Consider the following 121896-nt stretch of genomic DNA (forward strand, 5'->3'; position numbering starts at 1 on the left):
TCGGCTCGGCTCCGCGGCCCGCGCGCATCCGCCGCCGCCTCCAAGCCCCAGCCCGGCGGGCCTCGGCGGGCCTGGCGTGTGCGGATCTAGCGCGCTCGGCCTTCTCTTGGGCGCCTTAGAAATCTCGGTCTTCGTTCAAGAATTTCTAGCTTCCCTGGCCGCTCTTGTAAGCATCGAGCGCCACCGGGAAAACTCCCGATCCCTGGGCCGAGCGAGCGGCCCCAGGATGAGTCGACCCGGCCCGAAATGTGGTTTTTGCTCCCCGCCACCAGGCCGGCCTAGAGAGGACTCTTCGTCCTGCGACTGCTCCTCTTCCAAAATGAACTTTAAACTTCTCTGGACTTGAGATACCCCGTTCCTAATGAAAACGTGGAAGAACTCCACCGCCCAGGCTAAAGCCCTGCTAGAGTTTCACGGGAGAAATGTTCAAGAAGGAGAGGTGGAGGGTGTTGGAGGAAGGGCGCCTCCTGCGAACCCTCCAGAAGCAGCCCCAGTGCCACCCCCAGGTGCCGCCCAGCGCATTTCCCTCCCGGTACCCCAGCTTTGCTGCGCCCTCTGGTCTAGCGGATCATGGCCTTGGTAAGGCCGAACTGTACCTAAAATCGTATCATTAAGGTCCCTGGGCGATTATTTCCTTTACTTTTTAAACCCGGGCCCGAGGAAGAAAAATGCGAGAGGGGATTGGGGCAGCCGGCACCTCGAGAGCCTTATGAGAGGCAGAGTAGCTGCCTCGTGCCTAAAGCACCAACTCCTCCCCAGCTGAGCTCCTCTACTAGATCTATATGCTGCCACGTTATTCTCCTGAATGCCAGCACCGGATTTAAGTGCCTCAAAATTCCATGTCCTTGGGATGTCCCAGTTACAGAATTTCAATATTTCAGGGGTCAGAGGAAACTAATCTTGATAGTGAAGGCAAAACTGAGGTACAGGGAGAATCCTGCCGTTTGGGTGGCAGAGCTTGTGGAATGGTGGAGGAATCACTCCCCCCCAGAGCTAGAACCCAAGCAGGTGTGGAGGCTGCTGTGCCAGGAAACTCTGGGCACATTTAAAGATAATGGCTGGTTCACATTCCCATTAAACTTGAGGTCCCTCCTAGAGCCCTCTACCTCTCTCTTCTCATTCCTACACTGGACCACCCTGGTCGCTCCCACTCCCCTCCCCACTATGCACATTCCTCTAGGAGTTCAGCTCCTTTAGGAGGCTGGGAGTTTGGGGCAGGCAATGGTCAACTTTGCACCCCTGTGCTGCGCTAGGCCAGCAGAGGCTAAATCTGGGGTCTCCGCTCTAGAACAGCGGTCTTTTAATGTGCTCAAGTCAATGAGTCAAAATGGGGAAGAAGATAAGCCAGATCAGGGAGCTGCTAGGAGCCCCCTCAACTCCAGTCAGGGGACTGGGATGTGTCCTGGGCTAGCTGACCTGAGCATCTCTGGGGGAGCACCACTCTCTACAGAGCATCCCATTCTTGACATGGGTGGTGGACCTGTAAAAAGCTTCGTGCCCTGGCCAGGGTTCAGTGCCAAACAGCCCCGCGTGGCCAGGTTTGTCAGCAGTCTGTTTTTGAATCTCCCAAAAGAGATTTATATACAAACTCTGGACATTTCGTTTTGAGGAAAGGGGAGCCAAGAGAGGACAGGTCTTGGAGAGAGGTTTGACTCTTCAGCCTTTCAAAAACAAAAACAAAACAAAACAAAAAACTTTAAAGGCCCATCCCAGTTGCAGCGTGGAGGCAAAACAGGTATTTCAGCTGCAGCCTCTCAACTTGGGGGTGGGGGCTGCAGAGGGACTCACTGGGCGCCTGCAGGGCCTAACTGCAAGGAAGATTATGTGTGCGTGGGTGGGGTTGAGATGCAGTTTTTTAGACCCATCACTGGCCAAATGAGAGCCAGGAGGTCTGAACTCTGGTTTGGGCTATTGCCTGGGTGTGACCTTGAACAAGTCAGCTCCCTGCCCTGTGGTTGTTTGGGCACCTTTAAAACTTTCTCAGGCCCAGCCTTTTCAACCCTAACCACTGTGATTTGTCTATCTTTTCCTCCAGGATGCTACCTCCTCCCCTTAGCCATCCTGGAGCAAGGGGCGGCTTGTGTTAGAATTGCCCCAAAGCTCCACTGCAGACTTGGGAGTGGCCACCTTGTAAGTACCAAATGTGGCTAAATTCACCCAAGGCATCAACAACTTGTCCACTCCAACTCTGGATACTCACCAGCAAAGAAAAGGCCACGGGCCCACTCACAGTGTCCTGACTCAGGGTGGAGAGGCCATCTGCCCCAGAGGCCTAATAGATTCTGTGGCCACAGTGGCCCTCTGGCCACCCTCAGGGTCGTGGAGCACCAGTTCAGTGGTGGGGGAGCGCAGGCTGGCCAAGGAAGCCTATGAATTCTAAGCCCGACGCCAGTCTTTGCAGCAAGGCGGCCCCGAGGTTGCAGCACTCCCCCCTCCAAAAGCACTTGTCCCCCACCTCCAGCTGCTGTAACCTACAGTGCCCCGAGGCTGAGGTCCGGATGGGAGATCCCCGATCTTAACGACCACACCGCCCCAGCAAGCCAAGCGGCCTTTACAAACCGTAGTAAACATTTTATTTACAAGTTTGTGGCGCCCTAAGTGCAGCTTGTCTTTGCGCCACGACCCCGAGTGCGGGGAGAACTGTTGCGTCCAACACTTCACAGTGTGAACTGCTCGCGGCCCGGGAGAAGTGTTTGGCCGGCGCGGGGTTCTCAGGCGGGGGCACTGAGCTCCCCCCCCCCCACCCCGCCCCGGGCTCTGGGCACCAGCGCGGCAGCGACGGGCAGGTGGGACCGTGGGCAAGGCCGCCGCGGCGTCTCAGGCCCCGGCCCCGCTGCCAACACAAAGCAGGCGCAAAATCCAGCCCACCCTGGGAGGCTGGGGGCGGCACGCGGGCCCCGGGGCCCCGGCCTCGTGCAGTCTACAGGCCGCCCAGCTGTGCCTGGGCGGGCTCGGGGCTCTGCGGAGCGCCGCTGAGGGTGGGCTGGGGCGCCGGCAGCAGGTCCGAGGCGCCGCCGCCCCCACTCCCCGCGCCGCCGCCGCCGCCGCCGCCGCCGCCAAGGCTGGCGAAGCTGAAACTGCCGCCGCCGCTTCCCGCGCTCCCGCCGCCGCTGGCCGGGAGGAGGGCGCCCGCGGCCGAGGCCTTGATGACCGTGGTCTGGTGCAGAGACCGCTCGGCCCCCTCAGTCCGCTCCGTGTCGCTCGGGGCCATGTCCAGAGACTCGGAGTCGCTGCTCTCGCTCTCGGCCTCGCCCTCCGAGCGGCTGAGGCTCCGCTCCTCCTGCTCGCCGTCGGCAGCCGCGCCTCCGCCCGACGACTTCTCGCCCGCCTCCTTGTCCTTGTCCTTCTGGGCCTGGGCCTCCTTGGAGTGCCGCCACTTCATCCGCCGGTTCTGGAACCACACCTTCACCTGCGCCGCAGCACGCGGGGAGACAGGAAGGGACACCGACATGAGACGTGGGCTCTCGGCGCTCGACTCGCGTGCAGCCTGGAGCTCCGGTCCCCCGCGCCTCTACCATGGACCAGGCACTGAGCTCGGCTCAGGGGCCGAGGGGCAGCCCAGGGAAACAACGACATCGCCGGGGACCCTCGCCTAAGGAACCCGCGAGGGCTGTTTCTCAAAATGTGGCCCTCCAGACCTGATCCTGAAATGACCTGGATGCTTGTTGAAAGGCGGAGTCCTGCGCCTCGGCCTCAAACTAAGGGCAATTTCTGCTCTAAATCGATGCTTCTTAACCCCACTTGAGCCAGGACTCCCCAAGAATCTGATTAAATTATGGACCCCTGGCTCAGAAAAAAATGTACCCAGGATTTCAAGGGTTTGGTGAACCAATGTTAAGAATTCCTGCTAAGCGGGTCCTCTCCTCGACTGCCACCACCCAAGGCAAGTTTCTACAAAAGCAGTTCTTCTTAAGGAGAAACCGTGGGAAGCACAGAGGGGAAAGAGGGTTCAAAGAGTTAATCCCAGTGGGGTGGGGGCACTGCTGGACCTTCAGTTGAAGAGCATTTCCTTGGCATGTGTGTACTCAGAAGCTGATAAGGACCCTGCCCCTGCCCGGGATAAACTAATCCTTCTGCAGGCTTAGAAAATGCTGGAATTAAACCTGTGCAAAGTGGAGGAAGGGGGTAGGGATGGGGTGGAGAATCTATATAAATATATACAATCCCCTGGGGGACCCAATGCTGTTCACACAAGTTCCAGCTTCCCTTTTAAAAATAACATCCACAGCTGGTGGAAAACGGCCGGGCTCTTCCAGTGGGTGTTGGGGAGGGGAGTTGTGTAATGGAGGACAGAAAGACAAGGGGGGGTGAGGGGGGCCCTTAAAGGAGCTATGAAAAGGTGCTTGCCTTTGACTTCTGCCCTACTCAGAACACTGAGCACCCAGGGAGCAAAGGCCCCACTGCTGCGGGGTATGGAAGAACGGTTAACTCTTCTATTTCCAAAACCCCCAAAAAAGTCCAGTTCTTGAATTGGAGGAAAGAAAAAAAAATTGGACTCAGAAATTGAATTCAAACACGATAGATTGGCCATTGTCTTGGGGAAAAAAAAAAAAAACCAAGTAGGCAGAACCTGCTGAAATGCTCTTGGGTATTCTAAGAAAATCTTTTTTCCTTTCTCTCTCTCACTCCCCACCCCTCCCCCCCCCCCCGGAGATTTTCTTAGGAGCTTCTGCCGTTAGAAAATCGGACTGACTGGCTGCTGAGGAGTGCACTCCTCGCCCTGCTGGGGCTAAGTCATTCCGTTTGAAATGATGTTTTCACTTCCTCACAAACGGGGATTTCACAATCCAGCTGCAGCAGAAGGAGGAGGAGGGAGGAAGGACGGGAGGAGGGAAGAAAAAAAAAAACCCAACAACAATCTCTTGACTTTGGATTTTTATCTCTTCTGAAATAAACTGCCTCCTACAGGGAACTGCACTGCAGTGGAGTACATAATTATTATCTCCTGCGGCCTATTTGCTTTCTCCGCGGTTCTTTCGCCTGTTGGCCAAAATAAACATGCAGTGCTTGTTGACATACATCTTTGGGGATGGGCTATCCTTTCCGTCCTTCTCTCCCCCCCCCCCATTTCCCTCCCCCCAGACTCAAGTTTCGACGCCTACACTGTCTCTTGAAATTCAAGACCTTGCGTCTCCGCGGCAAAGGCCGAGTGGGCCGGGGTGGAGGGAGGCCTGGGGCTAGGCCGCGCTGCTGCCCCCGACCCCGCGAGGGAGCTGCGCGCGGGAGCCAGAGCCGGCTTACCTGCGCGTCGGTGAGGCCTAGCATCGCGGCCAGTTGTTTTCGGTCGGGTTTGGTCACGTATTTCTGAATCTCAAACCTCTTCTCCAGGCCTTTCCTCTGCAGGTTGGAGAAGACCGCCCGCGACCAGGAGCGCTTCCTCTTGTAGGTCTGCGGCATGGTGTCCTTCGTGAGCACGGCGTAGGGACCTGCCACCGGGCGGGAGCGGGAGCGACAGAAAGACAGGAGGGCCACGTCAGTGCCCCCCGGTCCGCGGCCTACGCGCCCGGGACTCACCGTGCTGCTTCTAAGTGTTTTGCGTTAAACATTTGGGCCCCCATTCAGAAAGCCCTTCACGCAGACGCGCAACGGCCTCCCTACGGAGGGATCCTACAGCTCTTAAGACTTCAGGCTTAAGGCCTAAAGCGAGTGTGGCGTGGAGAAGCCCCGCGCTTCGTCGATTAATTCCAAAGAAAAAACATAAACCTAACGCGTGGCCTTTGGGGCATGCGAAAAGTAGGCGACACTGTCCCTTGGGCCTGAAGGATGGAGAGATGACAGCTTTGACTCTCGTATGTGTACGTGTGTGTACGTGTGTGTATGTACACGTTCTTGCAAACGTGCGAGCAAACGGAACCCCCTTGGGCTAAGTCATTCCTAACTCTGTGTTGTGTTAACACCTCTTGCTGCATTTTCAAGCCACTCTCTGGAGAAAAGACTAGGGAAAGCCCCTTCACCCCACCTCGCCCCGCCCGCCCACGTACACACTTTCTCGGCACCCCCAGGTCCCCCACCGCTCCCACCCCCGCCCCCCCGGGAGCCGACCAAAGAGTGAGCTAGCTATCTGAGAACTCTTTCGGTTTCTGTCTCTGGACTTGGTAGCCTCCTGCACCAACTCCGGGATTGCTGCACCGCGATGGCCACGTGAGCCGTCAGTACTCAGTTTTGGGCCAGTCGACCTGCCCCGTTAGGCCGTCGCTCGGGAGGGTTTCTGTACCTGGAAACGTGTCTTGAAACTGATGCTGAACTGAATTCCTCGGGTTCGAGCTTAAGGGGCTCAGGATGGCAGAAGCCTCGTTAATGGGATCTAGAGACGCGAAGAACTGGCCGGCGGAGGGCTGCAGGCCGGGGAGGTGCACCCCTGCGGGCCGCCCGCTGGTTAGCAGGGATGTGAGGTCTGGAGGCGAGGGAAAAGAAGAGCTGATTACACCTCGGGCAAAGCCACACTCTCTCGGACTGAGTTGTTCCTCCCCTCCCCCTCGATTCGGTTTTCCCGGAGCGAAGTCACGAGAGACCCTTGTCTCGGCGCCAAAACCCCACTCTCCCGACAGTGGCCAAGGGGCGATGCGCAAAATGTTCCTGCGTGTAGCCCACAGGTCCACGTCTACACATACAGCAAGGAAGGGCTTTATATAAAATGGCCAAAAGGAAGTCACTTCCAGGTGCTTGACTAGAATTCCACAGACCTACCTCCGCCCCAGTGAAGGAGCCCCAACTCCGCTTTCTCTTGGGAGCCCGGGGTCTATTTTGTTTACCTACATTCCTTGAGTGGAATTTCACTAGAAATCAGATAAATGGAAGGGAAAGTGTTCCCCAAAAGGGCTTTCCCTGTCAAATTAATATAGTTCTCCCTCTAGATACATGATTCAAGAGGCAGATGATAGTCATTTCAGCAAATATTTACACCAACGATTTTTATGAATAATGATTCTGTGACGTGTGTTTTTCAAGCATCCCTGGAATCTTTTTTTTTTTTTTTTAACGCAGAGCAGGTGAGTTTTAAACCTAACGTTTCACAGTCTTCTTACAATTCACTCTCTTCTCCCTCATTTTACCGGTTTGTCCTTAATTGTGCAAATACTCAAAGGCATTCCAAATGGCCCTGGGACCGGGGAGTGCGCCAGGGCCGTGGCCAGAGGCCTGCAGCCTCTCGCCCAAGACCTACCTCTCAGCGTGTTGCCTTCCTTGACTTTGGGGTCAAATTCTGCAGACAAAATGCGGTCAATTCCAAATTTGAGGTCCTTGCTAGATGGGGCCGGGGCCGAGCCACTATGCGGGGGGTTCGGGACCACCCGCGCCCCGGAGACAGGGGGCTGCAAGGCGCCAGCCCGGGGCGCAGGCGGAGGCTGCGGCTGCTGCGGAGGCTGTTGCGGCTGCTGTGGCTGTGGGTGATGGTGGTGGTAGGCGGCTGAGAGCGGAGACAGCCGCTGCGGGAAGCCAGCCGGGACTTCGGAGGGCGCCACCACCGGGGTGGGTCGAAGCGGGGATCTGGCGGCAGCTTGGAAAGAGGCGTGCGGGTGAGCCGAGCCCAAGTGAGCGGTGAGGGCGGCGGCCGAGGCCCCCGCCAGACCCTCCGCGGCCGCCCCCTGCTCCCCCACGCCGGCGTGCAGGATGTCTGCGATGCAGAAGGAGGGTTTCTTGACCGCGGCGGGGTCCAGGGGGAAGGAGCAGCCGCCCGGGCCGGCCGAGGAGCAGTAGGCGGCCGACCAGAGGCTGAAGTTGGAGGCGTAGAAAGGAGCCAGCCCGGCGGCGAACATTCTGGCTGGATGAGCCGAGCTGCCGCCGCGGCCCGGCCGGGCCGGGCCCAGTGGGTGGGTGGGTGCGCAGGGAGGAGCGCGATGAGTCCCGGAGGCAGCGGCAGCCCAGCCGAGAACGATCCGCTTTCGCTTCTCCGTCCGCACTGAGAACAGGACAGGGAGCCCTAGCGCCACCGAGGGAAGAGGCGAGGCCCAGATCCCGGCCGGTCACAGCCTCGGCCCCTGGCCTCACTTTAAAGGCGGCGCGGCGCCCGCGCTCCCCCGTGCTGGAGGCGAGCGAGGGGCGCTGAAGCTGCTGGGCGGGCGGGGGCCGCCGCTCCGCACACGCCAGGGAAGCCGGGGAGACAGGGGCTGGGCACCGAAAGGAAACCCAAACAGCTAAGCCCTAAGAGCTAAATTTAAAACAACAACAATAATAATCCGTTAGTTTAAAAAAAAAAAGTAATAGGAGGAAAAAAAAAAAAAAAAAACTCCTCTCTAAAAACTCCCAAAGTTTTGGCAGGAGCTTCGGAGTCAGATCCAGGGTAGGACCTCGATCCGAGTGCTCATTGGCCATCCTCTTCACCAATGGGAGCAGGGAGTAGAGGGGAATTGGGAAAGAGGGGCGTGGCCGAGGAGGTGGGCCACGCCCCGGCCACGCCAAAGTGTTTGCTGCTGCCGCGTGGGCTGAGCGGGGTCCCCTGCGTAGGGGCCCGGGCGGCGGCTCCAGGGAATTCTGACTCTCCCCTAACTTGTGCAGCTCCAAACCGACATCGGACATAGAGAGTTGGTCCCAGCGCCGGCGCTTGCCCAGAGAAGCTGGTGCTCCTGTGTAATTTCACGGGTGCAAAGTCCGCCTCTTGGAACACGGGGGCGACCCCCTAGGTTCCCTCCTCCTGACTTCACTTGGGCCTGATTTTTCTTCACTCGGCCTTTATCCCGAAAGTTGGTGTCCTCATCCTTCGTGGGCTCCCGTTGCCAAGCTGCTCAGCTCTGAGCTCTGGCTCGAGAAAGCTGGGGTCCAAAGTCACCGCCCAATTTAGCACCGCGTCCGTGGCGCTGCCTCCGAGATCCTCAGGGAAGAGAGGAGGCGCGGTTCGCAAATTAGCTTTAGTCCAAGCTGTCACCCAGTGACAACTTGGACGAGCAACTTTTCAAACAAAATAAGATGGATGTCTCCGAACGTCTCCCTTGGACGCAGCCAAACCCTCCCCCGAGCCTCAGACGACAACCAAACAGGCCGCCGTCCGAAACCCGGGAAAGCGGCACGCGCGTCCCCTCCGCTGCCGCACCTTGTAGGAAATGTCGCCCTCCCAGCTCCACCACAACCCCAGATCACGTGGGGTCCATTGTTTTGCAAGTGCCCACAAGAGCACATTTCCTTGGGGTTAAACACTACTTTCAATTCAGTGACTGTTTCCCCAGGAACCCCTTGGGCCTGGTCGCAAAAGAAGCTGCAGTGGAGGCCGACGCCTTCCATTCGTGCTTTGGGTCTTTAGAGCGCAGGGTGGGTGTAGTGGGGGTTTTCTGCAACATCAACATCTCTATTTTAAGAATTCCTTCTCTTTTAAATTACAGTCAGAATGGATTTCCCCACCCCTCTCCCAAACAAACCACAGGCCACCCAGATGAGCTCTTCTTGCACATTTTCAGGAAGAAAATAAAATAATAACAATAATGAAACCACGAAATCTTTTGTTTTCGATTGCCCTAATAAGCATCTCCTAATTGATCTTCTGTGCTTCTGAGGCATGTCTCCCTCCCGGCAAAAAAAAAAAAAAAAAAAACTTTTAATACAGTTGCATTAAAGTTTCTGTGACTTCTTTTTTTTTATTTCACTTCAGCACTAAGAGGTCTTACCAAATCAACCCAGAAGGGCAACTTGCCAGGCCTGGGTCAAATTCAGGTTTGGGGCTAATTAAATTTATTTCTAGTGGTTTCTGGCCTCTTGTTACAGATGCTGTCATTTTAAGCTTTTGACTTTCTCCTGGAAAGTAATCACTGATCAATCACTTCCGGCCATGCAGCACTGGGACATTCTCTCCTGCCTGTCTCCTGCCCAATGCCTCCATCCGCTCTCTTTCTCTCTCCCTCTCTAGATCGCTCTTTTACTAAAGGGTTTTCGAGCCTTGCTCCTTGCTGCAAGGACAGAGGTGTTATTTCCAGAGATGGAATGGAGTTGTTGGATCGCCTGAGGATACGGGCATCTGCGGCAAGAGATCCAGGAAGACCAGTCCGGTTTCTAGACAGAGGCAAAGGAGTGACGAGTGTAAGGCCACATGGGGCATTGGACCCTCCTTGAAGTGCACCAGTGGAGGTGTTGCAGGCAGGGGCCGGGGACTATGGCGAGACTCGGCTGGAAGGACGCGGCCTTCACAGCCCCCAGGGACAGTCATCAGCGCGAGTGTGTGTGGGGACGGCCATAAATCCCCTTTTCTTCTCTTTTCTAGTGTCACTTCTAATTCCAATTTGACTGCAAACATTTAAATAGTGGCGCCTAAGTTCAAACTCAAGGTTCTAAAGGCGATGTCTTTAGGCCTCACCCCTGCCTCTCGCCCCCAAATAAGACACGTTCCTGGGAGGGGGGGGGGAGTGGGCGCGGGATGCAAACTAGAAGGAACGCTGGCACTCCGGGTGTCCCGAGGCGTCCACGACCCGCATCTGCAGCATTTCAAGGCCGGGGCGGAGACGAGGCCCGGGATCGGGGTTTTCCTGCGGACTCCTAGCCCCGCCGCGCGCTCTTCTGTGTCCCCGAAAAGGCCCGCGGCTTGGTTCTAAATTGCAACTTCGCGCGCGCCCCCTGCTCTTCCGGGCCGTCGGCTCCATTGCAACCGCGTCTGCGCCACCCGGGCCTACCCCGAGCTCCTGGAGGGAAAAGCAAAAAAGGAAACCTGTGAAGCGACGCCCTGCTTCCCCCACCGCCCCCCAACACACACCCTCTTCCTCGGGATCAGGTCTCGCCGCTGCGGGCCCCTCGCCCTCTTCTGAGCCCGCTGACTCTCCTCGTCCTTACTGCCCACCCCTCAGAACCAAGAAAGCAGCAGGAAACCCCGGGCTCGCCGGAGTTCAGGTCATCTCCTGTTTTTTGATGGGCTCAAACTCGTACTAAATGAGCGGATGTGCCTGCGAGATTGGTCTCAAAATAGAAGCGGCCTTAGTATTTTAGGATACTGCAGAAATCCTTATTTCTTCCGGAGAAAAACTCTATAATGACTCCTAGCACTTCCCCTTTCAATATTTGTGCAACTTTATCTCCACTGACAAGTTGCTCGGGTGACGCAAATCCGCCCTTGTGTATTACAACTACCAAAATAAATTCGCGGAAATCAATTCCCTTCTAGCAATGAAAATATAAATATACAGCTGCGACTTTCCCCTTTAATCTTTGCTTTCCGAGCGGCTCCGAGCTGTGGCGAAATGAACTGGTCCAGAGCAATTGAGACGGGCGGGGAGGCCCTGGGGGCAGAGGAGAGGGCTTCCCGGGGCCTGGTAGCCACGAGGCTCCCGGCTCCGGCAGGAGTGGAGAGGGCCTCACTTAACCGAATTAACTTGAGCTTAAATGTGGCTGTGCTGTCTTTGAGGAACCTCATCTGTAAAGACAATTTCGTCTGAGGCCGCCAAGCTGTGCTGGCAGATTACAATTGAAAATAGAGAGCAGCAGAGATAGGGGTTTCTGATCAATTCTCATGGCTGTCTTTAACACATTCAACTCTCCCCTTCTCTTTTGCTGGGTAGACACAGCCAAAATCTATTTCACCATACTGGGAATGGACAATGCCAGGTAAGGTCCCTTTTATAATGGAACAATTTTGCTTATGGGGATCTAGGATTGAAAGAAGGGGCCTAAATCAGAGGTTAATGCATTGATCGGAGCAAGAGATGGGTCCCCTTACCCTTAGGTTGTCCCTGTCTTTAGAGCCCCCATACTGAAATCACCAGTGCAAATTCTTGTCCTAAACCCAGAGACACAGATACACACCAACTGAGCATATAACCTCAAAGAGAGTGACTGCTGACCTTTGTTTATTGCAGTGACGTAACTCCGCAAGGGTTTAAGATGTCCAGATCTGCTATCTGCTTTTGTTTTTCCTTTTACATGTTGGACAAAATAATGTGCAAAGCAGTTGCTTTGTGGACTTGGGACTCCCCTCCTCCTTTATTTTGAATGTTATTTCAATCTCGGTACCTCCTGGTTTCAAAGAAAAAGAAGGAAATAATTAAATATTCACAGTCAGAAAGAAAAGGAAACATAGCTTACCCAGCTGAGGATATGAGAGATTTGCAGTAATGCAGGAATTTGCATATATTCTGCTGTCATCCTGCCAGTTCAAGATTTATAGACTGTGGGGCTCAGCGCTCACATTTAGTGGTGGGTATGGGAACTCTGTTCCTTTTGGATGCTAGATACTGGAGTTTAGGACTCTAGAGGCTACACACACACACACACACACACACACACACACCCTGGATTATTCTAAGCAGGCCCCAACTCCCTTTTCCTGGAGACTTTAGTTCTTCTAGAACTAAATAGAGTTCCAGAGTTTTTCTGAAGATAGTTAGACTTTGATATGGGGAAGAAAAGGCAAACAACAATGTGATAGGACCACAAGTTCCATAGTCACTGATTTCTTCCTTTGCCTTTTTCTCATTCTCCAGGTGTAGCAGACTGGTAGGTAGCCAACTCTTTATGAGATCATGGCCATGCCCTTGACCCACAGATCCGGCTTCAGAGCCTCAGAAAACCTTCTGGGTCTGATCCCATTTGCTCTTTCCTCTCACAGAGTTTCTCACACATGTCCTTCCTTCCATTACTAGGATGTACCACTGCACACATGTGTACCAACCCCCCCAAAACACACACATATACACACATTTATGTGCTCACTGGGGGTCTTAGAGACTGGGCAGAAGGGCAAGCAAGCAGTTTGGGGTTTGCTCCTGTTGCAAAGAGCTACTTCTCTGTCTCTCCAAGTCACCTTCTCCTTCACCCCCAGCCAGGAAAGACCTCAGACCTCATAAAACCTAATAGTAGAACCCATTTCAACATGGCGCACCGCAACATAGACTCAACATATATTTGCAGTGAAATCATATCCCCATAACAGTGAACTATGAGAGGCCATCTTTAACATAAGATTTGGTACTTCATTCAACAGGTTCTGTTTGGTTTCTGACACAGCACCTGCCCGCTCTCAATGCATTAGCCTTGTGGAAGCTGGTTTGGTTAGCTGAACTATATCTGAATAGCTGGGGTTTGGTCTCTCGTGAGTGAGCCCAATGTTAAGGTAGGAGAAGAAGGTGTAGGTGAAAAATCATGCATTCAAAGCAACTCTGGTGTTGAGAGGGAAAGAGGAAATCACTCCCAAAGTTATGTTTCTCTAAACAAAAAACAAAACCTTTCTTTCCTTTGAGATGAGTCTTCCAAGTAATAGCACAGGTCCTGAAGACAGAGAGGGACACGGAATTGTCCAATTCAGGAATGGGAGGGACCCTTGGAAGGGAGAGGATCCTGGAGCCAATGAGAGTTCCATAGGTAGAGCTGGAGGGTTGTCTCCACCTCTTCATCCCAGTCTGCCCACCTGCAGCCCAGCAGAATTGGACCGTCAAACTCTTGCCAACCCTGTCTTCGCCAGCGGCCCCAACGTCCGCTCCACCCCTTGGTGAGCCTGCGGAGTACCGAAACTTGGTTCTCTGCTGACACCTGCTGGGCCATCTCTACACTGTTGTCTGGCAGTGCCCATCTTGTGCCAGCAACGCTGTTGTGATGAAAGTTGACTCCTGCTTTTGCAAAAACACGGGTTTCTAAAATTGGCTTGGACCCGCAGCTGTTTCCTTCCATATTGCCAGCAATATGGAAAGATATCGTATTGGGCGTTTAAAATAACCGGACCAGGTGAGGGAAGCTGTCACCCTTCAGTACTAATATCTTAATTTTACAGATCTCAAGGCCAGTTCCCATTTATTATCTCACTCGTTCTTTAAAATAACCAGTCGTAAGGATGCAGAATCCTGATTTGAGTCTAGGATGTTGCCCCTCCGCGAGGTTAAGTGGCTTGCCCGAGGTTACGTAGTTGGGAAATGGTGTTGCAGGGAGCAGACACTACATTCTCTGACTCATCAGCTGGAGCCATACCACTCGGCCAATTTCTTCAGGGGAAACGGTTCATTCAGAGGAAAAACTCTTGCCCTCAAGCAGAATGTGTATTGGCTTCAGGCAGAGGCTAAAGGATAGAACTGGGTTTAACCCAGAGCCTGGCACCGGAACACTGTCAAGAAAGGGCAGATTGGTGACTGCATCATGAATCTGTGACCACGCGTATCAGGAAAACCCTGGGTTCACAATGTTTTTCTCCCCTTCCTCTCAAGGTAGCTGAAATTCGGCTCCTGGAGGATTCCTTCTTTGGAGAGGAGGCATCGTACTATGAATTCATGTGTCTGACCATTCTCATGGTGCTAATACCTGAGGGCAAGGAGCCATTTTGACCGGGAGAAGCCAGGAGAAGCATGAGATTCAAGCAAGGACACAGGCCTTTGGGGGTGTGCCCAGGGAGCAGCGTGGGAACATTGGACACAGGCTCCTTGCTGGGCACTAAAAAGGGAGATGGGAGGATGGCATTTCAGTTTTTCTTGGGTCTGTCCTCTGTCTACAAGTGCTTTAAATGGGTACTCCACACGCTGGAGCTCTGCCACTCACTTCCTCCCACCAGCACCAAATAGTTTTGTAGGATTTCCATGCCCTGTTAAACTACACAATAAGAATAATCTTTCACTTTTGAAGCTCATAGTTATATAAAGAGTATAAATGCATTATACAGTTATTTCTTTTAGATACAGGTATTTCTGGCTGGAAGCTCTTTTGTCTGAGTCATAGGCATTACAAAGGCTTATAATACTAAACTTCAGGGGTCTTGAAAGAGAATCAGGATCTTAAAGAAGCAGAAAGGCAAGCCTGGGTTTTCAAGACTTCATTGGAACTGGGATCCTCCTACTAACCAGTGTCGACCTAGCTCAGCTTGGCTACAGAACTTTGGTCCCACCACACATAGAGATAGCCTAAACTAAAGCGGAGGTGATAGGTATCGATAGAGATTAGGGGGAGAATTTAAAGATGCTTAGGAGGTAGAAAAGACCATCTTTAATCAGTTCCTGTTAAAGAACATACTGCATTAGAACACAAATATAACCATGTTCAATCATAAATTCGTAGATGAAGAACCTGATGCTAATTGAACACCCAGCTTTATGGTTTTTCTCTTGCAGGGCTGCTTCCTTTATTGGGAGATGCCAACAAAATATGCATGATTCTTCAAAGTGATCAGTTGTGTGTGTTTGTCCTTTTGAGCTCAGGGCCGATTGTTGTGTTTACTTGTAATTAGACACACTTAAAGAAGCTACTAGGTTCAGAAGTATTTACAAAACAGAGAAAGTATTTACGAAACAGAAATATTTACAAAAGCCTGGTTTGGTGAGTTGGGAAGGCCATTAGGCTGTTAAGGAAGGCAAAGTTTGGCACATAATAGTATTTCAAGACCCTCACTTTTTAGAAAACAAAACACAAGTCAGGTATATTTAAAACAAAACATCACAGAGGGGTGCCTGGGTGGCTCAGTCTGTTAAGCATCTGCGTTCTGCTCAGGTCATAGTGTCAGGGTCCTGGGATCCAGGGTCCTGGGATCGAGTCCTACCTTGGGCTCCCTGCTCAGTGAGGAGTCTGCTTCTCCCTCTGCCCCTCCCCCTGCTTGTGCTCCCCTTCCCTCTCTCTCTCTCTCTCAAATAAATAAAATCTTAAAAAAGAAAAACAAAATTATTTTTAAAAATAATAATGAAAATAAATAAATAAAACCATCACAGAACCAGCAGCCATTTTAGGACATTAGCTCCTTCCCTTCAATCCCCTAATGGGCCTCGCTGGATTGTTTGCTCATTGTGTCTTTCAAAATCTCCAAAAGAAAAAAGTTTTATTTCAAGAATACTAACATTTCAGAAAAGGACTTACATTGTTAAGTGAAGACTTATCTTGGCTATGAAATCATGTGAGCAGGAAGCAAAAATTAAGCAGGTGACTCTTTCTTCACACATGGAATAGGATGAATGGTTTGACAATATCCATGTAATTCAAGCCCAAACTCTCAGAACAAGCTGGTTTGATACCCTGACTTCTTCATGTATATCTAGCTACCTATTCAAAATTCTACCTGTTTGTCTCGTTTGTACCTCACACTCAACTTATCCCAAACTGAGCTCACCATTTACCACTCCAAACTGCTTCTCCCCCAGGGTTCTTGGTAAAGGCACTTTTTAAAAAGATTTATTATTTATTTATTTATTTATTTGAGAGAGAAAGAGAGAGCGCGCGAGTGTGCACGTGCAGGGGGAGGGGGGAGAGGGAGAGAAGTCCACACTCCACTGAGCTCAGAGCCCAACTCAGGGCTCCATCTCACAACCCTGAGATTATGACCTGAACCAAAATCAAGAGTGGGTTGCTTATGGGGCGCCTGGGCAGCTCAATCGGTTAAGCGTCTGCCTTTGGCTCAGGTCATGATCCCAGGGGCCTGGGACCGAGCCCTGCGTCTGGCTCCCTGCTCGGCGGGAAACCTGCTTCTCCCTCTCCCTCTGCCTGCCCCTCTGCCTACTTGTGCTCTCTGTCTCTCTGTCAAATAAAATAAAATCTTTAAAAATAAAAAAAGAATTGGACGCTTAACCAACTGAGCCATCTAGGTACCTCAAAGGCATTTTTTTTTGGCTTGGTATGATTTGTTTTTTCAAACCAAAACCTGATCATCATCTTGGACTCTTTCTCTCATTCCATACATCTTACCAGCCTTCCAACCCTCAAGGACATTAAACTGCCCCCCTCCATGTCGCTCTATCGCCTGACCACCACCTCAGCCCAGACCACCATCATTCCTCCTTTGAACTACCATGGCAGCCTCCCCAATGGCTTCCCCACAGCTGCCCCTGCCTCCCTTCCATCTGTTCCATATTCTACAAACCCAATGTTCTCTTAACAACTCCCTTACAATCATAACACTCCTCTATCCCAAATCCTGCAGTGGCTTCCCACCAGCCTCAGCACACAGGCCCTAACCCTACACATCACCTACAATGTTCCACATGAATAAGACCCTGCCCCTTGCCCACCCCCATCTGACTCCATGGTCTACACTCTCCGTCTGAGAGCTGAGTCAGCCTTCTCTAGACTCTGGGAGCACACGATGCCCTCTCTGCTGTGGGGCCTTTGTAGGCGGCCTTCCTTCCCATTCCCCTTCTGTCTAGCCAATTCTCACTTCTCTTCCAGCTGTCAGATTTACACCACACGTTCTAAGGAAGGCCCTCTAGGGCACCTGGGTGGCTCAGTTGGTTAAGCAACTGACTTTGGCTCAGGTTATGATCCTGAAGTCCCAGGTTCGAGTCCCGCATCAGGTTCCCTGCTCGGCAGGGAGTCTGCTTCTCCCTCTGACCCTCCCCCATCTCATGCTCTCTCATTGTCTCTCTCTCAAATAAATAAATAAAATCTTTAAAAATTTTTAAAAAAAATATAGAAGCCCCTCTTGATTCCAGCTAAGTGAGGTCTGCACCATCTATGCTGCCCCCTGTAGTTCTAAGCACCTTTTTGAATTAGTCCCCATCACGTTTGCCATCATTTGTTTACTACCTGTCCTCAGCCTATCCCCAACATACTCTAAACTTTATGAGGACGGGGCCTATGTTTGTGAAGCTAGTAAAGCACCGGATACATATTAGGGTCTCAGGAAACATGTGCAGAGTAATTAATGGTTTGCATAACGGATTGGCTCATTGCTTTCCTATCTAGATTGATTTGTTTTAGGATCTCCCATCTGATGTCTTCATATTCTCCTGCCTATCTTCCACGGGCCACATAAACAATTAAATCAATAGATAAATGGGGAACAATGTTCCCTCCACTCCTTTTACTTGTAATTTGACAATTTCCTTAATTCCAGCCACTGAATGGGGCTGTTTATTTACAGGGAGAGCCTGCTTTCTCACACATGCGTCTTCCCCTTCTTTGAGATGTCTGGCTTTATATAGTAATATATAAATATAGTATCGATATATATCAATATAAAGCAGAAAAATGGAAAGCAATAAGTAAGGTCCCCTTTTTTCTATGCAATCAGTATCATGAAAAATAGAAGGTTATGAGAAGTTTTATGAATAGTATAGGAATATGCTTTACATGTTAGAATCTTTTCATTAACAAGGTAAGCTGAATTATGTTTATACATAAATATGCATAGAGAAAAGATTAGGCAGATATTGTGGACACCTGTTATCTTTTTGATCTGCCCAGCACCTTTTCCTTTTGGGAACTGCCCACCTGCTTCCCAAGAGCTGCAGGTGGTAAATCATGGGACCCTGCACAGGATGAGTATGCCCCAAGCAGACATGCAACCAGAGGCATGAGACTCTTTTTCCAAGATTGGTAGAGAAGGTGAATGATCTTTGAAACCAATCAGACTCCTTTTCCAAGATTGGTAGAGAAGGTGAATGATCTCTCCCTCTCTCTGGAATTACTGCTTCTGAGGAAAACATATGGCTAGATGCCCATCTTGCCCTCAAGAGGACAAAGCCTGGGGCGCCTGGCTGGCTCTGTTGGTTAAACGTCTGCCTTGGGCTCAGGTCATGATCCCAGGGTCCTGGGATCGAGCCCGGTGTCATCTGGCATCTTGCTCCGCGGGAGCCTGCTTCTCCCTCTCCCTCTGCCCCTTCCCCCTCCCCCCACTGGTTCTCTCTCTCTCTATCTCTCTTTCTCTCTTGCTCTGCTTTCTCTCTCTCTCTCTCTCTCTCAAAGAAGTAGAATCTTTCAAAAAAATTTTTGTTTAATTACAAAAAAAAAGAGGACAAAGCCTAAGAGAGGAGCCAAGAAGAACTGAGAGAGAGAGAGAGAGAGAGAGAGAGAGAAAGTCTTGATATCAACATCTGGCATTCTGTGTGTTGCTGAGGCCCATGGCCTCCTTTGCAAACTTCACTACTCTTCCATTTATTTCTAGGGCTTTGCTCCTCCATGTTGAAAATTATGGGCTCTAACTTAATTTTTCCTTCATTGTTCATTGCTCATTGCTTTTATTTGCATAATAGTCCATAATGTGAATGTTTGATAGTATATCTTTCCTATATTGATGGGCATTTATTGGGTTTTTAGGTTTTTTCCATCATTTTCAGTGATATTTTTTGCAATATGCACCCTTGTGTGATTCACTTTTCAATATACATATATATATTAGTTTCTCTCTATATATATCTATATACATGGGGAGGGAGTGTGTGCATGTAAATTTCGATATATATATAATATAGTTATATATGTATATACATGCATAAAAATTGAAGTAGATGTTGTCAGATTGTTTTCTAAAAAGGCAGTAACATCACATTCTGCTGCCAATTATGACATTAATCTTCCCCACATTCCCACCAGCAATGATCCTATTGGTCCTTTTAACTCCTGCCTCCCTGATGGACATAAATTGATATCTCATTATTATTTCAACTTACATTTCCCAGACTTCTGGCAAGAGCGCACAATTATCCCACTCTCTCACACAGTGGATGTTTGTAGTCTTGAACGTTTGCCACTCTATGTGGTAAAAACATAGTAACTCTTCAAATGTCCCCTGTTTTCAGCTCCTCCTTGTCAGGAGGATGTCCGACTCCAGGAGCCCTCCGCACTAGCCTGAAACCTATTTCACAAGGCACACCTTGCCCCCCACCTTTGTATCAGGCTCTCTGAGATCGGAATTCAATGAGCCACACAAGACTGTCCAACTGACATGTGCAGATGAAAAGAAATCCCTTCGTTTATAGTCAGGGTCTGTGCATTACAAAAAGTGAATCACCCTGAATATTTAAAAATATTCAACTGATGAAGTGCGGTTTGGAAAACAGGCCAGGGAAGGCATTTATCCAAACTGGCTCACCCTCTACTCTTGCCCTCAATCCCAGCATCCAGGTCAACTTTGTCCTTCGCAGCTTGGGAGTGGAGTCGATTTTGGTTTCCAGCAGGTGTCCTGGACAGCAGGGAGGCTCCGCGCACACATGGCCTGGCCCATGATCCCAATCTGCTGGGAGGTAAAAATGTCTTAGCTACCCTCTTCTTTCCCTTGCCCTTCTTTTCCCTCCCCTGTAACACATACAATTTAGTCATTAAGGTCCTGGAGACTCTTCTGAAATTTCTCTTGAAAGTTTCCAAACATATTGCCAACGTCCTTGGTTCAGAGGCTCCTTGCTTCATGCCTAGGTAGATAAAAATAGTGAGTATGAGGGCCCCACACTCTGCTAAGCTCTGAATGACATTAGCACACTTGATTTCAAAAACAACCTTAGAAAGAAACTTTCCTTAGTATTTCCATTTACTTGGAAAAGCGGAGTTTTTAAACAGCCAAGTAACTTGCCTAAAGTCACAGTTAGTAAGTGGTGCACCCTGGATTCGAAACTGCTTTTTTGGTCACTGCGGCCCTGGCTGATCGTTTTTCCAGTGATCCCTTGCTCTTATTCTTTCTTTAGAGAAGGAGCCAGAATTTTCTCTCCCAGCCACCAATGCCCCTTGAACAGTAATATCCTGAGATCAAGAGACTGTCTTGTCCAGCCTTTTGTATCTGAAATCCTCCATCTTCATTGACTCAGCCAGATTCCCTCTACCGAATCAAGTCTGTTCTCTGCTCCACTCCCTCCTGCCTGGCACTCTGATTTCATTTCCCTTCATTCTCTACCATTCATTGCACTTCAGCCTCCCTGGCCTTCTTCCTGTCCCTACCACATACTGAGCTCAGTGGTTTTGCATTTGCTGTTCCTTCTGCTTAGAGCACACTTCCCTGAGTTTTGTATGGCTATCTACTTTGGGTCACTCAGCGTTCAACTCAAATGTTCTTTTTCAAAAAGAGGCCATCCCTGAAACCCACTCGTTATTCTCTATATCACCACCCTATTTTACTTTCTTCAGAGCGTTTATAGATATCTGGAACTATGGGATTCATTTTTCACATGTGTTTATTTTCTGTCTGTCCCCACCAGACTAGGAAGTCTCTGAGATCAAGTCTTTATCTGCAGGTTCACCACCGTCTCTCCCATAAAGTGCACCAGGCACATAGTAAATGTTCACTATTTATTGGTTTGATGGAGAACCAGAATGCATCTTAGCGTGTTGTCTCTTTTGTCATCCCTGCTGAAATAGCTCTATCCTGACAAATCCACATCTGCCATTTCTTTCACAATTCAAACTGAGCTCACTTATGCCACGAAGGTCGTCTCAATGAGTTCCTCCTAGTGATATTTGTTCAGTGTTCCTTTTCTTTTTTTTTTCCCTTTTTTTAAAGGTTTTATTTATTTATTTATTTATTTATTTATTTATTTATTTGCGAGCGAGAAAGAAGGGAGTGGGAGCAGAGGTGGAGGGACAAGCAGACTCTGCAGGAAGCATGGAGCCTGATCCGGGATCCATCCCGGGACCCTGAGATCATGATCTGAGCCAAAATCAGGAGTTGGACACCTAACCGACTGAGCCACCCAGGCACCCCCAGTGTCCCTTTTCTGAAAATCTGCAGAAAGTCACTCATTTCACATTTACTACTTTCCTCACATGTCATTGCTTTTCTGATGGCATTCCATGTATGCCATTGTTTGTCTCATGCATTCTATTTCTGTGTGTGCTCTTTCTCCAGTATTCCAAGATGAGTCATATCAGGTGGTTTAAAAGAAAAATATTAAGTGTGGTCATCAAAGCAGTTTGTCCACAGCTTTGAATCCAAACTCCAAGAAACACTGTCAGCCTTAGTCCTTTATTTGATAAATGAGAGTGACACGATATTAGTTGATCCTAATGGCCCTGCCCTGCCCCCAGTTCCTACTAAGTCTGTGATTCTCAGTCTTTGATAGAGGATGTTCAGGACATGCAGAAGGCCCCAGTGTCACTGGTCCTACATGGTAACCAATGTCAATAGCAGGTGATTCCAAAATCTAAGGGATTATGTTGAGGTAGCAAGACACAGGGGAGACAGCTGTGCTCCCCTAACCAGCTTTGTTATTTTACCAAGAAATATTCAATAGCTAAATGAACTCTCAGTACTTCCTGGAGGAAATCTGTAAGTATAGAGCCGAGAATGAGGGGTAATTGGGCAAAAGGTTACACTGAACTTAGTATCAACAGATACTCAGGCTCAGTGTCAACAGAAGAATCACTTTATAGGTCTTATCAGTGTACTTCTCAACTTGGTATGGTTATTTATTAGATCATAAATATGAACTAATGAAGTCAGATCTGGTTTCTCCCTATATTTGCCCAGAACCTACTTGAGATTTGCCATGAATCTACAGTGTATTAGTTCTCAATACTGAGTAAAAAATTACCACAAATTTAGTGGTTTAAAACACAACATGTCTTATTAGGGTAAAGATGTTTCTCAAGGCCACTATTTTATTCCGTATTTGGCCCTGCGTACAATTGACATGTTCATATGGTTTAGGTTGTTTTTAACTCCCTTTATCAAAATTACCTTTTCTTGGTCCTCACTCATTTCTTTCTGAGGAGATTTCCATGCTTTCCTTATTATTGGCTGTGAACTTTTATATATTGAAGATGTATCATGACTTTGGGTCATATTTCTTTTTTCTCAGTTGGTGGCTTGCCTTGACTTGTTTGGGCTCTGTCCCTAAACTTCCAGGAGAACTTGGAGCCTTGTGATATAGACCTGGATGTCCAAGTGCTGCATCCGACTTACAGCCATTGTTGGACTCCCTTCACTTGGGGGACAGCCCCCTCCCCCCCATGTCAGCTTGTCTCCAATGATGTCTGACTTCCTGTGCTGCCACCAGGAGTCTGAGGCCACAGCTTCTGCGTGCAGCAACAGCGGCCTGTCTACTTGCCCATCTAGCTTTCCTGGCAGTTGAAACTGCTTACTTTCTGTTCAGCTTTCTTCAGTTAACCCTCTCAAGGCTAAACACACCAAGAATGTGAAAAAGGGAGAGCAGGCAGAGATACTTAACGTGTATCCAATCAAAAAGCTACAGTCGATCTTTTTTTTTTTTTAAGATTTTATTTATTTGGGAGCGAGAGAGCACAAGCAGGGGGAGTGGCAGAGAGAGAGGGAGAAGCAAATGCCCCACTGCGCAGGGACCCCGATGTGGGGCTCAATCTCAGGACCTGGAGATCATGACCTGAGCCGAAGGCAGACTCTTCACCAATTGAGCCACCCAGGCGCCCCTCTACAGCCAATCCTATGATGAGCAGGGATGAGCAGGATGAGTCACAACTCACTAGAGTTTGCTTTGAAATATATGTTTGATATAATTGTGTAGGGAATTTGGTTGTAATGTTATTCTTTTAAATTTTTTCATTAACATATAATGTATTATTTGTTTCAGAGGTACAGGTCTGTGATTCAACAGTCTTACACAATTCACAGCACTTACCATAGCACATACCCTCCCCAATGTCTATCACCCAGCCACCCCATCCCTCCCACCCCCCTCCACTCCAGCAACCCTCAGTTTGGTTCCTGAGATTAAGAGTCTTTTATGGTTTGTCTCCCTCTCTGGTTGTAACGTTATTCTTAATTTTGTTTCAAGAAATTCCTCTTCTTAATACTCTCAATATAAGCTCCATAATGAGGGCTATCTGTTTCTTTGTTTGAAGCAGAAATATCTCGGTGCTTTGTTAACTTGGACATTACTTAATAACTAGAAAAACATGTAGGTGTCCATGGAACTATCGTGTGAGCAATGCAACTTCCATCATATGGACAGAGACTGTAAAAAAGAATATGTCTCAGAGAGGATAGAAGATTCTCAAAGCAAACTCCAGACTTAACCCCAGTGGAAGAAAAGAAGGTATCCGAAGAAGCCAGCCTGACTGTACAGGAAGGTGAGGGCTCTTCAATAGGCCTTAATTTTTTAAAAAATCACATCAGGTCACCAAGATCAAATCCAAGAGAGTGGCAGGAACCTCTAAGTGTAGCTGCAGAATACCTAGAGCCCACAGAAACTTTCTAAAATGCGTGATTGGTAACAAATAAGACTTCTAAGTCTATGTTTGAAAAGAAGGCTGGAAAAACACGAGGCTTCAGTGAAAATTGTGTAATATCAGCCGATACCAGACAAGTCAGAGTTATCCAATGTTTTATTCAAGTCTTCTAAGCAAGAATGGATTTCAAATGGCAAATAATTTTTAGACAGCTAATGCAAATTTGGAGTTCCGATACCATACACTCCTCTATATCCCCTTTAATATTGAAGATACTAAAATAAAAAGTAGCTACTTTAAATAAATTCAGTCCTTGAGCTCAGATTCCCTGTGTCCCAAAGTGTTGAAAAGCATTCAGGTATAATCTTAGATTAATTGTTAAAGATATTTTTGGGAATTTGTGAGGAATGGCAGAGGTGTCAAACCCAAGAGGCAAAAACTATACCAAATTGTAAAGGATTTTTAAACTTCAGACTATTAAATGTGATATTATTCTCTAGAAATCCTGGACTGGAATGTTAGGGAGATAATTTGTCTGATTTTTTGAAAAGCATATAGGATTCCTTTGAAGCAAATGGGTTTTTAAAAAATTCTTTATTTAAATTCAATTTAGTTAATATATACTGTATTATTAGTTTCAGAGGTAGAATTTAGTGATTCATCAGTTGTATATAACACCCAATGTTCATTACATCAAGTGCCCTCCTTAATGCCCATCACCCAGTTACCCTATTCCCCACCCACCTCCCGTCCAGCAACCCTCAGTTTGTTTCCTAGAGTTAAGCATCTCTTATGGTTTGCCTCCGTCTCAATTTTCATATTTTATTATTCCTTCCCTTCTGCTATGTTCATCTGTTTTGTTTCTTAAATTCCACATATGAGTGAGATCATATGGTATTTGTCTTTCTCTGACTGACTTATTTTGCTTAGCATAATACCCTCTAGTTCCATCCACGTTGTTGCAAATGGCAAGATTTGCAAATGGATTTTTTTTAAAGAACAAACTAGTGTGTCAAACTAATGACATTTATCTTTCCTAAGTTGATAAATACTTAATTCAATTCTTTCACAAATATTTATTGAGTCAGATACTATGTGTCAGGAATTCTGCTAGACAACTAGATAACTTTAGTAGACAACCTAGCAGAATAAAATAGACATGTCCTTGCTTTCTATTTTTTTTAAGATTTTAATTATTTATTTGTCAGAGAGAGAGAGAGCACAAGCTGGGGGAGGGGCAGGCAGAGGGGGAAGCAGGCCCCCCGATGAGCAGGGAGCCCGATGCGGGGCTCGATTCCAGGACCCTGGGATCATGACCTGAGCCAAAGGCAGATGCTTAATTGACTGTGCCACCCAGGAGTCCCATGTCCTTGCTTTCTAGAAATACACATTGTGGGGGTGAAACTGGCAAAAAGTGAATAGAATAGTAAGTATGTTAATGATGATAAATGCTGTGGAGAAAGATAAAGCAGGATAAAGGGATAATAAATAAGAGGAATAACACTGAAAAACTACATTTTGATATAAGCAGAACATTCAGCAGCAGCTGCATAATATACTTTAGGACAAGACAGTGAAATGTGAACTACTGATGTGATGCTAGTTGACTGAATTCTCCAACCCTGACATCCAGTAGTTGACATAGATACAGACAGGTTGGTTGAGGAATATGCCTCAGACTGTTTCTAGCCCAGTCCTGATCCATACCAGTATCTATGATTTAGATGGAGATGTAGAAGGCATCTTACCAAATATGCAGTGCAAAAAAGCTAAAAAGAACAATCAGACGAAACCAATGGAAAACCAAAAAAGGGCAAAATGATGGTATAAGGACCTCTGAAAATCTACCCTTTATTTTTTAAAGATTTATTTTATTTATTTGAGAGAGAGAGAGAGAGCACACTCAAGCTGCGGGAGGGGCAGAGGGAGAGAAAGAATCCTCAAGCAGACTCGTGCTGAGTGTGGAGCCCAATGCGGGGCTCAATCCCAGGACCTGAGATCATGACTTGTGCCAAAATCAAGATTCGGCTATTTAACTGACTGAGCCATGCAGGTGCTCCCAAATCCACCCCTTTATAAAAACAACAAGAACATTGGCAAAAATGGTCAAAATCAATTTTTTACAGAACTCTAGAAATTAACCAAAACCTCACAACAATTTGAGAAGTATTTATTTGATAAAACTGACTTGAGTCTTGGGTGGAGCTAGAGAGTATTATGCTAAGTGAAATAAGTCAGTCAGAGAAAGACAAATACTGTATGATTTCACTCATATGTACAATTTAAGAAACAAAACAAATGAGCAAAGGAAAGAAAAAAAGGAGAGACAAACCAAGAAAGCGGACTCTTAACTATAGAGAACAAACTGATGGTTTCCAGAGGGGAGGCGGGTGGCGGGGGATGAGTGAAATAGGTATCGGAGATTAAGGAGTGCATTTGTCATGATGAGCACTGGCTGATGTATGGAATTGTTGAATCACTACATTTTACATCTGAAACTAATGTAACACTGCATGTTAACTGTACTGGAATTAAAATAAAATAAAATAAAATAAAATGGCTGAATCTTGTTAGTAACAGTGAGCTTTATCACACTTCAGCTTGCCCCATTGTGATCCCCCTCTCCTCAGTTATGGAGTAGCCACGGAAACTGACAACTTCACAATTATAGTAGCCTAACAGTCATTACAGCAAGCTGATCAAATTTGCAACTGCTCAAAAGTCCCACCCCCAGAGAATTGTCACTATTTGACCTCTCTGGCAGTTCACTAGAAACTTCCACTTACAGGGATAACCTTTATTTCACCTGACTCAGAGTCTATTCAGTATGAACAACCTTTTCCTGGGAGCATTTATCAAAACAGTCAGCAACAATTGTTTAACATCACAGCTACCTGAGCCTGTAATAATAGGGAAAACAAGAACCTGATCAAAAAATGCTTCAGAAACTTTGGGGAATGAGATGTTTATGGGCGGGAGGTTTGTAAAACTCTGACCTATTCCTGAGAATCCACGTAAGGTCATGCACACACACCAGGGCTGGCACACGCTCTGGAAAATCTGAGGCCTTAGTCTCTCATCTCTGGCTGAACCTGAGGATGTGCAAAAGCAGGAAATAAAAGCTAAGATATGATTGTGAATTACCTGCCGCGGCATTAAAGATGCATCCCCAATACATACACAGAGCCTCTTGGCAAAGGCAGGAAGACTTACTGGCCTAATGTATATAAGGAAATCTCTGTCCAATCGTTAGTTGACCACTAAGCTAACCAAGCAGAAACTTCAGGGACTATATGTGATGAAGAATAAAGACTACATAATTCGTCAGGAAAGTCACTAAATACTAACAACTACAACAACAAACATAAAAAAACAGCAAAGCCTGTTGAGGAGTGGAATCTAAAATCCAGAGTGGCAGCATTATGTTTTTTAAAATGTGAAGTTACAAAAACTTACAAGACATGTGAAGAAAGAGAAAAGTATGTCTCATACCCAAGCAGAACAAGCAGTCAAGAAAAACTACCTCAGGGAAGCTTCATACTTTGGACTTACTAGACAAAGACGCAAAATTGGCTATTATGAATGTGTTCAAAGAACGAAAAGAAACCATGTTTAAAGGACAGAAGGAAAATATGAGATGGGTGTCACCAAATAAGGAATGTCAATTTAAAAATAGAAATTATTTTAAAGAGTTGAATGGAAATTCTGGAGTTGAAAAATAAAATAACTGACATTTTTAAAAATTCACTACAGAGTTTCATGGGGTGCCTGGGTGACTCAGTCAGTTAAGCATCTGCCTTCAGCTCAGGTCATAGTGTCAGGGTCCTGGGATCAAGCCCCGCATCAGGCTCCCTGCTCAGTGGGGAATCTGCTTCTCCCTCTCTCTCTGTGCACTCTCTCTCTTTCACTCTCTTTCTCTCAAATAAATAAAATCTTAAAAAAAAAAAAAGGACAGAAGGAAAATATGAGAATGGAATGTCACCAAATAAGGAATGTCAATAAAAAAATAGAAATTATTTTAAAGAGTTGAATGGAGGGGTGCCTGTGTGGCTCAGGTCATGATCTCAGGGTCCTGGGATCGAGTTCCATGTCAGGCTCCCTGCTCAGCTTCTCCCTTTCCCTCTGCTACTCCCTCTGCTGTGCTCTCTCTCTCTCTCTCTCAAATAAATAAATAAAATCTTAAAAATAAAAAAGAGTTGAATGGACATTCTGGAGTTGAAAAATAAAAGAACTGACATTATTTTTAATTCACCACAGAGTTTCATAGGACACCTGGGTGCCTCAGTCGGTTAGGTATCCAACTCTTGATTTCAACTCAGGCCATGATCTCAGGGTCGTGGGACTGAGCCCAACTTGGGCTCCAAGCTGAGTGTGAAGCCTGCTTGGGATTCTTTCTCTCCCTCTCCCTCTGCCCCCTCCCCCACTCACTAGCACTCACTCTCTCTCTCTCTCTCTCTCAAAAAAAAATAATTAAAATAAATAAATAATAAAAAATAAAATTCACTACAGACTTTCAACAGTAGATTTGAGTTGCAAAATAAAGAAATAGTGAACTTGACAATAGGTCGATGAGGTTACCTGTCTGAGGGACAGAAACAAAAATGAATGAAGGAAGATGAACAGAAATTCAGAGACTCGTGGGACATCACCCAACCAACTGCACCAACATACGCATAATGAGAGTCTGAGAAGGAGAAGAGGGAACAGCAAGAAAGATATTTGAAGAAATAATGTCTGAAAACTCCCAAATTTGCTTTAAAAAAAGACCACACACATTTACCTACACACCCAAAAAAACACCCAATTCCAAGTGGGATAAATGTTAAGAGATCTACACCCAGACCAATCATAGTAAGACTGTTGAAAGACAAAAAAAAAAGAAAAAACTTGGAAAGCAGCAAGAGAGAAATATTCAACACACATAAGGAATTCTCAGGATAAACAACTGATTTCTCAGTAGAAATCATGGATACTTTCTTTAAATAGATATTTGACAGTGTCCATTTTAACATATCAACAGAAGAAATCCCCTCAAAACACAATAGTTTCCTTTTAAAATGGTCAAATATGTATATGCACACTAATATTTTTCTATTTTATTACTTTCTTCTTTTATATTTAACTTTGTGATTATTATTCCCAAGTTGAATGCTTCATTTTTTAAACTTTTATCTCCTAAAAGATACACATTTTAAAACTCCAAAACTTCCTGAGTATTGCTTCAGCCATAAAATTTTTTTGATAACTTTTCTTCTTAACATTTATTTCTAAATAGTTTTGATATAGTTTTAACCCCAAAAACTTAGGAAGACATTTAAAAATTTCCAAGTGGAAAAAAAATTTCCACGTGGAAAGATTAATATGTGTGTGTGATGGTCATTTTTGTTTATTTTTATCTTTATTGCATTACACACAGCAAATGCAACCTGTATGATTCCATTTATTTGAGGATGTGTTGGTATCTTTTCTGTGGCTCAACATATGATCTCATTTTTGTAATGTTTTAAAAAATAATCTGTTGTCATCCCTGGTGAACTGCCAAGTTTTACACATACCTATCAGGTATATACATGTTATTCAAAAGCTATTATTATATCATTACTTATTTTGTGTATTTAAACTGATTTTTTTTTCTGTATCTTCATGAGTTTCTCCTTGTTTTTCTATTGGTTTTATTTTGTATTTTTTTTGAAGTTGCTGTTAGATGCTGAGGTTAACAACTTCTTGGTAGACTACTTTTAATCAATATAAATCCATTTCCTTTTCCTTTTAACCTTTGGTCCTAAATTCCATTTTATCTCATAGAAATACTCTAATTTAAATTTAATTTTAAAATTTTTAGAGTGTAGGTGCACCTGGGTCGCTCAGTCAGTTGAGCATCCAACTCTTGATTTCAGCTCAGATCATGATCTCAGGGTTGTGAGACAGAGCTCCGAGTCAGGCTCCATGCTGTGTGTGGAGCTTGCTTAAGATTCTCTCTCTCTCTCTCTCCACCTCTCCCTGCCCCAGCTCATGCTCTCACTCTAAAAAAAAAAAAAAATTGATAGTGTTATAATCACATATTTCAAACTTGAAAAGAAATAAAAGCATATTCAAAGAAGTTGCGTTTTCACTCTGGTTTTCCCCAGCCACAGAGTTTCCCTCCCCAGACACAAGTGTTATCAGTGTATTAAATATATATCCAGATTTGGGAAGAAGCAGAAAAGGCCGACTCGCAAGCTCAAGCTGCTATTTTGATTCAGTCTCTGAGTATAATTCCAGCGTTGTGAATGCAGCCAGAGTATAATCTTGCATCAGTCTAGAATTACAAATTCTCACATCAGATCCAAAGAGAATTTCTTGTGATCTCTCCACTTCAGGGCTTTTTGGTCCAGGGCACTCTTTCCTTATTCCAGGACCTAGACTGTTTTTTAATTTGTTGGTGGGAAGAGAGAGAGGAAGGGATAGTGGGTGTGGAAATGTTGACCTAGGTTTTAGCTTTGACTTAATTCATCTTGAAGAAATTTTCCAGTTTTTCTTGAAATGCTCACACATGAGAGACTTTCTGACATTTCAAGACTATGGGACTCCATTAATTAACTGATCAATCAACCACCAGTTTTGACTGATGCTTATTGTTTTAATGTAAATTACCATTATAGACACAAACTAGTTCCTACCCTTGGAGAGCTTAAAATTTACATGGAACTAAAAATATTCACAAAAACAAGTAATAACATGGAAAACATAAAACCAGCTCTATGCCTCAGGATGATCCTATTGGTTTGAGAAAAGTGTTATCAGGATAGCTTACAAAAATGATGGGTAGATGATTGAGATAGATCGATGATAGATAGGCAAACAGATTTAGATATAGTTAATTACACGTAATTATAGGTACATTCTATATATAATATATATTATATAGTGTTATAGAACTCCTATGTGTGTGTAGATATAGATACAGACCTATATATATAGACATATATAGAGATATATTTCACAGGACTCCAATATATATCTTCAAAAGGAGCATTATTTCCTGCTGTCTGTTCCTTGCACAGAGCATTTGAAAAACAGCTCTCTGATTTTTATGGGGATCACACCCAAAGCATGATTTATATTAACCGACCATATACAGTGGCTGGTCCTTTGGACACAGATGGGCAATGAACTCTTCTCTCGTTCATTTACCACTTTCTTAATTCCCCCCTTCCGTTCTCAATCTTGTTCTATCTTTTCGTTCTCTCGCTCCCACGCCTTTCCTTTCTTTCCGTACTATCCTTCTCCCATCAGGTCTGATGTGTTCCCAGCAAGCCCTCTGAACAAACCCTCCTCCGTGGGCCTCCCTCTTGAGAAATTAGGTGGCTGGGTCAATGCCTCTGATGCCTATTTTTACACTCATGTTTGTCCGGAGTCTGACGTGGTTTATCACAGTCTCTCCAAAGGCCCATTGTTCAGCACTTCAAGAAGAATGTTGTTATATTGACTGTTAGTGCGTCAGCCCGGCTCTCTCTGGAGGAGCTTTTGGATGAAATTAGATAATTTCCATTAGGAGACCGTGCATTATTAGTCCCTGGTGCCAAAGTGGAGAATGAGCCAAGATGACTATTTCTGGCCAGGCTCACCTCAGGAAGGAACCTTCTCAGCTTTAATGGGATTTTGCTATTGTTGGTTGCCTTCTGTTTGACACCAGGCCAGCCCAGGGTTGGAAATTGTTTAGAAAGCTGCATGAAATATAATAGAACCCCAGCCATTTGCTGAGGCACATTCCTGCACAATGTTTATTTTGAAGAAGGGAAAAAAATATATTGTCCTTGGCAGACAACAATTAAAAAAAAAAAAAAAGCTGTAACTTGAATCTCTGACCATATGCTTCTTGTTGCCAGTTGTGTTTAAAAACTCCCTGCTGGTATCAGAGAATTTCACACTGAAGTGATAAATCTCTTGTAATATTTATAAGCATCTTCATTACAGACCCAGAAAGATATTTAAAGTCACCAAGGCCTTCAAGGCTGAATTTGGAATGGGTGGGTGATGAGGAGGAGATGGGGCCTGAAAACCGATTCCAGGCTCAACCTGGTCCTAGTCTGGGCCCAGATGTCAAGTCCAAAATTCCCTCTGCCCTGCTATTCTCACCCAGCTGTAGGAGCTGGGCCTTTGTGAGCTGGTTGTGTTCTGAGCGGACTTAATCCCTGAAGCCATGGAGCGTGGGTAGGAATAAACTCCTCTTCAGTCTTGAGGACCTTGGAAGGATCCGCCTTTGATCAGAATGGTGGGGGTTTCGTTGGGTTTTTGTCTTTGCTTTTGTTCAGTAAAAGCAGGCTCACCACCAGAGTTGACTTTGGAGCAAAAACCTTCTCTATTTTGGCAGTACTATTGTGCGAACTGTCTAAGGCTATCGAAGCTGTGGACATTTTTAAATGAGATTGAAATCCCTAAATTTCTTTCTTACATATTTGCTTAGTGTCACAGTCTTGGTCTTTTTTCATTGTCCAATCCTTTTTAGACTGAGCGTGTATACGTGAAAATGGTAAACAGAACAAAACAAGATAAAACCAAAACAAAACAAACCAACCTTAAGGTGGGGTCTCAATAGACAACCCTTGAAAAGGCAATCCAATTTCATTTATAAGAGTTCCTTGGCTGAATAGCAGTTTCCCAAGACTGTTTAAAGATAAAATCTTCAACTCTAGAAGCTGATTCCATCAATTGACATTTAGATGTCCTCAGGCATGTTGCTTCCTTTCAATTATTTGGCCTTAGCCTTGGCCTTTTCCTCTTCAGCTCTTTCAATAAATAATATGTACAACTAAGTCTTGACTGTTGACAATGATGAGGGAGAGGGGAAACAGAAATAATTACAAGATAATCACCCAGGCTAATCACCAAATCAACTTTAGACATATATGTCGCTGTTTTCCCAAGAAATCTTGCATTGGAAATGCTGACCCGTGACCAAAGCTGAGTGATGGGTGGTAGGTGAGCCCTGCACAAGAGGAAATGGACACGAAGAATTCCAAAGCACATGCAGCTCACCAACAGACTCTGCTGTGGCCCTGCCTACATAATGGAATGGGGTCCTGTTTTAACTTGAAGGAGGCCAACACATCCACAGGCACCAGGAGTGAGTTCCACGCACCAGGCAGAATTCTCAGATGGCCCCTAAACTTCACTTCCTGGGTGTACATGTCCAATATAATCCCCTCCCCTTGAGTGTGGACAGAACCTGTATGGAGGATGGGGTGTCACTCTTATGATTAAGGTAATTATATTAGCAAAGATGAAGAGATTTTGCAAATGTAATTGAAATCTCAAATCAGTCAGTTTCAAGTCAATCAAAAGGGAGATTGTCTTAAGTGGATATGACTTATCAAGAGAACACCTTTTAAAAGGAAGCTTCCTCCTTCCTCAGAAGAGAGGTACTCTCCTACTGGCCTTGAAGAAGCAAAACGTTATGCTGTGAACTGCCTATGGAGAGGGGCAGCATCTAGGAGCTGAGGCATCCTATGACTACAACGAACAGAATTCTGCCAAAAATCTGAATGAGCTCGAAAAAGGAGGGAGCCTCAGCTCCAGATGAGAACACAATAGGCCAATACTTTGACTGTAGCCTTGTGAGACCCTAAGCAGAAGACCCAGCTAACCCATGTCCAAACTCCTGACACACAGCAGCTGTGAGATAGTAATGGGTATTGCTTTAAGCCACTAAATTTGTGATAATTTGTTCCGGAGCAATAGATGACTAATACAACTGCCCTGTGGACAACTTGACCAGTTCTTAAATGATAGAAGCTCTACCTAAAATCTGCTATTGCTACAGTCCTACCAGTGGCAGTTCCTCTATGGGAATGCACCTGTAGTGAGCAGGAGACATGGATGGGTAGGATCTCAGGTCTATGCCTAAGATCTCTCGGTTGCCTTCAGTGGCACATGACTGCCTTCCTGGAGTCCTTGAGGCCCTGAGGGACTATTGGCCACTTTTTTTTTCCTCAAGGCAGCACTGTGGCTAGTGGGGGGAAATGGCATATTGTGAGATCACACTCGCCTGGGTTTAAATGCCCCGTCTGGTATTTATTAGCCATGTAACTTGGTCAAGGCATTTAATCTCGTTGAGTCTCAGACTTGTAACATGGAGATGATAATATAATTTCCAGGGTTATCATGAGCAGTAAATGAATTATCTATATGAAACACCTGGCCCAGAGACTGGACTCCCACATGTGCTAAACATGTTAATTTTCTCCAAGACTCAGCTTGAGCTCTGGTGGACTGCCAGCTTTGATCCTGTCTCTGCTGCCTGCTGGTAAGTCAATTAACTTCCTGCTTCCAGATTATCATGAGCAAAATGAAAATAACATTAGTACATATTGTACGTGGTTATTGTAAGGATTCAAGAAAATAATCCAAGGAAAGAACTTATCACTTGCCCGACACACAGTAATGTTAGTTTGGGTTCTCACTAACACTTTTCTCCCAGTTCCCAAACTGGAGTGCACCATTTCCTACTCCATGATCTCAAGAATTCTGATTGATGGCTAAGCTAGCACTTTTCATATTCTGCAACACCTGTAATGTAATAAGCTGTATGCATTTCTTTCTCTCCCATTCTACCTTTTGCTTTTTTGAGGGCAGGGGCCATGACTAATTCATTTCTGCAATGCACACACAGTTTGCTCATGGCCTTCCACATAGCAGATGATCAAGAAATAGTGACTCAATCGAATTTTCAATTGAATTGAACAGAGCCAGTATCAGATAGGAGCTAATTATGGAACCCAAGAAACAGTGGTGACCTTGTAGGATCATCTGGTTCTTCCTTCTTGGTAGATCAAGTCAGCCAAGATTAATGTGTTTCTAGTCTTGGTTGAAAGATCCCTACATAAGTAGTTGTCCATACCCAAGCATTTGTCTCTGGGAATATACATCTAGGAGATGCTGTGATGGTGCAAACCCAGAGGTAGGAGACAGATCCCTGCCCCCAGAAAGCTTCTTGATGTGACAGAAAACACTTCCCCCTAGACCGGAAACTCTTTCCGTCTCTATCCCTCCCTCCCTGCAAATGCTCTGCTCACACCTTCTCCTCTGAACTCAGGAGAGACTCTCAGGACAGCTGCTCCCCATCCTCAGCCACATGACCCTCACATATTTAAGGACCATTACTGAGTCACTCCTCAACCCTTGCATCACTTAAGCTCTGCTTCGAAAGCAGGAATATTGATGATGACCTGCCTGGTAGGGCGACTCGGAGAAATAACTCATTAAAATGGCTGCGTGGTGCAACACAGAGGCCAAAGAACAAGGCCGAGCGACTCTCCCCAGCACTCCATTCATTTTCAAGGCAAAACAGTTCTGGATCAGAGCTATAAAAAGAATGCCAAAGATAAAGTGTGCCTCTCTCCCCACCTTGAGGTATTTGTTTTCAATGAGGACCCAGGCGCTTGCCCACCTCCTTTCTGCCTTTATCTGCCTTTATACATTCCTCATCTGTTCTTTTATTCACGCTGGCTCATTCTCATTGTCTCCTGCTCAGAAATGTTCGATAAGAATCTCCCCAAGTGGCATTAGGAAAATCCGCTGTTCAACAAAGGAACCTGCCATTGTGCCCCAGGCACTTCAAAGCTCTCACAAGATCTTATTTTTATTATTTCTTCTTTTTTTTTTCCAGAAGTATGAACAATGTGTTTTGCATCCCAGACCGTCTGTGGGAAAATGTAATTCTCATTAGTTGCATCCTGAGCTGCTATGACTGACAAAACGATATAGTAATTCATGCTAAGATTTGTCAAAAGGTTTTAAAGTCTTTTTTCTTCTACTGTAACGTACAATAGCACTGATTAGACCTCACTGAGGGCATCGGTAGAAACCAAGGGTCGGAGGTCGCACATAAATTATTCCAGACTTCATGTTAGAACATCTTTGTTTAATTATTAATTCAGTGTAACTGAGTGTTATGTTTGGTGTGAGGAGAGTAGAAAGAGCTTAGATTCTCAGGGGAGGGGCCTGATGTGTCCACCAGACTCTAGAGTAACAATAACAGGGGCGATGAATGGTATGGACACAGAGTGTGACGTTCAAGAGGATTTTAGACCCAACTTGGGCCTCACAATTCTATAGATCATTCTTAACATACATGGGGCTGGTTTCACAGATCAAATTAATCAAAACAAAACTGACAATACACTGTAGACACCGGGAACTAAGAGAAAATACTGCAGATGGCAAGGAAGTGTTAAGTTGAGAGGGAATGATAAGGTTGATTCTTGTCATCCATTCACAGAAGCAGAATGTCTAGTGCACACTCAGCCAAAAGTGGATAGTATTTCGCTGTGGATCTCATTCTATTTCTCCTGTCGGACGATAGTGTGTGATAAAGATCTAGTCATGTTGTTATACGTATATATGGATTCTTAATTCTGACTGCCACATTGTATTTCATTATTTGTATATACATACCATCTTAGACTTACCCGTTCCCTTAAGAATGGACACTGAGAAACAAACTGAGGGTTCTAGAGGGGAGGGGGTAGGGGGATGGGTTAGCCTGGTGATGGGTATTAAAGAGGGGGTATACTGCACGGAGCACCTGGCTGTTATACGCTAACAATGAATCATGGAACACTACCTCAAAAACTAATGATGTAATGTATGGTGATTAACATAACATAAAGAAAAAAAAAGAATGGACAGATGATTGCATTTAGCTCTCCACTATTTTAGTTACTCGTACTAAACAACTCTTTCTCCATTGGTTTTACTGATAATTTCTAATTTTGATATAATTTCAAACTTATAGAAAAATTGAAAGAAGAGCACAAGGCACTCCCAGATAGTCCACCCAGATTCACCAGTTATTTACATTTTGCCCCATTTACTTTATCTATTATTTCTATATGTGTGGGCTTTTTTAAGCATTTAAGAGTAAGTTTGGAGATGTCATCAGGCACATTATCCCTAAATATTTTAGTGTCTTTTTACTTAAGAGCAAGAACACACTTTTAGGTATCACAGTTCTGTGATCAAAATCAGGATATTAACATTGATATCATGCCGTTATCTAATTCAGGGTGCATATTCAAAATTTCATCAGTTGTTCCATTAATGGCATGGAGCTATTGTGCTTTCCCAATCCAGTACCCAATCCAGGGTGATGCATTTTGTGTCTCTTTAATTTCCTTTTTTAAAAACAAAATTTATTTATTTTATTTGAGAGAGAGAGAGAATGTGCACGCGAGTGTGGGGTGGAGGGGCAGAGGGAGAGGGAGAGAAAGTCCCAAGCAGACTCTGCACTATTCGAGGAGCTGGGGAGGAGGAAGGAGCTCAATCCCATTACCCTGAGATCACAACCTAAGCCAAAACCAAAAGCCAGTCACTTAACCGACTATGCAACCCAGGCACTCCTCCTTTTTTTTTTTTAAGTCAACTCTACACCCAACCTGGGGCTCAAACTCAACAACCACAAGATCAAGAGTTGCATGATCCACCAATGGAGTCAGCCAAGCACCCCCTCTTTAATCTCCTTTTATGTGGAATATTTCTTCAGCCTTTTTCTCAACCTTCACATTTTTGAACACTGCAGACTCTTCAATAGAAGAAGAGTTATTTTGTAGAATGTTCTTCAATCTGGGCTTGTCTGAGGTTTCTTGATATGAAGTGGTGCCTGCCGTATTTCTCCACTGTAACAGTAGTATTTTTTCCTTCATAAATAATAAGTAATATATTGGAAGATCCTTTGAGACCATGTAAATATTCTGTTCCTCTCCGAAATTTCACTCATTAGTTTTAGCAGCCATTGAGTATTTTCTAATTCCATTGTTCCTTCCATGGTAAGAAAGAGCTCGCTCTCTATCTATATGTATTTATTTATTTATTTGTTTGTTTGTTTGTATCAATATGGATTGGTGGATTCTCATTTTGTTTAATGAGTTCAACCCTTTACTGTTATTCTTGATTTTGATTATAAAATTGTCACAGATTTGGTTAGTGACAACCGCTTCAAACCAGTGTCAATATCATTTTGATGTATCCCCATTACTGGGTCTTGAACACTTCCTGAATTTCTGTGACAATAAGACGCTCTGGACTCATCTTAGATGTTTCCTGACTCAGGCCTGGAATCAGCCTTTCCTTCTAAGGAGTCCTATGTATATCTTTATACATATATATATATATGTATATATATATATATACATATATATATTATATAACTGACAATGATTTGTAATCTAATTATAGAAAACATACTCTTTAAGATTTCAGTCATTTTTTTAAAGATTTTTTACTGATTTATTTGACAGAGAGAGAAATAGCGAGAGCAGGAACACAAGCAGGGGAAGTGGGAGAGGGAGAAGCAGGCTTCCTGCTCGGCGGGAAGAGCTATTGCGGGGCTCGATCCCAGGACCCTGGGACCATGACCTGAGCCAAAGGCAGACGCTTAATGACTGAGCCACCCAGCGCCCCAGATTTCAATCTTTTGAAAATGTATTCTGACTTATTATATAGTCCAGCATATAGTCTATCTTAGTAAATGCTCTGTATGCACTTGCAAAGGATGTGTAATCTACAGATGTTGGTTATAATGTTCTATAAATGTCATTTAAATCAAGGTGTGTTGATAATATTATTCAGATCTTCCATCTCCTTAATGATGTTTTTGTATAGTTGTTCTATCAGTTTCGGAGAGAGAGGTAAGAGTATCTTTAATTGTGATTGTGGGATTCTTTCTCCCTTTAGTTCAATCAATTTTTGCTCAATGTATTTTGTAGGTCTGTTATTACACACATACATGTTTCTGGTTGTTAGGTTTTCCTGATGAATTCACCATTTTATGATTATGAAATGCCTCTCTTATCTCTGACACTATGCCTTGCTTTGAAGTCTGTTGTGCCTGATATTAATAGTCATTCAAACTTTCTTATGCCTACTGTTTACATTGTATTTCACTACCTGTTCTTTTACTTTCAATCTACCTGTGTTCTTATCTTTAAGGTACCTCTCTTGTAGACGGAAGATAATTCAGTCTTGCTTTTTTATCCATTCCTACAAAGCCTGCCTATGAAATTGATCCATTTACGTTCAATTTAATTATTGATGTCTTGGATCCAGGTCTACCATTTGCTCTTTGTTTTTTATTTCTCCCATTTGTCTTTTATTTCTCTGTTTTTCTTTTTCTGTCCTCTTTTTGGTTGATTGAATATCTTTTTAACATTCCATTCCTCTACTGGCTATTAAACTTTGCCTCCTTGCATTTATTTTTTTGTTTGTTTTTTGTTCAGTTGTTGTTTTTAGACATCCTCAACTAATCACTTAGAGTTAATATGAAAATATAAGTTAATATAAAATATAACATGAAATATAAGAACAGTATAACTGTAGGGTTCCATTTACCTACCCCCAGCCTTTGTGCTATTGTTATATACATACTACGTCCTATATATTATAAATCCCCAAATACAATACTATAATTTTTGCTTTCTACAGTCATATGTTTTCATGAAATTAAGAGAAAAAAGGGGTACTTTCAACTTAACCACCAAGTTCTTTATTTCAACTATTATTATTTTCATGGTTGATATTGCCAAATGGAAATATGGCTCATATTCATAAGTTCTTATTCCTACTTCATGTTTTCAATATTCTTCATTAGGGCTTTGAAGATATTCATTAAGTTTATTTTACATTCCTATTCTTCCCAGTTCATTAATTCTGCTTCCTCTGGTATATGTTGTTCAGTTTGGGGCCTTTCTTTCATGATGTTTGTGTTCCTTGGAGGTCTCATTTTTTTTTTCTTCTGAATTTAAATCCACTGGACACTCCAAAAGCCCTAGTTTTCATGACTTCCAAGTTAGTTGGGAGAGGGAGAATCTCTCCAGGCACTTCAGGATGATGTTATAATTTCACTATAATCACTACCTATGTAACCACCCTCGAGGAAATGCCTAGAAGCTCTATCCTGGCACTGCTCTTTTTCAGAGATGATCATTCTCTGCGGTAATCACCAAACCCAAATCATCAGCAGGAATGTTTTGGTGAGGGAGTACTCAGAGGAGGCTAGCTAGCCTCCACTTACCATCCTAGGCAAAAATCTAGGATCATATTCTGCTGCCTTTGGAATGCACAACTTTTTTTGTTTTTCTATAAAGTCCATGTGGTGGATGTGATTCATCTAAGTAAATATGAAGGAGAGAAAATAATCCAACTGGAAAGGACTTTCCAGGCACAACCCCTGTGCCTGAGTCAGGGTTCTCCAGAGAAACAGAACCAATAGGATTAAGATCAATTGATTGATTGATAGATTATAAGGAATTGGCTCGTGCAATTATGGAAGCTAATAAGTCCCAAGACCTATAGTCAACAAGATGGGGATCCAGGAGAGACAATGTGTCAATCTAGCCCAAGTCTGAAGGCCTGAGAACCAGGAGAGCTAATGGTGTAAGCTTCATTCCAAAAGTGGGCAGGCTCAAGACCTGAGGAGAGCTATATTTTAGTTCAAGTCTGAAAGCCAGAAAAGACTGATGTCCCAGCTCAGCAGTAAGGCAGAAGGGGTGTCCGGGTGTCCTCTAATTCAGACTTTTTTGTTCTGTTCAGGTCTTCGATTGATTGGGGCCCATTCAATTAGGGAGGGCAATCTGCTTTAGTCAGTCTACAGATTCAGATATTAATCTCCTCCAGATATCCTCACAGACATGCTCAGAACAATGTTTGACCAAATGTCTAGGCACCCCATGGCCCGATCAAGTTGACCCCTAAAGGTAATCGTCATGCCCTGTCTGTGACCCCTGGTCCCCTCCTGCTGTGCATTCCCGTCTCCCACCCTCACCACAATCCCTAGAGTTTTTCTCTTAGGTTCCAGGACCCAGCAACTCCCTCTCTCTTCTCCAAGACTGGGCTCTGGGAGGAAGCCAGCACCCTGTGCTAGTTTACCATCTTCTGTGGAACAGGAAGCTCTCAAAGTGTTTAATTTCCACCTTATTTAGAAACCCCTGATTGTGGGTCTGCTCTAAGGCATTTCTTTAAAAGGTGCGAAAGCCTCAAGAGCAACTTTCTTAACACTTCTCTGATGTTTAAGAAACTTGCTCTTAACTAAGTTTTTTTGGCTGGGTTTTTGTGCTTTGTTTTTAGCGAGTTCTGATAGTTGAAATTCAATATACTAGCCATGTACGAAATAGGACAGGTCAGGGGCCAAAAGAAGTCAGCTGTAGGAAGTGGAATTTCTGAATAAGGCAGTGAATGAGATTCGCTGACTGATAAATATAGTACATCTAGCAGGCTTTTAATCTCAGAGGAAAATGATTTTATAGACTCAACCTTATTGATGGTGCCAGATTTCCCTTTCCCCCAAGGAAGCATTTCCCGGCTCTTCATCCAAACTTCCTGTTACTCCCCCATGCTCCTTTTCCTAATGGATATCTCCAAAGCCCCATTTAGAGAATGCTTTGCTGCCAGGTAAATGGAGAGGTGCAGAGCTTTGGCCTAAAAAACATGAAATCCAAGTAAATATGCCAAGTATCAGAGTGCTGTTAAAACCTTGACCTGGACTCTGGTGTGGTCTGTGTTTTCTGCTGCATTTCAATATGCTTTTAACTAGCTCTTAGTTCTTGAGGAAGAGGGGAGGAGGTGAGATTTCGACGGCTCCATCCCTCGTTCTGTCCTGTGCAGAGCAGGGCTCTGGCCACTCTCGTAGAGAGAGGCATGCTTAGGTTTGCTCATATTTCTTTTCTTTTTTTTTTTTAGAGGGGGAGAGAGAGAAAGAAAAGGGAGAAGGGGCTGAGGGAGAGGGAGAATCTCAAGCAGTCTCCATCCCTAACACAGAGCCTGACGTGGAGCTCTGTCTCACCACCCTGAGATCATGACCTGAGCCAAAATCAAGAGTTGGACACTTACACCAACTGAGGCACCCAGGTGCCCCTGCTCGTATTTCTTTATGTTTTCCTTCCGCTAAGTTGCCAGGACTCAGGTCAGAAAGAACTCAGGTCAGAAATCCTCTAATCACCTTTCATTTAACCCCAGGGGGAGGGGGAGGGGGAGGAACTGAGGCTAGATGAAGTCAGTAGTATGTTCCAGGTCTCACGGTTGCAGCGGTGGACTGGAGGCCAGGTGATCTGACTCCTAACCAATGGTTTCTCCACTAATACTGATTGTTAAAATCTGCCCTTTAAAGTGCTCATCTGTTAGATGGTTAGGTTTCTCATCCTGAATGAATGAATGACCTTGGCTTTCAGAGATAAAACTGTTGTTTGTATTTGTTTCTATGGTTTTTGCTTCTTCATATGGGGGGGTTGGTACAGGGGGTGGGTAAAGGGTAGAAATAAAGTAACCTGATTTGAAACAATTTGCATTAGTCTTTTTTTTTTGGACAAAAGTGTTTCTAAAGCCAAGGTTGAGAGAGAGAGGTAGGGTACAAGAAGACCTTCCCTTGCTTTCACAGCCCTGAGTGACATACAATCAGTGGGCTAGCTTGGGCCCAGCTCAAGCTCAAGGCCACATTGGCATTCCTAATTTCCAGTGTGTTGCATCTCAGTTACCTATGCTCCCTAGCTTCCTACATAGGACCAGCTCGTGGTAGGTGGCAAATATTTACTACATGAATGAATGCACAGATAAGTATTACGGGTTTTGTAAATATCAGGTAGAACGTATAAAAGACCCAATACTGTGTCTACACACACAAGTAGCAAACCAGCAGCCACAGGTTAAATCTGATCCATAGACTTTTGTCTTTGGCCCATGTCATGATTTGTAGAAATCGAGCCACATTTGACTTAAAAATTCTGGTTCTCTTGAAAGATCAGCAGAATATCTGGCAATGCTGCACACTTATTCCAGAATGATGCCAAATGGTCAGAGCTAAGTGGAACTTAGATCCCCTTCAATCGAGCGTGAGACCAGAGGTGGTCGTGTCCCTGCCAATCATAATGTGTGGGCTTATGCACCTCACCCGGACATCTCCCATTTGTGTTACAGACCAGGATCCTGGAGGCATTTAATTCTTGGTCTGGACAGTCTCAGGGGTGGAGATCCGTGTGGGGAACAGTAGGTGTAGCTGGGAAAACTAAGGAAAGATTTCTGGCGTTCTCAAGGCCTGTAGAAGTGCAGACAGATGGATGTGGGGACAAGGCAAGCTGGAGAGAGAGTGTCTGGCCTGGATGAGAGGAAACCCTACTTACATTGGCTCTACCAAAGTGATAGTTGAAGACGAGGAAGGCCTTGCCTCCAGTTTCCCTCCCGAGAAAGGAGATCTTTAGTCGATGCTGGCTTTTCAATATGGGGTTTGTGGCTGCTGGATGAAGCGTCTCTCTGTTGAGGTTCTCCCAGGAGAAACAAGGAATGTTAGGGTTCTGAGTCCTACCATCCATCCCCGTGTTGTACATTTGAAGAAGCTGAGGTTGAGACAGGGGAAGTGAGTTAGCCAAAGTCACACAGCAAGGTCAAGAGCCAAGACTGAAAGCAGCTTCTCTATTTCACTTATTACCACACCAGAGAAATAAAGAAAGAGGGAAGGAGAGGGCAGGGGCAGGTGTGGAGGGATGCAAAAATATGGAGCAAGTGCTCTGCTTCTAGGTTAATTGACTTTGAATTCAGAAGGTTTTTTCTTTTCTTTTAAGAAAGAAATGTGTTTTTAGAATCTTACTTCAATGGCTGGTGGGAAAAAAAGTCCTTCAAGTCCCAAAGGAATGTTAGAAAAAACTCCATTAAATTCTAGTCTTCAAATCTGTCTGAGTCATAATAACTATAATAAACTCTGGGAGTGTGTGTTTTCTTCGGGTTTCTCTTTTGGTCGGTTATGTAAGGGGCAGGGAGGGGGCAGCAAAAAAGAGTAGCAAGTTTTACGCGTGTAATATGAAAATGTACAAATTGGGTTGGTGTCGTAGCTAAGCATAGCCTCTCTGTGTCTAGTCAAGAAATGACATTTGCGGAGTTCCAGAAGGTGTTGAGGTGAGAGGCTAGGAGTGGGCTGGGGAGAGGCAGACTATATATGGCGTTATGCCCCTTCTCATGGAGGAATATGTGCATATATATGTTCCCTTTGCTGGGAAGGCTTGACCCACTTCTGACCCTATCACCACTACACCCTTCACTGGGATGAGGCCATTACTCTTCAGGGTTCAACTGAAACATTCCCTTGACACCCACACTTCCCCTTCGGAGCACTCAACACGCTTACAATTATTTGTGTCATTAGTTGCGTAAAGCCAGGCTCCCCTACCGCATAGTAAGCTCTGTTAATGATTGCACTGTGTGTGTCTGTTTTGCTCATGACAAATGTTGCCTAGTCCATAGTAGGTGCTCCGTAAGCATTTAGTGAATGGCTTTAAGATCTCTTCCCTGCCTCTAGGACCTCACAGTCTTTATGGAGAACATTCAGAGGGCAGCCAAGCAGTACACAGACTTTCAACATGGCAACTCCTGGCCTCCCCTCCCTCTCAACTCGACCCTGGCACATCTCATCTCCAAACTGAGGGGTGTGCTTGAGGAGGCAGGTCTGGCAGACGGGGAGTCCATTGGCCTGGGCTTAAACAAGCAATGTAGAAAAACTTCTAAAGGTGTCAGCTGCAGGGGCAGGGATCCCCCTCCCTGGAGTGGAGGTAAGGTAAGCAGGATAGAAATGGCCGGAGGCGGACTGAGAAAACAGTGATTTCGGATGAGAACCCCAAAGTGCCGTCCCAAGGACAGTTCCTCAGAATTACATGACTTGCTCTTCCGTTGAACAGTTTCTCTCTTGGGTCACTAGACAGCCTGAGCCCTTGTTGAGGAGTAGGGCTTAACTGATTCAATTGGAATCATGATTCTCCCTTAAAGATTCTGTAAAGTAAAAGTTAACCATTTGCAAACTGGAGTTCTTTGAGTTCTTGGCAACAACTCACTCCCCACACACCTCATAGCATGCTGCCTGACAGCCCCTGCCAGAGAGCCAACATTGAGGCACTCTGCAGTTTGCAAAGTGCTTTTTACATACGTGTTATCAGGTCCTTATATACATGTGAGGTGTCATATCTATGCTATGGATGTCCAGACCGAGGTTGACAAAGCCCGGGTCATCCGGTCAGTGGAATCAGAGCGGTGGACAGGCGTGGACAGGCTGCTCTCCCAGCCCCTTGCCTGTTCCCTTTTGCCCATCACATGAGGTCCAAAGTTTTTCTGAGGGAACCAGTCGATGTTGATGTTGGAACCTGGAGCATTGCCTTCTAGCAGGCGGGCGGACCTGGACCTTAGCGCTTTAGCATGGGGCCAATCTGACCGTTTCCAGTTGCGCTCCAACGAAAGAGAAACCTCTCCACAAGGCCAACAACATTGTTGTTAAGCTCTCTTGACCTGGCTACCTCATAGTGACCCCAGCATTTGGTCTCTCTGGGGGAGTGCTGAGGGGGCCCTGCTGACCATGTAGCCTTGCGCTCTTTGCACTGCAGAGGTGCGGGCCAGGGTCTGGGCTTGTGGTGGACACCCTGCTCTGGGCAGGGCGGGTGTGTTGGGGGGGGTGCTTCTGGGAAACCCATCCAGCCAGTGGTGTTGAAGTTCACTGCGGTGGGGTAGGCACAGGGCAAGGAGGGAGGGGCCGGGCCTGGTCTTCAAAATCAGTCGCCAGGCTGTTGTTCCCAGAAAAGGAGATCCAGGGGAGACCACAGTCCCCAGCACAAAATTAAAGGAGTCATAAGAGAGGAAGCAAATGAAGTTGCTTATCTCATTTATTTATTTTCCCTTCCCTGTTTCCGCTTATGCTCCTCCTACCCGTGTCCCCCATGCTTCTCCCCAGCCGCTATCTGGCTAACAAGTTCCCCAGGAACATTCCTGGCCCCTCTGCTCCCTGTCATCCCTTCTCCAGGCTTTGCTGAGGGGGGAACTTACCAGCACACAGGATTTCCTTAGGTGATAACTGCAGCCAGGGCCTGCTCACTCCATGGGGGTTCCTATTGTCCTTGCAGGCGACTGTTCACAGTGGGGGAAGAATTCTTTTCTTTTCTTTTTTTTTCATTTTTTATTTAAATTCAATTTAATTCACATGTACTGTATTATTAGTTTCAGAGATAGAATTTAGCGATTCATCCATTGCATACAACACCCAGAGCTCATCACGTCACGTGCCTCCTTAATGCCCATCCCCCAGTTACACCAGCACCCCCCTCCAGTGACCCTGTTTGTCTCCTAGAGCTAAGAGTCTTTTGTGGTTTGCTTCCCTCTCAATTTTCATCTTATTTTATTTTTTCTTCTCTTCCCCTATGTTCATCTATTTTGTTTCTTAAATTTCACATATGAGTGAAATCATAACGGCATTTGTCTTTCTCTGACTGACTTATTTCGCTCAGCAGAATACCCTCTAGTTCCATCCATGTTGTTGCAAATGGCAAGATTTCATCCTTTTGGTTCGCTGAGTAAGCCGGGAAGAAACTCTAGTCTCCCGCAAGGATGTGACTGTCCTTAGCTAACTCACCTACACCAATAGTTGAGCCAGCCTCGTGGTAAGCAACAGGTCACTCTTGACACCCTTTCCTCCCTGGTCTCGAGTGTGTGGATGCCCCAGATGGAGAGACATGAGATGAGGTACAAGGCGAATTTTCCGAGGTAGGTCACTCACAGATCACTAGTCTGGGGAAGGACTGCCAAAGGCCACCCCATCTGGGCCTCCGTGACCTGCTAGGCCAGTCCAGGTCCCATAAGGAAGGGGATACAGTGTCCATTTGTATCCATGTTCACGGAACATGCGCCCGCCCCTCTGCATTCACTCACTCCAGAACTGTTGGAACCTGGAGCATTGCCTTCTAGCAGGCGGGCGGACCTTTCCACTTAAAAAAGTATGCACCTCACAGGATGGTTTGGGATTTTTTTTTTTAACTTTTTATTGATGTGTAAAGGGCATTCAGAAAAGTACACAAGTCACAAACTCCATAGAGTTTCACCAAACGGATACACTGAGATCATCAGCCACCAGATCTATACCAGAGTATCCCCCACAGCCCTTTCTGAGGCCCCAACCCGGCCACCCCCCACCTCCTCCCGACCTTGAGCCCGCCAACCGCTGACCTGACTTACCAAAACCACACATCAGTTTGCCTCATGGAGTTTACTTTGAAGAAGCTGGATTCCAGAGATGTGCAGAAAAGATTTTATTTTTTCTTAATCAACACTACCTGGGAGGTGGAGGGGCTTGTCGAACCTGATCTGGGGTTTGTATTTTATTTCGAACCCTCAAGACTCCTAACTCCTTAACACCACGTAAACTGGGAGGAATTTTAGGGAAAAAGTAATCTTCATGAGCAACCTAAGCAGCGGGCAGAGGCCAAGCAGGGCGGACAGTGGAACGAGATAAGAGGAAGGCATTATGAAGAGATAGGGGCCCCAGGAAAAAAGTGTTCTGACCTCTCCCGCCAGCCTTCAGCCTGACTTTGCCTCTTCCAACCTTTTCCTCTGTTTCTAGAGACACCGTTTTCAGCAAAGCCACACCCACCACCTCTTTACTTGAAACAAGCATTGAAAACAGAAGTATAACGTGAGCCACATATGCAATTTTTTAAAGATTTATTTATTTATTATTTGAGAAAGAGAGAGAGAGAGCATGAGCCAGGGGAGGGGCAGAAGGAGAGGGAGAGAGAGAATCTCAAGCAGACTCTACACTGAGCATGGAGCCTAACGCGGGGCTCCATCCCACAACCCTGAGATCGTGACCTGAGCCAAAATCAAGACCGGGATGCTCAACTGACTGAGCAACCTAGGTGCCCCCACAATGTTTTTATAGTGGTAAGATATACATAACATAAAATGTATCATTATTGACATTTAGTACATTCACAATGTTCTGCCACCATCACCACTGTCTACCCAGAACATGTTCATTACCCAAAGGGGATACCTTGTACCCATTCAGCAGTCACTCTTCATCTTCATAACAATGTTTAGAAGCCACCAAGTAGGTGACAATGCTGTACAGGCCCGAGGGCCTCCTCTGTCCTTGTCAAGGGGAAGGCTAACCTTCTCTCCTTCATATAGCATCTACATGTGTAATTTTAAGTTTTCTAGTAGCAGGGTGCCTGGCTGGCTCAGTCAGCAGAGCATTCATCTCTTGATCTCGGGGTTGTGAGTTCAAGCCCCAAGCTGGGCATAGATATAACTTAAGGAAATAAAAATAAATAAATTAATTAATTAGTTAATTAATTTTCTAGTAGCCAATTAAAAAGAAAGAGATGAAATTAATTCTGATCACTTAACCCTGTTTATCCAAATTATCATTTCAACACATAATCATAAGAATGACTACAGAAATACCTTACACTCTTTCATTTTTACTGAATCTTTGAGATTTCGTTATGTAGTTCACACGTACAGCGTATCTCCATTTGGATCAGCCGCATGTCAATAACCCTGAATGGCTACCATCTTGGACAGCACAGCTCCAAATAATTTGTGGAATGCTATTAATATCCTAAATCATCTTTGTAAAAGGCGATTATTAAATACACAGGTATTCTGAGGCTATAGTTTTATTTTTAATATAAATATATTATCTTAATGATAAACAAATAATATACTGGGAGACTATAGGAAGAAAAATTGCTCATTAAGTGCCAACACAAGAAAAACTGTAATCACTTTTTAACACTCCCTCTGTTGACTTCTTTGTGGCTCTTTGCTCGCGAACGTGTACACCATGCATAGGCATTACCACTCCTTTGAGGAGGAAAATGAAGCCAACCTGCCCACTGACCAGAGGCAGACATGAAGCTTTTCCCAGGGTCATGATTATCTGTCATTACCCAGGCCTGGGGGTGTGACCCCCAAGGACAGCGGCAGGCTTGTCACATGACTGACAACCCTCCTGTTCCTCTAACCAAGCCAGAGGCCACAGAGGCCTAACCTAGAAACTTGGCCTTGAATTTCAAAATTCCTCCCCACCTCCAGATTTGTGTGCCTTTCTCTCTCCCACACATTCGAACCTAAGTTTGAAAACATGACCTGGGCAATGAGGAGGTTGGTGAACTAGTTTGTGTCTAAGAGCCCTTCCAACCCAAACATTCCAGGGTACTCAGATGCCATTCATCTTCCCCACTCGACAGGCACACACGGACACACACACACACATACACACACATGGCCTGGGTCACCAGTTCCACCCCAGAGAACAGCCTGCAAAGAAGTAAGAACACCTCTGCTCAACCTTGCTAACTCACTGGGAAAACACAGAGATCTAAACAGAAGCACTTTTGTTTAGCATCCATGCTCAGAAAGAAGAAAACCTAGCAGAAACCAGTCTCAGGATCCAAGAATGTAAAAACATTTTTTTTAGATTCCCAGAAGCTTCATGCCACAATGCCCCAAGTTGGGAAAAAAATGTGCTATTTCATATGTTTATAACAACATCTGATTTAATATTATACAGTTTTGCTTAGTCACAAACCAGAACAAGTACTTTCAGATTTATTGCATCCTTCTATTCAGAGACTTAAGTAATCACAGTTAATAATGCAGCCATTCCACAGCCCAAGGAAAAGCTTTATAATTTGGGGGAACCAAAAATTCCTGAGAGGCAGGTTATTTTCAAGAAGGATTTAAGGTTTTAGAGCTCTCAATGAAGCTTGAAATTCATCTTTTCCAGTTCACGTGGAAGGAGTTACCTCTTAAGCTTGGCTGGGAGGTAGAAAGAGAGAAAAACCAGTAGGCTCACAGCATCTCCCTGAGCCCTAAGAGAATGTAGCAATTACTCATCAGCATTCCTAATCCTTACCTTGTCTTTAAATATTTTTTAAACCATACCATCGACTCCTATACTCTTTATGTTGTTAACACTGTGTTTGGGGCTTCCTTCTTATTTGTTGATTCATTGAAAGGCACTAATTGATTAAAAAAAGAAGCAAATATTTTTACAAAACACTTTCTCATTTATTCCCCACACAAACGTGCACACACAGGCAATGCTTAAGCCCCAGGCATTGCCCCTTCCTGGTGAATTAATTCAGGATTAGTTAATGATGTGGCCGTTAACTCAGTTGTGTGGAGGTTCAGGTGGTGGGTTTGCTGCCTTCAGAACTCCGCTGTCTTTCAGGACCCCTGCTTCCAGAAGGGGGTACTGTGGTCCCCTGAGGGCCGCAGGGGCCTCTGTGTGTGTTTGCATCAGTGTAAACCCATCATCCAAAATGTGTGCCTCCGTGGTTAACCATGATGTATTTCTGAGTTCCCTTTTTCAAAGAAAGCCAGGATTTGTCACTCTTTACCCACCATGAAGGAGCATGCCCACATTACAGCGGGGTGAGCATTGTGAGAACTTGGTCTACAGAAAATCGGGTAAGAGTTTAGAACAGTTGGGTTTTTATAAAAATGAGAATTCCGAACCCCAACTCAATCCCCCATCGGCATAGCTGGGCGTCGGATACAGGAATATCCACTCTACTCAAGGTTCCCACGTGAGTCACATACACACTAGAGCTTACGGACACCGATCCTAAAGGTCCCTTCCTGAAGTCATAAGCAGATGTTTCAAAACAAAACTGTAGGATTAAACCAGTTTCCAGTTGAAGATATTACCACTCTATGAGATAACTCTTGCTAACTGATTCTTTAGGAGAACCTGACCCGAAGCCAGAAGTCTCGAGTTCTCATTCTAGCCCATCACCTACAACATAGGCAAGTTAGGTAATCTCTTCAAACCTCACCAACGGGACTTAGGCAATCAGGGATAAGTGTAGTTATAACACTGCAGCAGCTACAAAAAGCTTTCCCATCCATCTGAGCTCACTGGATTGCCAGAAGATCAAACAGCATGTGCAGGCAACAGTGCTCTGCCGACTTCATGACATGCTACAAATGTGAAAGCATAATGAGAATGTGGATGTGGTTTTAGATCAAAGAAAAATCCTCTTGTTTTAGATCAAAATACCTATTTTATTACTGATAAAGGTTAGCTTGGAGGATGTGGTTTAGAAATAGAGAAGCAATGGAATTTCTCATGCTGAATCCCAGCGCTGAAATTATCCACCCAGCCTCGGGCAGCATGACACAAAACTGCAGGCTTCTCCCAACAAGGGCAGGGTTTTTCTGCCAAGCTCACCACTTGGCTCAAAGAGACCTGGGATCCTGCAGCTCGAAGATGAGCAGAGCCCAAGAAGAAAGGTGGGGCAGAGCTCAGTTGCTGACCCCAAATTTACCAATCAGGTCTCCCCTGAGCAGGAGAGTGTGAGGAGACAGAGAAGGCTCAAGACTAATTAACATCCCTTCATGTGGGTACATTAGGGATACGCGCCATCTTAATCCTGAAGCAGTTTATTGCAGGGAAGTTACCATCTCTGCCTCTGCCACATTTTTTTTTGTTCTTTGGACCCACTGTGTTTACCCATGCCTGTGGTCAACCAGAAGTGGGACAGTATCTTGGACATCCTTAACACCATTAGAGATCTTCCATTAGTGATCTGCCTGGGAAGGCAGTGTAGATTTTTGCCCCAGAAGTTTCTGAGGTGGGTCCATACAGTACATTATGTTCTTCAAGACCTTTCTGTAGTCAAGACAGAAAATGTAGATTCTCTTCTATTTCCCATCTCCATCTATTTCCAGCCTCATCGACCAACATAACCTATTAGAAATTAGGCAGTGAGACCCAGTGATATCATAGAGGCACCCCAATAATAAAAGGCCAACAGTAAGACTTTCTACATTTGAACTTAACTCCTCTCAAAATATCAAATTACCAGGGACTCCAAAGCTCAAAATCCCCTTAAAAGTTAAGGTCCAGGGGCGCCCGGGTGGCTCAGTCGGTTGAGCATCCAACTCTGGATTTCAGCTCAGGTCATGACCTCAGGGTCGTGAGATCGAGCCCCACTTCACGCTTTGTGCTCAGTGGAGTCTCAGAGGGATTCTTTCTATCCCTCTCCCTCTGCCCCTCTCCACACTTGCGCTCTCTCTAAATAAGTAAATAAAATCTTTAAAAAAAAAAAAAAAGTTAAGGTCCAAAGAAGTTAAAACAAAAAATTAAAGTCTAAAGTTATCTCATCTGTGATCAAGGTTAAGTTTAAAGTCATTACATTTCAATTTCTTATTCTCTTTAGTCTCAGCAAGAGGTGTTCTTGGCGTTCTGGATGGGGGTGGGGTTCTCTCAGGGGCTAGAGTCAGGCTGTTTCCAGAAAGGGGGCCTTGGAGTTTGGATTAAGTCAATTCCAAGTCTCTGATGTGCCCCACTTTTTTTTCTTTTTTATTACTATTTTTTAATTCTGGCAAAATACACATCACTTAAAATTTACTCTTAGCCACTTTGAAGTGTACAGTTCCGTGGTATTTTTTTAAAGATTTTGTTTATTTATTTGTCAGAGAGAGAGTGGGAGAGAGAGGATTAGTAGGCAGAGCAGCAGGCAGAGGGAGAAGCAGACTCCCCCGCTGAGCAGGGAGCCCGACACAGGGCTCGATTCCAGGACCCTGGGATCATTGCCTGAGCTGAAGGCAGACGCTTAACTGACTGAGCCACCCAGGCGCCCCTGCAGTTCAGTGGTATTAAATACATTCACACTGCTGTGCAACCATCACCACCATCCATCTCCAGAACTGTTTGCATCCTACAAAACTAAAACTCTGTCCCCGGTAAACAGTAACTAACTCCCATTCATCCTCGCCCAGTTCCCAGCAGTCACCATTCTACTGTCTGCTTCTGAGTCTGACTACGCTACATATCTCTTATGACTGGAATCATACAGTATTTGTCCCTTTGCGACTGATGCATTTCACTCAGCATCATGTCTTCAAGCTTCATCTGTGTTGTAGCATGTGCCAGAATTCCCTTCCTTTTTAAGGCTGAATAACATTCCATTCTATACATATGCTACATTTTCTTTATTCCGTTCATCTCTCATCAGACACTTGGGTTGCTCCCACCTGTTGGCTAGAGTGAATAGTGTTGATATGAACCTAGGTGTATGTGCCTCACTCTCTAAACAGATCAAAAGGTTTAAACCACACAGGAAATTATCACAGAACTATCGCCACATTGTCAGATTTAGAAAATAAGTCAACCCCCAACTCCAGAGAGGGTATCCAGGCAAAATCATGACTCCAAAACCCAATAGGTGGTGCTACCAAAGACAACAGCTGACGCAGAAGGGAAGATTCCTCTTAGAAGATTCTTCTAAGGGACAAGGGGTAAATGGTTTTATTTGAAGTGCTCATCAGTCATTGCCAGGTGACCATAATCCACACAGAGTTTAATCCTGGCGCCATGTTTGCCATATTGAGGGGAGACGAACTCCCCCTGTAAACAGTCTGCTCTCTCAGTGAGTGGCATTTGAGACATCCCTGCCTTAAACACATTTTCATGGTTCAGACTAAGAACACGATTAAAAAGGATTCTAAATAAGGATTTATTTTCTGCCTGAGAAACTTAAAATGTGGACACAACCAGCAACGGCCAACACTTCTGAGTGTGGCGTAACGGAGAGGAAGACAAAGTGTCTGACCCAGCCCATGCCCAGCATATAGATTGCAAAATGTCAGCTGTGCATCTGTTGAAAAGGGGCTCCTCCTACAGGAAGCACGATGGTGGGGCAGGGGACACTCATAAAATTAAAACTTCAAGGCACAGTGTAATACAGGAAAATGGGGTTGAGCAACACATTGCTAAGTCTTGAAATCTTTATTTTCCTTTCAGAAGCACTGTGAGCATAATGAAAAGAATACAGCTTTAAGAACTAAGCTTCACCCCACCAGGCATTAACGGAGTCCAGAAACTATGTGAACAATCTTACTTGACATCCCCAAGACGTTTATATCTGTCCAACGAAAAACCAGAGGGGGAACCATGTTAATTTTCTCAGCCCTTTGATAGCACATATACAAGATCTCTTAGCCCCACAAAAAGCTCCAAATATTCTCTAGAACTTCAACTGCCTTAAAATATAGACTTGCATTTATCTTGGCCACATTAACGAGATCTGTTTGACCAATACATTTATATTTATGATGACTAAGGGCAGATTATGGTTGTTAAAATTTGTCCTTGGGACATGAAAACACTCCTCTGTCATTAATACATTTTGTAATATAAACTATGATGTCAGGTCAACGTAAAGGGTAAAAACGTTCCTAAAGTATGCACACATCATTTTTTAAAGCAATTGAGTCTAATGGAATAACAAAGGTCATCATAACAAACCATTACAGCCTTGGTCTTGGCAACTCTGGCCACAGAAGAATCTCCAAGAAACAATCATCATTCCTCCAATGTTATGGCATCCAGACGACAGGGATGGCTTGCAAATGAGTCATACAGGCTCAGATCCTCAGTAGCTATGTGAGCGCTGGACGATCAATTATTCATGTGTTTACAAAGAGCTTTCCTGGTTGATGTTAACCAGAGCTGCTTGCAAAGAAGAGCTCTCCAGCTGTCCTCGGCCATCGCGGGCCTCCAACTAACGAGCCGCTTTAATTGCTGGGCAAGTCATCTGGAAGGTGCCCCTCCCCTAGACCAAGTAAACACCATCCCTTTGAAACTTTATTAGGTGTAAAAATATTAATCAGAAATAATTATGACAACACTATATTTACAATACTCCCAGCAAATCCCAAAGAGAGAGAGGGAAGTTAGCCTTGACTTACATCCCACAGGGCTCCACCAGGACTGGAGTCTGGACTACTGAAGTTATAGGTCAGGGATTGGTAGAGAGCATAGAGCAGGAAATGAAGGGAAAGAATCAGAGGCTGTGGGCTTCAGAAGGGAGGTAGGAGGAAGAGCAGTCTAGAATGCTCTGTGAAGGTAAGGGAGCATGACTGAGGACCACCAAGAACGAATAGATTAGGTTGGTCAATAGCCAAACATGAGTGAACTTGACCCAGCCATCAAAATGAGCCTTGGAAGAAGTTAGATGAGAAGACACTTCTCAGCCCCTTTTGTTACTACAGCCTGTCCAGGAAGACTAATAATGTGATTAGGGCAACTCCTCTTTCTGAGCTAGGCCGAAGAAGATGGGACCAGATGGCCCCACCAGTCCCCTATCAGCTGTGTTTTGAGGGAGAACAGGATCATAGTCAAAGCTGTTGTCTGGGCCTCTTCCTCCGAAGACAGTGCAGTCAAAGCAAACAAAGGGATACCTCAGGTATACTTCTATTATCCCAATTCCAAGAGACTTTGTTGAATCCTTCAACCAGATTCTTCCCCTTGCTTAAAATTGGGCAACTTCAGACACTACCATAACTCACTTGTCCATTTTTAAGAAAGTGGTAGAAGCAAACAATGTTCTTGCAAATATAAGATCATGGGATAAAGTGAGTATATATGTATGGTCGGAGGCAATAGGACCCCTGGGGTAGTTCTGCTTAATGTAGTGGGAGGCAACTCTAGTTGACAAGTTGCATGGGAAAGGTAAAGCTAACAGATGGGAAGATAGTGCCCCTCCCTGGTGCATAAAGCATCCTGGAGAACTGGTGTGGTATTGTTGTAAGGCCAAGACTAGATTCTGTGTCCACCCCCTCAACCCTGGTCCACCCTATCCATCCATGAATGCAGGTTTGGAAAACGAGTCCAAAGAAAAGGAATGCATCTCCCCAAGGCCCATTTTAGGAGAGCTGGTCTAAGACATTCTCTCCACACCTCCTTTATCCTTTTAAGCCTCAGTCCAGGGACGAGGGAGACGACAAGAGGAAGCATCCCAAGAGAGGCCTCCTTCATGTGGTTGGGGGCTCTTTTAACTTCCTCAGCCTTCTCATGAGTGCACCATTCTTGCTAATCGTGATTCCCTGCCCCTGGCTGGTGCCCCCTCGAGAGATCTGGAGGTCAGGACAGGTTTCTCAGGAGGGGGTCAGACAGGAGTTTGGAGGAGGGCAGCGTTAAACAGAATTCCTCGATGCAGGTCCCAAGCCTCCAATGAGTTGCCAGGCCTTTGAAGAAATCTAAAGGGAGGCACACAGGACTTGCCAGAGTTACAGGTCCATGGAATTCTTTTTTAGGAGCATCCCTCCAGGCAAAGTTCCAGAATTTCATGGACCAAAAAAACCTAGGGAAGTATAGTGTTAGGGTATGGCCCCAACGGCCTGGTTGGACCTACAGTCGAAGGCTGGTGTGAGAGCCCCTCCAGCATGTTTGAGTGACTCTTGACCATCTGCTCTCTGCCATCATGGACCACTCCAATTTGTCACACTATCAGAGTTCTGGGGACACATGCCAGGAGCTCCAGCCTGCCATCGCTGTTGGTGACAGCCTCACAGATAGTTTCCCAAAGACACAAGCTGGCCTGGCCTCCACATGGTACTACCAAATGGGCAGCCCCCAACAAGCACACCTCCTCACCCTGCCCCCCACATCCCCAAGGGCAGAAAGACAGGAGGATCTCTCATTGCCAGACAACTGCCTGATTTCCATCAGGCCTAACCTGATTTTTTTCTGCCCTGTGTGTCTAAGTCACTGCTCTGTCTCCTGGTTATGAAACTCCAACTTTTTCTCTGAACAGTCACGAAAGTGAGCCTTCGAGCAGTCTGCCCAGTAGAGCCTTCCCCACACTCTTCTCTTCAGGATCTCCAGCTCTTGGTTGGTAACTCTCTGCTGTGATTACAGCACAAAGTCACCACCCAGAATGAAACACAACACCCACCAAGAGTGGATATTTTGGCCTGACCTCAAATGTCCATCACCCACAGCTGTAAGACCTTTCTGCGGGCCTGTGATCGTCTATATTCCCGATCCTATATTTCAAGTGGAATTGTGTGCAAATGTTCAGTATCCAAAATAAACGAGACATCAGCCCGGCCTTTGGCATGAACTAGCTCATTAAATATAAAATAAACACAAGTAAATGGCTTTTAAATCTCACTGACAGAAAGCTTGGCAACCACTCTGAGATTCTAGAGGTCATTGGAACTTCTCTCTCCAGACAGGAATCTTCCTCACACTCTGAGGGGCAGAAGGGGACTCCCGACAAATTATGGTGTCCGGGTACCCCCCCCCCATTTGAGGATCGCTCTACACTGCAGACAATGACAGGGTCAGCAGGAAGGGTGGCCTCTGACACAGAATGGGTCACTGAGGCATTAGATGTCACTATTTACAAAGGGTTAGAAATTCAGGTCGAAGGCATTCAGCTTGCCACTGATTACAAATCTCTAGGAACAGCCACCAAACCAGCCCTGAGTTTCTCACCAGTGCCTAACTCTTGGCTGCCCTCAGAGTCCATATTCACCTGGTTTCTTAAATCCTGTGTGCATTCTGCCGTGGGGTCCTAAGGTCCCATTAGGAACGTGACTTGCTGAACTCTTATTTTTGCCTCAATCTGTAGTTTTAGCATACAGTGGATTTATTGGGGAAGGTGGTGGGCCAGATTACCTGATGGATTGTTTTCATTCTCCACTTCACGCCGAGTGTACAGAACACAAATTGCTAGAATTCGCCAACCAGAAAACATATACATATGCACCTGTTCACTTCTAATGTTACCTCAGAGCTAGGCTAGATTCCAATGATTACTAACCTCTTTTATAAAACCGACATGGAAAATGCACAGCTTTTGGTAAAAAGCATGTTCACTTGACAGCCCGTCAAAGATGGGTGTTTGCCTGGGGAAGCCGTGTGTGAGCAGGTCCATTTGTAAGAGACCCGGGTCTGGTCAGGCGTCAGAATTATTGGCTTTGCCCATTCACATCAGTCAGCTTCAAAGTCTGATTTCTGTGCCAAGAAGTTAGTAAGATCTGAAACTAGTCAAAGTAGCTTCCATTTACTTACAGTTTGGGAACATTTTTTCATGATTTGGTCAGCTTCCTAGGGACAAAATGCCAGTGAAAGAAATGGTTCATCAACAGAGTTAAATCATTGGATCAGTAGAAAGATTAGATCTTGCTTTTTAATGAACTAGAACATGCTTTCTTTTTCTCCTTTGAAAGGTTTTCAGTGGTTTATTTCAAATCACAAAATCAAATTTCTTCTCATCCATGGACTCCAGAACTTTCTCACCCTGAATTTGAGGAGGTGGACCCGGTCATGAGTTGATGAGACCAGCAAGGATCCCGGAGGGCTTTGTGACAGAACAGCCACCCTCCTGAGAGCTTTTAGGGAATCAAATACTTACAACCGAGAAGCAGAGAGCACCTGGAGGATACCCCCACTTGCTTTAAAAAAAAAAAAAAGTTCAGGGATGGAAAATTAAAACCCATCTACAGGTATTTTCATCAATCTTTTCCACAGCATGGGCTGAGCTACCATTCACCACCACTCTCCTTTCCCCTTCTTTTTGCTCTTCTGCCAAGAGGGACACCATCATTTCCCTGGGCAACATTAAACAGTCTCTCAAACAACATCAAACTAGGGGTCTTCCCTTCCCTAGTCCTACTGCCCACTCTCCTATGTGGGGAAAACTTTGGGATTACTAATGAGATGTATTTGGTGTTTTGCTTCAAGGCGAGGAAGCTTTTGTCTTGCTTTTCACATGTTCCACATCAGAGTCTGACAGCAAGGCTGCTCTCATGAGTTGATTTTCTACCCTGGCATGGATGCAGTTCTCCAGCCCACAGACACCGCATGCTACAAAGGTTCCATCAAACACTCACGGACATTGTCTGAGGAGCAACAGTGCCAGAGCCAAGATGACCTATGGAAAATTAACGTCTCAGGCGTTTCCCGAAGGTCAGGCTCTTTCTGCCTTCTCAAAAGCTAGTCTAGGGCTTGAGAAGAAAAGTGATGTGACCCTCCAGCCTTATCTGGGGAGCTAGTTTGTTTCCATCACATTCTTCCAGAACATTCTCCTCACTTGCCCACTCTTCCTCTTGTTCTTTCCCTACAGGGTGGTGATGAGATTATAGAGGTTAGCCCTCTGGACAGGCAAATGTAAAAGAAGGAGCAGGAATCCCACCATCACAGTTACACAAGGGGTTTTCAGAATTCTACCTTGTCATTTAAGTGACTTACCGAAGTCCTCTTAAGTTACCACAACTGTATTTCTTTGCCTTGCACAAAGGCACTAGGGGGCACTGAGGCACCAGGAAGTCCAAAAGACAAAATGCTTGGAAGTCACAGACCTGAAGGAAATGCTGAGGTACCAGTTCCAGAACTTTGCTTCCAGTGTGGGCATTTTTGAGGACATTTCTTCAAAGGTACTTGACATTCTAGGACATGATTCCTACTACTGGCCCAGCAGGTACACAGGGTCCCCCACTTTGATGGTCCCTGTGCTTTCCAGGACAAAATACTGCCCGAAGAGAGGTGATTTTCCATACAGCTTCTGCTCAGAAGGGTCACACAGACGATAACTGCAACAGGAGAAAGATCACCATGAGTCACAGCCGAACAGAAGCAAGAGCTCAAAGAGCATATGCTTCCTTCTCGGCTGAAGTAAATGTCCACCCACACAGGGCCGCCAGGGGCCACCATTCCCACCAAAGTCTAACAGAAGAGGGCCTCCTGGAGTTGTGCAATGAGCGGCCTGCCCAGGGCATAAACTACAGAAGAGCCCACGGTGGCCAGACGCCCACATCTTCCTTCCATGGAGCGTTCCCATTCGCAGCATTAAGCGATGAGGTACTTGAGATGTTTCGACATACGTTCCCACCTTCCTTTTCTCTAGGCGTCTCTCCTCACTAGAACCACCAGTGCCTCAGGCTTGGAGCCCTGGGGGCCTCCAGTGCCCTCCTCCCCTCACTCTCCACCGCTTCTCCATAGTTGCCAAGTCCTGAGGTTCTTCCTGCCCCGCATCACAGGATTTGCTCGCGGTTTCCCCCACAGCCACCCCCTTGCTTTCAGCATGCTCAGACCATTGTGACAACTTCATAACTGACCTCTTCTCACTCTCCGCTCCCCGGCTTCCAATTCATTGTTGGTGCTACACTGTATTACTTTCTTAATTCTGCTCTGGTCTTAACCAGGCCCGGCTCAGGCACTCTCAATGTGCCTACAGAATAACATTCCAGCTCTTCAGCGGGGCACGTGAGGCTGTCCACCTGGCCCCAGGAGCTTTTTCAAACCTGTCACCCTCTGCCCCTTACCTGCACCTGCGTCGCTCTCTACCGGATCCCTCAATGTCCTTTTATCTTGCTTTGCACTTCACCAGCTCCGAGACTCCTGTGGGATGCCCCTCTTCTGCTTCCCCATGCGTTAAAATTCTACCTTCCCCTCAAGGCCCAACTCAAATGCCCCATCTCCTAGGAAGGAAGCCCAGGAGCCCCCAGCCAGGAGTAATTTTCCCAGCCTCAGTGTTTCCCTGCCTGCCCCTGGAACACTCCCATGCCTTGTTCTGTAGTCAGGGCACATGTCTGTCTCTCTGCAAGACAGAGGGTCCCTGCAGAAGAGCAGCTGTGACGAACTCCCTTGTACTGCTCACACCCAGTGCTGGGCCCCACCCGTCCCCAGTGACCCACAACCATCGTTGAATGGATGAATGAAAAGCCTCTATTAGAATCAGCATGAACATCTTTGTCCGGCAGAAAACACAAGCAGTCCCAGGTAGAGTGTGTGGGAACAACATGGCGACATTCTCCCCCCACCCCCCGGGAGAAAGTTTTCCTTCAGTTTCTCACTGAAGCTAGCTCCAATTTTATATCATCTTTATATTTCAAACTTTTTTTAAGACTGTATTTATTTTTCAACAGAGAGAGACACAGCGAGAGAGGGACCTCAAGCAGAGGGAGTGGCAGAGGGAGAAGCAGGCCTCCCGCTGAGCAGGGAGCCCGATGCGGGGCTCGATCCCAGGACCCTGGGATCATGACCTGAGCCGAAGGTAGACGCTTAACGACTGAGCCACCCAGGCGCCCTATTTCAAACATTTTTATAGAATGTCTTCATTTCATTCTACAGTGCTTTAAAAGTGGGGGGGGGGGGGGAACTTTTGTGGCAAGCTGGTCCTTATTTTGTCCTTCACTTCAGAAATGGCTGATGAGCAACCGGAGCAGATCAAATCCAGGGGTTCCTTCCGGGACCCTCAGCTCCTCACCAGACTGCAGGCGCCCCCTGCCTGTCCCGGTCCCTGCTGCATCCCTGAGCCTGCTACAGAGCCTGGCACACTGGGGCCTCTCCAACAAGGCTTGCTGAGCAAACAAATGAGCAATCAGCGGGTGGATGAAGGCCATGAGCTGCGGCCCCAGGCGGCCCTGCCTCGCCCCCAGTACTCCCCAGCTCGGCAGTCAGGTCCCCGCAATGACCTTGGACCCTCTCCTCACCTACCTCTCCCATCAACATGCAATACCAGCGACATTTGAGGATCTGTGTCTATCAGAGAGTGGCTTCTTCAGGATTGGAGTTCTGTAGCCTGGGTCCTCGACTCAGATTATTTCGTGGGGGTGCGGGGGGGACACTGAAAGTTCTAAAGAACACCTCACACAGCAATCTCTTAATCCTTACAACAAGCCTAGGGGAGAATGTGAGTTCTCTCCACTCTACAGCTAAGTCTCAGGAGTAACCAACGTGCCCCAGAGCACAGATCTCAGTGGTCAGGCGGGGTCTGGCCACTCCACCCACAGTCGCCATGCTTCCTACCCAGTATGTGATTGACCCCTGGTCATCTATACCGCATCTGGGTACACACACAGACCTGAGAAAAACTGAGCGGGTTAATACTAATTCTTGTACACAGAGGACTGGCCGCTCGTGGGTTCCACCTGCCTGTTCCCATCAACCACTCACATAGACTCCCCGACCAGGTAACTGAGAGGAGAGGGCCCCTTCCAGCCCAGCCCCCTTAAACAGCGCAAAGTGGGGCAAGAAATTTGGTTCATGCGAGCACAGGTTTGGTCACCTGGTTCGCAGGTGGCCATCCATTTCGTCGCCTAGGAATAGAAACGGGGAGCGCTGTGGCATTGGAGAGCTGGCTGTGTGCGGGCCTGCCTTCCCTACAACCCTTCCCAACTCTCACCCCACCTGCAGCTCCCCCTAACATCGCAGGCCCCTGCAGGGACGCAGGAAGCCCCCATTAACGAGATCATCGGCGACCCCTTGTGGGCATGAGCGGGTACTGCGAGCGGTCTGCAAATGCACATGCACACCAAGCTTCGTTCCACAGACTGCAAACAGTACTGTATCTTCCCGGGACCATCTATGATTTTGTTCAAAGATATATTTTTGTTGTTGTTGGGGTTAATAAACTACAAACTCATTTAAAAGTTCCTTTGTTAATGCATTTTCTTTTTCAATGAATAGGAAACATACAACTACTCTAATGAGCAGGAGGTTCAAGACACTTTTAACTTCAACAGAGGTCTCTAAACTGGAAGGGTGTGGTGTGAGTGGAAACCTGTAAAGGTTTTGTGCACCATGTGCACCATGAGGGCTGCTCATCATTTACTCTGCCTGGTCTGCTCGTTTACTGGTCAGTGCCCAGGCTGTGACGAAAAGCAGGGTCTCTCCCTGGTCACCACTGGATCCCCACCTTGGGGCACAGGCCACTTCTGAGGCCTCACAACCCACTAACCCGATGGCCAGGTTAAGAATGAAACAGCACAGGGGCGCCTGGGTGGCTCAGTCATTAAGCGTCTGCCTTCGGCTCAGGTCATGATCCCAGGGTCCTGGGATTGAGCCCCTCATGGGACTCCCTGCTCTGCAGGAAGCCTGTTTCTCCCTCTCCCGCTCCCCCTGCTTGTGTTCCCTCTCTTGCTGTGTCTTTCTCTGTCAAATAAATAAATAAAATCTTCAAAAAAAAAAAAAAGAATGAAATAGCACTGTGAAGGCAGCTTGGAGGAGGGGAGCCCTACAGACTGAGCAGATCTGGGTTGGGTTTTATTTAAGGCAGCTTCAGAGAACAGAGAGAAGTGTCTTCAGACTTCTTCTCCCAGAAGGTGTCAAGTTCATAGACTGAGACTATCAACAATCAGAGCCTACACAGTCATTGTGTACAATATTTTATCATCTATTTTTTAAAATCATATGTATTGCCTTATTCTGATCAACCAGGACAGGTATTATTAGTCCAGTGTTTACCAATAAGGAAACTGAAGCATCGAGAAGCTAATTGACTTGTCAAAGTCACACAATCAGCCAGTGATAGAGCCAGATGGGGCTGGGGGTGTCTGTCTTCTCTCATGGTATTACCACTATATCCTTCTGTCTTTAGCTCAACATAGCCTAACACAAGTGGCAAATGTCCTTAATGTCAAAGTATTCATGTGTCCAACAAAACTTTTGCATCTATGAAGCAAACGTGCTTTCCTCTTTCTATTAATTAGGAGCCAGATGTTCTGGAAGCAGCAATGACAGACTCCCACCACACCTTAAGCCCTAGGGATCAGTGCGGAAGTCACTCTCCTTTAAGAAAGAAAAGAGTAGGGGGTGCCTGGGTGGCTCAGTCCATTGAGTGTCCAACTTTTGGTTTCAGCTCAGGTCATGATCTCTAGGTCATGGGATCAAGTCCCACGTCAGGCTCTGCACTCAGCTTGGAATCTGCTTAGGACTCTCTCTCCCTGTCCCTCTGTCTCCCCCCTCAATAAAATCTGGAAGGAAGGAAGGAGGGAAGGAAGGAGGGAAGGAGGGAAGGAAGGAAGGAAGGAAGGAAGGAAGGAAGGAAGGAAGGAAGGAAGGAAGGAAGGAAGGAAGGAAGGAAGGAAAGGAAGGAAGGAATTCCATCTTCCTATTTTCCCACTAGCCAGCAGCCTCCTCTGCACCACCCACTACGAGGATCTTACAGACGTTCAGCAGTGCCAGACATATTTCTTTTTCTCTCATTGCTCTGCCACCCCGCACTCTGCCTGTGGGCGACAGGCTTCAGTGGGTAAGGCTGGCAGAGGTCTCCCCTGTGTCCTCAAAGCAACACAGCCCCTGGGCACCTGAGGACAGAGGAAAATGGAAAGCAGCCTGGCTCCGAGCCACCTGCCTGAGAGTGGAGAAGCTGTTCTGGACACCGCTGTTTGCTCTGCTTCCCATGATTTATGTCGCGAAGCCCGGCCTTTCTCTTTCTCCAGATTTATGACTACCTGTCCCAGGGAGAGCATAAATTACTACATCTATGGCCATTTCAATCTCCGTAAGAGATGGGAGACACCTAGGCTGGCTGCTTTGTCTCCCGGGGTATTAGGAGCCATTAGGGTGTGACTGCCGGACCGCAGAAAGCCTGTGGAGGATCAGGGGGCTGTGCTGGATCCTGGGACCCCCGCCGGCTTGCCCTCGCTCTGTGTCTGGGTCAATGATCCTCGTTCTGTAAACACAGCTTCCCAATGGAGGCGAGCACGAAAGATTCAGAGGATGGGCCTAAACACCTGAGTGCTTTCAGCGCTGCAGAGACACTAAGTCCAGGGTGACCAAGCAACATGTTGGGGAGAGAGACAGGACAAGATGTATAAAAAAGGGTGACGAAGGGTCCCCAAAACCACTCAGCGGGTTTGCACCGAGACTCATCCAGGTCTGTCCTACCCGGCTTATTTCGGAGGGAAGAACACGCCGGCCTGCGCGGGAGGGGGAGCGGCTGATAAGCACAGGGTTCCTGACTCCCAGGACGGGGCTCCCCCCCGCCACCGCCGCCACACCCCCCACCACCTGTCCTTCTCCCTGCAGCGACTCTGCGGCCACAGGAGGTAGGAAGACCAGACTCCGCTTTGTTCTGATGGTGAGTGAGGGCATTTTGAAGAATAGCTAGTCTGTCGTCACTGCTTCTCAAAACCCCACTCTCCTTACTAATGTTCCAACACACACAGTATTATTACAATCCCCAGACATGCAAACAAGTTAAGAGAATTTTATAGCAAACACACATTTACCAACCCCCTGGACTCTACCTATAACACTTTACAGACACTTCCTTTTTTTTTTTTTTTAAGATTTTATTTATTTATTTGACAGAGAGAGACACAGGGAGAGAGGGAACACAAGCAGGGGGAGTGGGGGAGGGAGAAGCAGGCCTCCCGCCGAGCAGGGAGCCCGATGCGGGGCTCGATCCCAGGACCCTGGGATCACGACCTGAGCCAAAGGCAGACGCTTAACGACTGAGCCCCCCAGGCGCCCCTACAGACAACTTCCTTGATCACATTTTTATCCATCCATCAATGCATTATAATTTTTTGGCATTTCCAAATAACTCACAGACATCAGTGGACTTCATCTCTAAACAGTTCAGCTGGCACATCATGCCCTAGAGTTAAAATTTTCTTTGCTTTTTTTTGGGGGGGGGATGTACAAGGTGTGGAATACATAAATCTCAAGTGTTTTATCGTATTAAGTTCTTAACATTAAGTAATAAATATTAAGTTAAAATGAGAAAGTGAATTAACTTTGTTTTCAGCATTGAGAAATACACAGTGCCCCCTCAAAATGATGAGATTTGCCTTCGGCTGGTCTGTACCTTCTCATGGAATGTTCCCGCAAATCCACGCTCAGTGGTGGGGACCCAGATGGAAAGCAGTTTGCTCTTCAGTTCAAGAATTGCCTCTCCTTGATCCCCCTCAACCCAGCTTGTCTGACTTCACTCCTGATCCATCTCTCTGCCTTGTGGCCTGGCCCTCATGAAGGACACCTGTCTTCTCGGACGACAGGTGCTGGCCACCGAGGGCAGGCCCAGAGCCTCATGCCTGAGGGTGATTTGCCAGCTGGGACAACAGCCCTCTACCCCAGGGCTTCAGCAGGCCCAGCAACGGCCGGATAGTAGCTTCTGGAACAGCAAGATCAGCAGAGTAAGATTGGTGTTGATCAAAGGAGGCTAACCGGTTGGCCTAAAGAAGGCCACAGGTTTGTGAGAGAGGGAAGGATGGCAGGCAGCAGGAGTCACATTCCAGGGCAGTGAGTCTGGTCACACAAACCCCTCACTGTGCTCTCCCACGATGGTTTTGGAGCCGGATGGCACCAACTGCGCTCCTGCCCCAAGTCTTCTGGGGCTTTGCCCCAAGAAGCTGTCACGGTGGTGCTCCATGCCTTCCCTTCCCCCTCTATTAGAGCCACCTGGGGACACAAGCCAGGGTCAAAGCTGAAGGGCTCGGGAGCTGCAGAGATGAGACCTGACAGCCCCCCTCCAACCTTACACGGGGCAGATACCACCACTGAAGTTGCTCAGGTCTTCAACTGTCATTTTAGCAAAAGTAACGCAGGTTGATCACAGAAAGTTTAAAGACTACATATAAGAATATATCTATTTGCCCATAATTCCATTACTACAAGAGCACCTCCATTAACATTTTGGTTTATAAACTTCCAGCCCTTTATCACTCATGTGCATTTATATATTTAAAAAAAAAGTAAAATCGGGGCGCCTGGGTGGCTCAGTCAGTTGAGCGTCTGACTCTTGGTTTAGGTTCAGGTCATGATCTCAGGGTCCTGGGATGTAGTCCCGAGTCCGGCCTCGTGCTGGGCATGGAGCCTGCTTGAGATTCCCTCTCCCTCTCCCTCTGCTCTTTCTCTCTCTCTCAAATAAATAAATCTTTAATAAAATAAAAAGTAAAATCAAATAAAAAAATACTCTATCTGCTATTCTGTAATCAGCTTTTAAAAAAATCCATGTTATTTTAACTATCTATTCAATTTAAACTTATTCTATCTTTCACTTAAAATTTTTTTATTTTTTATTATATTTTAGAGTAAACATAAAAGTAGAAATGCTGCAATGAATCCCCATGTAATTATCACTCATATTCTATTAATCAAGGCTTTGACACATTTTTCCATGTGACCTTTTTTTTTTCTTTGCTAAAATAATATACAGCACTTCCCAGACATCGTGTCAATTCCCCTACTTACTTCAGCACCCTTCCCCAAAATACATGGAGAAATTCTTACATCACGATGCCATTATCACACCTAATACGTTTTTGGTATCATCTAATACTCACTTCATAATATAGTTTGCCTAAATATCTAAACAATGCATTTCTTACATTGGTTTGTTTGAATCATGAACTCTAAATGAGAAATAAAATTATTTGTGCAAACAGGCATTCTGGGAAGCACGGCCCCCAGGAATACTGCCCAGGTTACGCAGTCACTGGGACCCCCTGCAGCATTAAGACTGTATGTTCATGGTATTTTCCCTGCTTCTAGAGAGATCAGGCTGCCTAGTCCTACCTCTTCAGGGTCTCCAGCGGCTCCTTCCTGCTCGTGACGCCGGTGTCTGGGTCCACCATGGTTACAGTGCACCTGGACACACACACAGCATCATACAAGGGACAAAGCAGAATGGCCTTAGCCCTGCCCTCCTTCTCCCTGCCAGGGGTGGAGGAGCCTTACCTGGAACAAGCCATTATTCTTTTCATTATCACGTCGCCAATAAGCAGCTCATCCCACGAATCCTAGGAAACAAAGCACAAAATTCCTGTGAGCCCTTCTGAGCCCTTGCCCGGACACACCTGTGTAGGGACTTCACATGAGGTGCCGCCTAGCAAAGCCACTTACGCCCAAGATGGCGGACATTTACATCCGCCCTGAGAAGCCACACACCCTCCTGCCCCCTCTGCCTATGACATGTCTGTTCATCTTCCCGAAGTGAAAGTCTCTCTCTGCTCTCTGTGGTTGGAACTCCCCTCGGACAGAGGCCACTGGGCTCGGGGAGTGGGGAATGGAAGGCTTGGGGCCCCCAGAGGGCGTGGGGGACAGAGAGAAAGGGCGTGGAGGGGGAATCACTCTAAATTGTGCAGCCTCAGGTGGATTTAGACCCTGAGGGCATTGGTAGGTTTACCTCGCATCTCCCCAGGTGGATCCGAACAGATCAAGAGGGTGCCCAACGTCCTTATGTCTGCATCTCCCCTGGCGCGTGAGCACAGCACTCCAGCCCAGCAGGCTCCTCAGGCATTGGCCCACAGCCTGGGTCAGTGGTGCCTCCTTTTCAGGACAAATCAAATCAATGGACGTGGCGCCCCCTCAGATCCAGCAGGGGAGATAGGAAAAGTTAACGATCGATTTATTTTTTAAAGTTCCAAAAACTTTGAGCAAAAGCACTGTGCGGTCGTACACTGTGCGTGGGTCTAAGTGCACAGGCAAGAACTGATCTGGAGGTTGAGGGGAACAAAGCCTCAGATTGCTCTGCTCAGGGGAGGTTTTATGGAAAAGATAGGATTGGAATGGAAACTTCCAGAACAGAGACTTTGGAAGGCACAGTAGAAGGGTGAGGAGGCTCAGGGAATGATTAGAAGGAAGACACTGAGGAGACAAAGGACATGTGATCACAGTCCTAAACTTCCCACCCAGGGAGGGGAAGTGCCACTGCCCGAGGGCTGAAGACAAAATTTCTTGAGTTAAAACCAACCTGCCCAGTCCTTTGTTGGTCACAAGCCAGAAAGAGACCTGCAGACTCAGAATTTTACCTCTGAGAGTGTGTCTCATTCTTGCTAATACGTATTGTAGTTTTTAATTATAAAATGGGTCTCTTAACTGCAGGTGTCACAAGGATCCCAAAAAGCTTGGGCCGCCAGACTAGAGCAGCCCCAGCCTGTTCTGTGTGCATCTGCCCACCAGGGGGCACTGTGGTCATAAAAAAGAAACATAAAAGATGCAAAAGGAGAAACGTGGGTGGTTCTGGGTAGGAAATTAATTTATTATTCATTAAAGAAGTATTTCCAGAGCCCCTTTTAGGTTAGGGGTTGAGTCACAGATATATAAGGTAAAAAATTCCACCATAAGGAAAGCCAGAGATGTAAACGGGTCTAAGGCCTGAGCGCTGGGATACTCTGAGCCTGAGCAGACCCTTAGGGGCCGCCAGCTGCCGTCCAGTCTGGGTTGATAACACCCCTGGGGTCACCTAACCGCCTGCGCTCACCCCCTTCCTGGCCTGTCGCGCTGGCCTGGTCACAGTCTGATCACCTGGGGCTGTGATCTCCTTGGGAGAAGCAGCCATTCTTCTTCAATCCTGTTTTTCCACGTGTCACCCACAGTGCAGGGGACACAGGGGCACCAACTCACGGTGGGATGAGTGACACGCTATGACAAAGTGAGCTCAGCCAAAATGTTGTATTAACATCCGACTTAAAATGTAAAATATTCCCAGTTAGGGAGCGCTCAGAGTTAGATGGAAATGAAGACTTCCGGAACAAGATTCCGTTCAAACAAATCAAAATCTGAGGTCCTACTCTGGGCTGTCTCCTCTGCACTCAATTTCATCTACATCTGACCACCTCCCAACTCTGGGGTAGCAAACGTCATCAACAAGACCCAGGGCTCAAGGACTGCGGGAGGAAGGAAGCTTGAGTCGGTCATAGCTGGGGGAATGCCTGAGCCAGGCACCTTCACTCTGATTGTAGGACAGAAACCCTCCCCCACCTCTGTCTGACACTTTCCACCTCAGGGAGCTTTTCCGCAGATTATCCACCTTGATTCTGACAGCTACCCTCAAGGGAGGGGCCGGCTGAAATCATCTACAGGTGCAGGAAGCAAGGGCCTCGAGGGGTGCAAGGACCTGTCCAGGGTCACACAGCCACTTAGTGAAGCAGGTGGATTCAAATCCGGTGCCCCAACCTCATGCACGCCCCCTACGATGCTCAGAGTCCCTTTGGCCCCTGGTACAGTCTGGGTTCAAGACCCAGGTCCTCCACTTCTTGCCATGGGGTAGCCTGGGGCGAGCCAGGTCATCCCCGCCCCAGGCCTCTCCTCTCCCCCTTATAAAAGGGGAATGATGACTTTCATCTCCCTGGGCTGCAAAGCACAATGTGAGCATTAAATGGAAACCCTCCCCCTCCTTTCTCTTTCCCTGAGAAGGAAAACCCTCCAGAGAAACTGCTTTCCTGGCCACAACTGGTGCGAGACGAATATCAATGAGATGGTCAAAGGCAACCCACACTGATTTTTCCCTCTTGTCTGAGTCCGACTGAACTGCGCAGGATGTGAGCAAGGGCAGACGAGCTCCCTTGTCACTGTGGAACACGGAGAGAGCCCAGTCCAGGCTGTCGGGGAGAGAGCACATTTCCCACCTCACGCTAGGAGCTGACCTGCCATCTTTGAAAGACATGATACGCTCGGAGCGGTTCACATAAAATGTCAGAGGTGGATTTGGAGTTACTTCTGTTGCCCTTCACTGACTGACACTGCATTTATACTTTTCATAAGTTACCTCAGCCAAACTGATCCTTTAACAAGCCTGTAAGGTAATCCTAGGCAGAAAGGACCACCCCATTCTCCAGGCAGGTAAAGGAACCTGAGAGGGAGCACACAGAGTCCTACAGGGGCCAGCAAGGAAGCCGACAGCCAACCGCGGAGCCTTGGGTTTGAGTGTGGGCTTCAAACCTCTGGACTGCTTTTTTTTTTTTTAAGATTTTATTTATTTATTTGACAGAGAGAGACACAGCGAGAGAGGGAACACAAGCAGGGGGAGTGGGAGAGGGAGAAGCAGGCTTCCCATGGAGCAGGGAGCCCGATGTGGGGCTCGATCCCAGGACCCTGGGATCATGACCTGAGCCGAAGGCAGACACTTAACGACTGAGCCACCCAGGCCCCTAGACTGCTTCACCAAGCCCCCAGGCCACCAATCTCTGCCTTCATGGTTGACAAGGGACAGAACCAAACAAAACATCCAAAGACAATGACAAAGGTAAATCTGCCACCAGAATCATGTGGCCCTCATGCTAAGCCACAGCGCAGACATCTGAGTGCAGATCAAAGGTGACACTGGAAGAATTTTAGGGTAGTTCCATCTAGCTTGGGGACTCCACTCCCACACCCCAACAGCCATACTTCAACAGCCTGTCTTCTCCTGGGGCCATCGGTTGAATAGGAAAACCAACTTCAACAAGACATGAGCACACCCTGAGTTTGATCCATGGCCCACACACATCATGTATTTTATGCTATATAAATTTGGCTCAAAAAGTACTCTACCTACTGAGAACTGTCCTTAGAAGTCTCAGACCCAGAACCGCCCATCACCAGCATGTCATTTATATTTGCGCCCTCCGTGCAGAAGTCCGCATTGATTAGATGGTTAAGAAATCAAAACTCTGAATTGTCTAGCATACAACCAATAACTAGTGAATTCTTCAGAATAATCTAATGCAACATCAGAGGCTCTTATACCTTAAAAAAAAAAAAAGTTAAATCCAAGAAAAAGGACAAGGAAGGCATCAAGTTACCTCTGCATAGACACCACACCCTGAAATTACAATATTGGGCCTGAAGTTAGTCATTTTAACTTTCTTCTCCAGCCTGGAATTGAGATCTGCCAACGATGCCTCAGAAAGGATCAAGTATGGGCTGGTATCTGAGTACACAATCTGGTAAGGAAATAGAAATGGTTAGAATGTGGTACACAGAGGTCACATGTGTCTAGTTCCTGGAACCCTCTCTTCCCCGGCCCCACCCCCATGTGCACACGCACGCACAAACACACACACAAACACACACACACACTGTTTCTAAATATTTCTTTTAGTTCTTTATATAGAAAAGTCATAGTGGTTCAGAAGTCTTAAATAGCCTTGCAGATAACAGGAATTACATGATGGAATGAAGAGAACTTGGCCTTGGGATCAAGAGCTGCCACTGGTCAAGTGCCCTTAAGGAAGTCACTCCACCTTTCCAAGCCTCAACTTCCCCAATGTTGATGGGCTTGATGACCTCAATACAGGTGATAAAAATACTCACTGCTTCCCTGGATACCTATTATTTAATGCAACATGCAAATCAACATCAAATTCGTTTACTGACCATTTATATAGTTTTTTTTTAACAGCCATAATAATTGTGCTACCAACCCTCCTTTCATGATGAATCCTTACAGCCTTATTCCTGAAAGGGCCAACCTGGTCACTTTAAGTCTGTGGATCTCCATACTCCCACACTCATTTGCCAATTGTGATCTGCCAATTGCAATCACACTGTAAAAAAGGTTGGACTCCACATACAACTACAGAATAGAATGGAAAAGATCTGGACGTAGAACAGTTTTGAAACCCTGTCGGCACTGGAAGGCTTACATAAGTAGGAAGGTAGATGCCCATGGGAAAAATGCAACAGTCCCCCAAATCAAGAAACACAGATGAAGTTTCCAAAGGAAGGGCTTTTATTTTTTTGCCTATTTTTTATAATCCCCAGCCACTGCTCAGGCCAAGCTTCCTGGCAAAAATGACAGGGCGGAGCTCAGCAGACAGGCTGCCCCGCCTGATGGGCTCTGCACCCCTGAGGAAGCCAGTCTTCCACAGGACACACCAAAGGCCAAAGCCCAGGGGTGCTCCTCTGACCTGGTCGGTGGGCCGGAACACGTCCAATATTTGGTGAGAATTTCTCGGTTGCAGGTGAGGCTCAAAGTACACCAGGCGATAGGGCTGCGTCTTCAGGAAGCTAGTTATCCACTGGGCCGCCGCCTCCCCACAGTCCCTGCCCTCGATCTCCAGGCCATGCACTCTGCAGGGGGTGGCAGGAGCAAAGAATGGCCGTGGCTTTGAAAATCTGGACACCCTAGCATGTCCCACACATATCCGAAAAGCTGGGATGTCACTGCGATTCCTGAATTATCAGGAAATACCATTTTAGCCTGGTCCTGCCTCCCAACCCCTGTGTAAGGCTCAATGAAGTCAGTTTCAAACCTTGTTTTCCCCAGTTTTATAACAGAGTGATGCATACCTGTGCCTCCCTATCTGGATGCATGGGAGAACAAAATAAGATTATAGGTTTGAAAAGATACAGAGTTCTCCAGAAGAAAATGAATACATCAATATAAAGTAAACTAACAATTACTGCAAAATCTGGTTCACCCAGCTAGATAGCAACCACAAATCTTTACTAATAGGCCAGCTAAACATTACCAGTATGATGATAATGAAACTAGATGCAGCAATGTATGTGAAAATGTTCTATAAAATCTAAAACATTATAGACAACAATAATCTGATTTGATTTGGTTGCTAGCAGTAAGCGTTGGATTTGAAGTCTCCCCTGCCCCAGACATACAGGATGCAGAACTGCATGGCAGCTGTATGTGTCTCACAGCTCAGAGAGGAAAGAAACAGTTATAGGCTGGTGTTTCCCAGGTGTAGGACCATCACTATTATGGGTATTCAAGATAAGACTTACACTTGGGTACAACAGGAAAGAATGGTGAGTGGCAGAGAGAGAACATGATTCTGTTCAGTTTCACGATAGTAAGGCTTTAACTTCTAGCAACATGTGATAATCATCTCTTTTTTAAAAAGAAAGAACGGACCTCAGGTCCAGAGACTTCTGCAGGCAATATTTCTAGCTAGAATTAGGTAACATTCCACTTATAGCATATATTTTTTAAAGATTTTATCTATCCATTTGAGAGAGAGAGAGAGCGCACGCACAAGCAGGGGAAGGGCAGAGGGAGAAGCAGACTCCCCGCTGAGCAGGGAGCCCGATGTGGGGCTCTATCCCAGCACCCTGGGATCATGACCTGAGCCAAAGGCAGACGCTTAACTGACTGAGCCACCCAGATGTCCTGAGATACACATTTCTTATGGAATTATAATACATTGATATTTTATTACTGAAGATGTACGTAAATGAACTCACTACACATCCTGTACAATAAGAAAATACTAAGAATAAGAAAAATAAATAAATGCCTTTAAGGTCTTTTTTAAAAGCTAAATCAATTTGAAGGAAAACATTAAATAAGTACAGTTGACTCTTGAACCACGTGGAGGTTAGGAGTGTCAACCCTCCATGCAGTGGAAAATCCACATATAACTGTTGACCTCCCCAAAATTTAACTACTTATAGCCTACTGTTGACCAGAAGCCTTATGGGTAACATATAAACTGGTGATGAACACATATTTTGTATGCTATGTGTATTATCTATTGTATTCTTACAATAAAGCTAAAGAAAAGAAAATGTTATTAAGAGAATCATAAAGAAAAGGAAAGAAATGTATAAGACTGCACTGTATTTATTGAAAAAAATCTGCATGTTCAAATCCACAGAGTTCAAACCTCTGTTGCTCAAGGCTCAATTGGATGCCCGAGACCCAGCATAAAGCATGGCTGAGTTGTACCAATGCCTTAAGTTTGGGAAAGAGGAGAGAGTCAGGTAGACCTACTCGGGGGTGCATCCTGTTCCCACAAATGACTAGCTCCATGACCTTGGTTTTATCTCTTACTTGGTGCCTTAGTTTCTTCATCTATATAATGGGGATAAAATCACAACCTTCTTATGAGGATCAGGGATCATCTATACAAAGTCCCCCAAACAATTCTGAGGTTTCGGATGTGCTCAGTAGATGGTAGTAATTATTCTAGTTTTGGGGTTTTTTTTCCCAGTTATTTCAAGTGAGCTTTCTTCATAGCAGTCTCTTATGATCCTTTGCATTTCTGTGGTATCAGTTCTAATGCTTCCTCTTTCATTTCTGATTTTATCTGAGTCTGCTCTCATTTCTCTTAATCTAGCTAAAAGTTTGTCAATTTTATCTTTTCAGAAAACCAGCTCTTATGTGTGCCAACTGTCCTCAATTTTTTAAAAAATAGGGGCACCTGGGTGGCTCAGTCATTAAGCGGCTGCCTTTGGCTCAGGTCATGATCCCAGGGTCCTGGGATCGAGCCCCACATCGGGCTCCCTGCTCAGCAGGAGGCCTGTTTCTCCCTCTCCCACCCACCCCCCTTGTGGTCCCTCTCTCGCTGTGTCTCTCTCTGTCGAATAAATACGTTTTTTAAAGTTAAAAAAAATGTTTAAATAAAAATAAACCAGCTCTCCATTTTGTTCATCGTTTCTGTTATTGTTCTGGCCTCTGTTCCATTTATCTTATCAAAGATCCGCTCTGATCTTTGTTATTTCCTTCCTTACGTTAACTTCGGGCTTAGTGTGTTCTTTCTCTAACTCCTTGAGGTATAAAATTCAGCTGTTTATTTGAGATCTTTCTTTTTTTCTAATGCCGGCATGTATCACTATAAACTTCTCCCTGAAAACTGCTTTTGCTGCATCCCATAGGTTTTGGTAAGTTGTGTTTCCATTTTCGTTTGTTTCAAGATGTTTTCTTACATTTCCCTTTCGATTTCTTCTTTGACTCACTGGTTGTTCAGAAGCGTATTGTTCAACTTCTGTATGTTTGTAAACTTTTCAGCTTCCCTCCTATTTTGGTTTCCAATTTCATACCATTGTGGATGTAAAAAAATATGTGATATGATTTCAGTCTTCTTAGGTTTACTGACTTTGTTTCATGACTTGTCACAGGATCTACGCTGGAGAAGCCTTCTTGTGTGCTTGAGCAGAACATGTATTCTGTTGCTGTTGGAGAGAATGTTCTGTAAATGTCTGTTAGGTCCACTCGGTGTGAAGTATGGCTCAAGGCCAACATTTCATTAGTGACTTTTCTCTCCACATGATCTATCCATCGTTGAAAGTGGGATACCAAAGTCCGGACTACTGCTGTCTTGTCCACTTCTGTTAGTATTTGCTTAATATATTTAGGAACTCCAAGGTGGGGGGGGGGGCATATATATTTACGATTGGTACATATTCTTGATGAATTTATCTCTTTTGGGGGCACCTGGTGGCTCAGTCGGTTGAGCGTCTGCCTTCGGCTCAGGTCATGACCCCAGGGTCCTGGGATCGAGTCCCGCGTCGGGCTCCTTGCTCAGCGGGGAGCCTGCTTCTCCCTCCCCCACCTTCCCTATCTCACCCCCCCCTGCAGCTTGTGCTCTCTCTCTCTCTCAAATAAATAAAATCTTAAAAAAAAAAGAATTTATCCCTTTACATAATATAATGTCCTTTTTTGTCTCTTATTACATTCTTTGGCTGAAAGTCTATTTTGTTTGATTAAATACAGAAACCCTTGCTCTCTTTTGGTTTTTGGTTTCCATGTGTGTAAATATCTTTTCTTAACCCTTCACTCAGAGCCTATGTGTGTCCCTAAAGTTGAAGTGAGTCTCTATGAGGCAGCATATATATGGGTCTTGTTTATCCATCCAGCCTCTGTGCCTTTGACTGGAGAATTTAATCCATTTCCATAAATTATTAATAACAAGGGGCTCCTGGGTGGCACAGTCAGTTAAGCATCCAACTCTTGATTTCGGCTCAGGTCGTGATCTCAGAGCCATGAGATTAAACCCCCACGTCGGGCTCCATGCTTGGTGTGGAGACTGCTTAAGATTCTCTCTTGCCCTCTCCTTCTGCCCCTCCCCCCAACAGCCATTGAGTGCACTTGTGCAGTCTCTAAAAAAAAATTATTGATAACTAAGGACCAATTAATGCCATCTTATTATTTTCTAGCTGATTTGTAATTCCCTTGTTCTCTTCTTCCTCTTTTTCTATCTTCCCTTGTAAATTGATGGTTTTCCATAGTGAAATGCTTTGATTCCCTTCCCTTTATCTTTTATGATTCCACAGAGGATTTTTTGCTCTGTGATTATCATAAGGTTTAATTAAAACATCTTATAGATACAGCAGTCTATTTTATGCTGACAATTTAATTTTGATCTCATACAAAAACTCTACTCTTCTACTTCCCACTTCATGTTTCTGATGTCACAATTTACCTGTTTTTATATCACATATTTATTAACAAATTATTGTAGCTATAGTCATAATACTTGTCATTTAACCATTATGCAAGACTTAAGTGATTAACGCACCACATATTACAGTATTTGAGTATTCTGAATTTGATTTTGTGTTTATTTTTTATTTAATTCTTTTAGTAATCTCTACACCCAACATGGGGCTCAAATGCATGACCCCAAGATCAAGAGTCACATACTCTACCAACTGAGCCAGCCAGGTGCCCCAATTCTGTGTTTACCTTCATCAGTGTGTTGTATATTTTCATATGTTCTCATATTAGCATCTTTTCCTTTCAGCTTGAAGAACTTCTTTTAGCATTTCTCGTGAGGCAGATGCAGTGGTGATGAACTCCCTCAGCGTGTGTTTGTCTTGGAAAGTCCTTATCTGTCCTTCACTTCTAGAGGCTAACTTTGCCGGAGAGAGTATTCTTGATTGGCAATATTCTTGATCATCCCACTCTCTCCTAGCCTGTAAGGTTTCTGCTAAGAAGTTGGCTGATAGCCTTAGGGGGGTGCCCTTGTAAGTTACAAGCTTCTTGTCTCTTGCTGCTTTTAAGATTCTTTTCCTTTGATTCATGAACTTGGCGATGCAAAGGTCTCCCCAGATTTAGAAAGTTCTCCGCCATTACTTCTTTAACTAAATTTTCTGCCACTCCTACTTTTTTCTTCTTCGGGAACTACAAGAATTCACCAATCGTTTCTTTTAATGGTAATCCATAGAGCACATTGGCTTTTTTCACTCTTTTTCATTCTCTTTAATTTGTTCTCCTCTGACTGGATAATTGGAAGATCTGGTCTTCGGTCCCAAAGATTCCTCTGTTTGCTTGACCCATGTTGCTGTTATAACACTCTAGTGCATTTTTCATTTTATTCATTTTATTCTTCAGCTCCAGAATTTCTCTTTGGCTCTTTTTTTTTAAAATCATTTCTATCTCTTTGTTTTGCTTCTCACTTTGCCCATTTATTATTTTCCTGTTTTCACTGAATTGTCTCTCCATGTCTTCTTGCATCTCATGGAGTTTCCTTAAAACAGCTATCTGAGAGCGGCTGGGTGGCTCAGTCGTTAAGCGTCTGCCTTCGGCTCAGGTCATGATCCCCAGGTCCTGGGATCGAGCCCCTCATCGGGCTCCCCTGCTCCGCGGGAAGCCCGCTTCTCCCTCTCCCTCTCCCCCTGTTTGCGTTCCCTCTCTAGCTGTGTCTCTCTCTGTCAAATAAATAAAATCTTAAAAGAAAAAAACAGCTATCTGAGTGCTTTATTGGGTAAATCATACACCTCCATGTCCTTGAAATAGGTTACTAGGTTCCTATGCTCTCTTGGTGATGTCATGTTTCATTGACTTTTCATTTTCCTTGGGGTTTTGTATTGCCATTTTCATATTTGAGTGGGAATTACCTCCTCCAGTCTTTACTAACCGCCTTCAGTAGAGAAGATTCATAAATACCTACAATATGAGGCCCTCATATTAGCACAATTTGTTCTCTGCCTTTTTTCTTTCTCTTCCCACATTTCTCCTATGTTCTGAGCAGCCTCAGCTGTGTCATTGGGTCCAACATTCCACTGACACACTGTCCCAAAAAATCCAAGCCAAAAAAAAAAAAAAAAAGTCCAAATGTTCCTAAAACTTTCAACAAAGATAATGTAGGCATGGTTTGAGGCTATATGCCTGAATAATCCATATAAGGCCCTAATTCTCTGTATCCTGTTAGTGGCTGGCATGACTTGTAAGAAAATCAAGCAACAACCTCAACAGTAAAAACAGGTGTACTGGCTATGATCATGACCTTTTGAAAGTGACCCCTGCATCCCAAGACTCGTCAGAAATCTTTAGGAGACTGTGGGCTGAAGTTACAACTCCTTCACAAGAGAATGGCCTGTGCTGCCAAAGAAACCCAGGTCCAAAAGGTCCTTGACATCTTCACCCTAAGAGTCTGTAAACTATTGTAACATGTTTAAACCTTCTCATTTTGCAATTTCCAAACATGCTCTTGTTTAGTCTTTTGAGTGTGGACCAGAGAGCCTGTACAGGGCCATGAAAAAAGTTTCCACATAATTCCAAATGAATTAATAATTAAGTGGAAAAAAATAACCACAAGAAAGTATGGGCAGATACCCAGTCATGGCAAAGAAACAGGAGCCAGGATGTGAACAAATATATAATACAAATTGCAACAGACATATTAAAAAATTTGCCTCAGGGACACCTGGCTGGCTCAGTCCATGGAGGATGCAACTCTTTGATCTTGGGGTTGTGAGTTCAAGCCCCATGTTGGGTATAGAGCCTACTTTAAAAAAAAAGTAAAAATAAAAAGTTTGCCTTGGACAGTAAATTAAATGCAAATTAAAGTAACAAGAAACTGCCATCTTTTTCCTATAAAAATGGCCAAATATTTTTGCACACAGTGGTCAGAATGCAATTAGACAGAGATGCCCATAAAATACTGGTAGCTATACAGTTGGTATAAGCATTCTGCAAAACTATTCAGCAACGTATATCAAAAGTCTATAGTTTCTTGTTTCTAGCAAAACCACTGTTAAAAATTTTTCCCTAAGGAAATACTAAGCATTTTGAACAAAGATTTATACCAAGATTTTTTCACATTCTTCTTCACACCTGGAAATAATAGAAAACAATCCAAATATTTAATTGTGGGAACATGTTAAAATGCATTATAAGACACACCCTCAGAATGAAATAGTAGGCCGACATGAAGATTGTTATTTTTGAAGATTGTGAACAATATGAAAAGGTGGGGTGTCTGGGTGGCTCAGTCACTAAGCATCTGCCTTCAGCTCAGCTCATGATCCCGGGGTCCTGGGATCAAGCCCCGCATCAGGCTCCCTGCTCAGCGGGAAGCCTGCTTCTCCCTCTCCAACTCCCCCTGCTTGTGTTCCCTCTCTTGCTGTCTCTCCATTAAATAAATAAATAAAATCTTTAAAAAATATATGAAAAGGTACTCAACATATCAAGTATATGGCAGTATTCAAGACTCTGATTTTTAGGGCACCTGGGTGGCTCAGTTGGTTAAGCGACTGCCTTCGGCTCAGGTCATGATCCTGGAGTCCCTGGATCGAGTCCCGCATCAGGCTCCCTGCTCAGCAGGAAGTCTGCTTCTCCCTCTGACCCTCCCCCCATCTCATGTGCTTTCTCTCTCATTCTCTCTGTCTCTCAAATAAATAAATAAAGTATCTTTTAAAAAAGACTGATTTTTATATTATTTCTTTTAAAGTATTAACTACAAAGACAGAAAACATCAGAATATTACTTATAGTTAGTTACCTCACAGGTTTTTCTTTACTTTTTTTTTAGTATTTTCCAGTCTTTCAACTACGAATATGTATTACATTTATAATTTAAAAAAAACATCAAATTAAAATAAGAACATATTATGTCTGAAACTCTAAAATATTACAGAAATTAGATGGGTATCGCATCTTATAAACTTCTGGGGATCTTTAGATATTTTTCAGCTAACTGGGATCTACATTTTTTGATGTGATGTTATTTTCTATGATAGGCTATGGACTCCATTCAGCCTTCACAACGCATTTTAACTCAAGATGCAGAAACGATGACAAAGTATAATTAGACCAAATTCTAATTTCCCCATGATGGGATAAAAAATCACCTCAAGACATCAGGTCTCAGAAGCAAAGCTAGTTTTCTTAGACTAACTGTTTCCTTACAGCCCTTCTAATGTCAGGGAGCGAGCCTCTGTACAAAGCCCCTTCCCGGCTGAAATCTCCACCCTCGCTATCACGCAGACAGACCCCTGGGCACATGCAAGTCAGATCACTCTCCTGGTTGCAGCTGTCTTTTCTATCTTAGAACGTCCTTTCATTAGTGCTAAATATCACAGTTCACAAAAATATTTGTGACTCCCTTCCTAACTCAGATATGGAAGGTTCCCAGTCTCTCCAGGCGTAATAGGGCAAGTCCGATGGTAATACCTAGATCGCATCTCACCCCTTCCTGGACATTGTCCACCATCACTCCCACCTCACCTCTGTCCTTCATCCTCTGGTGGTGTTATTTTCTCTACCCCTGCCTTACCTGCACTTGTAAACTGCATTCGTGGCCGGTGTCTTGAGGGGCAACTGCAGGTCCTTCGTGTAGGCTGCACCGAGAGTCAGGGCATCACCCTCACAAGTCAGGGAAATCAGGACCAGACGAGGCTCCTGTCGAGCTGTAACCATGTTCCCCTTCTCATTGATCACCAGCCAAAACCTGCCACGTTCAAAACACAAGATACACGTGGCCCACCATGACGGGCGGTCAGTCTCTGTGGGAGCTTCAGGCATATAAATGCACTCTTTGATTTCCTCCCTGTCAGCTTGGTGTGTGTGAGTTTGTGTGTCTGTGTGTATGTGTCTGCCTGTCTATCCTTAAACATCAACTCAGCAGCACAGCAAGACTGAGGCTGTCCGTTAATTTCAAAGGGTTTAGGAACCGGTCAAGCATCCAATATATATATAATATCTTCAGAACATTTTGAGCTCCTGGATGGCACAGAAATCAAAGATGTTATTATATTTTCATCTCAGCTGCCAGAAATCCTGACCACTTTCATTTAACATGCCCCAAAAAGATGACAAGAAACTATTTCCTGGAAAGACGTTAAGAGCACAAGGAAGCACCATGCCTGGCACACAGTAGGCCCTGGGCTCCTGCAGTGAAATAACAAGATTGTTGCTCTGTTGTTCTCAGAGCATGGAGCTCAGTGGGACAGCATAGGATGCCACTTAGACCTTGTCAAATCCACCCCTACCTTTTTAAAAAATTACTGTTTCGTATTCAGGGCGGTGAATTCTGCAATTTGCTCAAAGGTCTAATCGTTACTATGGCCAAAAATTTTTCTGGCACAATACTCCTGATCCAGAGGCACTTCTCAGAAAAAAAAAAAAAAAAGAAAGATAAATGGAGAAATAAGAGCAGTTGAAAATGGTTTCAGGGGTGGGAGGTGGGGAATCATTTGTATAGGTTATTTCTCAGCTACTGAGGAAGCAAAACATATTGACATGTTGGTAATTTCAATTCACACTGGATCAAGTGATTACAGTTATAGAAGTGAACTTGTGCTTTTGGAGTCTATAAACATAACATGCCAGTGAATATGTGAGGTTGTGAAAGAGCTTCCTTGCATCACCTCCAGCAGGTCATCATGGTTGAAATGTTTCAGCTACACTAGAAAAACAAGGTTAGTGGGAGCCCTTTCCTGAACTGCCCGTTTATCAGTCCTCATTCTTGACCCAGACAGAGCGCTTCCCTGCTCCAAATCTTTTGTACCAGCACAGGAATATTCTTCTTCATGTAATAATTCTTCCAGATAATGATGGAAGTTTGATCTTGCCTTTCTTTTTAATACTTCAAAGTAATCTCTATGCCCAACAGGGGGCTCGAACTCACGACCCCAAGATCAAAAGTCTCAGGCTCCTCCCCCTGAGCCAGCTGGGCATCCTGGCAGTCTGATCTTTCTAAATCACCAATCTAATCATGTCACCCCCTCATGAAAAATCCCTTCATGGCTCCTGCTTTCAGGATAAAACCCTAACTCTTCGACAAGGCAGGCAAGGCCCTACATAACCCCGCTACCCTCCCAGCCATTCACAACTCCGTGTGCCCTCACGCAGGCCAGCCTCTTTCTTAATTTTTTTATTGTGGTAAAATATATACAGCATCAAGTGCCTGGCATGCTCTTAGGTATCTCCAAAAGGATTGAAAACAGGGCCTCACACAGATACTTGCACACTGATGTTCATAGCAGCAATATTCACAACACCAAAACATGGAAACATCTACAAAGAATGGATATTTTTTCAATGTGTTTTTAATCATTTTAGGTGCACAATTCAGTGGCATTAAGTACCTTCACAATGTTATGCAACCATCACCAGTATCAATTTCCAAAACTTTTTTATCATCCCAAATAGAAACTTTGAACCTATTAAGCAATAACTCCCCGTTCCCCCTCTCCCCGAGCCCCTGGTAAACTCTAATCCACTTCCTGTCTCCACGAATTTGCCAATGCAGCTATTTCATATAATTAGGATCACATATTTGTCCTTTTGTGCCTGACTTATTTCACTTAACATAATGCTTTCAAGATTTATCTATGCTGTAGTGTGTATCAGAACTCCGTTCCTTTTTGTGGCCAAACAATATTCCATTGTGTATAGATGTTGTTTACCATTCATCTGTGGGTGGATATTTGGGTTGATTCCATCTTTTGGCCACTGTGAGTAATGCTGCAGCGATCACTGGTGTAGACGTATCTGCCTGGTTTCAATTCCTTCCGCCAATTCCCTAAGAGTACACTCACCTTTTCCCCAGCATACCTCCCCTCCAAGTCCAGGGTCTTTACCCAGCTTACTCCATGTCTCTCTCTCTCTCTCTCTCTCTCTTTAGAATGTTCCTCTCCCAATTTACTTGCCTGGAAAGTTCATAATTATTTTTTAATATTCAGTTCAAGCTATAATATCATTCCTGCCCACCCAGGCGGTTTCTGGTGCTCCTTCTCTGTGCTCCCTGGTACTTGTCACACTGAGTCCAGTAAGCCTTTGTTTGCTTCTCCCAATCACACTTCGTGGTAGTGGGTGGACAAAAATAGTGTCTGCTCTGATTGTTATTTACTAATATATGAGCTCGGGAAATATTCCCAATCCATACAGTAAAATGATAACGCCCCTTGCCTCTGGGGCCTACAAAATGAATTCAATAAATTCTACCATCTTGCAGAGTCAGCAAACTCCGTACAATCCATGAAATATCTAGGACTCTTGGCTTCCTTCCTGAAGCAAAGATGCATAGCTCACCCTTCATTAATGCTGTGAGTTGCCCTCTGTCCGGAGAGCTGCAAGGAGGAAAAACTACAGCCCCTCCCCTACCCCCCACCCCCACCCCCGCGTTCTGGGTTCCCTGCAGAAGCTGTGAGGGCTGGTCTGGGAGGAAAGAGCTTAAAGTGCAGCCTTACAATGAGGTTCTGGGCTGGCCTGACGCCAGACGCAGAGGAGAACAAAGCCGCTCGCTCAGGGCCTCTTGTGCCTTCCCTGAACCCCAAGCGTTTACGCAGATCGTGACTACCCAGATAGTGCCTTAATAACAGGACTTCACAAAGCACCCGCGTGCTAAAGAAAACGAGAGTCCTGGTCCCCTCGCTGGGTGGCGCGGGACCCCGGTTTCTTTATCCATGCAAGAGGGCTTGCGAGAATTAGGGGAAAGAGCACGTGCAATAGAACTTCCTCAGCGGCAAGAAGTTTTAAGCTTCAATAGCTGTCATTATGATTATGCGCTCCACCTTGGTGCGCTCCTTGAGGGCTAGGCTCCGCGGCCCCAAGTCTCCCCAAGTTCTCCAGAGACAATTAATAAAACTAATGTGCTGGGGACCAATCCCTGGGCGCTTGTCGCCTCCGCTAGCCGGAGTTGAAGAAATCCGTTTGCACACTGGCAGACACCTGGACGCCAAAACCACTCCCCGGCAGGAGCGCAGAGGTGAAAGGGGCCGTGGGAGGTGAGAATACAGCTGTCTCCGGAATTGGGTCAGGACACAGAGCCCCAGGGTCCCGGGCCCCTGGGGTCCGCTGTCGGGAGGTAATGGCCCCTCGTTCTCTTTGTCCTTGCCCCACTGTAAGGGAAGGAAGGACCTGATGGTGGGCTCCGCAGACCACCCCGCTCCCGCCCGCGGCCGGAGCCCACCCCGCGCAGCCGCGGCCCGGCCCGGCCCTACCTGTCCCGCAGGTGGCCGCAGCGCAGCCCCAAGGCCGTGCACTCCGCCGCGCTCACCGGCACCCCCTTGCACGACTTGACCGGGTAGATCCAGAGCTGCGCCACGGTGCCCACCTGCTGGAGCCGCCGGCGCCGCCTGGAGCGCGCGCGGCGCCAGGCCACTGTCCCTAGCGCCACGGCGGCCAGTCCCAGCGCTGCCGCCCCGAGCCAGGAGAGCCGGGACGGCGCGGGGAGGCGCGGCGCGGGGAGGCCGAGGCTGCCCAGAGCCGACGAGCCGGCGGCGCCCATGGCCGAGCGGGCGGGGGCGCGGGCGGCGGCGGCAGCTCCGGCGGGGCCCTCCACGGATGCCCAGCCGTCACCCGGCGGGAGCGCGGCGGCCGCTGGGGCTGCGGGGGAGGTGCGGCCCTTGGCCAGGAGCCCAAAGGGCAGGCCGCTCCCAGTACCGCGGCCTTTAGCTGAGGGGTGGCCCCCCGGGGCGCCGGCGGTGGGAGGTGGTGACTCCGCTGCGGCCTGGTCCTCGCCGCACAGCCTCCTCCGCCTTCCGCGGCCTGCGGCTGCAAGGCCGTGCGCCCTCCCTCAAGATCGCCTTTCTTTACGAATTTATGGGTGTTTATTAAACCTAAAGTGGTCACAGATACCAAACTTGCAGGACTAAAGCGTGATTTCTAAATTCGAAATCCGGCGGCCGGGAGATCCCTGCCTTGGGGATAATGGGGCGCCGGTGGGCACAACGTGGCCGGCACGGAGCGTCCCGCTGCCCTCCGCCACCCTCCCCGCCGGCCACGCGGAACGAGGGAGCTTGCGGGAGTGGGAATCAGCGCGGACGGATGCCGCTGGGCGCCCAGGGCCCGCGAACCGAGGCTGGCGAGGAGCGAGCTGGCGGACGCCCGGGCTCTCCCAGCGCAGGTCAGAGCAGCCCTGGGCGGCCTGGAGCGCCCTCTACAGGGCTTAGGGGACGGTGCGCTCCTGGCAGCGTTCCCAGGGGTCGTAGTTTGGAAGGTTCGTACTGGCCCAAGATCCTGAGGTTTTTTCAGGGCAGAAGGGAATGTCCACCAATGCTGCAGGCACTTTCAAATCAGGTCATGTTTCAAACAACAAGGTCAGCCATCAGGATCAGGGTGGTTTAAGAGTCTTAGGGTCCTGTTTGATGTGCCAGACTGTTAAAGAAAAAATTATTCTGACACTTGTTAAAACCTAAGGAAGACTTCTTTTGAGACTATTGCTGATCTAAGACCAGGAACAAGACAAGGATGTCCACTCTTCTCACTTTATTCAACAGAGTACTGGAAGTCCTAGCAGAGCAATTAGGAAAGAAAATAAAAGCCATCCAAATCAGGAAGGAAGATGGAAATCTGTGTTGCAGATAACATGATCCTATATATAGAAAACCTAAGACACCACCAAAAACTATTAGAATAGCTGAATTCAGTAAAAAACAATATACAAAAATCGGTTGCATTTCTATATATAACAACAAGCCATCAGAAAGAGAAATTAAGAAAAGTAATACCATTTATATCAAAAAGAATAAAATATCTAGGAATAAGTTTAACCACGGAGGTGAAGGATCAGTACACTGAAAATCATAAAATATTAATCAAAGGAATTAAAGAAGACATAAATAAAAGCAAAATTGTTCAGTGCTCATGGATTGGAAGAATTAAGTTTGTTAAAATATCCATAAAACACAAAGCAAGCTACAGAGTCAATAAAATTTCTATCAAAATTCCAATGGCATTTTTCAAAGAAATAGGAAAAAAAAAACAATCTTAGGGTGACTGGCCGGCTCAGTCGGTGGAATGAGTGACTCTCGATCTTGGGGTTGTGAGTTCAAGCCCATGTTGGGTGTGGAGATCACTTAAAAACAAAATCTTAAAAAAAAAAAGGGGGCGCCTGGGTGGCTCAGTGGGTTAGGTGTCTGCCTTCAGCTGGGGTCACGATCCCAGGGTCCTGGGATCGGGCCGTTTGTCGGGCTCCCTGCTCAGTGGGGAGCCTGCTTCTCCCTCTCCTGCGCCCCCGCTGTGCATGCTGTCTTTCTGTCAAATAAACAAATAAAATATTTAAAAAAAAAAAAAATCCTAAAATTTGTATGGAACCACAAAAGACCCTGAATAGCCAAAGTAATCTTGAGAAAAAAGAAAGCTGAAGGCATCATATTTCCTGTTTTCAAACTATATGACAAAAGCTATAGTGACCAAAACAATATAGTATCAGCATAAAAACAGACATGTGGATCAATGGAACAGAAGAGAGAGAAGAAATAAACCCATGCATATATGGTCAATTAATTTATGACAAAGGAGCCAAGAATATACAAAGGGGAAAGGATGGTCTCTTCAATAAATGGCAGGGGCCAAACTGTTACATGCAAAAGAATGAAACTGGACCACTATCTTATACCATACAAAAAAGTCAGCTCAGGGCACCTGGGTGGCTCAGTCAGTTAAGCGTCTGCCTTCGGCTCAGGTCATGATCCCAGGGTCCTGGGATCGAGTCCCACATCAGGCTCCTTGCTTGGAGAGGATCCTGCTTCTCTCTCTGCCTGCTGCCCCCCCCCCCGCCCCCGCTTGTGCGTGCTCTCTCTGACAAATAAAATCTCAAAAAATAAATAACAAAAATAAAAATGAACAGCAGAACTAAGCCAATATTTTTCCACAGAAGACAAGAGGTAGGTGAAAAGGTGCTCACCATCACTCACCATCAGGGAAATGCAGATCAAAACCACAATGAGCTACCACCTTACATGTGTTAGAATGGCTATTATCAAGAAGAGATAACAAGTGCTGGGGGGGATGTGCAGAAAAGGGAATCCTTGTGCACTGTTGGTGGGAATATAAATTGGTGCAGCCACTAATGGAAAACAGTATGAAGTTTCCTCAAAAATTTAAAAACAGAACTGTCATAGGATCCAGCAATTCCACTTCTGGGTATTTATCCAAAGAAAGAGAAAACACTCACTTGAAAAGATTTATGCACCCCCATGTTCATTGCAGCATTATTTCTAATAGCCAAGACATGGAAACAACCTAAGTGTCCACTGGACAGATGAACAGATAAAGAAAATGTGGTATATACCTATAATGGAATATTATTTCAGTCTTATTTAAAAAAAATGAAATCCTGCCCTTCGGGACAAAGTGGATAGACCTTGAAGGCATTATGCTAAGTGAAATAAATCAGATAGAGAAAGACAAATACCATATGATCTCATTTATATGTGGAATCTAAAACAAAAACAAAAATAAAAACAACTCATAGATAGAGAGACAAGACTGCTGGTTGCCAAGGGTGGGGGTTAGGCGGTGGGCAAAATAAATGAAGGTGGTCAAAAGACCCAAATTTCTGGTTGTAAGAGAAATAGGTTCTGGGGATATAATGTACAGCATGTTGATTATAGTTAACAATGCTGTGTTTGTGGGGCGCCTGGGGGGCTCAGTCAGTTAAGCCTCTGCCTTCAGCTCAGGTCATGATCCCAGGGTTCTGGGATTGAGTCCCGCATTGGGCTCTTTGCTTGGTGGGGAGCCTGCTTCTCCCTCTGCCTGCCGTTCCCCCTGCTTGTGCACTCTCTCTCTCTCTCTCTCTGGCAAATAAATAAATAAAATCTTAAAAAATCAAAACAATGCTGTGTTGTGAATTTAAAAGTTGCTAAGAGACTTCATCTTAAAAGTTCTCATCCCAAGAAAAAAATTACAACTGTGTAAAGTAATGGACATTAACTAGACTTATTGTGACCATTTCATAATATACACATACACCAAATCATTCCATTATATACCTTAAATGAATACAATGTTATAGGTCAATAAAAAAATAAGACAATTGCAATAGAGATATTACGATAGGGCTCAATTCTGAACACAGCAAAGATAAGTGGGGATTTGTAGCCAAGATGCAGAGAGACAGGGTTAGTGGATGGCAAATTACTTCGGGGAAAACATCAAGGGTAGGAGGACTCTTGTTAAACTGACTTAACAGGATTCTTGCTGAAGGGAGGCCAAGGTCTTACACATCGAAGGGAGAGATGAGGAAGTGAATTCTATAATATGAGTGATCAGATAGCCAGGGTGAGGGCACTCTCAAACTGATTTAGCCGGATTCTTGCTAAACTGAGCTAGGCAGGCCTGGCAAGGCCAGAGTCAAGGTTGCGGCCTGGTGGAGAAGAGGCTTCAGAGGAGCCTAACTAGTTTGGTCAAGGAGAGAGACAGCCTAGAACAGTGCAATTCAAGACCCCACCAGAACTGTCCACACAAATGGAGAATGTCTTAAATCAGTAAAGGGAAAGTCTCCGAAGCAGAGCAAATCCTTTTTCACCAGCTGGCAACACACATCGGGGCCCTTTAGTGCTCAGGGAAGATCTGTCTTTGAACATTGTTCTTCACCATAGATATTTAGGTCTATCTGGATTGTATCTGTTCTATGCGCTTGTTCAACCCAGGTCCCCCTTTCCCTGCCCTACTCCTGTGAAAGCCAGGAACTGTGTTCAGAGTACAGGGGTCAAAGTTACTTCCACTGTTATGGTGCATCAATGACCGCCTCTTCCAGGAATGAGCTGGAGGGAGAAGGGGCTTGGGTAAATCTAGCTTTCCACAGAGAAATGTTGATGGATGGTGATGTGAGCCACTGGAATAGAGCAGAGAGCACAAACCTCAGCAGGACACAGGACTCGAGCTCCATATTCTCCATGTTCTCCACAGAAAGCCAGCTCATGGGCACTCCATTTTGTGTATTTCTGTTCATCCCCTTCTCTAATTTCTCTTCAGAAATTTAGTTTAGTTTAGTTTTTATTTATTCAAGTCATCTCAACACCCAACGTGGGACTTGAACTCGAGATCCCAAGATCAAGAGTCGCATGCTCTGCTGACTGAGCCAGCCGGGTGCTGCTGTCTTCAGAAATTTTATTTTATTTTATTTTACTTTATTTTATTTTTAAGATTTTATTTATTTGACAAAGAGAGACACAGCGAGAGAGGGAACACAAGCAGGGGGAGTGGGAGAGGGAGAAGCAGGCTTCCCGCGGAGCAGGGAGCCCGATGCGGGGCTTGATCCCCGGACCCTGGGACCATGACCTGAGCCGAAGGCAGATGCTTAACAACTGAGCCACCCGGGAGCCCCCATGTCTTCAGAAATTTTAAAAGGAAAAAATCTGCTTCTCTATTTCAATGGCTGACTTTAAAGTCTCCTTTGACAATCTCCTCACAGTCACTGGGTCATCCTGCCTCAGTGGGCCATCTGTGTAGTTCCTGATGCCCCCCATCCCCCACCCACCACGGGAGGTAATGTTTGCGGAGTCCACTCCTATCTCTGGAGGGAAACCCTCTGCTAGGTTACTAGAAAAGAGTAAAGAAAAATGAATACCGACCGAAGTTCTAATATAAAATGAGAGAAGCCCTGAAGCAGACTCATAAATACCAAAGAAAAAGTACAACTGAGATTTACATTTATTAATATTAAAGAAACCACAAAATTATAAGGGGGTTAATTCATCCACATATTTCTTCAGCGAGGATTTGTTTAGTCATACCAAAATAGTTCATTTCTCTTCGTTACAAAAAAAATTATTTGCGCCTAAAAAAAATGTGCTCATGCTTTCCTCCTCCTCCCTCCGGCTCTCAAAATTCCAATCTTTTTAAAATCCCATCTTTTCTTCATCATACTTGGAATTCCAGGCGATGTATCTGGCAGTTACACACAGATTACTTCCATATGGCTTCATGGAGGCTTAATCGAATATAAAAACAAGATCTATAAAATAACTTCCATACTCACGTACAACCTGATTCCAAAGCCCATGAGCACAAAGTTGACAGGATTCAACAGCCATGTAAAGACCAAGAACAGGAATTTGTGTTAACATGTAAAAGGCACATCAGAAAACAGTGATCTCATTTCCTATTCCTCCCAAAAGACGAAGGATAGGTAATAAAATGTCAACACTTAGAAAAAGTTTTGTAGCTTTTTAACTCATTCTTTAAGCTTTCTTTACGCGTCAATATTAACATCAGGGATTGAGAAGTGTAACTGCTATAGTAACATTCAAAACAATTTCATAGACGGTTTTATTTATTTCAAAAGTCCTCAATACCTAAAATCTATTTATCTTATTTCTGAATCGCCTCTAATGCTTTTCCTGCATTAACCCCGGAGCATGCATAACTTCAAAAAGTTAAAAATGGAGATTCATTCCCAGGGTGAAGATGGCCACAGGCTGGTTAGCAAGGATGCGCTGAGGTGGTGGTGTTGCTGCTGTGGGAAAAATCCTAAAGAAAGCCTCCCGGACTCTGGAAACTGAATAAATGACAAGGACTTCTGATTATTTGGTTATTTCTCCTACAGGCCATAAATAGCTCAAACACTCACAAAACAGTCCCTCGATGAGGTTAAAATGCAGGAAACATAAACTATGTCCTGTGCCAAATTACCTCCATGGGAAAAGGCAGCCTGTTAAGACTGAGAGGCCCACCCAGGTCTGGGCAAGAGCCCAGAGCCAGGATCTCCCCCACGCGGCACAAGGGGGTGCACAGGGGAGGAGCGCTTTTGAAGGCCACTGGCCAGGATGCCGTAATATATGCCTGTATCCTGCGAGTCAATAACTCCACTTTAGCAATCTAGTTTCAGAAGAACACTCAATTGTAAAATGGCCCTGGGGGCGCCTGGGTGGCTCAGCTGGTTAAACGTCTAACTTCAGCTGGGGTTGTGATCTCGGGGTCCGGGGATCGAGGCCCGCAAAATGCTCCCCGCTTGGCAGGGAGTCGGCTTGTTCCTGTCCCTCTGCTCCATCCCCTTCTTGTGCACTCTCTCTCTCTCTCAAATGAATAAATAAAATCTTTTAAAAAAATAATAAAATGATTCTGCACACGAAGATATACACTGTATTATTATTTGCAACAAAATTGGATATGTTCCAAGTGTCAAATACTATAAAATGTTGTTTAGAACACGGTGTATATTTCTACATGTAATGTTATGAAGCCATCAGAAATGACCTTTGCATAATGATGTAATATATGGTGATTAACATAACAATAAAAAAATTAAAAAAAAAAAAGACCTTTGCAAAGACTGGAGGTCTATGAAAGTATATGTGATACATACTTCTGCATATATTTACCATATGATACACAGATATATATCTGTATATATATCATATGATATACAACATATATCTGTATATAGTATATATGATTATATATATGTATATGTTATCTATATCATACAGACTATGGCTACATTAAGCAAACAAAAAACCAACCAGAATAAAATTTTTAAACAGTGACAATGGGTGATTGCTTTCCCCAACGTGGCCGGTATTTTCTAAATTCACCATGAGGAACATGTGCTGCATCTACAATGGAACAGATGAACTTTTACATAATTAAATTTTAAATGAATAGGTAACCCCATGCAAATATTAACTGCTACCTTTGCACAGCTTTAACCAACCTGCCATATAAAGAATCCAGGACGCAGAAACCAGACCAGGCTCACCAAGTAGATGAGTAATATTACCGTGATTTTTAAAGCCCAGCAGCAACGCCCACCAGAGAGGAACTTTCTCCATGCTTCTAGGGCGCGGGCAGCAGGACAAGCGCCCTGGGTTTGTGTGGGGGACTGCTCAGGGCCCAGCGGCCAACAGCATCTCGGCCGGGTGCACGATCTGGGCACTGCCACGTCCCTCGCCATGCCCACCGTTTGCACCTTGCTTAAGATACATGTTGTCACCCCTGACTGGCTTTTCACGTCCCCTCCCAGCTCCAGTCCATCCCACCACACATGTGTTAAAAGAGCAAAATTTAACTGAGTAAATTGAAAGATCTAATTGACTTTATTAAATGATTCATGAATCACCCAGCATCCCATCTAGCAAGGAGAGGGGAGCTCCACTGAGCTGAACAAAAGGTTTTAAAGGCAGAGAAAAGACATAAAAAGAACGGACTTGATTGGCAAGGAATGCACTGTTTAGGCAAGGTTGCCCTCCTCTGGAGAATGGTCTACCAGTCAATTTCCTAGTTTTGACCAAGAAGTTCCATGTTGCCTGGTTAAAGCTTACATCCCTGGGGAATCGAAACTGCAGTTAGGTTAGGTTTTAAGTCTTGGTTTACTCACTCGAAGCCTTAACTTAGGCCATTTTAGGGCTGTGGTTTTCTGGTTAACATTACCCCCTTTTGATCAGACTCTCAGCTGAACTGAGAGTTGTGCTCAAAATTTAAGCCATCAGCGTCACGCTCAGCTTGGTTCTGTGGTGCTTGAAGCTTCTGTTGATCCTCTGTGTGGCATTCACCGTTCATGGTGTTTTTGCTTTATCTCTGTGAAATTCACGGGTTACGACAAGGTCTGCGTTCCTTAAGTCTGTTGTTCTCTGTTCCTTTTCTGCCATTGTAGGCTTAAGGAGATCATGTGCTTGGTGGTTAGTGGTTGTGATCAGACAAAGTTTTTGAAAGGATACAGGGGCACCTGGGTGGCTCAGTCAGTTAAGCGTCTGCCTTTGGCTCAGTCATGATGCCCGGGGTCCCAGGGACGGAGCCCCGCATCAGGCTCCCTGCTCCGTGGGGAGTCTGCTTCTCCCTCTCCCTCTCCCCACACTCGTGCACACACTCTCTCTCTCTCAAATAAAAATCTAAAAAAGAAGAAAAAGAAAAAGGTTTTGAGAGGATACAATGTACCAGGAAGATTATAATCACATAAGCAGGATAATCCCCGATATTTAGAGTTCACTTTGAAGCCTTGGTGCCCAAGACCCAAACCAATCAAAATCAGATCACAGACCCCACTGAAGGGGTCATCCTTTAAGCCAAGTGGCTTGCTCAGTGATCTCAGGTAAATGAGTTTTAGTTTCCCCAGAAGTGTCAATCCAGGTACAGCAAGTGGTGTTGGCCACAGCACAGATACCTCCTTGCTCAGTTCAAAGATAATCAAGAGCTGTCCTATTATTATCAAAACTACTTTGGCAGAGTCTAAGGATCTTCGTTGGGCAGCATTGCTTTAGCAGCAGATTCTGTAATAATTTTAAGAATTAAGAAATCAGCCCCATTTTTTTTGAGAGAGAGAGAAAGTGTGCTCACATGAGTGTGCGAACCGGGGTGGGGGGGGTGCAGAGGAAGAGGGAGAGAATCTTAAGCAAGCTCCACCCTCAATGAGGAGCTGGATGCAGGGCTCAATCTTACAACCCTGAGATCATGACCTGAGCTGAAATCAAGAGTCAGATGCTTAACTGACTGAGCCACCCAGGCACCCCGAAAATTAGCCTCATTTACATTTAATCCTAACTAGGGAAACAGGGGCCTGTCAAAAGGAGTGAATCCTGAACTATGAAACCCCACTGGTAGGTCCCTTTTAACTCAACAATGTAAATGTAGCCTTAGCAATGGCCTGTGAGACAGAACGAGTGTGTTATCTTTCCAAGCTAAGGCCAGACTAAAGGAAAGGAAAAGAAGGGTTTTATGTTCAAATATGAAGTCTTGATCTTGGTCTTGGGTGGACGCAGTCTACTGCAATGTCAGCGATTTCTCTTCCTCCTCAATTTAATTTCTAGGTCTTCAGGGTCTGAATAGGACCAGGTGTCACATAGAGCCTTCTTCTGCTTTGTGATGTGTACCCAGGACTTAACACCTTCTAGATTTGCAGCAGTGTCAGCGGTCAGGTGCACCAGGAAAGTTCTCTTTTTAATGGAGCTAGAAGGGCTGTCTTTCACTGATAACGCTTCCAGAATACCTAGTCACCAGGCTCTAAAGTACGACTGTCAGGATCCTTTGAACGGGGATCTGGGAAGCTTCTTCAACCTCATGACGATCCGAAGGTTGCTTCACTCTATGCTGCTGGAATTCTAAAAATGTTGCAAGGTTATTGTTAAGGCTCCTATAATCTGTCTAGTGACATGGCGCTTCGATCCCTGGAAATCATGGGAAGTAGACCCCAAGTGGGAAACACACTTTTTAACAGTTTCTTTGCTACTATGGGGACCTCAGCTTTGCAGTAGGGAAAGGCTTCAGCCCATCCAGAAAATATGCAAACAAGAACAAGAACATATTGATAACCCCTACTAACTGGCCGTTGAATGAAGTCCAGGTGCAGGCGTTCGAAGGGTCTAGAGAGAGGGAGGTCTGAGGCCTCTGGGAATAAAAACAGTTTTATTTTGTTTCAGTTTGTTTCAGGATTATGGACCTAACAGGTCAGGCATCCCTGGTAGATTGTTCTGCAATTTTATAAATGTCTCTCCACTGATGTCTGTTCATAACTTGAGTGAGATATCTTAAATGTACTGTGGTGGGTGAAAGAATGCAAAACCTGAAAAATGGGGTTTGCCAGGGAGCCAGGGAGAACCAAGTAGCCTTCTTGGGGTTCCTATAACCCCGACTGTTCATTTACAGGCATTGTTTGCCCACCTGAATTTTTGTAAGTCAGGAGCAGACTGTGGTCACGTTGTAAGGACATCCGTATGGCAAAAGCCTGGCAACGGGCAGCCTTCCTTTTTTGTTTCCTCAGAAGAACAATGGACTTAATCCACTTGCCACAATTTTACAATGCAACATGAAGAAGGTTTAGTATTACCTCTTTTTTTCTTTTTTTTTTAAAGATTTTATTTATTTATTTGACAGAGAGAGACACAGTGGGAGAGGGAACACAAGCAGGGGGAGTGGGAGAGGGAGAAGCAGGCCTCCCGCTGAGCAGGGAGCCTGACACGGGGCTCCATCCCAGGCCCCTGGGATCATGACCTGAGCCAAAGGCAGATGGTTAACGACTGAGCCAACCAGGCGCCCCTTAGTATTACCTCTTATTTGACAATGCTTCTCATGTAATTTGATATATCAAATAAGCCTAACGAGTTGAGCATATCTTTTGGAATGTTCCAGGTCAAAAAGACTTTTAAGCAGACCAAAAGCCCAAATTCTAATTTTGCACCAGCTTACGTTTGATATTAAAACTTATTTTTAGGGGCACCTGGGTGGCTCGGTCAGTTGAGTGTCTGCCTTTGGCTCAGATCATGATCCCGGGGTCTGGGAATCAAGCCCTGCATAGGGCTCCCTGCTCAGAGGGGAGCCTGCTTCTCCCTCCCCTCCCTGCTTGTGCTCTCTCTCTCTAGCTCTTACTCTCAAATAAAGTCTTTTTTAAAAAAAACCTTATTTTAAAATCTATTCATCTTAATCTTAGCCAGCTTGACTACATATTAAAATTCCTTTTCAAGGATTCCTTTTCTACAAACCTTCTACGACTTTATTTTTTTTTAAGATTTTATTTATTACTTGAGAGAGCAAGCAAAAGAGAGAGCACAAGCAGGGAGGAAGTGCAGATGCAGAGAGAGAACCAAACTCCCCACTGAGCAGGGAGCCCGATGTGGGGCTCAATCCCAGAACCCCACGATCATGACCTGAGCAGAATGCAGGCGCTTAACCCACTGAGCCACCAGGGCACCCTAAACCAATAAACTTAAATTAGCTTTAATACCAAACATTTTCTCAGATCTCATGAAGCTGGAAAACATTTCGGTTAGTTTCTATCTTTTTCAGAGTTCTAGAATGTCCAAGCTTTACAAATGCTTGTCTTCCAACCAACTAAATAGAGCTCTTTAGCTGTGAATTGTGTAAGACTGCTGAATCACAGATCTCTACCTCTGAAACAAATAATACATTATATGTTAAAAAAAAAAAAAAAGAAGAAGAAGAAGATAGCAGGAGGGGAAGAATGAAGGGGGGGAAATCGGAGGGGGAGATGAGCCACGAGATACGATGGACTCTGAGAAACAAACTGAGGGTTCTAGAGGGGAGGGGCGTGGGGGGATGGGTTAGCCTGGTGATGCGTATGAAAGAGGGCACGTTCTGCGTGGAGCACTGGGTGTTATGCGCAAACGATGAATCATGGAACACTACATCCAAAACTAATGATGTAATGTATGGTGATTAACATAACATCATCATCATAATAAATTAAATAAAATAGAGCTCTTTCACAAATTACTTTTAGCAATACCATCCAGAGGTAAAAAAATGCCTCACATTTATAACAAACACATAAACACACAGATATAAAAACCTTACAATATTACTGAGTAATATTCTGTCTCTGGAATTAAGGAGGCTTGCTGGAGCTCAGGCACAAGTGCCCTTACAAGTAGTTCGTATTTTCAAAAAGGACTCTTCCTTTTTCTTCTTCTCCCTTAGTCTCAGATATCTGATTGTGAGCTGTATTTAAATTTCAAAGACATGATAAGATGTATAACTAAGGGACACAGAAGGAATGGAAGTTCTTCCAAGAAGGACTTTTATTTCCCTAAGGCAAATAATTTTCCAAGCCTTTTGAGACAGATAAGGGAAGTTTGGGGATTGGAAAAGGAGCGGGATGAATTTTTTTTTTTTAAAGATTTTACTTATTTATTTGAGAGAGAGAATGAGATAGAGAGCACGAGAGGGGAGAGGGTCAGAGGGAGAAGCAGACTCCCTGCCGAGCAGGGAGCCCGATGCGGGACTCGATCCCGGGACTCCAGGATCATGACCTGAGCCGAAGGCAGTCGCTCAACCAACTGAGCCACCCGCGCCCGGGATGAATTTTTAATTGCCTCTAGAGCTGACTTTTATTTTGCAAAAGATCTGTCAGATAAGGACAGTTGTTCTTAATTCTTTAAGGAATTTGGATTGTAACTTATATGACATTATGGGTTGATCCACCCATCCAACTACATTAGCCTCAATTTGCTTCTTTCCCTCCTCGTATATAGTTCAAATTTTAAATATTTTTTTAAGATTTTATTTATTTTATTTTAGAGAGAGAAAGCATGAGGGGGCTGGGGGGTGTGTGGAGAAGCAGAGGGAGAGAGAATCTCAAGCCGACTCTGCGCTCACCGCAGAGCCCTTTCCCAGGACCCTGAGATCATGACCTGAGCCAAAATCAACAGTCGGACGCTCAACCAACTGAGCCACCCAGGCGCCCCAGATTTTAAAGGTTTTTGACAGTACTGAATAACCTCCACTTGGGCATGACAGGTCCTCAAAGAGGGTGCAGAGGCTATTAAGTTCCCCAAAGCTGGAGTCACTCCCAAAGACAGACAAAAGAAAGAACCAACAACCTGCAAGTCCCAAACAGGCAGAAAGCCAAGCCCAGTTACGCAAAACGAGACAAGCAGAGAGGTAATAGCTCCTCTGGGAGAGAAAAGATCCATAAACAATGCGTTTGGATTTGGAAAGGAAGGGACAACGTGAACTTTTAGTTTTCTCTCTCAACTGGGCACTATAGCCAGAGATTAACAAGAGCTTATTCTCGTAAGAACTGTTTACCCTTTGCTGGCTTCCGCGTAGTTTTCCTAGGAGCCCCTCTACAATGACAACAATAAAAATCATGGCTAATATTTATTGAGCATTTTCTGTGTTCCTTGTAGAGGCTGTTCTTTGGCGGCAGGCTTGAGCTATGGAAGCTTGAGTACGACAAAAGGGCCCCGGTGACAAGAAAACTGAATGCAGACAGGCTCATCAACCCACAGGCCCTACCTAACCAATGGGCTACTTACAACCAGGCACAGTTGCTAATATTACCAAAAATGGTAAAATTCCCGATGTCTCCATACCTCCTCACCCTGCCCTATAACTACTATAGTCCCTCACCACCGCCTCCTAGCTGACTGTCTCTTTTCTGTCCTGCCGTACAGCAACCCTGCGGTGTATTCAATAAACTCCCTCCTTTGCTCCGCCCTGGGTGAATTCTTTCACTGCCCATGGTTCCCACCCCCACCCAATAGGGACACCTCACATTTCTGTTGCAATGCTGCAACTTTATATAAATTAATCCTCAAAATAACTGTGATGATTGTTTGGTTGAGTACCCCCGTATTCCAACACTTTGCAGATAAGGGTAGTAAGGCTCAGAGGTTAAATAATTCAACCAAGTTAGGAAAAGGAGCTGCTAGGATCATGAACCCAAGTCTATCTGATGCTGGATCTAGACAGTCTGGACCAGTATCCCATGTTGTCCTCAAGGCTGATCAAGCGGGAAGGTGAGAAGGTCAGCCCAGGATCAGAAAGAACAATGGTCAAGAGTTACAGACATGAGGTGACTTTCAGAACTGGGGTTATAGATTTTATGAAAAGAGTTGTTTAATAAACCTCACTTCGAAGTCTTCCAAATGATTTTATTTCTATAATTTGGGGGTTGGGCATTATGCTACAGGCGTCAGGGTTGTCTCTGGGCTGATGAAATCAAGGTGAGAGCATTATTTTCTACCTTATGATTCAGAATCCTGGCACCTTGATACACTAATATTTCTTAAACTTTAAATCATATTTTAAAAATAAATTTTATAAAAAGTATTTAATGTTTTTCTCAAGTTGATTTTGAATAATTTAAACATTTCCCCTCACTTTTCTATCAGAGACAGAAAAAATCAATGTAGAACTCTTGAGACCTGCTCACCTTCATTTCCTTATTTCTTAATGAACTGAGAACATCTACCTGTCTTTTGCTGGGGCTCCTGCATCAGATGCCTTTTATAACTGAATGGGAAGTGGGAGAGAAGCCTAGGTGAAATAAATCAGATTGTGGAGGAAAGAAAAATAAAAGGCATTTTCCAACTCCAAAGAGCAGAACACAAACCGCTCATTCTCCCAGGAGTTAAAGCAGCAAAACATAAAAACATCTCAAAGCAAGAAAACGTGGCAGTGGCCTTGAAGCAATGCATTCCAGCAGCAAAGCCTGCCCTTCACCGTACCACGTCACTGAACCAGCCGATACACCGGGTCACCAACTTTCAGGCTGCCAATTTTCTCCACTGAATAATAGATCCCAAAAAGTGGGGACGACTTGTATACTGCCTTCTCGGAAGGATCACACAGGCGGTAGCTGAAAGAAGCAAAAATTCATCATCAGGCACAAACGGGAAATAAGAACTTAAGGGCTCTCAAGAGAATTCAAGTTTTCATTCTCAGATGACCTATCATAAATAGCAAGCCTCTTCTACAACGTGGACAGAGAAATCTGTGCGCAAGTAGGCAAACTATACATAATCCTGGTTTTTCTAGGAGCATCCTGAGAGTCTGAACAATTTTCCATGGCTTCAGTTTGAAAAAACTGTGTTACTCAAAAAATAAAAATAAATAAAAACTTAAAAAATAACAAAAATAAGTGGTATGTTAAAAAAAATAGTAAGTGGTATATGTTTGCATGTATACCTCTAACTTCACAACTCCCTGAAACAAATGCTCATACAATCTCAAAATGGAACTGCCTGAACTCACCAAGTTCTTTTTTTTTAATCAATTAATTTATTTATCTGAGAGACAGGCTGAGTGCAGAGCCTATGCAGGACTCAATCCCAGGATGCTGAGATCATGACCTGAGCTGAAATCGAGTCATATGCTTCACCCATTAAACCACCCAGGCGCCCCTCCAAACCCTCTGTCCAATGCATGTAAGTAATACGCTTCCCCCCTCCCCCCGGTTTACAAGCCCAAAGCTGAGGCTCTTGATGAACAAAAATGAAGACAGAGATGCAGCTGGCATGGGGCTGAACTACTGATGAAGTTAATGTTTTTCAAAAGGCCTGTCTAAAGAGAAAAAAATTAACTTCACTGCATCTCAAAAATCAAAAAACAAAACATATTTGCATATCCGAAGGTTATCAAGAAATAACCTCTTCTCTAAAACTCAAAAGGATTGGAAACAAATAGCAAAACAGAGAAAAAGAAAATAAAATAGAATATATCTCCCAAAAATGTTGACTTAGTTTTAAAAACACATTCTCTATGGATAACTAAAGTCAGCTAGCAACAAAACAAAACACCTGGGCCCAAAGGAAGCTCCCAAACAAATAAACTCTTGACAACTGGCTACATTTCCATTTTTCTAATATTTCATTATGCAACTTCAATTAGTCTCATAATCCTTGATGTTGAGTCTAATAAAGAAATCTGAGGTGCAATAATAATTACAGTATTTGAGGTCTTAATTTGGACATACACACATGAATGTTATTAAAAATTGACGTGAGAGATCTGAAAACTTCAAAACACAGTATTAGACAATGAAAAATCTGTCAAAAGCACTCGAAGATCCATCCTTAAAAAAAGAGGAAGCAACTTACCCCCAGACACACGCCAACCAGAAGGCAGAGTGAAAGGTGCTCGGACAGGGCACCTACCCCCACAGGTAGCTCTGGGATGGGGATAGTATTAAAAACACAGTGGACACATTGCTGTTTACCTCTTCAGGGTTTCCAGTGGCTCCTTCCTGTCTATCACTCCAGTATCTGGGTCTACAGTGGTCAAAATGCACCTGCCATTCAAGAACCAATGATTAGGTGGTGGTTAGGGGCCAAGGAACACACCACCACCCCTCAGAGGTTGACTCTGAGAGAATCCTTACCTGGGGCAAGACAAAACCTTTTTCATTTCTACGTTGCCAATTCGGAGTTCATCCCAAGTATCCTAGGAGGAAAGGAAAAGTTATCTTTTGAATCAAGGCTTCATTAGTCTTGAAAGCAGGTTACTCTTTAGCTGGCCCTAACAATGAGGCTAGCAGAAGAAAGGACAGCCAGACCCCAAGAAGTATCTCCCAAAGGGACACAAAGGGAGACGGCATATGGGTGAGTCCAGGATCCATCCACCTCTTGACTCACTGTCTCAGAAACCCGACTCTGTCAGCAAAGCAAGAACAGACCTTCTCCGCCGGGCAGTTTGCCGTACGAATCATACACTAACTACAAGGCCAATTTACTGACATATAACGAAAAATGTATAGCTTGCAAGACAAGCCCACTTTGTTCTTATACCTAAGCTACAATGGAAGCCAAGTTAAAATCTGATAGTTCTTTGATGAATGGGACCTCACCCACAGGAAGTCAGGTAGGAGATTCACACATTCAACACTCCCACCGCCACGACTGGTAGCCTGCCCTGGCGGGGGGGCGGGGGGGGCTGGCATTCCACAGCTCCTGGCCGTGCTTTGGGTTCCCACCCTCAAACGGTGGGCACTGCCAACATCCACCTTGGGGCTTCAATAAATCCTCACAACTCTTTAGAAGGTACTATGACGATCCCTGTTTTGCACAAAGAAACCAAGACCTGGAGAGGTTACAAAATTTTCTCAGGGTCATAGCAGGTTTGAAAACTTCAGATTCTGAAGGCAGGACTTCTAACCACCCAGCTTTTAAATCTATCTCTGTCTCTATTTATCTGTCTACACACACATATATATAAACATACACACATATATGGAGATTATATAGATTACATTACATAGGCCTAGATATACATATTCATACACCTACGCACACAGACATGCACACACATATATAAGGAGGGAGGGTATGTTATAGGACTCTCTTGCTAATAGGGAAGCCCTCTGTGGGATCTGCATTTCCCAGGACAACCCCCATCCAGGCCTCAGGGGGAGAAGTGAGAGGTAGTGGGGGAGGGTCCTCACTCCAGGCTTCAGAAACCGACAACAGTACCTATAATCAGGTGCAATAAAAGTGTCCCTTGAAAAATTGTTTCCTGATCTCAACCCAAATGAGGTTTGGAGCGGGTCTAAGCGATTTGGTGAGAAGTCAGTCGGCAAGCGAGGAAATGAGCCATCTATTGACCCCCCCACCCCCAGGGACAGGAGAGGCCAGACAGAGCGGGGGCCCGGGGGGGGGGGGGGGGGAGCTAACACATAATGTTTTTCCTTCCACCTCTGATGACCTGCTTCTCTCCCATGGGTACACGAAGCCCCCAGGGCCTACAGGGGTGATTTAGCCAACACAGGAAAGATACTCCGGTCCCTAACTGGGTCTTCCCAGCTCACAAATCTCCTACGGAACAGGAGCACAACCGCGGTAAAGGTCTCTGTGGACGCGCTGGGTTCCCAACAACCATTTATGAAACCGCTGCTGTGTGGAAATAAAATCTGTGTTCCAAACCGGTTGTTGGACGGACTGTGTTGCCCCTGTAAAAGTCAAGGACCCCCATGTAACAAACGGAATTTCTATATCCCAGCCAGGACTTACTACAAGCCCTGTGCAAACGGCAAAAATATGCAGCACAACCAGAGCAGGTGGCTCAGCCGGCGGAATGGGACCTCCCCCGAGCGTGACCAGTAATAGGGATCCCTCAGGGGGAAGTGATGGGTCCCGTGCAGCCTTGGCCTGGGGGCGGCGGCAAAGGCTGGATGCATTTTGCCACACGAGGGCGCTGCGGACACAGGAATGCGAGCCCATCCGCGCCCCAGAGCTCTCCAACTACCTGCCTTTCAATGTCTGCACAAATGATCATGAATTTCACATTTCAAAGCCACAGATCTGCGGAAACTCTGCCTTGTGACTGTGGCATGAAGCAGGAAAGTCTGAAAAGTTCGATTAGGTGTCCTAGCTCAATAAAACAGAGGTAATCTGCTCTTCCGCTCTCAGGGAACGGCAGTACCGTTTAGAGTAACAAATTGTCTGCATTCATAGAAACTGTCTGAAGCTCCCCAAATTGCAGCTCTAACAACCTCCAAAAGTATTAATCACTTTATATAATAACGTCACTCACCCTAATCTGATCACAGTTGGCATTTTGGCGCAGAGCGTTATTTGCAGTAAAAAACACTACGCGAATTAAGTTTAAATGTAATTATTAATTCAGTTATTAGAGGAAGATAATAAAATACCTTGTTATTAAAAGTTCATTTTAATTAAAAATGCATGAAATTCAATTTTCCATTAGGTTCCACCAGACACACGCAAGGTTCCAGTGCCTTCCCTAAACACAGAAAACAGCTAGAAGAGCTGACTGCTCCCCCTGATGCCGAGCAACCTCTCTGCAGTCTGGCAAAATCCAGGCCCCTAAGACATTTATTTACGGTGAAGGGGTAAAGCCAGGGAGTTTTTGAGGGGCAAGAAGAAAGGAAAGGAAGAAAGAAAGGCAGTGAGAAAGGAGGGATCATGGTACACAACGGGCTCAGCTCCGTGGAATCACCCTAAGAAATTACTATGAATTTGCCATTTACATTGGCAAACACTACATTAAGATTACATGGTTTCCCATGACAAGTAGCATCCAAAGAAAGACATAAATTAAGGGTCTGGAAAAAATAATTAACTAATTAATTAATTAAGAGTCTGGGGCAATTATTGTGGAGCACACAGAATAGTGCAGATGAGGGTGTTTGCTTCTTTGAGACCTTCACTAGAGTCCAGACAGGCACCTGCCAAGCAATAAATTAAATGTATGACAGGAGATTCTACCCTCTCAAGTCTCTCTCTCCCCCTCCCTTTCCCTCTCTCTCTGTATACACACACACACACACACACACACACACCACACACATATAGTCTGTACACATATATTTAAAGAGAGAGAATAGAATATATCTATTCCATCTTTGTATATATATTCTATATATGTTGTATATGTGTGCATACATATATTTCATATTATACATATTATATACATATAATAATATATACACAAACATGGTGGGAGGGCACCAGGTGAGAAGGGAGGCCAAGGTACGCTCCTGAATGCCCATGCACCACAGATGGACAAGAAGACATCTGAGTGTAAGACAGAAGGCAAAAACCAGGAGCTCTCTGCTGTTGCCATGGGCTATCAAAGGAATTATCCTGAAGAACACAGACTGGATCAGCAGTCCTACCCTACCAACAGCTACAGAGCTTCTGGGCACCTGCACCTTGGGCCAGGGTCTCCTGCCATCCTTGGAGTCCTTCGACATCCTGAACCTCAGTCCCAAGATCCGTGCCTCCCCGTACCCTGCTCTGGATTCTCTAATTGCTACTCCTAAGTTTAATAGATTATGTCACACATTCAATGATTATTTAAGCCATGTTGGGATAAACTGAGGGGATGAATAAGTAAATAAACAAGTTTGTTGTTTAGAAATCCTTGGTATCAAGGAGGCCACATGATTACCGTGGGCTTGGGAAGCCATGAACTATGGGCTGGCTAACTATATGTGGCCCATTTGGAGAGTGATTACTGTTTGGGCAGCAGAAAGGAGGATGTGAGTCTTTCCTTATCAACTGAATAATGTTCAAGATGTTGCTGAGTGAAGAAAACACACACACACATATATATACACACTATATGGAGAATAAGTCTGTTTATATAAAAAAAAACAACCTGTACGTACAGCTATGTGTATATATTTATAGCAATATATTTGGAAGTCTCCTCAAGTTTAAACAGTATTTTTATAAATTTTGTTTTATTTTTTGTTTTCCTTTTCTGTGTTTTTTTTTTTTATCAGAAGCATTATCATCCCGACAACACATTTTTAAAATCATTTTGATCTAGGAAGTTTCTCAGATTCTTTCCAACACCAAACACATGGTGTGTTTCCAACACCAATTCTGCAATTCCCTGACACCAAGAGAGGTCCTGTGATTTCACCCCTTTCTGACCACCTGGAGTTACACACTCCCTATGTTGGGTTAAGGGCTCGGTCCCACAGACTTCCCCCCACCCCTCACTTCAGATGCCAAGTGTACAGCTCTGCCGTACTTCTGGTCAACCAGCTATAAATCGAGGATTCCCAGGAACCCCCCCCTCAGGTTGGATATTCTGCCAGGAGAGCTCACAGAACTCAGGAAAGTGCTTTACTATGACCAGTTCATTATAAAGGATATAACTCAGGAGCAGTCAGATGGATCAGACGGAAGAAATTCGGGGAACAAGGTATGAGGGAAGGAGCACAGAGCTTCCAAGCCATGGTCCCAGCTCCCAGGACCTTGACTTCTTCACCAACCAGGCAGCACTCCAAAACCAGTCTTTTTAATTTTAAGGGTTTTTATGGAGGTTTTATTACTTAGGCACGATGATCACATCACTGTCTATTTGCAATTGAATTCAACCTCCAGCCCCTCTCCCCTCCCTGGAGGCCTGGGGGGGCTGAAAGTTCCAAATTTCCAGTCAAGGCTTGGTCTTACTGGTGACCTACTTCCAACCTGAACCTACTTACCCCCCACCCCTACCACTCACCTCATTAGCATAACTCAGGTATGATTGATAGGAGTCTGTTAATAATAGAAAGTACTCCTATCACTCAGGAAATTCCAAGGGTTTTAGGGGCTGTAATAGGGGACAAGTGCCAAATATGTATTTCCCATTACACCACACAGTTCAACTATCTCAAAGCCAAAAATTGTTTTTCTGTTTTTAAGATATACATGCAAAACACTATTCTTTAATCCCTATTCCAAAATTGAAATGCTCTCTGTTTCAACAAACCCTGTGGCATTCTTCCCACAAACACATACATACCCTGTGCTAAGCGTTCCTTTCTCTGGGCTCCCATGAGTGAGGTTACGTCTCTCAACCCTCCAGCTACTGAGCCCTCAAACCTGCTTCACCCTCAGACCCTTGCAGGCAGACACAGTGAATTCATTTCTGTAAGTTTAGCATCTATCTCAGAGATTAGGACCCAGCAAACTCTCAATAAACGTCTGTTGCAAGCATGAGTGTTCTAGAACCTTGGCCAGTATATAAACTTTCACTTTATACATTGAAATTAAGTTTCCTTAGCTGAAGTAAAACTCTGCCTCAAGGCCAAACTTCCTTCACAGACTGACTAACACAAGATTCCTTACACTAAGAATTACCAATTTACAGGAGACAGGACTTTTCACTTACTGGATTTAGTAAAGATGCTAGGCATCAGTGCTGGCCAAGGACCAGACAAAGGGCGCGTTTCTGCTCAACTTGTGGGAACATAAATTGGCATGAGGTTTCTGCAAATCCATTTGGCAATATACATGAAAAGCCCACAAAATTCTGACTTTGCATTTCTTAAGAATAAGTTGAGAAATGCAGATAAAGACTGCTTTACAAAGCTGTTCATTATTTATGTAAGGGAAAACAGAAGACAGCCTACATGCTCAATTATAAGGGAATGGCTAAGTAAGTGACGGCAGAGTTCAAAGATGGACTAATATGGAACCACAAAAACCATGCTAACGAAGAATTTGTAAAGACAGAGCTGTGAGCCATCTACCATTAAGTGAAAATGGGGGAATTCAATACTACTTGTACAATACCACACAAATAATATTGGAAACACAATAAAATGTTATCATAGGCTACTTTTTGATGGTAGGATGGGGAAGGATTTTTATTCCTTCAAGTTTTTCTTTACACAAAGGAAGTGGTACTTTAAAAAATTACTTTTAGGGACGCCTGGGTGGCTCAGTTGGTTAAGCATCTGTCTTCCGCTCAGGTCAAGATCCCAGGGTCCTGGGATCGAGCCCCACATCAGGCTCCCTGCTCAGCGGGCAGTCTGCTTCTCCCTCTGCCTGTGCTGCTCCCCCTACTCATACTCTTTCTCTCTCTCTCTCTCTCTCTCAAATAAATAAAATCGTTAAAAAAAAAAAAAAAGATGGTCATAATGCCATATGGTGACAGATGGTGACTTCACTGAGCACGGAGGATGCCGAGGACTGCTGCAACCCCAGGAGCCACAGAACAAGTCTTCACCTTACTACATACCTTTTATGTATGTAACTCTGATACCTTTTATTCTAGTTTGCTTTTTTTGTTTTTTGTTTCTGTTTTTGGTTTTTGTAGTGCTGGTCAGGACCCATAGAACTGAAATTCTAACCCAATAATGGGTTATGACCTGCAGTTTGGAAAGGTTAAGGAGAAAGATGAAGTCAGATCCTGCACCAAAATGCCTGGCACAGTGCCTGGGACATAATGCACATTTGACAACTGGGAGCTTTGGCTGTTACTGTTACTTTGTTATTGTTTTATATGCTGTCGTTGGCATTGCTTCTTCAGAAATCCCTGAAGCCCAGGCAGAGATGATGTTCTTATTCCAGGACAGAGACTTCTAATGTACGCATGTATGCACCCAAGTAAAATCCGAACTCGACCCCACTCCGATTTGGGGGACTGAGAGTTTGGTCATAATGGTTTGCAAAACATTTCTTTCTCAACAGCTGCAAAGGATCGGACTGAGAGGACCCAGTGCACACAGCCAGTGAGGGGCCTGGGAGTCCAACCACAGCTGCCTGGCTTTAAGATCTACCCTCTCTAGAAGCTTCTTGAAGAATCACTTCCTGAGTGACAAATAACACACCCAAGGTTTTCTGCAAGCTTCTTCACAGTTCTTTCATACTGCAGAGTGAGAAATGATACAAACAAGATATTCCAAAAAAAAAAAAAGTCAAGACAAAAAAGTCCTGCATACCAGGAAACTGAGCAAAGTTCGGGAAACACCTGATCCCTGACTCCTGCAATGGCCAAGCACACAGACAAGAAGCATTGGTCAACTGTATTATTTTTAAACTCCACTGCTCTGCATTCCCCGAATGCACACACACTACACTGGCCCAAGGGAAGCCACCTTTTTTTTTTTTTTTAAGATTTTATTTATTTATTTGAGAGAGAGAGAATGAGAGATAGAGAGCATGAGAGGGGAGAGGGTCAGAGGGAGAAGCAGACTCCCTGCTGAGCAGGGAGCCCGATGTGGGACTCGATCCCGGGACTCCAGGATCATGACCTGAGCCGAAGGCAGTCGCTTAACCAACTGAGCCACCCAGGCGCCCGGGAAGCCACCTTTAAAAACTTGCTTAACATTCTGAGTTACATGGAAAAAGTACCAAGTACTTTGGGTCATGAAGAGCAAATGTTGCACAATGCATTCTACTATTGCTCTATATTTTTGCAATAAAAAAAATGGCCAGACTCTGCACCATGCTTAGATACGCTATTTTTTTATTATTAGTTGGTCTACTAAATATTTACATACATTCACATTTTACATCAATATTTAATAGAGTCCCACTAATTGAAAAGGCTATAGTTGTACAACAGTGCCTGGTAGACAGGTTAATGCATCAGGCCCCTAACTATTGGCCTTCCTAATATCAGGGAGGATAAATTGATGCAACATCAGCATCATTTTATACAAAGGATTTTTTTTTTTAAAGTATACAACCAGAGGACTTTTCTGGAAAAATAAGAGTATTCTGCCTTACTTATGTTACTATTTCAGTAAGCCCATCATGATGCAGGAATTAAAACACAGAGCTCAAGATGACTGAACATTTTTTTAATTAAAAAACAAAACAAAACAAAAAAAGACTCCACCCACTCAAATTGCCTAAATGAACAATGCCAATGCCAATGCCTCACTAATGTGAGGTTTTAGCCTTAGGTTTACTTTGACAAGTTACAGGAGAGCAAAAACTCTTAGCTGGCAAATTCCAAGAAAGCAAAAATTCTTTCGACAGGAATCTGGCTACAGAATAGCTTTTCTTCTTATTCCTCTTGGCTCAAAATCTTACTAAAATTAGGACCTTCAGTGGAGACAAATCAAGAAAAATTGTATTCCCTAAAAGAAAATTTCTCAGAAAATAGTGGAGCAATTACAGGATTCCTGTGAAGGTGTTTTTGCTTCATGGACTAATTTCTAATCCAAATCTCAGCCACTTGCATCAACAACATCGAGCACCGATTTTATTTGTGTTTAGCAAGCATCTAAGGATTCCATGTTTATGCACACCAGTAGACCACAGGGGTGGGGAGGGGCGGGGGGATGGGCAGGCTAGTCCCCTCTCTTGCACCTGAGCCCTTCTAGGCCCTGCACCTGCGTTATTGTCTTTTCTGAAGGAGGCCTCCCCACACTATATTAAGTCCCACCAAATCTGGAATTTATTCCTGGGGAGAAAAATCAAGTCTCTTCCCTCAAGGTGCTGACTGCCCCAGAACGTCGGGGCCCCTTCCGGTGCTGCCTCCTCCATAGACACCGGCACACTGGGCTCAATTCCACGACCCCAAGGTCACGACCTGAGCTGAAACCAAGAGTCAGATGCTTAACTAACTGAGCCACCCAGGTGCCTGTGCAAAGGTTTATTCTAAAGGACGACACTTATCAGCAAATAAGGGCACATTTTACTCACACAAAAGGAAAGGTGGCCACCCAAGGGAGCAAAGAATGGAGAGCCTCTCCCCTCAAGAGTTAGCTACTTGGGATTTCTAAATTGGAAGCATGCCCTCACCCCCTCAGGAGCCAGAGGTGCAAGTCTGAGGTTCTAATCCCAGAACTGCCAATCACATGTCCAACAAGTGCGTAAGGTCCCCCAGCTTCAATTTCCTTATCAAAAGGAGACGGTAATACAGACTTCATAGGGTTGTCATCGGGATCAAATAGAATAATTTGTATGAAGTAATACATTAGTTCTGTGTCTGGTGCCCAGTAAACATGCAATGAATGGATTTGCCTTGGTCACTTCCAGGCTCATAAAGTTTAGCCCACCACCAATGTTTAACAGGACTCTCGATGTTTCTCAGCACAAAGCAACACCCAGTTGCGTATTTCTGTACAGATCGCAGGACAACTGGGTTTTGATGTGGGTGTCCTATTAGGGCTACAAGGGGCTGTGGCTGGAGAGGGTAGAAATTCCTGCCATCAGCCACACAGGAGAGCACGTGGGTCCTCTGGGACAGAACTCGGCCACAGCGTGGACCCTCCCGAGGGCCCTGTTCACAGGCAGATCTCCTGTATCCTCTCGGCCTCCGCTTTAGGGTCTGGGCCTTCCAGGAGTCTCAAATCCTTGAGCACTCCTGGCTGTTCTCTTCATCTTCATTTCCCTTTAGTTATGTCTGAGCCATAAGGATACATTCTTGTCTAGTTCCTGACTCGATCTAGTTTGGAGTTCTGACTGCTTGCTTTGGGGCCCACGCATGAACGGGTGAGCGGCGTCCTCCTGAGGCCAGGGTGACAGGGGTAGCAGTAAGTGGCCGGCTCTATCAGATTAAGATGACTCTTGGGGGAGGAGAGTCTCCCTCACAGCTGACCATGGAGGGTCTGAGCTGGGGCTAGGTAAAGGGGACAACCATCCTGTGGGCATCTTGAACAGCACATCTGAGCTTCATGCACAAAAGCGGTGAACCTCTTACCTCCTCGAAAGCATCGCAGCCTGTCACCACGATATTGGGTCTGAACTGGTCCATTTTCACTTTCTTCTCCAGCCTGGTATTCAGATCCGCCAGGGAGGCTTCCGAGAGGATCATGATGGGGCAGCAGTCTGGGTAGGCCACCTGTGCCAGGGACATGGCACCCTCAGGCCTCCCTGCCCCGTGAAATGCCCTAGCCCAGCTGAAAGCGAAGCAAAGGCCAGAAGAGTTGTGCAGGGAGGGCCAGTGGTGTTCGGGGAGGGGAGGGGACACGGTGGTCTTGCATCCGGCCAGGTCAGGGCCGGGCCGGTTCCTGCCGCTGAGCCTCGCAGGGGCTCTCCCGCCACTCGGAAAAGACAGCAGCGAGGGCTGAGGGGCCAACATCACTTTCTGGGACTCTCCCTGGGCCTCACTCCAGCGCCCAGCCCTGACCCCCTTCCCACAACATCATTGTCACACAGGGGAAGGACCTGATGCCAATCAGCTATGCTCTGGTCCCAATTTCTCCACATGGCACCCATTCACTCTATGTATGAAGCACCTACTCTGTACCAGGCACTGTACTAGGTGGGCAAAAGGCAGTGTGAAAATCCCTGCGTTCAAACAGCTTGTGGTTCAGGGAGGTGCTGGCATTTTAAACCCTAACTCGCTGCAGAATCGAAGGCTTTGCGCTGTAGCTGCCCCACAGGGCGGTCTTCCTGAGAAGGTGACTTTTTGGTGCCTGAAATAGCCAAGTCAGCCTGATGGCCAAGGAAGCCCCAGGAGAAAGTCAGCTTCGGTAATTTTAAGAGCCTTGGTTCAGTTCCAAATGAACTTCTCACTTCCCAACGTGAGTGTCTCCTGAGTCCCCATCTCACTGGGGGTCACCCCCGGCCTCTCCCTCCACAGTCCAGACACGATCTATCCACCACGCATGCTGGAGAGCCTGCTCCACTCCGAGCCACTTCCCTCTCCATCCCCAACACCTGCCCGGGACATGCCCTCAAACCCCCTCACCTGGGCCGTTCCTACACTCTCCTAACTGGGGACCTCCTTTGTGGGTCAGGAAGGAAGCTGGAGACAGAGGGGTGATTGGCAGAAGTGAAGGGCAGCTCTCTGGAAGCACACCTGGTAATTCGGTACTGAAGTAGAGAAAATTTCCCTCGATGGTCTTCCCTTCATGTGCTTCTCAAACTGAACCAGCCTGAAAGCCTCTGTTTTCAAGAAGCTGGTGAACCACTGAGCTGCCTGGTCGCCACAGTCCCTGCCCTCGATGTCCATACCAAAGAGCCTGGAAGGGTCACAAGAGAGCGCCAAGTTACTGTCCTGCCTCAACACGCTGAGAGACGGGACAAAGACAGGACAGCTAGACCGCTGGGACCTGACTATCCCGGAGCGCCAGGAAGTGGTCTTCGGGCCAAGGGCCAAAGCCGGACAGAAACAGAAGGGAGGCAGTAGAACGTTCCAGGGAAGAGCTTCTCAACCCCTAACATGCCTGCAAATGCAGACTCTGCTTCAGAAGGTCTGGTTGGAGCCTGAGATTCTGCCTGCCTGACAAGCTCCGGGATGCCTAAGCTGCTGGTCTGCAGACCACACTTTGAGTAGCAAGGATTCACGATACTTTTCGAAGGGGACAGGGACTATGGTGTGGTCAATGCAGCCTAAGCTTGGAGTCTGGCAGAACTGGTTCAAACTGGAACTCCACCATTCTCTATAAAGACTGTGACCTTATACAAACCACTGAACTCCCCTGACCTTGTGTCTCCGGTTGTAAACTGGACAGTGTAGTATGGTAGCTACCCACAAGGTAGGCACAGAGTCAGTCAGATAACACAGCAGTCTTTCTGCTTGAATACCACTAAAAAAAATGTTTAAAAGCTATGTACCCCTCACAGAATGGCAAGTTGACATGTAAACTATTTTTATCATAAGTTTAATTTATTGTAAAAGATATAATTTCCATTGAATTATAAATATTAACATTTAAAATATAATTATAAAGTATATTATGTATGTTAATATACAAATATATAAAATTATACTTTTTTAAGTATGCAATGGAATCTAAATGCCATGGTGGTTTGACACCCACTCCTCTTCATTTCTTAAAATATATGGTTAAGGGGCACCTGCGTGGCTCAGTCGGTTAAGCGTCTGCCTTCAGCTCAGGTCATGATCCCGGGATCCTGGGATCGAGCCCCACATTGGGCTGCCTGCCCAGCAGGGAGTCTGCTTCTCCCTCTCCCTCTGTTCCTCCCCATGCTCATGCTCTCTCTCTCACTCTCTCAAATAAATAAAATCTTTTAAAAAGTAAATAAATAAAAATAAAATAAAATATATGATTAAAAGGTGCCTGGATGGCTCAGTGGGTTAAGCATCTGACTTCAGCTCAGGTCATGATCTCAGGGTCCTGGGATCAAGGCCCACATCAGGCTCCCCGCTCATCAGGGTGTCTGCTTCTCCTTCTCCCTCTGCTCTTCCCCCCACTCATGGTCTCTCTCTCTCTCTCACTCAAATAAATAAATAAAATCTTTAGAAAATGAAAAAATAAAAATAAATAAAATATATGGTTACGGTTAAGGTCTACTTTAATAGCCCACATTTTTATGTCATTCCTCTTTTTATTCTTGAATACAGATGTACACGTTATTTCTCTTACATAATTTTATGGTTATTGATCACTTTTTAACCAATTAAATTTTCTGTTTCTTAAGGCTCTAAAGGAGAAGAAATTTTTTCAGGACTGAGTTATCATGACAATTTTTATTTGTGTACAATGGGTCACAACAAAGTGAGTTATAAATTTTGATAATTACTAAGCATAAAAAGTAAAATTTTGTTTAAAATTTAAGATACTTAAGACATAAAGCCTGGAATGGATTTTTTTTAAAGATTTACTGATTTATTTTGAGAGAGAGAGGGGGGCAGAGGGAGAGGGAGAGAAGCAAACTCCCGCTGAGCACAGAGCCCAATGCCACCCTGAGACCACGACCTGAGCGGAAACCAAGAGTCCCACACTTAACTGACTGAGCCCCCCAGGCGCCCCTTTGAATGGATTTTTACAAAGAAAATCCAGTTTTGCTGGAAAGTTCTCAAAGAATAAATATTAATCAAATCCTATACAGCAAAGCTTTTCCTCTCCCTGCGCAAAGGCATTAAGAGCGAACACTGGGAGGCAGGAGGGTTCAAATCCCAGCTCTGCCTTGCATGACATGATACGAGTCCTGTTTTCCTGGTGTGAAGTAGAATTAATGATATCCACCTCATGAGCTTGAGGAGATAATTAGCTAAAATATTATATTCGATGAATTATTATTTCAGGCTTTTGAAATTTCAGAACCTTGAATGACGGATTTCAGCTCAGACACTCTGCTTGAAAAAGCATACAATCAGGGCACAGGGAACAATCTGTGGCCTTCCTCTGAGCCTTGGGACCAGCGGACAACTCCAATCTCCACAAGCTGAGAATGCTCAGGTGTTACAGAGGGATCCAGGGCACCCCAAGACAGGTACCCAGGCCTCTAGGACTTCCCCATAGCACAGGACAAGACCCCCAGGGAGCCATAGAATTTGAAGGCCCTGCAGGGGTCCTACAGACTGAAAGGAAGCCCAGCACTGAGGCATATCCAGGCCAGAGGTGGGAATCTCCTAAATCTGCCTTGGGCCAGAGACCTGAGAGGCTGCAGTCACCTTGAAAAGTTCTAGGGCCTTCTCACAACCCTGAGATATGGCTGGTAGTCTCCACTAACTGCCTTGTCTGCCTGGCTTGGGGGCTGGCAATGCTGAATAGAAGTCCATCCAACTTGAATAAACAGAGACAAACTAAAGATTGGCCCTTGGCACCCCCTCTCTCTATAGGTATTAATCATGCTTTTGCGTTTCCTGTATTCTTGATGCTTTGGCATCCTGGGGCCTTGCTGATGTGGAAGGAACTGCCCCTCCCAGGGCTAATCAATTCCTACAGGTAGGAAACCACCCACCTTTAGACAGCACGACAACCAATCCAGAGCCCCCACCCTCCACCACCTCCTCTCTGGGCTCTGTCGTGCCGGGCCACTGTCCCCGGCCCTAATCGCCCAGGGCCAGGTACCAGGCACCCAGAGACAGCCTCTATGCCCCAGAGCCCACTGAAATTACTCAAACTAGCCAACCCTGAAGCTGTTTAACCGCCCTGCCTGGGACTTCCTGTGGAAACCACAATAAAGGCTCTTGTAGGGGCACCTGGGTGGTTCAGTCAGTTAAGCATTTGCCTTCGGCTCAGGTCATTATCTTGGGGTCCTGGGATTGAGCCTCCACCGGGCTTCCTGCTCAACTCAGCAGGGAGTCTGCTTCTCCCTTTCCCTCTGCCCCTCCCTCACTGCTCATGTGCACGGTCTCTCTCTCTCTAATAAAATCTTTAAAAAAAAAAAGGCTCTCGTTCCCCCCTCCACGTCTCCCCAACCCCGCACCCCACCCCAGCCCACCCCTGCTGCTCCTCTGTGTGGCCCCACATGACACGCCAAGCCTCCTGTTCCCAGGGACCCGTGAATATAGAAAACGTCCGTCTTTCTTCATCACGGTCATTTGCCCCTCTGCATGCCTTAACCATACCTGAGTAAAACAAATCCCAGGGACCCTTAAAACAGTACTCTGCCTCACCCACTCACCCCCCACCACTGGATCGATCCCAGCCCTGGCCAGACTTCTCTGAATTACTTCCTTTACCAAACGCATCACCTACTATACACACTGGAGCAAGACAGGTGCAGGGAGAAGCCTACAGGAAAATCACGTCAGGTCCCCAGGGGCCCCAAGCAGAGCACCTGCAATCACGGAGCTTGTTTGAGAAAGGCAGCTTGCTGGGCAAAGCCAGCTGGCCCATGCCCGGAGCCCGGAGGATCAGGCGGTCACCCTCACAGGTGATGGACACCAGCACCAGGCGAGGCTCCTGCCGGGCGGTGACCATGTGTCCATCTTCCTTAATCACCAGCCAAAACCTGCCGAGGAACAAACACGAACATGCTCAGAAAAGCCTCTTCCACCCTCTCAAAGGCTTCCCTCTAGCTTCCTATTTCATCAGACCCTCTCCCCTGCCCAGACTCGGGATCCAACAATATTTTTCTAGACAATTACCCCGATCTGGTCAAATTCTTCGGATCCAAAAGTTGGTGCCCCTAAAAGCAGCTTCTTTGGAAGAAACAGCCCTCGGAGAAAACATCTGGCCAATGTATGAAAATCCCCAGTTCCGAAAATGCGGAAAATGAGGCTGGTTTAAAGGACCTTCCCTCGCTGCTTAGGGAATCCTGATGCTTAGTGTGCGGCTTTGTTGCGGTCAGAAATTTCCCCGCGCCTGTTACACCCACAGCAAAACGTCTTCCAGGTCTTTTTGCTGTGGAACAAGATGGGGCCCGAACTCCCGGCCCAAGTGCACTAGAACCCTGGACGGGGTCTTGTGATGTTCGGGAGGCCGGAGGATGCGAACAGGCCTCCACTCCATCTAACCTGCTGTGGCTCGCAGGTCTGACATCAGGAGACCCCGACACAGCCTCCCCTCTTCGTGCGCATGCTCTGACTCAGAGAACGAAGATGCCCACACACCATGAGTTAGATCAGAACTCCGCTTACTTCTAGAGAGCCCGCTGTTCCAGGCTCGGCTGTCACGCTGCATCCTATCCCGAGGGGGGAAGGGCTGAGCTTTCCCGGGAAGGGGAAGGAGCCTGGCCGGGGTAGGTCGGTTACGCTTTTATCTACAGCGGAGCGTAGCACGATTTGACGACTAAAAGATATTTAAAAAGCGCTGTTCCCCCTGGAGAAAGTAAGTTTCGATGCCACCATCTGAGACAGGACACAAGCAGCGCGTGACAAAGGCTGCAGGCATTGGCTTACGAGAAGCTGCCGAAAGCCCGGGCTTCCCAAACGGGAGCAGGATGGAAGGGACCGACCGCAGGCCCTTCCTGAAGGAGGGGCGCCTCCTCTAGGGGAGAAGTTGCCAACTACGACTGGAACCAGGTGGGAACGCCTGCCCTAAGCTGATGAGGCTGTCTGATTCCAGAGGACAGGCAGCTCTGTCTTGGCCTTCACCATACCCTGGGAGGTGTCCCGTCCCTGCCACCGGGCCCGCTAACCGGTAGGTGTGTTGGTGTCAGGGGACGGCGGTGGAGGTATGGCAGTACAAAGGCACCTCGGGCAACGTCTTGGTTTTTCCCACCCCAGGGCTGGTGATGCTGGGCAGTGGCAGGCCCCCATCTCTCTGAGAAGCCACCTTTGCCTCCCAGGGTTGTCTGGCCCGCTCGCCTACGGGGTTCTGTGACCAAGGGCATTCCTGTAACTTTGTTACTGCCCCATTCCCTCGGGGCTGGGCCCTGTTCCTATTTTCAGCCTCATCCCTGGGTACAGAGTTCCGGATGACCCTGCTCTGCTTCATCCTCCCAAAGCCTGCACCCTAAACTTCCAACATGCCCTAGTACCCAACGGGACTCCCTCAGAGATCTGCACCCAGCCAGACACATGTCCCAAAAGGAATCTGCATGTTATTTCTGACCTTGAGTCCCTCCCTGGGCTGAGTCTCCTTGTCCCCATCCACCTCCACCTCAGCCCTTCACTGGGGCTTACACGCCCTGCCCTGAGCTCCAGTCTGCTGTTTAATAGCATAGGGGTTAACCCCTGGGCCTTAACAGCGAGAAGGGGAGGGGGCTGGACGTTTTGTGCTAGCTGCTACAAGTGGAAAGTCAAGTGGCAGCTTGCAGGTGGTCTAACACTGGGATAGGACAGAGACACCAATGAAAGATAAAAAGTTGGGTGCCTGGGTGGCTCAGATGGTTAAGCGTCTGCCTTCGGCTCAGGTCATGATCCCAGGGTCCTGGGATCGAGTCCCGCATCGGGCTCCCTGCTCCTTGGGAGCCTGCTTCTCCCTCTGCTTCTCTCTCCCTCTCTCTCTCCGTCTCTCTCATGAATAAATGAATAAAATCTTTAAAAAAAAAAATAAAAAGTTGCTGCCTATAATAGACCCCGACCACTGTCATTACCTTGCCCAATGGGGTCATGGCATTTCCATCTCTTGCATACAGATGATGCCCAGTGAATGAATAATTATCTCTGTTCTGCCAGATCTGAAAGAAAGTAAGTCTGGAGTGTGGATTTTTCACGACCAAGTTATCCCCAAACTTTCTTTTACCCCTAAAGCAGGAGTGTGCGGTGTGAGAATCAGTGCAGAGGCCAGGGCTCAGGTCCTCCAAAAGAAAAACAGTGCTCCGAGTGATCACGGGGGTGGGGGAGCAGAGCCCAGGACAGCTGGAAAACCTCATGTTTAAACTCAGAAATTCGTCTGGGAAGCAGAAGTGCTGGAGCCTGAAAAGGGGAGAGGGGAGCATGGAACCTGCCACAGACAGCCAGAGGTAATGTGCTCAGGATGATAAACTTAGAGAACTCATTTCTCCAGGAGATCATAGTCGGTGCAGAAAACATCAAGGGCTGCCTTTGGAAGGGCTAGGGCAGATTTAGGACCCATGGAGTCAAATATATACCCACTAAGAAGAGCAGGATTTACAAGGTCAAGGAGGGCAGCCAACCCTCCCACCTTCTGTGCCAATCAGGCGATACAGCATTCTGCCAGGAGGACTCTGAACCAGCTCAAAGTCCAGGGTGCCCAAGCCAAACATTCACAAATTTGTTAAGAGCTTTAGACAAAATAGTTCTAGAAATCTGAGGACAGAGCCCTTATGAAGAAAGAGCCCAGCTTCTTAGAATGGTTCCAAAGAATGGTTCGACATGGAGTTAAATCCGAGGGGCCTTTTCCTGCATTCCAGGCTGTTTGTAGTTTCATTATTAAGTCGAGAGAATAGCAGTCATTTAGCAGAGTTCTTTCTAGCTTGCTTCCGAGTTTCAATTATCCTTTAATAAATAAAACCTAGATGAAATAGGGTCTCTGAGATCAAGTCCAAGCCCTTTCTTTTGTAAATGAAAAAAAATGAGGCTCAGAAAGTTTAGATGACTGTGCGTGGGTCTCCTGATCCTCCGTGCAATCCTCACTCTTCTAAATCACCCTGGCTTCATAAAAAGTGCATGACTGCTGTACCCACAGAGATCTGAGTTCACACTCCTCCAGCATATAACTGCTTTGGGTGAGACACTCACCCTTTCTGATCCTGCTGTTTTTTACTTGCAGAGTGGAGATAACATCTAGCCCACAGGACGGTGCTGAGGCTTGTGTAAGGTCATCCACGTGACAGGATTCCGCTCAGTGCCCGAGGCACAGGAGGCACCGAATCCGTGTTCATCCCACGGCCTTGCCCGGCCTCCTTCCAATCTCCATGCCCCACCACCCCATCTCAAGCATTTAGTGTTCAAACCAAGGGTTAGTGGATACAGTTCCATTTATTTTAAGATACCCATGGAAGCAGAAAAGCAAAGGACAAATCCTTTCTTTCCACAAAAGCAATAATCACAGCAAAGTAGTGACAATGAGAAGTGGAAAAATAGTCATTCAGATGATCAGAAGAGACACAGATAAGAACTGGAAATCTTGGGCGCCTGGGTGGCTCAGCTGGTTAAGCGACTGCCTTCAGCTCAGGTCATGATCCTGGAGTCCTGGGATGGAGTCCCACATTGGGCTCCCTGCTCAGCAGGGAGTCTGCTTCCCCTCTGACCCTCTTCCCTCTCATGCTCTCTCTCTCTCATTCTCTCTCTCTCAAATAAAAAAAATAAAATCTTTAAAAAAAAAAAACTGGAAATCTCTCTGAGAAATAACTTCAATCCTTCAAGTGGGGAAGGAAGTAGCACAAGGTGACTTCTCTAGATGTGCACCATGAGAATTTGCTTCCCCCAGTTTTTGGAGGGTGTCCAGTACCCCTGTGCCTAAAGTTTTCCCAGCAGTAGGAAGACTTTTCTAATCCTTCATACTTGAATAAGCTCTAAACATGCTCTTCTCATTCTTAATGGCCCCAGATACCACCCTTTAATTATAGCAACAGACTCACCTGGGGAGATTTTAATACTACACAAGGTGGCTTCACTCTGGGTGATTCTGATTCCATAGGTCTGGGATGGGACTCTCAGGAAATTCAAGTTTTAAAAATCAGTGGCTCATTAAATGTTACAGTTCCTCTGGTCACTCACTCCTCTCCTGAAATAAGTCATTCAGAGGAAGACACATTCCACATGATTTCACTCATAGGTGGGATTTAAGAAACAAAACAAAGGAGCAAAGGGAAAAAGAAACAGACAAATCAAGAAAGACTTTTTTTTTAAGAATTTATTTATTCATTTGACAGAGAGAGAGAGAGCAAAGGAAGGCGGAGTGGCAGGCAGAGGGAGAAGGAGAAGCAGACTCCCCACAGAGCAGGGGGAGCCTGATGCGGGGCTGGATCCCAGGACCCTGGGATCATGACCTGAGCCGAAGGCAGATACCTAACCAACTGAGCCACCCGGGCATCCCAAGAAACAATGACTCTTTTTTTTTTTTAATTTTTTTACATTTAGGCTTTTAATCCATCTGAAGTTTTGAAATAGAGATCTAACTTGATATTTTAAGAAATGGGTAACATATCACTATACACCCTTTTTTAAAAGACATCTAATTTGAAATGACATCTTAATTTTCTATATACATAATGTCTGTTTTTTAAATTTTTTCCCCTAAAAATCCTAATATTTTTTCCTATTTATTCTTTGATGTAGTGTTCCGTGATTCATTGTTTGTATATAACACCCAGTGCTCCATTCAATACGTGCCCTCCTTAATACCTATCACCAGGCTAGCCTATCCCCCCACCTCCCTCCCCTCTAGAACCCTCAGTTTGTTTCTCAGAAACAATGACTCTTAACTATAGAGAACTGACAGTCACCAGAGGGGAGGGTGTGGGGGGATGGGTTAAATAGGTGATCGGGATTAAAGAGGGCACTTGTCATGATGAGCACCGGGTGTTGTATGGAAGTGCTGAATCACTGTATTGTAAGCCTGAAACTAATACTGCACTGTATGTTAACTAACTGGAATTTAAATAAAAACTTTAAAAAAAAGTTCTGTTGATAAGTTGTGTACCCCTGATATGATACAAGAATAATGGAACTTTACTTCTGTGCTCTTCTTCCTAAAAACCCATAATCCCTGTCAACCATAAGGAAGACATCAGACAAACCCAAACTGAAGGACACTTTACAAAATGTCCACTCAGGATTCCTCAAAACTCTCAAGATCATCAAAAAACAATACAAGCTTGAGAAAGCATTATAGTCTAGAGAAGCCCAAGGAGTCACAACATCCAAATATAATTACAAATGTACCCTGGTTAGGGTCTTAGGATAGAAAAAGGACATTAGGGGAAAACCAAGAAAATCTGAATAAAGTATAGATTTAAATAAATAAATAAATAAATAAATAAATAATAAAAACCTCTCCGGGATTAGGGGCGCCTGGCTGGCTCAATTGGTAGAGCATGTGACCTTGATGTCAGGGTCCTGAGTTCTAGCCCCACGTTGGGGGCAGAGATTACTAAAAGGAAAAACAAAACACAAAAATCCGTCCAGGATTAGATATCTGGAGCGGAGGATGGAAAATGCCCAAGAGTTACATGGTCTGCATACACAACATTTCTCTAAAACAAGTTGAAGTTTTTCAAAGCTGTGAGAGTCCACATTTTTTAAAGAAGACAGCTGAGAAGAGTGAATACATGTGTCCTGGAGTAATTCGGGGCAGCAGATAGTCTCTGCTAGAAGATTCTTTGAATGACCACCTGGCAAACGTCCCCTCCCTCTGAATACAAAGAACCACAACAAAACCACCCCAGACAGATAGGAAGGCATCTTAACCCTAACGAACCAAAGAAGGGGATTCTGTTCTTCCTTGTTCACTCTTTCTAGAATGTTGCATTCTTCACCATCAAGTGAGTCTTCCAGATATCCAGCTGCATAATTCTGTGTCCGTGAATATATGTCTGTAGCCTGACCTTTGGGATGAGTTAAATGACAGGACACCTTTTCTTTTCTGAGGGAGATGAATGGAATTTACATATGCGGGGACTTATGTGGGTAGAGACTTTCCCCAGAATTCTTCATTAAGGACCACTCTGCTTCTGGGGAGAGGGGACACACTATTCTCTTAATGGCAAATATTACATTTGCAGTGCCCCAGATATCCCCTCTTCCCAACACAAAACTTCACCCTGCTCATTACTTATGAAAGTGGATCAAGTCTCCGCCCCCCTCACCCCGAGTCTCCTAGGCACCTGCTCCAGGACTGGAGAGAGACGTGGAAGGAGCAAACTCCAGCAAGACCAAAGCCAGTGTCCTCGAACGAGACTTGCTTTCAGCGTTGCCGCTCTCTGCCCACGTGTGCTCACAGCATTTTATTTTCTACTACTGTGCCGTAGACTAAGATAGAATCAGAAAGTTTAGAACTAGCAGGAGACTTGAAGATAACCAGGTCAGACCCCGTCCTTCTACAGAGGAGGAAAGTCTCATCTAGAGGTTTTAAGTAGGGTTTGCCCCTACCTAATTTTCCAAACCTGAACCAGACATGAACTGACCTTCCCAGCTAAAGGATCAAAGGCAAAGCATCCAACCAACAACCCAAGAAACGCAAGAGGCAAACCTCTAGATCGCTTCCCGCGAGCGGCCCCCGCCCCACCCCGTCCCGGGCAGGTCCTGCGCAGCCGCGGCCCGGCCCGGCCCTACCTGTCCCGCAGGTGGCCGCAGCGCAGCCCCAAGGCCGTGCACTCCGCCGCGCTCACCGGCACCCCCTTGCACGACTTGACCGGGTAGATCCAGAGCTGCGCCACGGTGCCCACCTGTTGCAGCCGCCGGCGCCGCCTGGAGCGCGCGCGGCGCCAGGCCACCGTCCCCAGCGCCACGGCGGCCAGTCCCAGCGCGGCCGCCCCGAGCCAGGCGGGCCGGGACGGCGCGGGGAGGCGCGGCGCGGGGAGGCCGAGGCTGCGCAGAGCCGACGAGCCGGCGGCGCCCATGGCCGAGCGGGCGGGGCGGGGGGCGCGGGCGGCGGGGGGCGCGGAGGCGCTTAAGGCTGGCGGCGCGCGGGAGGAGGCGCGGCGGCTCGGGGCGGGTCCTGCCCTCCCGGCGGCCCGAGCGCGGACGGCCCGCGGCCGCGCCGTAACCGGATGTGGGGCGGAGAGGGCCCGGGCCAGCCCTCCCCTCACCGCCCGCTTTCTCCGGGTTGGTAGCCGGCCCCGCGCTAGCGCCCTCCTCCTGCGCCGCCACCGTCCCGGACGCGGCCTCCCGGCTGCCGGATCGCGCGCTCCGAGCCGAACCGGAAAGCGGCTCCTGGGCGGCAGGACGGTAGGCGTTACAACGTTTAGGAACTACTTGCCCTGGCCGATCTCTCTGAGACTTGCAGCATTTGGGGCCCATAAGCCGCTCGGTGGAAACGTCTGCACTGAGAGAGCCGAGGCCAGCGT

At 45.8% G+C, this 121896-nt stretch overlaps 3 protein-coding genes and 1 pseudogene across 9 annotated transcripts; all 4 read right to left on the reverse strand.

Annotated features, from left to right (window-relative positions):
* Nucleotides 1-2564: 2564 nt before the first annotated feature.
* Nucleotides 2565-11856, reverse strand: HLX (H2.0 like homeobox). 2 transcript variants are annotated; one of them, XM_027614055.2, is made up of 5 exons: nt 11751-11856; nt 7163-10598; nt 6215-6394; nt 5242-5426; nt 2565-3409 (listed from the first exon to the last, which is right to left on the reverse strand). In XM_027614055.2, exons 2-5 carry the CDS (start codon nt 7752-7754, stop codon nt 2921-2923), a joined length of 1446 nt encoding a protein of 481 aa, XP_027469856.1. In that variant the 5' UTR covers nt 7755-10598; nt 11751-11856; the 3' UTR covers nt 2565-2920. The 2 variants fall into 2 exon arrangements, with proteins under 2 accessions (XP_027469856.1, XP_027469857.1); XM_027614056.2 differs by lacking the exon at nt 11751-11856 and adding an exon at nt 10840-10938.
* A 35710-nt stretch (nt 11857-47566) lies between these two features.
* LOC113933796 lies at nt 47567-47673 on the reverse strand (annotated as a pseudogene).
* A 5596-nt stretch (nt 47674-53269) lies between these two features.
* Nucleotides 53270-84554, reverse strand: MTARC1 (mitochondrial amidoxime reducing component 1). 4 transcript variants are annotated; one of them, XM_027612119.2, is made up of 7 exons: nt 83686-83972; nt 80016-80189; nt 71689-71851; nt 70582-70722; nt 66755-66816; nt 66593-66664; nt 53270-58878 (listed from the first exon to the last, which is right to left on the reverse strand). In XM_027612119.2, the coding sequence occupies exons 1-7, from the start codon at nt 83970-83972 to the stop codon at nt 58752-58754; spliced, it is 1026 nt and encodes a 341-aa protein (XP_027467920.1). In that variant the 3' UTR covers nt 53270-58751. The 4 variants fall into 4 exon arrangements, with proteins under 4 accessions (XP_027467920.1, XP_027467922.1, XP_027467923.1 ...); XM_027612122.2 differs by lacking the exon at nt 53270-58878 and adding an exon at nt 64434-65189 and having other exon boundaries at nt 83686-84553; XM_027612123.2 differs by lacking the exon at nt 53270-58878 and adding an exon at nt 65196-65476 and having other exon boundaries at nt 83686-84552.
* Nucleotides 84555-89099: 4545 nt separating this feature from the next.
* On the reverse strand, nt 89100-121546 carry MTARC2 (mitochondrial amidoxime reducing component 2). Of its 3 annotated transcripts, none has more exons than XM_027612537.2 (8): nt 121163-121545; nt 114316-114489; nt 110642-110804; nt 109538-109678; nt 100023-100084; nt 99861-99932; nt 98371-98501; nt 89100-89457 (listed from the first exon to the last, which is right to left on the reverse strand). In XM_027612537.2, the coding sequence occupies exons 1-7, from the start codon at nt 121447-121449 to the stop codon at nt 98375-98377; spliced, it is 1026 nt and encodes a 341-aa protein (XP_027468338.1). In that variant the 5' UTR covers nt 121450-121545; the 3' UTR covers nt 89100-89457; nt 98371-98374. The 3 variants fall into 3 exon arrangements, with proteins under 3 accessions (XP_027468338.1, XP_027468339.1, XP_027468337.1); XM_027612538.2 differs by lacking the exon at nt 89100-89457 and adding an exon at nt 89464-89969 and having other exon boundaries at nt 121163-121546; XM_027612536.2 differs by lacking the exon at nt 89100-89457 and having other exon boundaries at nt 97781-98501; nt 121163-121543.
* Nucleotides 121547-121896: the final 350 nt, after the last annotated feature.

This window comes from Zalophus californianus, chromosome 10 (genome assembly GCF_009762305.2).
Source record: "Zalophus californianus isolate mZalCal1 chromosome 10, mZalCal1.pri.v2, whole genome shotgun sequence".
In the NCBI taxonomy this organism is placed as follows: Eukaryota; Metazoa; Chordata; class Mammalia; order Carnivora; family Otariidae; genus Zalophus; species Zalophus californianus.

Coding starts and splice junctions, on each gene's coding strand:
- HLX (XM_027614055.2), bottom strand. CDS start 7,754: ATGTTCGCCGCCGGGCTGGCTCCTTTCTACGCCTCCAACTTCAGCCTC. Junction 6,395..7,162: donor GGAAGGCAACACGCTGAGAG/GTAGGTCTTGGG, acceptor CCTCGCCTCCAG/ACCTCACATCCCTGCTAACC. Junction 5,427..6,214: donor GTTTCAAGACACGTTTCCAG/GTACAGAAACCC, acceptor GCCCGGTGGCAG/GTCCCTACGCCGTGCTCACG.
- MTARC1 (XM_027612119.2), bottom strand. CDS start 83,972: ATGGGCGCCGCCGGCTCGTCGGCTCTGGGCAGCCTCGGCCTCCCCGCG. Junction 71,852..80,015: donor AATGCAGTTTACAAGTGCAG/GTAAGGCAGGGG, acceptor CACCCCCTGCAG/AGTGCATGGCCTGGAGATCG. Junction 58,879..66,592: donor CCGCTGGAGACCCTGAAGAG/GTAGGACTAGGC, acceptor CTCCTGTTGCAG/TTATCGTCTGTGTGACCCTT.
- MTARC2 (XM_027612537.2), bottom strand. CDS start 121,449: ATGGGCGCCGCCGGCTCGTCGGCTCTGCGCAGCCTCGGCCTCCCCGCG. Junction 110,805..114,315: donor AACAAGCTCCGTGATTGCAG/GTGCTCTGCTTG, acceptor TGACCCTTCCAG/GCTCTTTGGTATGGACATCG. Junction 109,679..110,641: donor CTTCAGTACCGAATTACCAG/GTGTGCTTCCAG, acceptor TCCCTGGCACAG/GTGGCCTACCCAGACTGCTG.